The sequence below is a fragment of the Amblyomma americanum genome, chromosome 1 (genome assembly GCF_052857255.1).
Source record: "Amblyomma americanum isolate KBUSLIRL-KWMA chromosome 1, ASM5285725v1, whole genome shotgun sequence".
NCBI lineage: Eukaryota > Metazoa > Arthropoda > Arachnida > Ixodida > Ixodidae > Amblyomma > Amblyomma americanum.
The window spans coordinates 114,213,287-114,357,465 of record NC_135497.1 but is presented as its reverse complement, the minus strand read 5'-3'; the positions used below and the strand labels follow the sequence as shown (position 1 = coordinate 114,357,465).

The following is a 144,179-nucleotide window of genomic DNA, read 5'->3' as shown; positions in this document are numbered from 1 at the left end:
CTCACCCTGTACATGCCTTCAATCTTTTTTTTTGTAAATATATTTTCCTCATTACATTACATAATACCAAATTTTACTGCATTCTCTTTCGAGTTCAATATATCCCGGTTTGACTGCAATACCGATTTTTTCTCATGCCAGGAAGTTCAGACATCAGTATTCAGGCTTAGTTATGTCTCCATAATTGAGCTCAAGTATATCCTACAGAGCTGACAGTTATATCGGCATCAGACACTACTAGCCTGCCCAGTCATTTTTCATCTCTTTAAGGTGCAGCATGTGGACACAAGTGAGAAAATTAATTTCCTGTTGGTAGCTGTTCTTTGGAAGAGCTGTGCAGTAAATTGTGTATGCAAAGAAAAGTATAAGAGGCAGATGTAGCAGCGGACAAATGAAGTAAAGTAACTATTGTGTACATGAGAAGCTTCAGATGCCAAAGATGTATGCTGTCAAAGGCTGCAGTGATTTCCTCTGTTCTATATCAGCAATATAGTACGAAAAGCAGTGGCCGGAGTTTACACTGAGGACCTATGAGAAACAATCAACCCAAATCATGCTGATCGTGCTGTCCCTAAGAACAATTGGCAAATTTTTTAGCATTATCACAATGGTGCAAGACAGATGGTCGTACAGCCGCGTGTGCAGTGAGGCTGCAAAGAGCCACAATATGCACGTGCACTCAAAGTGCTTGCCAAGTACTTGCCATTTTCATCTTCTTTTTCCGCTATGCTATGTTACACAGCACAGTACAGCTGTTGTTCAGCGCTGTAGTGGTGCTGTTAAAGAACTGGCCGTGTGTACATCAAGTTCAGCTTACCAAAGCAGTCCAATGCATACGTGGAGGCACACAGAAAAACTATGCATTGGGAACTGCAACCTACACCAGGCAAGGTGTAGAAAAAACAAAATAAGCTAGTCCAAAATAAGCTAGTCAGTGGTTGGTGCATAAAATACATTTTCAGCTAAGAAAAATATCCTAGAAGGCAAAATGCTCCTTATTAAAATAGCTGCAACATCTGCAAACATTATACTGTCAGAATTACTAGGCAAAGAAGTTGGCCCCAAAGTCTTTGAACATGGGGCACTCACCTTTGTAATTCGAGGGTTATGGCAGCACCCTCTGGGTACTCCGGATTCATTATGTAGTATAATATGAAGGCAGTACATGCTGCTTCAGTGAAGTCCCTCGCTGCTGGGAAAATGATTTTGTTCTCACAACAAAGCACTGTTCGCTGTATATGCTTCCTGTAAAATGAAGAGCCACACTTAAAAGACTTGAAAGTTTTGAATCCACGCAGTGTTTATTCCTTTTTTGCTGACTCCTGAACCATTATTTATTTTTAAATAAAAGTGAAAGAAGCCAATTCCTAGCAATGACAAACAGAAGAAAATAAGATTAGACTATTGGTTGGGAGAGAAAGTCGTTACGGTGGTGTATTAATTCCATAGTAATTTGTTAAACACAGGACAAGGCCCATGCTAGAATTTTACCTTCAAGATGAAATGTAGCCCGCAGTTACAACTATGAGGCATGCAACCTGGGCAGGTGTTACCTTCGGTACAAGAACAACATAAGTTATTTGCAATAATGTAAGCACAAGGTGCCGAACTGTATCATCTATGTCCGCCTCTTTGGTGCCAATGTAGAGGCAGCAGCTTAAGCAGAGTGCAATTTTGCACTGCATTTCCAGAAGGCTTAAAGCCCTGGCTGAGCACTTTTGCAGGCATATTGAGCAAGCCAAGGTTGGTATAGGTCATTGTTGATATCGTGTTATTCAGGTAATCATACGTGAACCAGGATTTCTTGTTCACAAAATAATGAATATACAATGCCACATCATGCTTAAGCACCCCCTCAAAGAGGTCATGTGCAATGCATAGCAGCAGTTTACACACATGAAAAAACTTAAGGGCATCGAATGAAGGCTGTTCAACAATACCACCGTTACTTTTAGTTGAGAAACTTTCTGCAATGCGCTCGACGCATTCATCATAATGCTGAGGCGTTCACTTCTCCCCAGTCGCAAGAGGTTCCTGCTCAAATCAGAGCGAGTAGCAAGGCAGAACCGGCAAAAGTAAGCGCTTGTGATAAAATTCCGTGCAAAGCCACCAATGCCATGACTGCCAAGGTTGTCTCCCATTAGAAAGTCTTGCCGCACATCATGATGGGCTCCACTGATCAACACTCCTGACCTCTCAAGACCGACCATGTCCTCTATCAATGGCTGCAACACCTTTCCAACCCAAATTCTTTTATATCCGTCTGGCGGCAAAGCAAAACCATTTGCGTGGCTTCCACACAAGACCTACAGTACAAAGGCACATTTCCAAGTGTCAGGTACACATCCAGCAGCTTAAAATCTCCCTTCGCACAACCTAGAGGGTTTGCAATTTCAAATTCATCTTAATATAACAAAATTCGTTTCAATTTACCTTCTCCGTTTTAGAAAGGCTCACATGAAATGTAATCTTCCAACCATTCTTCAGAAGTCGTATTCTTCTCACTGCTTACTTGAGACATCGAAAATCTCATGAGGCTTTCAGCTGGCACATAGTTATATATAGACTCATTATTCTGTCAATTGAGCCTTAGAGACACTTCCATGGGTTCTATAAAATTGAAGTTTTTTTATGGAAGTTGCGGCGGCAGTATGATGACCTCAGAGTTGTAGAAATCCCACTATGAAGCGCGCCTTTTGCAAACACTGATCCAATTTTCACAAGTACGTCTTCTGGAACGTCAACCAGGCCCTCCAGTGAACTTCGATTGCTCAAGCTATGCAATGCATCAATCTCCTTATCTATGGTTTGTACTGTGCTTGCTGGCAAATGATGTTTCGTTTCCAGTTTGAGCAGAAACTGGACAAGGTTGGTAGTGAAGAGGTTGCTACTTGAGGGGTTGCTAGCACTGGCCCCCACGCTACATACACTATTTGTATCAGTGGCTGATGACTGTCGACTGTGGTCAGCTTCTGCCATGCTCTCTGGCTCCAATTCCAGATGAGCAGCAGAGGGCTAAGTGGTTTCTAAAACGCCTCTGCCTTTTTGGTGGTACCTGGAGACAAGTGTTCTGAATGAACCAGCTGTTATGAACACACCCAGTAAAGGGGCACACAACTGCATCAGCTGAGTTGCTCAAGTGGCTGGCTACATGACACAGAAATTGAGAGGCCGCTATCAGAGTCAAGGTGTGGTCTCTTATGGTGCCTCGAGAGATAGATCCTAAAGCTTCCATAATTACAAAACGCAGCACCACATGAACCGACCGGGCAAGGTGCACCAGCCACTACGCTACTATGAAACTTGAAATGGTCGAAATAGAGTGACAATGACTGAAAACTCACTACAACCATTACAAGAGGGCATATTTGATTAGTAATGCGCACTAAACACATCTACACAGAAAGAATATGCATCATGAAGCATTATGGTCACACTCACCCGTAGCAGTTTGAGTTCCACTGGGATTGCTGATGTGTTCCACAAGAGCCAGAATCACCGCAAGAAATGTCCTGGACGGCTTTGTACAGAGGCACTGATTGAAGCTTCTGGTAGCAACTGCTCATCCAATCAGCCCCTCAGAATGAAACTCGTGATCACAGTCGAAGCTGCAGTCCCCAGGGGTTCTAAACACGGGCTTGGGAATCAAAGAAAAAAAGCAGATTAGGGCGAGTAGTCATTTCCTATATATAGTGTAGTGCACACAGCACATTAACTTCCACAGCAAAAAAAATATTGCTTGCTTTGAAAAAGCAATTGCAGGGGGACAGGCTGAAAGTGCCTAAGGAAGCTCATGTCACTCTGCTGCCATCCTGAGGCTAGAGCGCGTACCTCGCCCTCCGAAGGAACCATTCGCTTGTCATCAGTGGGAGCTGTTACTACAAAGCTACCTTCCGTACATTCCTGTTTTTTAAACAAACACATGCTTGTAAATTATGAGCGATCATGATGAATATGTACAGATGATGACGATGGTCGCACAGTGTGCTTACAACAGCGCTATTTGAACATAGGCTATACAACAAGAATTCGGACCATGCCTAATCGAGTGCAGGAAATTGAAAAGCATCTGTGGGCTCCGGGTTTTTTTTTTTTCTGCTGTCTGTCGCATATCTTTCAGCATCAGCCATATGAAATAGGTAGCCACGGTCATCATTCCCGTGCTAATGACGACTTGTAACGCACAAAGATATTCAACTCAGTTTTTCGATCAGCGTTATTCTCGCTAAAGTGTACATACTGTGGGAACCGGTTCACCGTTACATTGTTGCCGCTCATGAAGTGGTGGTATGTGGGATTCAACGTTCTGAAGCGACACACGGGCTATGAGTAGAAGTTGGAATTTTTCGTTAGAACTAAAAATCGTCAGTATTCTCATGCAGGGTATAGCTATGGTAGGGTGCAGTTGGTAACACTGGGCCACGGTCTGCAGTGCCCTGTATTATTCCGCCGGACATCTGCAACAGCGAAGAAAATCAGCTTCTCAATGTCTGACTTTCCAAAAAAAGAGATACCATAATTCTAGAGCTTTAATTTTTTTCTTGAGGGATAGGCACGAAGGCGCGGACGTCCAAATTTTGACTACATATAACTCAGCTTCCACAAAACAAATTTAAAAAATTCTAGCTGGAGGATATTTGTGAAGCAGCATCTTTTAACATACCGCAACTTTAGTGAAAGTCCATTTCTGAGGCTCTCTAAGTTGTCTCCAACTATAATTGGCTGTTGAGTAAGTTACACACTGCCAAATTTTATGAGTAAATAGGGAAGCGAGAGTCGTGATGCGACCGCGCTACCGTTACATAAGCACCTTAGGTGTGTGATTTGATGTATTGCTCCGCTTGCTTACATGCGTCTATGGACCAATATAGCCCCACCTCCTCGCCACCTGCTAGCTAAATAATGCTTTTTTTTTTCATTTTCACTATCTCAGAGCTCAGTCAGTTAAGGGATTGTTTTCTTCTGCATCTAGGACAGTGACACAAAACCGTGCATGGCCGTCACGAAAAACTATCATGTTCTGGCTGAGCAGCATTTCCATTGCTGCCGTCATCACGCAGACCATACTCGTTCAAACCAGTTCGACAACGCAATGACAACGTGTCAGACTAGCTCTTAGAAGTATACTTCCACTTCTGTTTTCGTCTCTCAACTCTGATTTAATCTCTGCTACATTTTTAATGACGACAATTCCTCCTATATGCACCGCTCGAAGTACTACCTTCGTCTCCTTAGTTAATGGTGGAAAAACTGTTCAAGCTGACCAAAACGCCGAGACAGACTCTAAGTGACTTCACACCTGAATGGACTGCCGCATTATATATAGTCAGTCTTCATTAATAGAAAAATAATATTCACCAAAGAAAAATACTTGCGTTCTGGAATAAACATCGAAAGAAGTATGCCCAATTTTCATAAATTAAAGCTGAAAAGTCCAGCAGATAGCTATGCAAGATACTTTAGTGAAGAGCTCCGTGCGCTGACATTGCAGAGCACACCGGCGTAGTCGCATGTTGTGAGATATCTTAACTATGGACTGGTTCTTGAACAGTTGAGAGACACTTTTTAGGGGAAAACCAAAAATAACGGGACTGTATTACAGAACTGAGTGCATGAAATGTCTTTACAGGGCGATCTACAATTCTCTTCTGACCTGACTCGACGCTTGTAAGCTGTCTTCGTCATCTTACTCTCCTCGTCGGCTCCAGCCTTTTCCAAGTTCGTCTAGCGCAGGAGCCGTCTCGAATTAACCGAGGACGTGCCGTGAACGGCCGTGCGGTGTCTATGCGGAACCTCGCTTTTGTTCCCTCCATTCGCGTTCTTGGCCACCTCTGAAAGACGCCGCGATTTCTAGCCAGGCTGCAAACCCGTGACGAGGAGACAGCCGAGCTATGTGCCTATACTCTGGTGTTAGGACTGTTTACACCTGACGCGAGATGGGCATTATTATTTTTATTTCTTTTTAACCTCCCCACACTATATAGTCTCACGGCGGCCATCGACTGTGCTGATCACCGCTGCCTGAACTGTCTCACGTGGATCGCCAAGACGCGACGACCAGCCGGCACGGTAACCGGGGCTTTATGTCTTAAGATCCGCGAAGGAGCGAAGTGCACACAAAGCGGCGGGTAAAACAAGACGCGCGCTGGGGCGTTGTGCGTGGCTCGCTCTCATGGACGGCCTTGTTATGGATCCGATGTGTATTTACTACATGAACAAATAGCAAGGCTGGCGCAACGCGTCGCGAAGCGAGCACGTTTATGGCTCTCAACGAGGGAGCCGGCGCTATGAAAGCGATGCAGCATTGCACACCACATCTGATAACGCTACCAAACTGACCCTTACCTTGTCGCGAAGAACAGAATGCTCCAAAAGGAAGCAGGCTCACTCCGGGCTGCTCGTTGAGGAGAAAAGGTCGTCCCGAGGTGAGTGCAAAGACTGCGTTGCTTTGAGGCGGGGAACGAAGAGACGTGCACACCAAACAACGCGCTCTATATTGGCGACGCCATGTACAATATAGCCAAACTTTTCCTTCCTTCATGACCATAGCCAAGTTATAGCCAAGTCATGTCGCCAAATGCTAAAGCGCACATGGATAAATGGAAGGAAGATATGAGCGTCTCCTTCGATGTGGGGTGGTCGCAGATGCTTTCGCGCTCTTTTACTGTTCGCATCAACGTTGCTACACTGTGGAAGGAGAAAATACGGACCGAATACAGACGAATCGTCTGTTTTCGCCAAACGGCAGACGTCGTAACCTACTTAACGACGATTTCCCCCAAAACTTGCGGATTTTTTTTGCATATATATATATATATATATATATATATATATATATATATATATATATATATATATATATATATATATATATATATGCAAAAAAAATCCGCAAGTTTTGTGATATATATATATATATATATGTATATATATATATATATATATATATATATATATATATATATATATATATATATATATATATATATATATATATATATATATATATATATATATATATAATGTCTCTCCAGTTAACCCTGTCCTTTGCCAGTTACGGCCACCGTATCCCGCAAAGTATCCCAGGGCCTTTCATGTTACATGCGGTGGTGAAAGTAATGGATGATACATAGTCATGATGCTCACAGTCGTCGCGGGCCTAGCGCGACTCGACACCACATCACCTTCCACGTCGTAGTCTTCTCTCTCGCAATATTATTCCTGGACAGCGATGATGATGATGATGTCCTGAGGTTTTATGATCGTCGCCTCATCAATCTTTCTCGTTTTTTGTTTTTTTCGTGATCGTCTTTCACTTCTTCAGGACCAACCCAGATAACAGTGTTTAACATTTAAACTATATACCGGACATCTAAAGCGATAAGGTAGACCGACGGATGATAACAATTAAAAGAAACAAATGGGGAAGAAATCAAAAGGCCCCGAGGGTAAAGAGCGCAGATTGAGTTGCATATACCCGCCCTCTCTGATTAATGCGAAGACAAGAAGGAAGAGATCGGATGCCTGTTAAACTCTCGCGCCTCACGCGGCATACGTGCCCAGGAACTGCGTTCGGCGCAAAACCTCTGGCGAACGCGTCGTCCCTGCTGCACATTGTTCCAGCCCTCAAGGCTTGCCTTTCCATCCCTGGACGACAGCAACGGAAGACATACCACGCTGCCCCCCGGTATATCGCGACGCGACGACGGTTCAACACACCTTTAGTACGAACCCGAGGGCACCAGTGAGCTGCGGGGTGGAGAACTTTCGACGCCTGGTGCAGGTGCGGAGCCTCTCTGCTTGGAGCCTGGCGCAGAAGCCGTGGATTCTGCTGACAGGTGGAACGACCTTGGGCTACTGTAAGCCGCTGTTTTTGTTTCCTGCTGAAATGGTGCGGCACTACCCTTCCAGGATCGATCTCCAGCATTCTCGACCGCCCGCAAGCCTCTCCGCCGCACCCTGTGTACAGTCAGGTAAACAACACGCGGGCCAGGTTGAACGTCATGCTGGGATTGGCGTCAACATCACACGCAAAGTGCTCGTTGTCAGCACCCAGCGCACAGTGGTACTGATCTTACACGACCAGCTCCGCTATAAACGCTACCACGTCGTGCTCCTGGCTATTCCCCTCCTTGCCACTCGGCTGTCTGCTCAGCGTGCATGTTATGCAGTTGCACCTCTCGCCCTCGACAAGTTCAAAAAAGCGGAGAAATCTGTGGTCCTCCTGGAAGATCCCGTCCAGGACGATGCTCGAGCCTGCCGCCTCTCGACCAACCCCGCGGCGGTGTTGATGGATGCCCGCCTTCCGGCAGACTTCCATGATGTGCAAGAACCAGTGTGCCGCGCCCAAGGCCTGTCCCATACCGCTGCTGGATCCCTTCTTCCTGAGATAGACCATCCCGATGATGCACCAGGGACGCTTTCACCATCCGGCGTCTCTGTCGTCGAAGAATACGAGGAAGAACTTGTGCACACTCTGCTGGATCTCGTCCAGGCAGCTAGACGAGCTCAGCGCCTTGTGGCCGGTCCTGCTGGTGGCGCCTCTGCAGCGCCTTCACCATCTGGCTTCCACTTCAAAAAAGAAGCGGAAGAACTCGCGTGCCTTGTCGTGCAATCTGAGCACGCCAGGGTCGCGTAGTTAACAGCCAGCGGGACGACCAGGCCCAGCACAGAGGATGTCGGCGAGCAGCAGAGCAACGGATGCCTGCGCTTGCCTCACCTTCGTTGCGGCTGCGCGGCGACCGCAAGTAATGGGAAGATGAACGTGTGGAAAGACCGAAGATACACTGCGCACATCAGGCGCCGCCGCCACCACGTGATGGTGCTATCGCAGCGCTGGATGCTGTACTGCTTCCACTGTGATTGCTCTGAACCAACCGGATATATTTTTGCTAGAGCGGCGAACAGATATCGACCTTTTCGCGGGGTGTGTAAAAAATTGTAACACAGGTGAAGTTTTCTTTAGAAGACATTGAAATTTACTCTCATGACTTTGTCGTCGGCAAACTGGTTTCGGGTGCGTTCTGTATGGTGTTAACTTTTCCTATAGGAAGCGTTGGTCTTGGTGTCTGCTTACGCCACGCCGGCAGTGCGACCGCGATGAACGCTTCCACCACGAGCTCCCGAACGATAAACAGCGCCTCTGGCGCTAGTGGGTTTAGATAACCGGGCCCAATGGGCGTATTCATAACCGCCAGACGTAAATTCCTTATATCTCGATCTTTTTCAGTCAGACATATGACCTGAGTGCATTGACATTTAAGTGCGTGCTGACGGGTACAGTGCAGTGTTTTGCCGGGAACTTCCTGTATACCACACAGTGGACTCACAGAATATCGTTCTATGGCGCTTTGAGGTGTGAAGTAATCACTATTTGGCTGGGGAACTCTCTGCTGCAGAACCAGCAAAGCATATTAGATCAGTCGACAGATGTCACTTGTTCTCTATAGGCGTTTTGTGCTCTAGCCTCGCAGAAACGTATCGAATAGCTGAAAGGTGTCTATAGGGGGTCGGCAGCTTCGATTTAGGAAGCCAGCGCAAGGAACCCTCACATTTAGTACAGGCAGCACCGTAGCTACAAGAGCGCAGAATTCTATCGAGTACATGATCCCCAAAACTTGCTGAAATCGGATTTTCAGCTCCTGGAATTTGTTTTGTGCGTGTGCTGGCTTACTTTACCAGAGAGTAAAAGAATGGACATTAGGAACTTCATACGGGGGTGGTTTGTTGAATCAGCTAAATTGTGCGGCAGTTCAACTCGAAATATTGCGATATTTCTGACGAACCGTGCGCTGGGCTTCAAATGGTAAGTCCCGAAGTTGCTTAACACAGCGCATAAGATTAAGCAAACGCATAAGCGAACAGTAAGCAAAACGGACAGCATGTTGCATGTTTTCACTGCTGCGCCCACTTCTTTTTATGATGAAGCAGCCAGCTTGGGCTTTTCCTGCGTGCGGAAACGCGAAAACTGTGGCTGCCATACAGCGCCATCCTCCTTCATCGAAGCCCATGATTAGGCGGTGATTACTCGCTGGTCACTTTAAATACTGCATACAACGCCGTGTTGCGAAGGCGAGGAGAACTGGAAGGTGCCTTTTTAAGTGGACATATATACTTGTTGTCCGTGATAACGATCAGGATTTCTGCGCCGACAGCTGTGCATGGTACTTTTTCCCGCGTAGGAAATGTGGAAGGGTACACCTTTCAGTTCAGAACAGTTGAAGCACGATTGCGAAGAGCGGCAGTTGTAGGGATAACGCCGGGGAAGGGGAAAATAATGTGTGTTTCGTGTATTTTGCGAAGTATTTTGGTCTGTGTGGTACGTCACATGCCCAGCTACCTTTACCGCCATCTTATGCGCATATCTTCCTCTGACTGCCAGGAACGCTTGGCTTACCTGCAGGGCCAATTTGATCAGCAGCTGCCCCAGGAAGTTTTCAGCACAAAATGGCTGTCTTGTCACTAAAACGAGTTCTCTCTGTGCAGAACAAGAGATCACCTGGTTCAGGTGGGCTGTGGTGGTGGGTAAATCTGCCAGTGTTATTCCTTCGTTTCTGAGGAGGCCGATTTCCCTGAGTGGTCCTGTTAATTATTTCCTTGCGATTGCTTTGTTCCTTGATCGTGCTTGACAGTGTACCTGCCTACTTGCCGTGGCTAACCCCGCCCTCCAATGCGACAGTCAAAAGAGGCAGTGCCCAGTGCAGTCAAGATACCAGCCAACCGTCAAGGGCTTGGCCGTTTGTGAATTTGATTCGTAGCCTCTTGTCTTTCGTTGCGGATTCCGAAGCTAACGACGTCTTTATTCAACTGCATGCCATCATTTTTTATTTTTTATGCGATGTGTGACACGTGCTGTATTGTGATGAGAGAGAGATAGCCATTTCGGTTGCTATTTCCGAGTGCTGCTTGTTTGTTTGTTTTTCAATGTCGGTTCCCAGCTCCAGCAATTGAAGCGCAAAGCTCTAAAACTCGCCGTGCGACTATATTGCCTACATGTCATATAAACATTCTCATAAATCGAACTAGCTAGCACTGAATGCTACCATATTTGACCCGCGTGCAGGATTCTCTGCTGATATCCAGTGAAACTGCAAAATGCTGAGCAAATTTGCTAGCACTACACAGTCAGTGTCTTCCGCACAATTATGTCCATTAAATAAATATAGTTTACTACAGCGATGTGAATTCATTTATAGGCAAGAAACGGTCTTTTTCTTGTTATGCTGTAGAATATATCTCAAAGTGGACGAATCGAGGAACCCACAAATTGGTCTAGTTGATCTTGGTGCAGTCGGCAGTGGTACAAGAACATAAACAAAATCACAAAGGAAAAAATTACTCAAAATATGTATTTACTTCATGCTGTCAAGTTTATAAGAAATAAGAGATAATGTTTAATTTACGAGAAGCGTAAAAAATTAGATATAGAGCTTTTGAGAGAAGATCTCAGTCAAATTTTCCTTCTTTTTTATACGAGAGAAAACATTCCATCTGCAGGTTCATTTGGTGCGTCACATGTTCCCCGGTATTCTGGCGCAACAGAGGCACGTCACATCGAAGTGCGGCATATGGTTATATTACCAACATCGCAGTTACCACTTAAATTAAAGCAAAATTTCGCACTCCATACTCAAAGCCGAGGGCTCCACGGAAGTTCGTCTGGTCAGGCATGGATGCTGAACAAGTTGAAAGTTCCGTTCTAATTGTAACTGCCGGTTATACTTTCCCACACATATTCGAAATGAGGCATGCACATGCAGGGGCACAGGCAGATAATGCTTCATTAATGAAACCGTTATATGCTTTGCACGAAGAGACTACCGGATCAGCTTGATGTATTTCTGTAATCCGCAACACCGCTAAAAATAAATAAATAAAAAAATCGATAAAAATGTAGCTACGGTATTTAGCTAAGTCTGGTAATTTTCTCCAATACGTTCTGCCGTACGCTGCTGCCCTTTGGAAGCGTACAATATTTCCCTTGCAAAGGAGAATGTGTGTGCGTAACCGCTCGTCATTAGTCACTTTTATTGTTTTTTTTGTAGAGGCGATAGGCGTCCGCGTTGAGAAGGCGCCCTCATGAGTTGTGCAAGTTTTTCTTGAGGCTTGGTCGGAAAAAGCAAGTACGATCGATACTCCCAAACGTAGCCACCTGGCCGCACAGCAATGAACAGTCATAGACATTCGTCTGATTCACCCTCAATTGTTGCCCACGTACGGCAGAAAAACCATGGGTTGCGCATCGACGCAGAAGCAAAAGGCACTAAAGAAAAAAGCTGATATGTGTCTTTGGCATGTCCGAAAGGCGTTTTAAATACTCTGAATGTGTGGCACTTCCTGAAGCTGCACCCATCCGTTTCATTGTGCCCATTAACACCAGTATTCTTGTCAAGTTAGAACTCATGTTCATTCCAGTGCTGACTTCGCCTTGCATTACTGCATATGTAATTGGTAGGGAACAAATATTTTTATTGTGTTGTTGTTGTGCCAGTTCATAATGGGACAAGGGGGAGTGGCCACACAAAGCCTGATATTACTAGGCAGAATGTAGGCACAGAGAAAAAAAAATACAAAAAGAGCAGCGATTTCTTCTTCCCGGCCTGCTCTTCTTCCTCCGTAAGATGCTTCGCTCTTGGCATCGTTCTGTGAGAAGTGGGCACGTACGCACACAAGTATTCTCATCATCATCAACCTGACTACACCCCTTGCAGGGCAAAGGCCTCACCCATGTCTCTCCAGTTAACCCTGTCCTTTGCCAGCGGCGGCCACCGTATCCCCGCAGAGTATCCTATGACCTGTCATGTTACATGCTGTGGTGAAAGTAATGCATGATGCATAGTGATGATGCTCACAGTCGTCGCGGGCCTAGAACGACACGCCACTGCATCGCCTTCCGCGTCGTAGTCTCCTCTTTCGCAATATTATTACAGGACACCGATGATGATGATGATGATGATGATGATGATGATGATGATGATGATGATGATGATGATGATGATGATGATGATGATGATGATGATGATGATGATGATGATGATTCACTGAGGTTTAATGATCGTCACCTCATCAGTCCTTCTTGTTTTTTGTTTTTTTCGTGATAGTCTTGGACTTCTTCAGGACCCACCCAGATAACAGTGCGTAATATTTAAACTATTTACAGACATCTAAAGCGCTAAGTTTGGCCGACGGATGATAACCATTAAAAAAGGGGGGAAGAAATTAAAGGCTCCGAGGGTTAAGAGCACAGTTTGGGTTGCATATTCCCGCATCTCGGATAAATGCGAAGACAAGAAGGAAGAGATCGGATACCTGTTAAAACTCTCGCGCCTCACGCGGCATACGTGCCCAGGAACTGCGTTCAGCGGAGGACCTCTGGCGAACGCGTCGTGCCTGCTGCACATTGTTCCGGCCCTCAAGGCTTGCCTCTCCACCCCTGGACGATAGCGACGGAAGTCATACCACGCTGCCCCCCGGCATATCGCGACGCGACGACGGTTCGGCACACCCTTAGTACGAACCCGAGGCCGCCGGTGAGCTGCGGGGTGGACAACTTTCGACGCCTGGTGCAGGTGCGGAGCCTCTCTGCTTGGAGCCTGGCGCAGAAGCCGTGGATTCTGCCGAAAGGTGGAGCGTTCCCAGTCTTCTGTAAGCTGCTGTTTTGCTTCCTGCTGAAATGGTGCGCCACTACCCTTCCAGGATCGGGCTGCAGCATTCTCGATCGCCCGGGAGCCTCTCCGCCCCAACCTGTGCGCTGTCAGAGTGGTCAGTGGCCTACGACGGGACGTGCGCTGCCCATGCTGAGACCGCAGGGTTGCCCCATCTTGCCGGCGCACCGGACAACGCTCCGCAGTTCTTCCAGGTACTGAAGCACCGCCAAGGCTTAGAGAGTAAGAAAGAGAACATCGCTAAGCTCATTCAGGGTGATATGCCTCGCCCTGAAAGTAAACAAGAGACGGGCCAGCTGGAACGTCACGCTGGGATTGGCGTCGACATCACACGCAACGTGCTCGTTGTCAGTACCCAGCGAATAGTGGTGCTGATCTTACACGACCAGCACCAGTATAAACACTACCAAGTCGTGCTCCTGGCTACTCCCCTCTTTGCCACTCGGATGTCTGCTCTACGTGCATGTTATGCACTTGCACCTCTCGCCCTCAACAAGGTCGAAATACCGGAGAAGTCTGCGCTCCTGCTGGAAGATCTCGTCCAGGGCGCTGCTCGTGCCTGCCGCCTCTCGACCAACCCCGCGGCGGTGTTGATGGATGCGCGCCTTCCGTCTGACCTCCAAGATGTGCAAGAACCAGTGGGCCGCGCCCAACGCCAGCCCCATGCCGCTGCTAGATCCCTTCTTCCTGAGATAGACCATCCCGATGATGCACCAGGGACGCTTTCACCATCCTGCGTCTCTGGCATCGGAGTATACGAGGAAGAACTTGTGCACACACTGCTGGATCTCGTCCAGGCAGCTAGTCGACCGCACCGCCCTGTGGCCTGTCCTGCTGGTGGCTCCCCTGCAGCGCCTTCACCGTCTGGCTTCCCCGTCAAAAAAGAAGCGGAAGAACTCGTGTGCCTTGTCGTGCAAAATGAGCACGCCACGGTCGCGTAGTTGACATACAGCGGGACGACCGGGCCCAGCGCAGAGTATCTCAGCGAGCAGCAGAGCAACGGACGCCTGCGCCTGCCTCATCTTCGTTGTGGCTGCGCGGCGACCGCATATAATGGGAAGATGAACGTGTGGAGTGACCGAAGATACACTGCGCACATCAGTCGCCGCCGCCACAACGTGATGGTGCTATCGCAGCGCTGGATGCTGGACTGGTTCCCATGTGATTGCTCTGAACCCGCTGCATTGATTTTTGGTAGAGCAGCGGACATATATCGACCTTTTCGTGGTGGTGTAAAAATTGTAACACAGGTGTAGTTTTCTTTAGAAGAAACTGAAATTTACTTCCAGGACTTTGTCGTCGGCAAACTGGCTCCGGGTGCATTGTATGATGCTCACTTTCCGCATAGGAAGCGTTGGTCTTAGTGTCTCCATACGCCATGCCGCCAGTGCGACAGCGATGAACGCTCCGACCACGAGCTCCCGAACGATAGACAGCGCCTTGGGACGCTAGTGAGTTTCCATAAACGGGCCCAATGGGCGTATTCTTAATCGCCAGACGTATGTTCCTTATATCTCTGTCTTTTTCAGTTAGTCATATGACCTGCCTGCACTGACATCTAAGTGCATGCCGACGGGTACAGTGCAGTGTTTTGCCGCGAACTTTCTGTATACCACTCAGTGACCTCAGAGAATTGCGTTCTGTGGCGCAGTTTAGAGTCAAGTAATCACGATTTAGCTGGGGATCTCTCTGCTGCGGAACCAGCAAACCATGCTAGATCAGTCGCCAATTGTCATTTGTTGTCAATAGGCATTTTGTGCTCTAGCTTCCCAGAAACGTGTAGAATAACTGAAAGGTCAAAACTTCCATACGGTGTCTATGGGTGGGTCGGCGGCTTCTATTTAGGAAGCCAGCGCTAAGAACCCAGACATTTAGTACAGGCAGCGCAGTAGCTACAAGAGCGCAGAATTCGATTGAGTACATGATCCCCAAAATTTGCTGAGAGGGGATTTTCAGCTCCTGGACTTTGTTTCGTGCGTACGCTGGCTTACTTTACCAGAGAGTAAAAGAATGGACATTAGGAATTTCATATGGGGGTGGTTTGTTGAATCAGCTAAATTGTGTGGTAGTTCGACTCGAAATATTGCGGTAATTCTGACGCACCGTGCGCTGGGCTTTAAATGGTAAGTCCCGAGGTTTCTTAACACAGCACATAAGAATAAGCAAACGCATGAGCGAACAGTAAGCAAACCGGACAGCATGTTGCATGTTTTCACTGCTGCGCCCAACCCTCGTTAGTCTATGATGAGGCAGCCAGCTTGCGCTTGTCCTGCGTGCGAGTAAACTATGAGGAAACGCTAAAACTGTGGCTGTCATACAGCGCCTTCCTCCTTCAGCGAAGCCCATGAGTAGGCGGCGACTATTCGCTGGTCGCTTTAAATACTGCATACGACGCCGTGTTGCAAAATCGAAAAGAACTGGAATGGGCCTATTTTAAGTGGGCATATATACTTGTTCGTGATAGCCATGATGATTTCTGCGCCGACAGCTGTGCATGGTACTTTCTCCAGCGTATAGGAAATGTTGAAGGGTCCCCCTTTTGCTTCAGAACAGTTGACGCACGATTGCGAAGAGCGGCTGTTGTAGGGATAACGCCGGGGAAGAGGAAAATAATGTGTTTTTTGTGTATTATGCGAACTATTTTTGTCTATGTGGTATGTCACATGCCCAGCTACCCTTATCGCCTTCTTATGAGTATATCTCCCTCCGACTGCCTGGAACGCTTGGCTTACCTGTAGGGCCAGTTTGATCAAAATCTGGCCCAGGAAGTTTTCAGCACAAAACGGCTGTCTTCTGAATTAAGCCAGTTCTCTGTGCCCAGGGTAAGAGCTCACCTTGTTCGGGTGGGCTTTGGTGGGTTTAGAGGTATAAATCTACCGCTATCATTCCTTCGTTTCTGGGGAGGTTGATATCCCTCAGTATTCCTTGCGACTGCTTTGTTCCTTGATCGTGCTTGACTGTGTGCCTGCCTACTTGCCGCTGCTAACCCCGCCCTTAAATGCGACAGTCAAAAGATGCAGTGCAAAGTGCTGTCAAGATACCAGCCAACCGTCAACGCATGGGATTGGCCGTTCGTGAATTTGATTCCTACCCTCTTGTCTTGCCCCGCCGCGGTGGCTCAGTGGTTAGGGCGCTCGACTACTGATCCGGAGTTCCCGGGTTCGAACCCTACCGCGGCGGCTGCGTTTTTATGGAGGAAAAACACCAAGGCGCCCGTGTGCTGTGCGATGTCAGTGCACGTTAAAGATCCCCAGGTGGTCGAAATTATTCCGGAGCCCTCCACTACGGCGCCTATTCTTCCTTTCTTCTTTCACTCCCTCCTTTATCCCTTCCCTTACGGCGCGGTTCAGGTGTCCAAAGATATATGAGACAGATACTGCGTCATTTCCTTTCCCCAAAAAACCAATTATTAATTATTATTAGCCTCTTGTCTTTCGTTGCCGATTCCGAAGTTAACGATGTCTTTCCTCAACTGCATGACGTTCTTTTTTTCTTTTTTTTCAGCGATGAGTGATACGTGCTGTATTGTGATGAGAGAGATACAGCCATTTCCGTTGCTATTTCCGAGGGCTGCTTGTTTTTTTTTTTCTAGGTCGGTTGCCAGCTCCAGCAATTGACGCGCAAAACTATAAAACTCGCTATGCGACAATATTGCCTACATGTCACATAAACATGCTCATAAATCGAACTTGCTTGCACAGAATGCTATCAAATTTGAACCGCGTGCAGGATTCGTTCCTGCTATCCAGTGAAACTGCAAAATGTCGAGCAAATTTGCTAGCACCACACGGTCACTGTCTTCCGCACAATAATGTCAATTAAATAAATATAGTTTACTACAGCGATGTGAACTCATTTGTAGGCAAGAAATGGTCTTTTTCTTGTTATGCTGTAGAATATATCTTAAAGTGGACGAATCGAGCAACCTACAAATCGGCCTTGTTGACCTTGGTGCAGACGGCAGTCGTACAAGAACATAAACAAAACCAAAAAGGAGAAAATTACTCAAAAAATGTATTCACCTCATGCTGTAAAGTTTATTAGAAATACGAGGTAATTTTTAAGTTGCGAGAAGCGTGAATTTAGATATAGACCTTTTGAGAAAAGATCTCAGTCACATTTTCCTTCTTATACTAGAGAAGATATTCCATCTGCAGGTTCATTTGGTGCGCCACATGTTCCCTGGTATTCTGGCGGAACAGAGGCACGCCACATCAAAGTGCGGCATATGGTTATATTACCAACATCGCAGTTACCACTTAAATTAGAGTAAAATTTCGCACTCCATACTCATAGCCAAGGTCTCCACGGAAGTTCGTCTGGTCAGGCATGGATACTGAACGAGTTGAAGGTTCCGTTCTAATTGTAGATAGATAGATAAAGAGGAGGAGGGAAAGGCAGGGATGTTAACCAGAAAGGGGTTCCGGTTGGCTACCCTGCACTGGGGAAGAGGAATTAGGGGACTAAAAGGAGAAAGAGAGAAAGGGGAAAAGGCATAACACACACGCACGCACAACGCTGTCACAATTTGTCACTCAATCTAGTCGCTCTCAAGTTGGCAAAGAGTGCTGTTGTATCGTAGTAATGATAATTAGCAATGAAACAGTACACGTAGCATACGGTCGAGCCGATCTGTATTCTCCTCCTTCGTCGTCCTCCCTCCCCCCATGCGCGCGAGTGCGTGCAGCGCACTTGCCACACTTCCTCTTTATCACATATCCGCCGCACTTAAAAAAAAAAAATGTCTAGCGGATGTCGTAGTCTTTGAACCATGCGGGCCGCTTCTTTTTGCGAGTACTTCGGCGAGGCGGCGCAGGAGGTGAAGCCGCAGTTGCCGCTGTGGATTTACTACACGAGGGTTGAGGAGCGGCTGCCGATTCCGGAGCGGGCGGAACGGCTGGCATCATATTGATTGAAGGCGCGTCCGAAGAAGGACCCTGGACCACGGTTCCGGACTGTGGACTGGGCGGCGGCATTCGGTTGTCGTCGATAGGCGACGAAATATCAGCGAAAAGGGCCGCTGGAGCTGAGGAGGACAGTTGCTGCTGAACTACTTCTGGGCGAACCGCAGAAAACTTGGACGAGTGCCACACTCGCCCATCATCCGGCAGATAAGATGCAGGTCCACGCTGCTCCACAACCTTCCGAGGCTCCGAAAACCGAGCTGACAGTTTGCCTCGCACATTTGGTTTGCGGACACGCACGTACTGGCCAATCTGAAAGTCACGACACTGGGCGCCACTTCGCTGGTCCTCATAAAGCTTGTATTGCGCTTGTTTCTCGTCAAGCCTCTGCCGCAAAAGCTTAAGCGCTTTTGTCGGATCCATTGAGAAGGACTGATCCGGCAGTCCTACGACGTTAAGTCTTGTGCGGGGCAACCGGCCATGAAGTAGGACAGCTGGTGCAATTCCTGTCGTGGCATGGGGCGTACAGCGGTAGACACCGAGGTAGTCCACAATCGCTGTACGTAGGTCGCGTCGCTCGCACAGAGCTAGCTGAATGTAGGACTTAAGCACTCGATTGAATCGTTCAACGAGTCCATTAGCTTGGGGATGGTACACTGAAGAGTAGCAATGGCGTATCCCCCGTTCGCGGAGGAAAGTTTGCATGGCCATCGATGAAAATTGAGGTCCGTGGTCAGAGACAATCTCTTGAGGGTAACCCTCACGAGCGAAGAGGCCAAGCAGGAATTCTTGAACGGTTTGAGTTGGAATGGCATCAGCGAAGACAACTTCTGGCCACTTACTGTAATAATCCATGAGAGTAATCGCGAAGCGGCAGCCACTGGGAGCTTGGTCGAAAGGCCCCACGATATCAATGGCAACCTTATCCCAAGGTTTCTCTGGGAAGGCGACAGGTTGCAGAGGAGCTACCACCGGACGAGCCGATTTGTCACAGGACTGGCACACGACGCATGTCCGTACCATTTCTTCGACGTGCTCGTCCATTCGCGGCCACCAGTAGAGCTCTCGCAGTCGACTTTTCGTGCGGCTGATCCCGGGGTGTGACTCGTGCGCGATGTCCATGAGGCGTCGTCGCAAACTTTCGGGAACGACGAGCCTGTCACCACGGTACAAGACGCCTTGCACGACGGACAGCTCCGAGCGCAGGAGATATAGTATGGCCTAAGGTTCTCCGGTAGGGATTTCTTGTCCGGCCATGTCGCCGATGTAAATTGAATGGCTTGAGCAACTGCCGCGTCGCTGATGGTTGCCTCTTGAAGCTCTTGTAGAGTCACGGCTGGCGATAGCAGGCAGACGAAGTCGTCGTCACTGGCGTCGAACTCACTGGGCTCACTGCACGATGTGGTCGGTAAGGGAAGGCGAGACAGAGCATCCGCAACAGAGTTGTCATTGCCTTTGCGGTACTCTACAGTGTAGTTGTAGCACAACAGGCGAGCCGACCAACGTGAAATTCGCAACGGCCGATGGCCCGTTCCTTTCGTCGACAGCAAAATGACAAGTGCACTGTGGTCGGTGCATAGAACAAAAGGCCGGCCCCACAAATACACGTGCCACCGTTCGCACGCCCAAACGCAAGCTAGGGTCTCACGTTCACCAACAGAGTACTTTCTTTCTTGGGGTGTCAAGGTACGGGAGGCAAACGCAACAGTTTGCAGGGAATGGCCGTTGTCTTGCTGAAGCACTGCCCCAAGGCCATATCCGGAAGCGTCAGTCGTTACGACCACGGGAAGGGCAGGATCAAAAAAATGCAACACGTCACATGACGTCAACATGGACTTCAGTAGTTTGAAGCTCGAATCCGCAGCAGCAGTCCAAGTGAAGGCGGAGTCGCTGCCTCGAAGTAGGGCGCGCATAGGCTCAACGACGTCGGAGTAATGCGGGATAAACTTGGAGTAGAAACCCGCAAGTCCAAGGAGGGAGCGAAGCTCGCTGATGTCAGATGGAGTCGGAGCCTTCGTAATCGCCTCGATGGCAGAAGAAAGCGGAAACAGTCCTTCACCGCTGACAACATGCCCCAAGAAAGTGAGCTTCGCGACATCGAAGACACATTTGTGGTTGAGCTTGAGTGCGCTTGGGACAGGCGCTCGAGAACAGCACGAAGGTTGGTCAGGTGCTCCTGTCGGGAGGTGCCATGGACTATGATGTCGTCGATGTAGAAGAGGACACCTTTGCACCCTTTTAAAATTAAGTGCATCATCTTCTGAAAAGCCGAAGGCGCCGAAGCAAGGCCGAAACACACTCGTTTGAAGCGGAAGAGGCCATCATGGGTAATGAATGTGGTCAATTCCCGACTCTCAGGGCTAAGTGGTACTTGATGGTAAGCCGAGGCAAGGTCCAACTTCGAAAAACGCTGTGACCCGGCCAAGCTATGTAGAAGTTCTTCCGTTTGAGGCAAAGGAAAACTGTCGACCACAATAGCCTTGTTCGGCTCACGCAAATCGACGCACATTCGGATGGAGCCATCTTTTTTCCGAGCCACGACTATGGGTGAAATCCACTTGGAAGCGTCGACCCGTTCAATGATGTCTTGAGCTTCAAGCTTCTGGAGTTCCTCGGACACCTGCTGACGAATGGCAAACGGCAGCCGTCGGAGCTTGCAAGCAACAGGAGAAACGGAATCCTGCACTCTGACTTTGTGCACGTAGCCACGAGCAACTCCGAGTTCCTTGGAGAAGAGATGTTCGAAGTGTGGACGTAGCTCAGGAGGTAACAGAGGCGTATCAGGTGTCATGGAAAGACATTCCAACGATGCACCTTTGATCTTCATTAATAGAGCGGCAATGGAATCCAGGCCCAGCAGCGTTGTGCCTCCCGAGACAACGTACAGCAGGATGCAGGCGGTACGGTCGTGGAACTTTGCTGTGGCAACAAAACACCCTTGGACTATAATCCGAGACTTAGAAAAGTCCAATAGTTGAACTGCAGTTGATTTAAGCGGGAAATATTTAGCGAAGAATCGGTGGTATAAATCTTCAGAAATAATTGACACAGATGAGCCGGTGTCAATCAGGAAGCGGATGAACTTGCCTTCAATCAGGACTGAGGCGAAAATTCCGTTTTTTTGACTTTCAACATTGAGAATAGACGCACTGCTGGAGCCATCCGGCATCGACGATGTGTCAGCAGTATCTGCAACTTGCTGAACTTGAACAGGACGGTCGGACGACTTGCAGAGAGAGTCGAAATGGCCCACCTTGCCGCACCGACGACACTTGCGGTTGCGGGCTCGGCATGCAGGGTTGTTCGCTAGGTGAGTTGTAGAACCACAGCGGTAGCACATGCGCTCTGGTATTGCAGCAGCAGGTTGTGATGGTTGCCTTTGGCACATGCAGCAATGGGCCTGAGGTAGTGTTTGTCTCGATCCGCGCTCGCATCTCACACGATGTACTGGAGCGTCCTCCTCAGCCAATTCCCTGGCTTCCCGGGAAGCTTGCTCACACTGTCGAGCAAGGAGCATGGCACGCGACAGAGTCAAGGAGGAGCCTTCCATGAGTAGGCGCTCACGCAGATGGCAACTCGAGGTCTTCTCCACCAGCTGGTCCCTGATCATATCGTCCGCCATGGTCCCAAACCCGCAGTCGCCGACAAGGCTGCGAAGGACAGCGACGTACTCATCGGTTGTCTCTCCTGGAGCCTGAACTCGACGGCGAAAGCGATGACGTGCGGCGATTACATTCACGGACGATTTGTAATGCTCCGACAGGATGGATATCGCCGCATCAAATTCGTCAAGGCGGGGCGGGGCGCCTCGTCACCGGAGTGCGAAGCCGCAGCTGTAGGCGCTGGAGTGGACGACGGCGGCGCCAATGTATAAAAAATGCGCTGACCTTCCAGTCCGAGGCAATTCAGCAGGATGGCCTTCCGCCTGTCCGCGCCCAGAGTAGAGGCACCAGAGGCCAGCATGTAATTCCGGAACGCCAGCTCCCATTGCTCCCATGGAAGGGCAGGACGACCAGGAGTCGGCAGGAAGGGTGGTGGTGGCTGAAGCCCAGAAAAGCTCATGACGGATGGTGAGCAGGCCACGTGAAGGTCCCGAATCAAAACAGCATCCTCGTCGCCAAAATATGTTGTATCGTAGTAATGATAATTAGCAATGAAACAGTACACGTAGCATACGGTCGAGCCGATCTGTATTCTCCTCCTTCGTCGTCCTCCCTCCCCCCATGCGCGCGAGTGCGTGCAGCGCACTTGCCACACTTCCTCTTTATCACAACTGCCTTGTATGCTTTGAGAGCAGTCGACTGCTGTGGCCATGGACCGAGGATCTTTTGCTCTGTTAATGGGCGAGGATCGAGGCGGTCCAGGGCACAACACAGTGTATGTCTTGCACTCGCAAATGCAGGGCACTCACAGAGAAGATGAGCGATGGCCTCCTCACGACCACAGCTTTCACAGGCAGGGCTGTCGGCCATGCCCATCCGGAATGCATAGTGGTTGGCAAAAGCAACACCGATCCATAAAACGGCATAACAATGTTGCTTCGCGACGTGCTAATTTAGATGGAAGAAGAAGGCGCAGTCCAGGGTCCAGTACCTTGAGGCGGAGGTTGCAAAACTCTCCCGTGTTCCGCGCTGAAAGTGTGAGCTCGAGCGTCAAAGGGCGAAGCCCACACGCAGCATCAGGTCTTGATATTGGGATCCTCACTAGATGTCCGTCATTGTGAGCAGAACGAGCAGCCGCATCGGCCTGGTGATTGCCGTTAATACCACGGTGTCCTGGCAGCCATTGAAATATGATGTCATGACCTTTGGATACGGTGTCGTGGTACAGTAGACGGATCTCAGCAACAAGTTGTTCCTGCGTCCCGCGGCATAGCGCTGCTTGCAGGGCTTGAAGGGCTGCTTTAGAGTCGGTGAAAACCGTCCAGTCATGTGGAGGTTCCTGACTGATGAACTCTACTGCAGCCCGTAAGGCTGCGAGTTCCGCACCAGTTGGAGATGCTGGATAGATCGTCTTCACTTTCATGAAGATGGATCTGGCCGGTATCACCACAGAGCCCGCAGAAGTGGTCGAGTGAACTGATCCATCTGTGTAAACATGTATGCGGTGACTGTGGTAAGAATGCAGGTGATTCAATGTCAACGGTTTGAGAGCGGGCCGTGATACACCAGCTTTCATAGTAATTCCAGGAATATAGAGGTGAACCCGAGGTTCATGAAGATTCCATAAGGGTGAGCACGGTCTTGACGCAGGGGTGAACTTCGATGGAAGATATGCGCGATGGGCTTCAATGACTTTGGCGAATCCAGTACGATGCCTAATTATTGGGAGTGTTGCGTGTTGATGACAGGGAACCCGTGTGAGGCGCCGAATATGTGTTCTCATGGTGTCAACAGCAATGCATGTAGTAACAGGACGTTTCCGGGCAACAAGAACAGTTGCTGCTGTTGATGCACATTTAGGCAGTCCAAGGCAGATACGGAGAGTTTGGCCTTGCACACTTTGAAGAGTCTTGATATTTGTCTTTCTAATGAAACTGAATATCGGAAGACTGTATAGCATCTAGCCCAGAAATAGGGAACGGTACAGTTGCAGCATCGAGCGCACTGACGTGCCCCAGGAATTTCCCTCTAAAGGTAACTGTTCTAATTGTAACTGTCGGTTATACTTTCCCGGACATATCCGAAATGAGGCATGCACACGCAGGGATACACACAGAGAATGTTTCATTGATGAAACCGTTATATACTTTGCACGAAGAGACTACCGAATCGACTTGATATTTTGCTGTAATACGCAACATTGTTAAATAAATAAATAAATGTAGCTACGGTATTTAGCTCAGACCAGTCATTTTCTCCAATACGTTCTGCAGTACGCTGTTGCACATCCGAGGTGTACAATATCTCCCTTGCAAAGAAGAATGTGTGTGCGCGACCGCTCGTCGTTGGTTACGTTTTTTAGGTATTTATCCCGTAAGAATTCATTGTTTTTGTAGGGTCGGAAAAAGTAATTGGGATCAATATTTCCAAACGTAGCCGCCTGGCCGCACGACAATGCAAGGTCATACACATTCGTCTGGTTCGTCCCCGATTGTTATCCACGAACGACAGAAAAACCATGGGCTGCGCATCGATGCAGAAGAAAAAGGCACTAAAGAAAAAAGGTGATCAGTCTCTTTGGCATGTCCCAAAGGAGTTTAAATACCCTGAATGTGTGAGACTTCCTGAAGCTGCACCCATCTGTTCAACTGTATTATGGCCATTAACCCAAATATTCTTGCCATGTAAGAACTCATTCTCATTCCAGTGCTGCCTTCGCCCTGCATTACTCCGTATCTAATGGGTAGGGAACAAATATTTTTATTGTGTTGTTGTTGTGCCAGTTCATAATAGGACTAGGGGGAGTGGCCACACAAAGCCTGATATCACCGGGCAGAATGTAGGCACAGAGAAAAAAAATACAAAAAGAGCAGCGATTTATTCTTCCCGGCCGGCTCTTCTTCCTCCATAATGTGCCTCAGTCGTGGCGCCGTTCTGTGAGAAGTGGACCCGTACGGACACAAGTATTCTCATCATAATCAGTCTGACTATGTTGTAAAAAAATCGCTCCTATTTATGGCAAAAGGTGCTGGTAAATTCTTGCCGGGGGCTTTCCGCATTATTTGAATTGTATGTGCTGTAAAAATATTGGCTCTCCGTAGAAAGTAATACGGAAATATGTCGTACAAATAATGCAGGTTACGTGAAAGGAATATGGAGAAAGGCCATAATAATAATGCACGGTTCCTAAAACATAAAACGGAGCAATCATTTTTTAAATTTGAACTCTTCAGTAACTTCTATAATGACAGTACTTTATTCATGAGTGGTTGCCCCGTAATTATAAAACAAGTAGTTCATTTTGTGTTTACGACATTTCCAGTAATTCAAAACTAGAGTTTTATTCCAGCCATTCCATGTAAACACTTCACGAGCTGAAGTATTCCGAATGCCTGTGTACGGAATGGGATGCGCATGCATTCATAAAAAGCTGTGTTGTGTGTTGAAAAAATAAAAACGCTGTACATGGTGAGCATAAAGTATATATTTGCTACAGCAGTCATGATGAAATGCTCAGAAAAAGCACAACATTAGTTCAGTCTTGCACCGCTCTTTTTGCTCTTGTGCTGTTGTTGCATTCAACTGAAGAATGCAGTGGTGAGTGCCCTTCATAGGACGCTCTTCATCCAATCCTGTCCTCTGGTTCTCATGATGTCGTGGCTAACCCTCAAAATGGTATGAACCATGACGCCTTGACAATTGGCCTGCGCTATTGGCTGGAGAGACTCCTATGAGGGGAATTGGCTGCTGTGTTCTTGAGTTGCATCTGACTTTTGTACGCCGCATGAGTTCAGTATTCCTGCAAAACAAAAACATGCACAGTCAATTCTGCAATGAGCAGTGCAGTGCAAGTTGCTTTCGCAAAACAACTCAACTCTGCTGTTTTTCCTTGGTATGCCATGACTGACAGACACTATATTTGAGTTTTAAGTCTAAATATGCGCAAATGAATGCAACAGCTGGTTACCCAAAGAAAAATACTGCTCCAAGTTTTCAGCAGAGGAGTAGTATGCAACATGGTTGTGCAGACTACTAGTTGAACATAACTCCGCAAATGCTAAAGAGGAGAAATACCTAATGTTATTTCTTTATACATTAAGGGTATAGAACATGCCTCATCTACAATGGGCTGAACAATGGTATGGGATGCAAATGCATATATAAACTCCTCTACAAAAGAAGTGCACAGAAAGCCCAAAACACAAATTTGTGGGTGGTCCTTTACATTTATTTATTTATTTATTTATTCATACTTGTACCTACATTCTCCCGCAGGGGAATTACAGTAGTGGGGTGTACCACAGTATTCTTCATACATTAGCGCTGAGTAAATAAATATATAAACAAGTAAAACAATAATAGAGGATAATTCAAGCACTCCGAAAGGACATAGCAAGAGCATGGAACAAAATATTAGCGGAAATGAACAATGTGAATTGAATGGAAATACATGGTAATGTCGCCGCGCACACAAAAATTTGCTAAGTTTAAAACGTGCTAAAGTGAACAAATGTTTCCCCCACTATGTCGACATAAGACCCCTACATACATACAGACAGAAAATCGACATACAGACCGCGAAAATTAGTGCTAAACCAGAGCAGCCTTTAGCGCAAAAGAAAATTCTGAATCGGATGTTGCCCCAGCTATGTCGTGGGGAAGATTATTCTATGCACTGATTGTGCATGGAAAAAATAAATGTGCGAAAACTGAGGTACGCGCTGATATTTCCTTAATCTTACGCGGGTGATCTCGACGCTGGGAAATGTACGTAGGTGGTAAAAGATAAGCATCTTTGTTCAGTACGGTGCGACAATGAAATATGTCTCGTAAAAACACAAGTCGAAAAAATTCCCGGTTTGATGATACAAGAGGCCATTCTACACTACTTTTGATGTCACTGATGCTGATAAGACGCGAATAGTTGAGAGATACAAAACGGGCGGCTCAGTTCTGAAGTTTTTTCCAATCTGTTAAGAACTTGCGTATACGGGTCCCATATGACACAAGCATATTCTAGAATTGGGCGGACATTTGTTACGTAGAGCAGTTTTTCACATCTTGTGGAGCATATTTAAAGTTTCGTTTGATAAAATTTAAAGATCGGACAGCCTTCAGAGTTAAAGTGTCTACAAGCGGTTCCATGTCAAGTCGAAGCTAATTGTTACTCCAAGGTATTTTGCCCCGCTTACTTGAGAGATCATTTCAGTGTTTAAATAGTAATGTGTATTGATCGGTTTATGCTTTCGGGTAAAACGAACTTGCTTGCATTTAGACACCTTTAGATTCATAAGCCAGGAGCGACACCAGGATGAAATACAGTTGAGGTCATTTTGAAGTTCTATCCAGCCCGAATCATGTTTTATTTCTCGGTACAAGACGCAATCATCAGCGTACAATATAATTTTGGAGGTTATACCGTAGCCAATGCCATTTACGTAGATCAGAAACAGTAGTGGGCCGAGAACTGTCCCCTGGGACACACCTGGAAGCACGGAAACGTCTGTCGACTGTGATCCATTAATCAAGACCTTTTGACTGCGTCCTGTCAAATAATTTTGTATCCAACAAAGTACATTGAGCGCAAAGCAGAGAAAAGATAACTTGTGCATAAGCCTAATAAATATTGTAAAGAGATGATCTCTTTTTAAGTGCCATATAAAACCTATTACCAGATATGTGCAGATACATAACTTTCCCCAGAGGAGTAACTTATGCTGCATACAAAGTGAAGGTGTCTAAAGGTGAAGACATCTGCTAACTCCACGCATTACCGACATTTAAGCGCAAGTTGAAAGCATCACAGAGGAGCAAAACGTGCACTTACAGCTTGATGCCGTAGTTTGTTTACAAGGTTCATAATTTCTGACGGCACAGATGTCCTGGAACATTTCACACCTTTCCGCCTGCTTCCATTCGGGGGATTTATGTCAAAGTGCTTGTAGGCAAAGGAAAAGAAGACATGCTTTACATTATCGCCCTTTGCATCAACAATTTTTTAATGTTATTTTCTCACTTGATTAATCCTTTAATACGTGTTCACTGCTCAAAAATGTAAACACAGATGTAGGTCTCAAATGTATCATTATGCACAGTGACCGCAGGAAAGCGTGTGTGTGTGCAGACCACGTGTATATAATTTGCAAGACACTTTTTTGTTTGCCCCCTCCTCTGCAGTCTTTGCTTAGGGCCATTAAATCACTTAAATAAACAAGCAGCACTTTTGAAGAATCACCAATGTTTATAGTAGTGATATCGAAACCAAGTATTCAGAAATGTCTACATCGAACACACCAATTATCCCCTTGAAATTCTTCTGTAAAAGTACAGGGAAGTCGCAATGTATACCGAATTCCTATTTCTTAACGGAGCTCTTCAGTCACTTTCCGTGCGCACAGACGGGTCGGTTGTGCGGTTTTGGGAACCTTCTGATAGTGCTAGCACTGTAAAACCGCATGCAGAGGTTAACGTGGCATGTGCTTGAGGGTGGCCTTAGGTGTCGTGGAGTCACTTCTCATGCCCCATCACTGTTATGCTGTTAAGTCAAGCTAACTAAAGCCTAGAGTCTAGAGGCGGCCCTCATTTGCTTCGCTGATGATGGCGTTGCTGGAGGGAGCCAACTGTGTCTTCATTTTAATGAATGATTATGCTATTTGTGGTGCAATGGCAACAGAATTGGACCTTTTAAAAGAAACAGTCCCTAAGCACCGCACGCTACAGTTTTGATACTAAGCAAGTTAAGCCGACCAATGCCTAGCGAGTGGTGCACTGCCAGCACGCTGGTGGGTGGCACATTACTGCAAGAAGGACATCATTGGATTGAGTCAAATGTACTCTTGCGTCTAGGTCATAGGCGAGCTTATCATTAATACTGTCATGACCGTAGGCAAGGACGAAGTGCTGTGCATGTAAGACGACGAGGACGGAATGTGTGTTCTGGCATTGGGCTGCTCGCCAGTTTGTTGCTCGGATCTTTGGTGGGCTCACCCTGTACATGCCTTCAATCTTTTTTTGTAAATATATTTTCCTCATCACGTTACATAATATCAAATTGTTCTGCATTCTCTTTAGAGTTCAATATATCCCGGTTAGACTGCAATACAGCTTTTTTCTCATGCCAGGAAGTTGAGACGTCAGTATTCAGGCTTAGTTATGTCTCCATAATTGAGCTCAAGTATATCCCACAGAGCTGACAGTTATATCAGCATCAGACACTACTAGCCTGCCCAGACATTTTTCATTTCCTTAAGGCGCAGCATGTGGACACAAGTGAGCAACTTAATTTCCTGTTGGTAGCTATTCTTTGGAAGAGCTGTGCAGTAAATTGTGTATACAAAGAAAAGTATAAGAGGCAGATGTAGCATTGGACAAATGACGTAAAGTAACTATTGTGTACATGAGAAGCTTCAGATGCCAAAGATTTATGCTGTCAAAGGCTGCAGTGATTTCCTCTGTTATATATCAGCAATACAGTACGAAAAGCAGTGGCCGGATTTTACACTGAGGACCTATGAGAAAGAATTAACCCAAATCAAGCTGTTCGAGCTCTTCCTAAGAACACCTGGCAAATTTTTTAGCAGTATTACAACGGTGTAAAACAGATGGTCGTACAGCAGCCTGTGATGCAGTGAGGCTGCAAAGAGCCAAGAATATGCACGTGCACTCAAAGTGCTTGCAAAGTGCTTGCCATTTTCATCCTCGTTCTCCGCTCTGCTATGTCACACAGCACTGTACGGCGGTTGATCAGCGCTGTAGTGGTACTGTCAACGAACGGGCCGTGTGTACAGCAGGTTCAGCTTGCCAAAGCAGTGCAATGCATATTTGGAGGCACACAGAAAAACTACGCACTGGGAACTGCAACCTACACCAGGCAAGGTGTAGAAAAAATCAAAATAAGCTAGTCAGTGGTCGGTGCATAAAATACATTTTCAGCTAAGAAAAATATCCTAGAAGGCAAAATGCTCCTTATTAAAATGGCTACAAGATCTGCGATTATACTGTCAGAATTACTAGGAAAAGAAGTTGGCCCCAAAGACTTTAAACATGGGGCACTTACCTTCGTACTAATTCGAGGGTTATGACAGCACCATCTGGGTACTCCACATTCATCATGTAGTATAATATGAAGGCAGTACATGCTGCTTTAGTGAAGTCCCTTGCTTCCGAGAAAGTGATTTCGTTCTCACAACAAAGCACTTTTCGCTGTATATGCTTCCTGTAAACTGAAGAGCCACATTTAAAAGACTTGAAAATTTTGAATCCACGCAGTGTTTATTCCTTTTTTGCTGAGTCCTGAACCATTAGTTATCTTTAAATAAAAGTCCAAGAAGCCAATTCCTAGCAATGGCAAACAGAAGAAAATAAGATTAGACTATTGGCTGCGAGGCAAAGTCGTTACGGTGGTGTATTAATTCCATAGTAATTTGTTACACACAGGATAAGGCCCATGCTAGAATTTTACCTTCGAGATGAAATGTAGTCCTCATTTACAACTATGAGGCATGCAACCTGGGCAGGTGTTACCTTCGCTGCAAGAAGAACATCATTTATTTGCTTTAATGTATACACAAGGCGCCAAACTGGATCATCTATGTCTGCCACTTTGGTGCCAATGTAGAGAGGCAGCAGCTTAAGCGGAGTGCAATTGTGCATTCCATGTCCAGAAAGCCTAAAGCCCTGCCTGAGCACTTTTGCAGGCTTATTGCGCAAGCCAAGGTTGGTATATTTTATTCTTGATATCCTGTTGTTCAGGTAATCATATGTGAACCAGGATTTCTTATTCACAAAATAATGAATATATAATGCCACATTATGCTTAACCACCCCCTCAATGAGGTCATGTGCAATGCATGGCGGCAGTCTAGAATTGCACACATGAAAAAACTTAAGGGCATGGAACGGAGGCTGTTCAACAATACCACCGTTACTGTTAGTTGAGACACTTCCTGCAATGCGCTCGACGCATTCATCATAATGCTGAGGCGTTCACTATTCCCCAGTCGCAAGAGGTTCCTGCTCAAAATCAGAGCGAGTAGCAAGGCAGAACCGGCAAAAGTAAGCGCTTGTGATAAAATTCCGTGCAAAGCCGCCAATGCCATGACTGCCAAGGTTGTCTCCCATTAGAAAGTCTAGCCGCACATCATGATGGGCTCCACTGATCAACACTCCTGACCTCTCAAGACCGACCATGTCCTCTATAAGTGGCTGCAACACCTTTGCCAACCCAAATTCTTTTATATCCTACTGGCGGCAAAGCAAAACCATTTGCGTGGCTTCCACACAAGACCTACAGTACAAAGGCACATTTCCAAGTGTCAGGTACACATGCAGCAGCTTAGAATCTCCCTTCGCGGAACCTAGAGGGTTTGCAATTTCAAATTCATCTTGATAGAACAAAATTCGTTTCAATTTACCTTCCCTGTTTTAGAAAGGCTCACATGAAATGTAACCTTCCAACCATTCTTCAGAAGTCGTATTCTTCTCACTGCTTACTTGAGACATTGAGAATTTAATGAGGCTTTCAGCTGGCACAGAGTGATATATAGACTCATTATTCTGTCAGTTGAGGCTTAGAGACACTTCGACTGGTTCTATAAAGTTGAAGTTTTTTTTATACAAGTTGCGGCGGCAGTATGATGACCTCAGAGTTGTAGACATCCCACTATGAAGCGCGCCCTTTGCAAACACTGATCAAATTTTCACAAGTACGTCTTCTGGAACGTCAACCAGGCCCTCCAGTGAAATCTGATTGCTCAAGGTATGCAATGTATCAAACTCCTTAACTATGGTTCTGGCTGGCAAATGATGTTGCGTTTCCAGTTTAAGCAGAAACTGGTCAAGGTGGGTAGTGAAGAGGTTTCTTCTTGAGGGGTTGCTAGCACTGGCCCCCACGCTACATACACTATTTGTATCAGTGGCTGATGACTGTCAACTGTGGTCAGCTTCTGCCATGCTCTCTGGCTCCAATTCCAGATGAGCAGCAGAGGGCTAAGTGCTTTCTAAAACACCTCTGCCTTTTCGGTGGTACCTTGAGACAAGTGTTCTGAATGAACCAGCTGTTCTCAACACACCCAGTAAAGGGGCATACAACTGCTTCAGCTCAGTTGCTCAAGTGGCTGGCCACATGACACAGAAATTGAGAGGCCGCTATCAGAGTCAAGGCGTGGTTTCTTATGATGCCTCGAGGGATAGCTCCTAAAGCTTCCATAATTACGAAACAGCACCACATGAACCGACCGGGCAAGGTGCACCAGCCACTACGCTACTGTGAAACTTGAAATGGTCGAACTAGAGTGACAAAGACTGGAAACTGACTACAAACACTACAAGAGGGCATATTTGATTAGTGACGAGCACTAAACACATCTACACAGAAAGAACATGCATCATGAAACATTACGGTCACACTCACCCAAAGCAGTTTGGGTTCCACTGGGATTGCTGGTGGGTTCCACAAGAGCCAGAATCAGCGCAAGAAATGTCCTTGACGGCTTTGTACAGAAGCACTGATTGAAGCTTCTGGTAGCAACTGCTCATCCAATCAGCCCCTCAGAATGAAACTCGGGATCACAGTCGAAGCTGCAGTCCCCAGGGGTTCTAAACACGGGCTTTGTAATTAAAGAAAAATAGCAGATTAGGGCGAGTAGTCATTTCCTATATATAGTGTAGTGCACACAGCACGTTAACTTTCACAGAAAAAAAATATATTGCTTGCTTTTAAAAAGTAATTGCAGGGGGACAGGCTGAAAGTGCCTAAGGAGGCTCATGTCACTCTGCTGCCATCCTGAGGAGAGCGCGTACCTCGCCCTCCGAAGGAACCATTCGTTGGTCATCAGTGGGAGCTGTTTCTACAAAGCTACCTTCCATACATTCCTATTTTTTAAACAAACACATGCTTGTAAATTATGAGCGATCATGATGAATATGTACAGATGATGACGATGGTCGCACAGTTTGCTTAAAACAGCGCTATTCGAACATAGGCTATACAACAAGAATTCGGACCATGCCTAATCGAGTGCAGCAAATTGAAAAGCACCTGTGTGCTCGGGGTTTCTTTTTTTTCTGCTGTCGCATATCTTTCAGCATCACCCATATGAAGTAGGTAGCCACGGCCATCATTTTCGTGCTCATGACGACTTGTAACGCACAAAGGTATTGAACTCAGTTTTTCGGTCAGCGTTATTCACACTAAAGTGTACATACTGTGGGAACCGGTTCACCGTTACATTGTTGCCGCTCATGAAGTGGTGGTATGTGGGATTCAACGTTCTGAAGCGACACACGGGCTATGAGTAGAAGTTGGAATTTTTCGTTAGAACCGAAAATGGTCATTATTGGCATGCAGGGTATAGCTATATTAGGGTGCAGTTGGCAATACTGGGCCACGGTCTGCAATGCCCTGTATTATTCCGCCGGACAATTGCAACAGCGATCAAAATCAGTTTCTCAATGTCTGACTTTCCAAAAAAAAAAGAGCTGCCATAAATCTAGAGCTTTAATTTTTTTCTTGGGGGAAAGGCACGAAGACGCGGACGTCCATATTTTGACTACATATAACTCAGCTTCCGCAAAACAAATTTAAAAAATTCTAGCTGGAGGATATTTGTGAAGCTGCATTTTTTCACATACAGCAACATTATTGAGAGTCCCTTTCTGAGGTTAAGTTGTCTCCAACTATAATTGGCTGTTGCGTAAGTTACGCATTGTCAATATTTATGAGTAAATAGGGAAGCGAGAGTCGTGATGCGACCGCGCTATCGTTACATAAGCACCTTAGGTGTGTGATTTGATGTATTGCGCCGTTTGCTTACATGCGTCTATGGACCGGAAAAGCCCCGCCTCCTCGCCACCTGCTAGTTAAATAATGATTTTTTTTTCTTTTTCACCACATCAGAGCTCAGTCAGTTAAGGGATTTTTTTCTTCTGCATCTAGGACAGTGACACAAAACCGTGCATGGCCGTCACGAAAAACTACCATGTTCTGGCTGAGCAGCATTTCCATTGCTGCCATCATCACGCAGACCATACTCGATCAAACCAGTGCGACAACCCAATGACAATGTGTCAGACTAGCTCTTAGAAGTATACTTCCACTTCTTTTTTCGTCTCTCAGCTCTCATTTAAACTCTGCTACATTTTTAATGACGACAACAATTCCTCCTATATGCACCGCTCGAAGTACCACCATCGTCTCCTTAATTACTGGTGGAAAGACTGTTCAAGCTGACCAAAACGCCGAGACAGACTCTAAGTGACTTCTGAACACAATGGACTGCCGCATTAAATCAACAAATATAGTCAGTCTTCATTAATAGAAAAATAATATTCACCAAAGAAAAAATACATGCGTTCTGGAATAAACATCGAAAAAAGTCTGCCAAATTTTCATAACTAATAGCTGAAATGTCCAACAGATAGCTATGCAAGATACTTTAGTGAAAAGCTCCGTGCGCTGACATTGCAGAGCACACCGGCGGAGTCGCATGTAGTGGGATATGTTAACTATGGACTGGTTCTTGAACACTTGAGAGACATTTTTTAAGGGAAAACAAAAAAAAAAACGGGACTGTATTACAGAACTGAGTGTTCGAAAGGTCAGGTCTTTACAGGGTGGTCTACAATTCTCTTCTGACCTGACTCGACGCATGTAAGCTGTCTTCGTCATCTTACTCTCCTCGTCGCCCCCCCCCCCCCCCCCCCCGAGTTCGCCAAGCGCAGGAGCCGTCTCGAATTCACCGCGGACGTGCCATGTACGGCCGTGCGGTGTCTATGCGGAACCTCGCTTTTGTTCCCTCCATTCGCGTTCGTGGCCACCTCTGAAAGACGCCAATATTTCTCGCCAGGCTGCAAACCCGTGACGAGAAGACAGCCGAGCTATGTGCCTATACTCTGGTGTTAGGCCTGTTTACATCTGACGCGAGATGGGCACCATTATTTTTATTTCTTTTTAACCTCCCACACTATATAATCTCACGGCGGCCATCGACTGTGCTGATCACCGCTGCCTGAACTGTCTCACGTGGATCGCGAAGACGCGACGACCAGCCGGCACGGCAACCGTGGCTTTATGTCATAAGATCCGCGAAGCAGCGAAGTGCACACAAAGCGGCGGGTAAAATGAGACGCGCGCTGGGACGTTGTGCGTGGCTCGCTCTCATGGACGACCTTGTTATGGATTCGATGTGCATTTACTACATGAACAAATAGCAAGGTTGGCGCAACACATCGCGAAGCGAGCACGTTTATGGCTCTCAACGAGGGAGCCGGCGCTATGAAAGCGATGCAGCATTGCACACCACATCTGATCACGCTACCAAACTGACCCTTACCTTGTCGCGAAGAACAGAATGCTCCAAAAGGAAGCAGGCTCACTCCGGGCTGCTCGTTGAGGAGAAAAGGTCGTCCCGAGGTGAGTGCAAAGACTGCGTTGCTTTGAGGCGGGGAACGAAGAGACGTGCACACCAAACAACGCGCTCTATATTGGCGACGCCATGTACAATATAGCCAAACTTTTCCTTCCTTCATGACCATAGCCAAGTTATAGCCAAGTCATGTCGCCATATGTTAAAGCGCACATGGATAAATGGAAGGAAGATAGCAGCGTCTCCTTCGATGTGGGGTGGTCGCAGATGCTTTTGCGCTCTTTTACTGCTCGCATCAACGTTGCTACACTGTGGAAGGACAAAATACGGACCGAATACGGACGAATCGTCTGTTTTCGCCAAACGGCAGACGTCGTAACCTACTTAAGGACCATTCCCCCAAAAAGTTACGGAAATTTCTTGCAGTGATATATATATATATATATATATATATATATATATATATATATATATATATATATATATATATATATATATATATATATATATATATATATATATATATATATATATATATATATATATATATATATATATATAAAATCACGAAAAATTGAAGAAACATAACAGGATTTAATTCGAAAAAGGCTGGTCCTCCAGCCGAAACGTCGTGAATTAAATCCTGTTATGTTTCTGCAATTTTTGGTGATTTTATATTATATTGACCAAATCAGCTGCCAGAAATCACTTTTGGTATATATATATATATATATATATATATATATATATATATATATATATATATATATATATATATATATATATATATATATATATATATATATATATATATATATATATATATATATATATATATATATATATATATATATATATATATATATATATATATACGCCCACTGCAGAGCAAAGGCATCGCCCATGTCTCTCCAGTTAACCCTGTCCTCCTGTCCTTTGCCAGTTACGGCCACCGTATCCCCGCAAACTATCCTAGGACCTTTCATATTACATGCTGTGGTGAAAGTAATGCATGATACATAGTGATGATGCGCACAGTCGTCGCGGGCCTAGCGCGACTCGACACCACATCACCTTCCACGTCGTAGTCTTCTCTTTCGCAATATTATTCCTGGACAGCGATGATGATGATGATGTCCTGAGGTTTAATGGTCGTCACATCATCAACCTTTCTCGTTTTTTGTTTCTTTCGTGATCGTCCTGCACATCTTCATTACCCACCCCGCTAACAGTGTGTAATATTTAAACTATATACCAGACATCTAAAGCGATAAGGTAGACCGACGGATGATAACAATTAAAAGAAACAAATGGGGAAGAAATCAAAAGGCCCCGAGGGTTAAGAGCGCAGATTAAGTTGCATATACCCGCCCTCTCGGATTAATGCGAAGAAAAGAAGGAAGAGATCAGATGCCTGTTAAACTCTCGCGCCTCACGCGGCATACGTGCTCAGGAACTGCGTTCGGCGGAGGACCTCTGGCGAACGCGTCGTCCCTGCTGCACATCGTTCCAGCCCTCAAGGCTTGCCTTTCCATCCCTGGACGACAGCAACGGAAGTCATACCACGCTGCCCCCCGGCATATCGCGACGCGACGATGGTTCAGCACACCCTTAATACGAACCCGAGGGCACCGGCGAGCTGAGGGGTGGTCAACTTTCGCGCCTGGTGCAGGTGCGGAGCCTCTCTGCTTGGAGCTTGGCGCAGAAGCCGTGGATTCTGCCGACAGGTGGAGCGTTCCTGCGCTGCTGTAAGCCGCTGTTTTGGTTCCTGCTGAAATGGTGCGGCACTACCCTTCCAGGATCGATCTGCGGCATTCTCGACCGCCCGCGAGCCTCTCCGCAGCACCCTGTGTGCAGTCAGGTAAACAACACGCGGGCCAGGTTGAACGTCATGCTGGAATTGGCGTCGACATCACACGCAACGTGCTCGTTGTCAGCACCCAGCGCGCAGTGGTACTGATCTTACACCACCAGCTCCGCTATAAACGCTACCACGTCGTGCTCCTGGCTATTCCCCTCCTTGCCACTCGGCTGCCTGCTCAGCGAGCATGTTATGCAGTTGCACCTCTCGCCATCGACAATGTCGAAAAAGCGGAGAAATCTGTGGTCCTGCTGGAATATCCCGTCCAGGATGCTGCTCGAGCCTGCCGCCTTCCGACCGACCCCGCGGCGGTGCTGACGGATGCGCGCCTTCCGGCTTACCTCCATGATGTGCAAGAACCAGTGGGCCGCGCCCAAGGCCTGCCCCATGCCGCTGCTGGACACCTTCTTCCTGAGATAGACCATCCCGATGATGCACCAGGGACGCTTTCACCATCCTGCGTCTCTGTCGTCGAAGAATACGAGGAAGAACTTGTGCACACTCTGCTGGATCTCGTCCAGGCAGCTAGACGAGCGCAGCGCCCTGTGGCCGCTCTAGCTGGTGGCTCCTCTGCAGCGCCTTCACCATCTGGCTTCCCAGTCAAAAAAGAAGCGGAAGAACTCGCGTCCATTGTCGTGGAATATGAGCACGCCATGGTCGCGTAGTTCACAGCCAGCGGGACGACCGCTCCCAGCACAAAGGATGTCGGCGACCAGCAGATCAACGGACCCCTGCGCTTTCCTTATCTTCGTTGTGGCTGCGCGGCGACCGCATCTAACGGGAAGATGAACGTGTGGAGTGACCGAAGGTTCACTGCGCACACCAGATGCCACCGCCACCACGTAATGGTGTTATCGCAGCGCTGGATGCCGGACTGGTTCCGCAGTTATTGCTCTGTGTTGGCCGCACTGGTTTTTCTTAGAGCGGCGAACAGATATCCACCTCGTCGTGGTGGTTTAAAAAATTGTAACACAGTTGTAGTTTTCTTTAGAAGCAACCGAAAATTACTTTCAGGACTTTGTCGTCGGCAAACTGGTTCCGGGAGCGATCTATAAAATGCTCAGTTTTCATATAGGAAGCGTTGGCCTTGATGTCTGCTTACGCCACGCCGCCAGCACGACAGCGATGAACGCTTCGACCACCAGCTCCGGAACGATAGACAGCGCCTCGGGGCGCTAGTGAGCTTAGATAAACGAGGCCAATACGTGTATTCATAATCGCCAGATGTAAGTTCCTTATATGTCGGTATTTTTCATTCTATCATATGACCTGAGTGCACTGTACCCGTGCTGACGGGTACAGTGCAGTGTTTTGCCGCGAACTTTCTTTATACCACTAAGTGGCCTCACAGAATATCGTTCTATGGCGCAGTGCGGTGTCAACTAATCATGATTTAGCTATGGATCTCTCTGCTGCAGAACCAGCAAATCATGCTAGATCAGTCGCCAGTTGTCACTTGTTGTCAATAGGTGTTTTGTGCTCTAGCCTCCCAGAAACGTATAGAATAACTGAAAGGTCACAACTTCCATACGGTGTCTATAGGTGGGTCGGCGGCTTTGGTTTAGGAAGCCAGCGCAAGGAACCCTGACATTTAGTACAGGCAGCGCTGTAGCAACAAGAGCGCAGAATTCTACTGAGTACATGATCCCCAAAATTTGCTTAAATCGGATTTCCAGCGCCTGGAATTTGTTTTGTGCGTGTGCTGGCTTACTTTACCAGAGAGTAAAAGAATGGACATTAGGAACTTCATACGGGGGTGGTTTGTTGAATCAGCTAAATTGTGTGATAGTTCGACTCGAAATATTGCCATATTTCTGACGCACAGTGCGCTGGGCTTGAAATGGTAAGTTCCGAAGTTTCTTAACACAGCGCATAAGAATAAGCAAACGCATGAGCGAACAGTAAGCAAACCGGACAGCACGTTGCATGTTTTCACTGCTGCACACACTTCTTTTTATGATGAAGCAGCCAGCTTGGGATTGTCCTGCGTGCGGAAACGCGGAAAACTGTGGCTGTCATACAGCGCCAACCTCCTTCATCGAAGCCCATCATATAATAATAATAATAATAATAATAATAATAATAATAATAATAATAATAATAATAATAATAATAATAATAATAATAATAATAATAATGATGATGATGATAATAATAATAATAATAATAATAATAATAATAATAATAATAATAATAATAATAATAATAATAATAACTTCTTTATTTCCATCAGTGATGGAGGAGACTGCGAATAAAAGTCGCTTTAGAGGCAAGCGACTTGACTAGAGCCCGCAGCCTCCTTTACAAGGCAAACAGCGATTGACCAGGAGATATGTATAGCAATTGACCACATGTGAAATTGGCACAAAAAATAAACGCAAAAACACAATTACTCGCTGGTCAATTTAAATACTGCATACGACGCCGTGTTGCGAAGGCGAGAAGAACTGGAAGGCGCCTGTTTAAGTGGACATATATACTTATTGTCCGTGATAACGATCAGGATTTCTGCGCCGACAGCTGTGCATGGTACTGTCTCCCGCGTAGGAAATAATGAAGGTTACACCTTTCGCTTCAGAACAGTTGAAACACGATTGCGAAGAGCGGCAGTTGTAGGGATAACGCCGGGGAAGGGGCAAATAATGTGTGTTTTGTATATTTCGCGAAGTATTTTGGTCTAAGGGGCATGTCACATGCCCAGCTATCCTTACCGCCTTCTTATGCGCATATCTTCCTCTGACTGCCAGGAACGCTTGGCTTACGTGTAGGGCCAGTTTGATCAACAGCTGCCCCAGGAAGTTGTTTTGAGCACAAAATGGTTGTCTTGTGACTAAAACCAGTTATCTCTCTTCAGAACAAGAGATCACCTAGTTCAGGTGGGCTGTGGTGGTGGGTAAATCTACCAGTGTTATTCATTCGTTTCTGAGGAGGCCGATATCCCTGAGTGGTCCTGTTAATTATTTCCTTGCGATTGCTTTGTTCCTTGACCGTGCTTGACAGTGTACCTGCCTACTTGCCGCGGCTAACCCCGCCCTTCAATGCGACAGTCAAAAGAGGCAGTGCCCAGTGCTGTCAAAATACCAGCCAACCGTCAAGGCCTTGACCGTTTGTGAATTTGATACCTAGCCTCTTGTCTTTCGTTGCCGATTCGGAAGCTAACGACGTCTTTGTTCAACTGCATGCCATTATTTTTTCTTTTTTTCTGCGATGAGTGACACATGCTGTATTGTGATCAGAGAGAGAGAGAGCCGTTTTGGTTGCTATTTCCGAATGCTGCTTGTTTGTTTGTTTTTCAAGGTCGGTTCCAAGCTCCAGCAATTGACGCGCAAAGCTCTAGAACTCGCCGTGCGATTATATTGCCTACATGTCATATAAACATCCTCATAAATCAAACTTGCTAGCACTGAATGTTCCCATATTTGACCCGCGTGCAGGATACTCCCATGATATCAAGTGAAACCTCAAAATGTTGAGAAAATTTGCTAGCACCACACAGTCAGTGTCTTCCGCACAATTATGTCCATTAAATAAATATAGTTTACTACAGCAATGTGAATTCATTTATAGGCAAGAAATGGTCTTATTCTTGTTATCCTGTAGAATATATCTCAAAGTGGACGAATCGAGGAACCCACAAATTGGTCTAGTTGATCTTGGTGCAGTCGGCAGTGGTACAAGAACATAAACAAAATCACAAAGGAAAAAATTACTCAAAATATGTATTTATTTCATGCTGTCAAGTTTATAAGAAATAAGAGATAATGTTTAATTTACGAGAAGCGTAAAAAATTAGATATAGAGCTTTTGAGAGAAGATCTCAGTCACATTTTCCTTCTTTTTTATACGAGAGAAAACATTCCATCTGCAGGTTCATTTGGTGCGTCACATGTTCCCCGGTATTCTGGCGCAACAGAGGCACGTCGCATCGAAGTGCGGCATATGGTTATATTACCAACATCGCATTTACCACTTAAACTAATGTAAAATTTAGCACTCCATAGTCATAGCCGAGGGTTCCACGAAAGTTCGTCGGGTCAGGCATAGAAACTGAACAAGTTGAAGGTTCTATTGTAATTGAAACTGTCGGTTACACTTTCCTGCACATATTCGAAATGAAGCATCCACATGCAGGTGCACACACAGAGAATGTTTCATTATTGAAACCGTTATATACATTGCACGAAGAGACTACCGGATCGGCTTGATGTTTTTCTGTAGCCCGAAGCACCGCTTAAAAATAAACAAACGTATCTATAGGATTTAGCTCAGACTGGCCATTTTCTCCAATACGTTCTGCAGTACGCTGCTGCACTTCTGAAACGTACAATATCTCCCTTGCAAAGAAGAATGTGTGTGCGCAACCACTCGTCACCAGTCACTTCTTTTTTTATTTATCAGGTCAGATTTTATTGTTTTTTGTAGGCGCGATAGGCGTCCGTGTTGAGAAGGCACCCTCACGAGTTGTGCGAGTTTTTCTTGAGACTTGGTCAGAAAAAGCAAGTGGGATCGATGCTTCCAAACGTAGCCACCTGGCCGCACGCCAATGCAAGGTCATAGGTCTTCATCTGGTTCATCCCCGATTGTTATCCACGAACGACAGAAAAACATGGGTTGCGCATCGATTCAGGAGCAAAAGGCACTAAAGAAAAATGAGCTGACTGTCTCTTTTTTACATGTTCGAAAGGCGTTTTAAATACTCTGAATGTGTGTGGCTTCCTGAAGCTGCACCCATCAGTTCAACGGTATTATGGGCATTAAAACAAGTATCCTTGCCATCTAATAACTCATATTCAATCCAGTGCTACATTCGGCCTGCATTACTGCGCATTCAATGGATAGGGAACAAATACATTTGTTGTTTTGCTGTTGTGCCAGCTCATAATAGGACAAGGGGGAGTAGCCACACAAAGCCTGATATTAACGGGCAGAATGTTGGCACCGAGAAAAAATTACAAAAAGAGCAGCGATTTCTTCTTCCCTGCCTGCTCTTCATCCTCCGTAAAATGCTTGGCGTCGTTATCTGAGAAGGTGGCACGTACGCACACAAGTATTCTCATAATCATCAACCTGACTACGCCCACTGCAAGGCAAAGACCTCACTCATGTCTCTCCAGTTAACCCTGTCCTTTGCCAGTTGCGGCCACTGTAACCCCGCAAAGTATCCGAGGACGTTTCATGTTACATGCTGTGGTGAAAGTAATACATTATACTCAGTGATGATGTTCACAGTCATCGTGGGCCTAGCGCGACTCGACACCGCACCACCTCCCGCGTCGTAGTCGTCTTCTGTCTTGCAATATTATTCCTGGACGCCGACGATGATGATGTCCTAAGGTTTAATCGTCGTCACCTCATCAATCTTTCCTCTTTTTTTTCTTGATCGCTTTATAATTCTTCAGGACCTACCCAGATAACAGTGTGTAATATTTAAACTATATACCAGACATCTAAAGCTACAAGGTTGACCGACGGATGATAACCATTAAAAAAGGGGAGAAGAAATTAAAGGCCCCGAGCGTTAAGAGCACAGTTTGGTTTGCATATTCCCGCTCTCTCGGATAGATGCGAAGACAAGAAGGAAGAGATCGGATGCCTGTTAAGCTCTCGCGCCTCACGCGGCATACGTGCCCAGGAACTGCGTTCGGCGGAGGACCTCTGGCGAACGCGTCCTCCCTGCTGCGCATTGTTCCGGCCCTCAAGGCTTGCGTCTCCATCCCTGGACGACAGCAACGGAAGTCATACCACGCTGCCCCCCGGCATATCGCGACGCGTCGACGGTTCAGCACACCCTTAATACGAACCCGAGGGCACCGGCGAGCTGCGGGGTGGACAACTTTCGACGCCTGGTGCAGGTGCGGAGCCTCTCTGCTTGGAGCCTTGCGCAGAAGCCGTGGATTCTGCCGACAGGTGGAGCGTTCCTGGCCTACTGTAAGCCGCTGTTTTGGTTCCTGCTGAAATGGTGCGGCACTACCATTCCAGGATCGGGCTGCAGCATTCTCGACCGCCCGGGAGCCTCTCTGCCGCAACCCGTGCGCTGTCAGAGCGGCCAGTGGCCTACATCGGGACGTGCGCTGAACATGCTGACACCGCAGGGTTTCCTCATCTTGCCAGCGCACCGGATAACACTCCGCAGTTCTTCCAGGTACTGAAGCACCGCCTAGGCTTAGAGAGTAAGAAAGAAAACATCGCTAAGCTCATTCAGGGTGATATGCCTCGCCCTGAAGGTAAACAACACGCAGGCCAGGTGGAACGTCACGCTGGGATTGGCGTCGACATCACACGCAACGTGCTCGTTGTCAGTACCCAGCGCATAGTGGTGCTGATCTTACACGACCAGCACCACTATGAAAACTACCAAGTCGTGTTCCTGGCTATTCCCCTCCTTGCCACTCGGATGTCAGCTCTACGTGCATGTTATGCAGTTGCACCTCTCGCCCTCAACAAGGTCGAAAGACCGGAGAAGTCTGCGGTCCTGCTGGAAGATCTCGTCCAGGTCGCTGCTCGAGACTGCTGCCTCTCAACCAACCCCGCGGCGGTGTTGATGGATGCGCGCCTTCCGTCTGACCTCCAAGATGTGGACGAACCAGTGGGCCCCGCCCAAGGCCTGCCACATGCCGCTGCTGGATCCCTGCTTCATGATACCGACCATCCTGATGATGCACCCGGGACGCTTTCACCATCCTGCGTCTCTGGCGTCGGAGATTACGAGGAAGAACTTGTGCACACTCTGGTGGGTCTCGTCCAGGCAGCTAGTCGACCGCAGCGCCCTGTGGCCGGCCGTGCTGGTGGCTCGCCTGCAGCGCCTTCACCATCTGGCTTCCACTTCAAAAAAGAAGCGGAAGAACTCGCGTCTCTTGTCATGCAATATGAGCACGCCACAGGCGCGTAGGTCACAGCCAGCGGGACGACCGGGCCCAGTACAGAGGATGTCGGCGAGCAGCAGAGCAACGGACGCCTGCGCTTGCCTCATCTTCGTTGTGGCTGCGCGGCGACTGCATCTAACGGGAAGATGAACGTGTGCAGTGACCGAAGATACACTGCGCACATCAGGCGCCGCCGCCACAACGTGATGGTGCTATCGCAGCGCTGGTAGCCGGACTGGTTCCCCTGTGACTGCTGTGAACCCGCCGCATTGATTTTTGGTAGAGCGGCGGACATATATCGACCTTTTCGTGGTGGTTTAAAAAATTGTAACACAGGTGTAGTTTTCTTTAGAAGAAACTGAAATTTACTTTCACGACTTTGTCGTCGGCAAACTGGCTCCGGGTGCATTCTATGGTGCTCACTTTCCGCATAGGAAGCGTTGGTCTTTGTGTCTGCATACGCCATGCCGCCAGTGCGACAGCGATGAACGCTCCGACCACGAGCTCCCGAACGATAGACAGCGCCTTGGGACGCTAGTGAGTTTCCATAAACGGGCCCAATGGGCGTATTCTTAATCGCCAGACGTATGTTCCTTATATCTCGGTCTTTTACAGTTAGTCATATGACCTGCCTGCACTGACATATTACTGCGTGCTGACGGGTACAGTGCAGTGTTTTGCCGCAAACTTTCTGTATACCACTCAGTGACCTCAGAGAATTGCGTTCTGTGGCGCAGTGTAGAGTCAAGTAATCACGATTTAGCTGGGGATCTCTCTGCTGTGAAACCAGCAAACCATGCTAGATCAGTCGCCAATTGTCACTTGTTGTCAATAGGCGTTTTGTGCTCTAGCCTCCCAGAAACGTATAGAATAGCTGAAAGGTGTCTATAGGTGGGTCGGCGGCTTCGGTTTAGGAAGCCAGCGCAGAGAACCCTGACATTTAGTACAGGCAGCGCAATAGCAACAAGAGCGCAGAATTCTTTTGAGTACATGATCCCCAAAATTTGCTGAAAGGGGATTTCGATCTCCTGGATTTTGTTTTGTGCGTGCGCTGGATTACTTTACTAGAGAGTAAAATAATGGACATTGGGACGTTCATACGGGGGTGGTTTGTTGAATCAGCTAAATTGTGTGGTAGTTCGACTCGAAATATTGCGATAATTCTGAGGCACAGTGCGCTGGGCTTTAAATGGCAAGTCCCGGGGTTTCTTAACACAGCGCATAATAAGCAAACGCATGAGCGAATAGTAAGCAAACCGGGCAGTATGTTGCATGTTTTCACAGCTGCGCCCAACCCTCGTTAGTCTGTGATGAGGCAGCCAGCTTACGCTTATCCTGCGTGCGCGTAAACTATCAGGACACGCTAAATCTGTGGCTGTCATACAGCGCCATCCTCCTTCAGCGAAGCACATGATTAGGCAGTGATTACTCGCTGGTCGCTTTAAATACTGCATACGACGCCGTGTTGCTAAATCGAAAAGAACTGGAATGGGCCTATTTTAAGTGGGCATATATGCTTGTTCGTGACAGCGATGAGGATTTCTGCGCCGACAGCTGTGCATGGTACTTTCTCCAGCGTATAGGAAATGTTGAAGGGTGCACCTTTTGCTTCAGAACAGTTGACTCACGATCGCGAAAACCGGCAGTTGTAGGGATAACGCCGGGGAAGAGGTGAATAATGTGTTTTTTGTGTATTTTGGGAAGTATTTTTGTCTATGTGGTATGTCACATGACCGGCTACCCTTACCGCCTTCTTATGCCCATATCTCCCTCCGACTGCCTGGAACGCTTGGCTTACCTATAGGGCCAGTTTGATCAAAATCTGGCCCAGGAAGTTTTCAGCACAAAATGGCTGTCTTCTGAATAAAGCCAGTTCTCTGTTCCCAGGGTAAGAGGTCACCTGGTTCAGGTGGGATTTGGTGGGTTTAGAGGGATAAATCTGCCGCTATCATTCCTTCGTTCCTGAGGAGGCCGATATCCCTGTGTTCCTTGCGATTGCTTTGTTCCATGATCGTGCTTGACTGTGTGCCTGCCTACTTGCCGCTGTTTACCCCGCCCTTCAATGCGACAGTCAAAAGAGGCAGTGCCCAGTGCTGTCAAGATACCAGCCAACAGTCAAGGGCTTGGCCGTTCGTGAATTTGATTCCTTGCATCTTGTCTTTCGTTGCCGATTCCGAAGTTAACGATGTCTTTCCTCGACTACATGCCTTTCTTTTTTTCTTTTTTTCAGCGATGAGTGATACGTGCTGTATTGTGATGAGAGAGAGACAGCCATTTCGGTTGCTATTTACGAGGGCTGCTTGTTTGTTTTGTCAAGGTCGGTTGCCAGCTCCAGCAATTGACGCGCAAAACTATAAAACTCGCTATGCGACAATATTGCCTACATGTCGCATAATCATGCTCATAAATCGAACTTGCTTGCTCAGAATGCTATCAAATTTGACCCGCGTGCAGGATTCGTTCCTGCTATCCAGTGAAACTGCAAAATGTCGAGCAAATTTGCTAGCACCACACGGTCAGTGTCTTCCGCACAATAATGTGAATTAAATGAATATAGTTTACTACAGCGATGCGAACTCATTTGTAGGCAAGAAATGGTCTTTTTCTTGTTATGCTGTAGAATATATCTTAAAGTGGACGAATCGAGGAACCTACAAATCGGTCTTGTTGACCTTGGTGCAGACGGCATCGTACAAGAACATAAACAAAAGCAAAAAGGAGAAAATTGCTCAAAAAATGTATTCACCTCATGCTGTAAAGTTTATTAGACATACGAGGTAATTTTTAAGCTGCGAGAAGCGTAAATTTAGATATAGACCTTTTGAGAAAAGATCTCAGTCACATTTTCCTTCTTGTACGAGAGAAGACATTCCATCTGTAGGTTCATTTGGTGCGTCACATGTTCCCCGGTATTCTGGCGGAACAGAGGCACGTCACATCGAAGTGCGGCATATGGTTATATTACCAACATCGCAGTTACCACTTAAATTAAAGTAAAATTTCGCACTCCATACTCATAGCCGAGTGCTCCATGGAAGTACGCCTGGTCAGGCATGGATACTGAACGAGTTGAAGGTTCTGTTCGAATTGTTGATAGTGTTGATAAAGAGGAGGAGGGAAAGGCAGGGATGTTAACCAGAAAGGGGTTCCGGTTGGCTACCCTGCACTGGGGAAGAGGAATTAGGGGACTAAAAGGAGAAAGAGAGAAAGGGAAAAAGGCATAACACACACGCACGCACAACGCTGTCACAATTTGTCACTCAGTCCGGTCGCTCTCAAGTAGGCAAAGAGTGCCTTGTATGCCTTGAGGGCATTCGACTGCAGTGGCCACGAACCGAGGATCTTTTGCTCTGTTAAAGGGCGAGGATCAAGGCGGTCAGGGGCACAAAACAGTGTATGTCTTGCACTCACAAATGCAGGGCACTCACAGAGAAGATGAGCGATGGCCTCCTCACAACCACAGAAAACAAAATACAAAAATAGAGCAGCGATTTCTTCTTCCCGCCCGGCTCTTCTTCCTCCGTAATGTGCTTCGTTCTTGGCGCCGTTCTGTGAGAAGTGGGCACGTACGCACACAAGTATTCTTATCATCATCAGCCGGACTAGACTAAAAAATCGCTCCTATTGATGCCAAAGGTGCTGGTAAATTGTTGCCGGGGGCTTTCCGCCTTCTTTAAATTGTATGTGCTGTAAAAATATTGGCTCTCCGCAGAAAGTAATACGGGAAGTTGTCGTACAAATAATGCAGGTTACTTGAAAGGAATATGGAGAAAGGCCATAAAAATAATGCACAGTTCATAAAACATAAAACGGAGCAATCATATTTTAAATTTGAACTCTTCAGTAATTTCTATAATGACAGTACTTTATTCACGAATGGTTGCCCCGTAATTATAAAACAAGTAGTTCATTTTGTGTTTACGACATTTCCAGTAATTCAAAACTAGTTTTATTCCAGCCATTCCATGTAAACACTTCACGAGCTGAACTATTCCGAATTCCTGTGTACGGAATGGGATGCGCATGCATTCATAAAAAGCTGTGTTGTGTGTTGAAAAAATAAAAACGCTGTACATGGTGAGCATAAAGTATATATTTGTTACAGCAGTCATGATGAAATGCGCAGAAAAAGAACAACATTTGTTCAGTCTTGCACCGCTCTTTTGACTCTTGTGCTGTTGTTGCATTCAACTGAAGAATGCAGGGGTGAGAGCCCCTCATAGGACGCCCTTCATCGAATGGCGTCCTCTGGTTTTCAAAATGTCGTGGCTAATCCTCTAAATGGTATGAGCCATGACGCCTTGAAAATTGGCCTACGCTATTGGCTGGAGAGATTCCTATGAGGGGAATTGGCTGCTGTGTTCTCGAGTTGCATCTGACTTTTGAACGCCACATGAGTTCATTCTGTTCCCTGCAAAACAAAAACATGCACAGTCAATTCTGCAATGAGCAGTGCAGTGCAAGTTGCTTTCACAAAGCAACTCTGCTGTTTTCCTTGGTATATCATGACTGACAGACAATATAGCTGAGTTTTCAGATAAAATATGCGCAAGTGAATGCAACAGCTGGTTACCCAAAGAAAAATACTGCTCTAAGTTTTCAGAAGAGGAGTAGTATGCAACATGGTTCTGCAGACTACTAGTTGAAGCTAACTCCGCAAATGCTAAAGAGAAGAAATACCTAATATTATTTCATTATACATTAAGGGTATAGAACATGCCTCATCTACAATGGGCTGAACAATGGGATGGGATGAAAATGCATATGTAAACTCCTCTACAAAAGAAGTGCACAGAAAGCCCAAAACACAACATTGTGGGTGGCCCTTTACATTTATTTATTTATTTATTTATTTATTTATTTATTTATTTATTTATTTATTTATTTATTTATTTATTTATTTATTTATTTATTTATTTATTTATTTATTTATTTATTTATTTATACATGTACCTACATTCTCCCGCAGGGGCATTACAGTAGGGTGGTGTACCACAGTATTCTTCATACATTAGCGCCGAGGAAACAAATATATAAACAACTAAAACAATAATAAAGGATAATGCAAGCACTCCGATAGGACATAGCAAGAGCATGGAACAAAATATTAGCGGAAATGAACAATGTGAATTGAATGGAAATACACTGTAATGTCGCCGCGCTCACTAAAAATTTGCTCTGTTTAAAACGTGGTAAAGTGAACGAATGTTTCCCCCACTTTGTCGACATAAGACCCCGACATACATGCAGACAGAAAGTCGACATACAGACCGCGAAAATCATTGTTAAACCAGAGCAGCCTTTAGCGCAACAGAAAATTCTTAATCGGATGTAGCCCCAGTTATGTCGTGGGGAAGATTATTCCATGCACTGATTGTGCATGGAAAAAAATAATGTGCGAAAACTGAGGTAAGCGCTGATATTTCCTTAATCTTACGCGGGCGATCTCGACGCTGGGAAATGTACGTAGGTGGTAGAAGATAAGCATCTTTGTTCAGTACGGTGCGACAATGAAATATGTCTCGTAAAAACACGAGTCGAAAAAATTCCAGGTTTGATGATACAAGAGGCCATTCTACGCTACTTTTGATGTCACTGATACTGATAAGACGCGAATAGTTGTGGGATACAAAACGGCCGGCTCAGTTCTGAAGTTTTTTCCAATCTGCTGCTAAGAACTTGCGTATACGGGTCCCATATGACACAAGCTTATTCTACGATTGGGCGGACATTTGTTACGTAGAGCAGTTTTTTCACATCATGTGGAGCATATTTAAAGTTTCATTTGATAAAATTTAAAGCGCGAGCAGCCTTCAACGTTAAGTGTCTACATGGCGGTTTCATGTCAAGTCGAAGCTAATTGTTTCTCCTAAGTATTTTCCCCGCTTACTTCAGAGATCATTTCAGTGTTTAAATACTAATGTGCATTGATCGGTTTATGCTTTCATGTAAAACGAACATGCTTGCATTTAGACACATTTAGATTCATAAGCCAGGCGCGACACCAGGATGAAATACAGTTGAGGTCATTTTAAAGTTCTATCCAGCCCGAATCATGTTTTATCCCTCGGTACAAGACGCAATCATCAGCGTACAATATAATTTTGGAGGTTATACCGTAGCCAATGCCATTTACGTAGATCAGAAACAGTAGTGGGCCGAGAACTCTCCCATGGGACACACCTGGAAGCATGGAAACGTCTGTCGATTGGGATCCATTAATCAAGATCCTTTGACTGCGTCCTGTCAAATAGTTTTGTATTCAGCAAAGTATATTGAGCGGCAAGCAGAGAAAAGATAACTTGAGCAAAAGCCTGATAAATATTGTAAAGATATGATCTCTTTTTAAGTGCCATATAAAACCTATTATCAGATATGTGCAGATACATAACTTTCCCCAGAGGAGTAACTTATGCTGCATACAAAGTGAATGTGTCTAATGGTCAAGACATCTGTTAATTCCATGCATTACCGACATTTAAGCACAAGTTGAAAGCATCACTGAGGAGCAAACGTCGACTTACATCTTGAAGCCGTAGTTTGTTTACAAGGTTCATAATTTCTGACGGCACAGATGTCCTGGAACATTTAACATCTTTCCGCCTGCTTCCATTCAGCGGGTTTTTGTCAAAGTGCTTGTAGGCAAAGGAAAAGAAGCCATGCTTTACATTAGTGTCCTTTGCATCAACCATTTTTTAATGTTATTTTCTCACTAGATTAATCCTTTAATACGTGTTCACCGCTCAAAAATGTAAACACAGATATAGGTCTCAAAAGTATCATTATGCACATCGCCCGCAGGAAAGCGTGTGTGTGTGCAGACCATGTGTATATAATTTGCAAGACACCTTTTTGTTTGCACCCTCCTCTGCAGTGTCTGCTTAGGGCCATTAAATCACTTAAATAAACAAGCAGCACATTTGAAGAATCATCAATGTTTATAGTGGTGATATCGAAACCAAATATTCAGAAATGTCTACATCGAACACACCAATTATCCCCTTAAAAATCTTCTGTAAAAGTACAGGGAAGTCGCAATGTATACCGAATTCCTATTTCCTAACGGTGCTCTTCAGTCACTTTCCGTGCGCACAGACGGGTCGGTTGTGCGGTTTTGGGAAGCTTTTGATAGTGCTAGCACTGTGAAACCGCATGCAGAGGTTAACGTGGCATGTGCTTGAGGGTGGCCTTAGGTGTCGTGCAGTCACTTCTCATGCCACATCACTGTTATGCTGTAAAGTCAAGCTAACTAAAGCCTAGAGTCTAGAGGCGGCCCTCACTTGCTTCGCTGCTGAAGGCGTTGCGGCAGGGAGCCAACTGTGTCTTCATTTTAATGAATGGTTATGCAATTTACGGTGCAATGGCAACAGAATTGGACCTTTTAAAATAAACAGTCCCTAAGCACCGCACGCTACAGTTTTGATACTAAGCAAGTTAGGCCGACCAATGCCTAGCGAGTGGTGCACTGCCAGCACGCTGGTGGGGGGCACATTACTGCAAGAAGGACATCATTGGCTTGAGTGAAAGGTACTCTTGCATCTAGGTCATAGGCAAGCTTATTATTAATACTGTCATCACCGTAGGCAAGGACGAAGTGCTGTGCATGTAAGACGACGAGGACGAAATGTGTGGTCTGGCATTGGGCTTCTCGCCAGTTTGTTGCTCGGATCTTTGGCGGGCTCACCTTGTGCATGCCTTCAATCTTTTTTTGTAAATATATTTTCCTCATTACGTTACATAATATCAAATTATTCTGCATTCTCTTTCGAGTTCAATATATCCCGGTTAGACTGCAATACAGCTTTGTTCCCATGCCAGGAAGTTGAGACGTCAGTATTCAGTCTTAGTTATGTCCCCATAATTGAGCTCAAGTATATCCCACAGAGCTGACAGTTATATCAGCATCAGACACAACTAGCCTTCCCAGTCATTTTTCATCTCCTTAAGGCGCAGCATGTGGACACAAGTGAGCAAATTAATTTCCTGTTGGTAGCTGTTCTTTGGAAGAGCTGTGCAGTAAATTGTGTATGCAAAGAAAAGTATGAGGCAGATGTAGCAGTGGACAAATGAAGTAAAGTAACTATTGTGTTCATGAGAAGCTTCAGATGTCAAAGATGTATGCTGTCAAAGGCTGCTGTGACCTGCTCTTTTCTATATCAGCAATAAAGTACGAAAAGCAGTGGCCGAATTTTACACTGAGGACCTATGTGAAAAAATTAACCCAAATAAAGCTGTTCGGGCTGTTTCTAAGAACACTTGGCAATTTTTTTAGCAGTATGACAATGGTGTAAAACAGATGGTCATACAGCAGCCTGTGATGCAGTGATGCTGCAAAGAGCCAAGAATATGCACGTGCACTCAAATTGCTTGCAAAGTGCTTGCCATTTCCATCCTCTTTTTCCGCTCTGCTATGTCACACAACACTGTACGGCTGTTGCTCAGTGCTGTAGTGGTACTGTTAAAGAACTGGCCGTGTGTACATCAGGTTCAGCTTGCCAAAGCAGTGCAATGCATACGTGGAGGCACACAGAAAAACTATGCATTGGGAACTGCAACCTACACCAGGAAAGGAGTAGAAAAAACAAAATAAGCTAGTCAGTGGTCGGTGCATAAAATACATTTTCAGTGCAGAAGAATATCCTAGAAATAAAATGCTTCTTATTAAAATGGCTGCAAGATCTGCGAACATTATACTGTCAGAAATACTAGGAAAAGAAGTTGTCCCCAAAGTCTTTAAACATGGGCCACTCACCTTTGTACTAATTCGAGGGTTATGGCAGCACCCTCTGGGTACTCCAGATTCATCATGTAGTGTAATATGAAGGCAGTACATGTTGCTTTAGGGAAGTCCCTTGCTGCTGTGAAAATGATTTGTTTCTCACAACAAAGCACTGTTCGCTGTATATATTTCCTGTAAAATGAAGAGCCGCACTTAAAATACTTGAAAATTTTGAATCCATGCAGTGTTTATTCCTTTTTTGCTGACTTCTGAACAATCATTTATTTTTAAATAAATCTCAAAGAAGCCAATTCCTAGCAATGACGAACAGAAGAAAATATGATTAGACTATTGGTTGGGAACGAAAGTCGTTACGGTGGTATATTAATTCGATAGTAATTGGTTAAACACAGGATAAGGCCCATGCTAGAACTTTACCTACGAGATGGAATGTAGTCCTCAATTACAACTATGAGGCATGCAACCTGGGCAGGTGTTACCTTCGGTGCAAGAACAACATCAGTTATTTGCAATAAGGTAAGCACAAGGTGCCAAACTGGATCGTCTATGTCCGCCACTTTGGTGCCAATGTAGAGAGGCAGCAGCTTAAGCAGAGTGCAGTTTTGCACTGCATTTCCAGAAAGCTTAAAGCCCTGGCTGAACACTTTTGCAGGCTTATTGCGCAAGCCAAGGTTGGTATAGTTCATTGTTGATATCCTGTTATTCAGGTAATCATACGTGAACCAGGATTTCTTGTTCACAAAACAATGAATATACAATGCCACATCATGCTTAACCACCCCCTCAAAGAGATCATGTGCAATGCATGACAGCAGTCTAAAATTACACACATGAAAAAAACTTAAGGGCATCGAATGAAGGCTGTTCAACAATACCACCGTTACTTTTAGTTGAGAAACTTTCTGCAATGCGCTCGACGCATTCATCATAATGCTGAGGCGTTCACTTCTCCCCAGTCGCAAGAGGTTCCTGCTCAAATTAGAGCGAGTAGCAAGGCAGAACCGGCAAAAGTAAGCGCTTGTGATAAAATTCCGTGCAAAGCCACCAATGCCATGACTGCCAAAGTTGTCTCCCATTATAATGTCTAGCCGCACATCAAGATGGGCTCCACTGATCAACACTTCTCAAGAGCGACCATGTCCTCTATCAATGGCTGCAACACCTTTGCCAACCCAAATTCTTTTATATCCTACTGGCGGCAAAGCAAAACCATTTGCGTGGCTTCCACACAAGACCTACAGTACAAAGGCACATTTCCAAGTGTCAGGTACACATCCAGCAGCTTAAAATCTCCCTTCGCACAACCTAGAGGGTGTGCAATTTCAAATTCTTCTTGATATAACAAAATTCGTTTCAATTTACCTTCCCCGTTTTAGAAAGGGTCACATGAAATGTAATCTTCCAACCATTCTTCAGAAGTCGTATTCTTCTCACTGCTTACTTGAGACATCGAAAATCTCATGAGGCTTTCAGCTGGCACATAGTGATATATAGACTCATTATTCTGTCAATTGAGCCTTAGAGACACTTCCATGGGTTCTATAAAGTTGAAGTTTTTTTTTATAGAAGTTGCGGCGGCAGTATGATGACCTCAGAGTTGTAGAAATCCCACTATGAAGCGCGCCTTTTGCCAAAAACTGATCCAATTTTCACAAGTACGTCTTCTGGAACGTCAACCAGGCCCTCCAGTGAACTCTGATTGCCCAAGCTATGCAATGTATCAATCTCCTTATCTATGGTTTGTACTTTTCTGGCTGGCAAATGATGTTTCGTTTCCAGTTTAAGCAGAAACCGGACAAGGTGGGTAGTGAAGAGGTTGCTACTTGAGGGGTTGCTAGCACTGGCCCCCACGCTACATACACTATTTGTATCAGTGGCTGATGACTGTCAACTGTGGTCAGCTTCTGCCATGCTCTCTGGCTCCAATTCCAGATGAGCAGCAGAGGGCTAAGTGCTTTCTAAAACGCCTCTGCCTTTTCGGTGGTACCTTGATACAAGTGTTCTGAATGAACCAGCTGTTCTCAACACACCCAGTAAAGGGGCACACAACTGCTTCAGCTCAGTTGCTCAAGTGGCTGGCCACATGACACAGAAATTGAGAGGCCGCTATCAGAGTCAAGGCGTGGTTTCTTATGATGCCTCGAGAGATAGCTCCTAAAGCTTCCATAATTACTAAACGCAGCACCACATGAACCGACCGGGCAAGGTGCACCAGCCACTACGCTACTGTGAAACTTGAAATGGTCGAAATAGAGTGACAATGACTGAAAACTGACTACAAACATTACAAGAGGGCATATTTGATTAGTAATGCGCACTAAACACATCTACACAGAAAGAATATGCATCATGAAGCATTATGGTCACACTCACCCGTAGCAGTTTGAGTTCCACTGGGATTGCTGATGTGTTCCACAAGAGCCAGAATCACCGCAAGAAATGTCCTGGACGGCTTCGTACAGAAGCACTGATTGAAGCTTCTGGTAGCAACTGCTCATCCAATCAGCCCCTCAGAATGAAACTCGTGATCACAGTCGAAGCTGCAGTCCCCAGGGGTTCTAAACACGGGCTTGGGAATCAAAGAAAAAAAGCAGATTAGGGCGAGTAGTCATTTCCTATATATAGTGTAGTGCACACAGCACATTAACTTCCACAGCAAAAAAAAATATTGCTTGCTTTGAAAAAGCAATTGCAGGGGGACAGGCTGAAAGTGCCTAAGGAAGCTCATGTCACTCTGCTGCCATCCTGAGGCTAGAGCGCGTACCTCTCCCTCCGAAGGAACCATTCGCTTGTCATCAGTGGGAGCTGTTACTACAAAGCTACCTTCCATACATTCCTGTTTTTTAAACAAACACATGCTTGTAAATTATGAGCGATCATGATGAATATGTACAGATGATGACGATGGTCGCACAGTGTGCTTACAACAGCGCTATTTGAACATAGGCTATACAACAAGAATTCGGACCATGCCTAATCGAGTGCAAGAAATTGAAAAGCATCTGTGGGCTCCGGGTTTTTTTTTTTTTCTGCTGTCTGTCGCATATCTTTCAGCATCAGCCATATGAAATAGGTAGCCACGGTCATCATTCCCGTGCTAATGACGACTTTAACGCACAAAGATATTCAACTCAGTTTTTCGATCAGCGTTATTCTCGCTAAAGTGTACATACTGTGGGAACCGGTTCACCGTTACATTGTTGCCGCTCATGAAGTGGTGGTATGTGGGATTCAACGTTCTGAAGCGACACACGGGCTATGAGTAGAAGTTGGAATTTTTCGTTAGAACTAAAAATCGTCAGTATTCTCATGCAGGGTATAGCTATGGTAGGGTGCAGTTGGTAACACTGGGCCACGGTCTGCAGTGCCCTGTATTATTCCGCCGGACATCTGCAACAGCGAACAAAATCAGCTTCTCAATGTCTGACTTTCCAAAAAAAGAGATACCATAATTCTAGAGCTTTAATTTTTTTCTTGAGGGATAGGCACGAAGGCGCGGACGTCCAAATTTTGACTACATATAACTCAGCTTCCACAAAACAAATTTAAAAAATTCTAGCTGGAGGATATTTGTGAAGCAGCATCTTTTAACATACCGCAATTTTAGTGAAAGTCCATTTCTGAGGCTCTCTATGTTGTCTCCAACTATAATTGGCTGTTGAGTAAGTTACACACTGCCAAATTTTATGAGTAAATAGGGAAGCGAGAGTCGTGATGCGACCGCGCTACCGTTACATAAGCACCTTAGGTGTGTGATTTGATGTATTGCTCCGCTTGCTTACATGCGTCTATGGACCAATATAGCCCCACCTCCTCGCCACCTGCTAGCTAAATAATGCTTTTTTTTTATTTTCACTATCTCAGAGCTCAGTCAGTTAAGGGATTGTTTTCTTCTGCATCTAGGACAGTGACACAAAACCGTGCATGGCCGTCACGAAAAACTACCATGTTCTGGCTGAGCAGCATTTCCATTGCTGCCATCATCACGCAGACCATACTCGATCAAACCAGTGCGACAACCCAATGACAATGTGTCAGACTAGCTCTTAGAAGTATACTTCCACTTCTTTTTTCGTCTCTCAGCTCTCATTTAAACTTTGCTACATTTTTAATGACGACAACAATTCCTCCTATATGCACCGCTCGAAGTACCACCATCGTCTCCTTAATTACTGGTGGAAAAACTGTTCAAGCTGACCAAAACGCCGAGACAGACTCTAAGTGACTTCTGAACACAATGGACTGCCGCATTAAATCAACAAATATAGTCAGTCTTCATTAATAGAAAAATAATATTCACCAAAGAAAAAATACATGCGTTCTGGAATAAACATCGAAAAAAGTCTGCCAAATTTTCATAACTAATAGCTGAAATGTCCAACAGATAGCTATGCAAGATACTTTAGTGAAACGCTCCGTGCGCTGACATTGCAGAGCACACCGGCGTAGTCGCATGTTGTGGGATATCTTAACTATGGACTGGTTCTTGAACAGTTGAGAGACATTTTTTAAGGGAAAACAAAAAAAAAACGGGACTGTATTACAGAACTGAGTGTTCGAAAGGTCAGGTCTTTACAGGGTGGTCTACAATCCTCTTCTGACCTGACTCGATGCATGTAAGCTGTCTTCGTCATCTTACTCTCCTCGTCGGCTCCAGCCTTCCCACCCCCCCCCCCCCCCCCACCCCCGAGTTCGACTAGCGCAGGAACCGTCTCGAATTCACCTTGGACGGGCCATACACGGCCGTGCGGTGTCTATGCGTAACCTCGCTTTTGTTCCGTCCATTCGCGTTCGTGCCCACCTCTGAAAGACGCCGCGATTTCTCGCCAGGCTGCAAACCCGTGACGAGAAGACAGCCGAGCTATGTGCCTATACTCTGGTGTTAGGCCTGTTTACATCTGACGCGAGATGGGCACCATTATTTTTATTTCTTTTTAACCTCCCACACTATATAATCTCACGGCGGCCATCGACTGTGCTGATCACCGCTGCCTGAACTGTCTCACGTGGATCGCGAAGACGCGACGACCAGCCGGCACGGCAACCGCGGCTTTATGTCTAAAGATCCGCGAAGGAGCGAAGTGCACACAAAGCGGCGGGTAAAACGAGACGCGCGCTGGGACGTTGTGCGTGGCTCGCTCTCATGGACGACCTTGTTATGGATTCGATGTGCATTTACTACATGAACAAATAGCAAGGTTGGCGCAACACATCGCGAAGCGAGCACGTTTATGGCTCTCAACGCGGGAGCCGTCGCTATGAAGGCGATGCAGCACCGCACACCACATCTGATAACGCTAGCAAACTGACCCTTACCTTGTCGCGAAGAACAGAATGCTCCAAAAGGAAGCAGGCTCACGTTGGGCTGCTCGTTGAGGAGGGAAGGTCGTCCCAGGTGAGTGCAAAGACTGCGCTGCTTTGAGGCGGGGAACGAAAAGACGTGCACACCAAACAACGCGCTCCATATTGGCGACGCCAAGTACAATATAGCCAAACTTTTCCTTCCTTCATGACTATAGCCAAGTTATAGCCAAGTCATGTCGCCAAATGCTAAAGTGCACTATTATAAATGGAAGGAAGATATGAGCGTCTCCTTCGATGTGTGGTGGTCGCAAATGCTTTTGCGCTCTTTTACTGTTCGCATCAACGTTGCTAGACTGTGGAAGGAGAAAATACGGACCGAATACGAACGAATAGTCTGTTTTCGCCAAACGGCAGAACCTACTTAAGGACGATTCCCCCAATAAGTTACCAAAATTTTTTTTACTAATATATATATATATATATATATATATATATATATATATACGCCCACTGCAGGGCGAAAACCTCGCCCATGTCTCTCCAGTTAACCCCGTCCTTTACCAGTTACGGCCAACCTATCCCCGCAGAGTATCTTAGGACCTTTAATGTTACATGCTGTGGTGAAAGTAATGCATGATACATAGTGATGATGCTCACAGTCGTCGCGGGACTAGCGCGACTCGACACCACAATACCTTCCACGTCGTAGTCTTGTCTCTCGCAATATTATTCCTGGACAGCGATGATGATGATGATGTCCTGAGGTTTTATGATCGTCACCTCATCAATCTTTCTCGTTTTTTGTTTTTTTCGTGATCGTCTTTCACTTCTTCAGGACCAACCCAGTAAATAGAGAGTAACATTTAAACTATATACCAGACATCTAAAGCGATAAGGTAGACCGACGGATGATAACAATTAAAAGAAAATTGGGGAAGAAATCAAAAGGCCCCGAGGGTTAACAGCGCAGATTGGGTTGCATATTCCCGCCCTCTCGGATTAATGCGAAGACAAGAAGGAAGAGATCGGATGCCTGTTAAACTCTCGCGCCTCACGCGGCATACGTGCCCAGGAACTGCGTTCGGCGGAGGACCTCTGGCGAACGCGTCGTGCCTGCTGCACATTGTTCCAGCCCTCAAGGCTTGCGTCTCCATCCCTGGACGACAGCAACGGAAGACATACCACGCTGCCCTCCGGCATATCGCGACGCGACGACGGTTCAACACACCCTTAATACGAACCCGAGGGCACCGCGGTGAGCTGCAGAGTGGACATCTTTCGAAGCCTGGTGCAGGTGCGGAGCCTGTCTGCTTGGAGCCTTGCGCAGAAGCCGTGGGTTCTGCCGACAGTTGGACCGATCCTGGGATACTGTAAGCCGCTGTTTGGTTCCTGCTGAAATGGTGCGGCACTACCCTTCCAGGATCGGGCTGCAGCATTCTCGACTGCCCGGGAGCCTCTCCGCCTCTCCCTGTGTACAGTCAGGTAAACAGCACGCGGGCCAGGTTGAATGTCATGCTGGGGTTGGCGTCGACATCGCACGCAACGTCCTCGTTGTCAGCAGCCAGCGCACAGTGGTACTGATCTTACACGACCAGCTCCGCTATAAACGCTACCACGTCGTGCTCCTGGCTATTCCCCTCCTTGCCACTCGGCTGTCTGCTCAGCGTGCATGTTATGCAGTTGCACCTCTCGCCCTCGACAAGTTCAAAAAAGCGGAGAAATCTGTGGTCCTCCTGGAAGATCCCGTCCAGGACGATGCTCGAGCCTGCCGCCTCTCGACCAACCCCGCGGCGGTGTTTATGGATGCCCGCCTTCCGGCAGACCTCCATGATGTGCAAGAACCAGTGTGCCGCGCCCAAGGCCTGCCCCATACCGCTGCTGGATCCCTTCTTCCTGAGACAGACCATCCCGATGATGCACCAGGGACGCTTTCACCATCCTGCGTCTCTGTCGTCGGAGAATACGAGGAAGAACTTGTGCACACTCTGCTGGGCCTCGTCCAGGCAACTAGACGAGCGCAGCGCCTTGTGGCCGGTCCTGCTGGTGGATACTCTGCAGCGCCTTCACCATCTGGCTTCCCCGTCAAAAAAGAAGCGGAAGAACTCGCGTCCCTTGTCGTGCAATATGAGCACGCCACGGTCGCGTAGTTGACATACTGCGGGACGACCGGGCCCAGCGCAGAGGATGTCGGCGAGCAGCAGAGCAACGGACGCCTGCGCTTGCCGCACCTTTGTTGTGGCTGCGCGGCGACCGCATTTAATGGGAAGGTGAACGTGTGCAGTCACCGAAGATACACTGCGCACATCAGGCGCCGCCGCCACCACGTGATGTTGTTATCGCAGCGCTGGATGCTGTACTGATTCCACTGTGATTGCTGTGAATCCACCAGATTGATTTTTGCTTGAGCGGCGAACAGATATCGACCTTTTCGCGGGGGGTGTAAAAAATTGTAACACAGGTGTAGTTTTCTTATGAAGACAGTGAAATTTACTCACTTTGTCGTCGGCAAACTGGTTCCGGGTGCGTTCTGTATGGTGCTAATTTTTCGTAGAGGAAGCGTTGGTCTTGGTGTCTGCTTACGCCACGCCGCCATTGCGACCGCGATGAACGCTTCGACCGCGAGCTGCCGAACGATAGACAGCGCCTCGGGGCGCTAGTGAGATTAAATAAACGGCCCCATGAGGCGTATTCATAATCGCCAGACGTAAGTTACTTATATCTCGGTCTTTTTAAGTCAGTCATATGACCTGAGTGCATTGACATTTAAGTGCGTGCTGACGGGTACAGTGCAATGTTTTGTCGGGAACTTTCTGTATACCACACAGTGGCCTCACAGAATATCGTTCTATGGCGCAGTGTGGTTTGAAGTAATCACGATTTAGCTGGGAACCTCTCTGGCGCAGAAACAGCAAAACATATTATATTAGTCGCCAGATGTCACTTCTTGTCAATAGGCGTTTTGTGCTCTAGCCTCCCAGAAACGTATAGAATAGCTGAAAGGTGTCTATAGGTGGGTTGGCGGCTTCCGTTTAGGAAGCCAGCACAAGGAACCCTCACAATTGGTACAGGCAGCACAGTGGCTACAAGCTACAAGAGCACAGAATTCTATTGAGTACATGATCCCCAAAATTTGCTGAAATCAGATTTCCAGCTCCTGGAACTTGTTTTGTGTGTGCGCTAGCTTATTCTTTACCGGAGAGTAAAATAATGTACATTAGGAACTTCATACGGGGGTGGTTTGTTGAATCAGCTAAATTGTGTGGTAGTTCGACTAGAAATATTGCGATATTTCTGACGAACCGTGCGCTGGGCTTCAAATGGTAAGTCCCGAAGTTGCTTAACACAGAGCATAAGAATAAGCAAACGCATGAGAGAACAGTAAGCAAACCGGGCAGCATGTTGCATATTTTCACAGCTGCGCCCACTCCTCTTTATGATGAAGCAGCCAGCTTGGGCTTGTCCTGCGTGCGGAAACGCTAAAACTGTGGCTGTCATACAGCGCCATCCTCCTTCATCGAAGCCCATGATATGGCGGTGATTACTCGCTGGTCACTTTAAATACTGCATACGACGCCGTGTTGCGAAGGCGAGGAGAACTGGAAGGTGCCTGTTTAAGTGGACATATATACTTGTTGTCCGTGATAACGATGAGGATTTCTGTGCCGACAGCTGTGTATGGTATTTTCTCCCGCGTAGGAAATGTTGAATGGTACACCTTTCGCTTCAGAACAGTTGAAGCACGATTGCGAAGAGTGGCTGTTGTAGGGGTAAACACAGGGAAGGAGCAAGTAATGTGTGTTTTGTGTATTTTGCGAAGTATTTTGGTCTATGTGGTACGTCACATGCCTAGATACCCTTACCGCCTTCTTATGCGCATATCTCCCTCCGACTGCCAGGGACGCTTGGTTACCTGTAGGGCCAGTTTGATCAACAGCTGCACCAGGAAGTTGTTTTGAGCGCAAAATGGCTGTCTTGTGACTAAAACCAGTTCTCTCTGTTCAGAACAAGAGATCACCTGGTTCAGGTGGGCTGTGGTGGCGGGTAAATCTACCAGTGTTATTCCTTCGTTTCTGAGGAGGCCGATATCCCTGAGTGGCTCTGTTAATTATTTTCGTGCGATTGCTTTGTTCCTTGATCGTGCTTGACTGTGTGCCTGCCTACTTGCCTACTTGCCCGCCCTTCAATGCGATAGTCAAAAGAGGCAGTGCCCAGTGCTGTCAAGATACCAGCCAGCCGTCAAGGGCTTGGCCGTTTGTGAATTTGATACCTAGCCTCTTGTCTTTCGTTGCCGATTCGGAAGCTAACGACGTCTTTGTTCAACTGCATGGCATTATTTTTTCTTTTTTTCTGCGATGAGTGACACATGCTGTATTGTGATCAGAGAGAGAGAGAGCCGTTTCGGTTGCTATTTCCGAGGGCTGCTTGTTTGTTTGTTTTTCAAGGTCGGTTCCCAGCTCCAGCAATTGACGCGCAAAGCTCTAAAACTCGCCGTGCGACTATATTGCCTACATGTCATATAAACATCCTCATAAATCAAACTTGCTAGCACTGAATGCTCGCATATTTGACCCGCGTGCAGGATACTCCCCTGATATCAAGTGAAACTGCAAAATGTTGAGCAAATTTGCTAGCACCACACAGTCAGTGTCTTCCGCACAATTATGTCCATTAAATAAATATAGTTTCTACAGCGATGTGAATTCATTTATTGGCAAGAAACGGTCTTTTTCTTGCTATGCTGTAGAATATATATTAAAGTGGACGAATCTAGGAACGTACAAATTGGTCTAGTTGATCTTGGTGCAGTCGGCGGTGGTACAAGAACATAAACAAATGCACAGAGGGAAAAATTACTCGAAAAAAATGTATTCACCTTAATGGTGTCAAGGTTATATGAAATACGAGGTAATGTTTGAAATGACGAGAAGCGTAATAACTTAGATATTGACGTTTTGAGAAAAGATCTCAGTCACATTTTCCTTCTTGCTTATACGAGAGAAGACATATATACCATCTGCAGGTTCATTTGGTGCGTCGCATGTTCCCCGGTATTCTGGCGCAACAGGCACGTCACATTGAAGTGCGGCATATGGTTATATTACCAACATCGCATTTACCATTTAAAGTAAAATTTGGCACTCTATACTCATAGGCGTGGGCTCCGCCACCAAAGTTCGTCTGGTCAGGCATGGATGCTGAACAAGTTGAAGGTACCGTTCTAATTGTAACAGCCGGTTATACTTTCCCGCACATATCCGAAATGAGGCATGCCCACGCAGGGGCACAGACAGAGAATGCTTCATTAATGAAACCGTTATATACTTTACGCGAAGGGACTACCGCATCCGCTTTATGTATTTTATTAATCCGAAACCCCACTAAAATAAATAAATAAATGTAGCTACGGTATTTAACTCAGACTGTTAATTTCTCCAATACGTTCTGTAATACATTGCTGTACTTGTAAAGAATACAATATCTCACTTGCAAAGAGGAATGTGTGTGCGCACCCGCACGTCATAAGTTACGTTTTTCTAGTGATTCCTGAGGTCAGATAATGTGGTTTTTAAAGCGAAAGCTTTATTGGCCGCAGACTCGCGATTTCGCCGTGGCGGTACTCCATCGAGGCACGTGACGTCACAACGTGCGCCTCGCCGCGGAAGGTTACTGTGCTTCGCGCGCTCGCCGCGCCATTTGGCATGACGTCACGTGCACCGCACCGCTCGCCGCCGCCGCCGTTTGGTAGGACGTGTCACCGCGTTCCTCGTTGTTGCGCTCGCCTCCGCTCGCTTCGACAGCTGCGTCGCATGCGTGATAAGATGTGACAGGATTGAAAAGGAGAGCTGGCGTGCGCCGCAACCACAGTTGAGGCGACAGTATGGACGGTGACAATTCTGATAAGCTGGAGGTGGCCTGGAATCGACAGCGGAGTGAGATGAAGAGGAAACGAATCGCCCAGGAAACAGACGAACAGCGCGCCGAACGACTGGCTAAACGCCGCCGTGAATATGCCGCCGCGAGACAGGCACGTTTAACGTCCGGTGTCTCGACCGCTAGCAGCAGCGACAGCAGCCGGAGGAGAGACCTGAGTCCTGCTTCACTGAAGACAGCCCGTGATGAACGATGGAATGCGACCAAGAGACTTCAGCGGCGGGCTCAAGAAACCGAAGAACAACGTGCCGTTAGCCCAGAGAATAGGCGTAAGAGTGACGCGACCCCTTCAATCCATGGATAGCTTCGCTGCTGAAATCAAGCATGGACCTACAGGTCATACTGGACGTTTATGCCTGTGCTTCATACGTTGTGTAATGTGTGAACAAGACCAACCGCGGAGTTTCACACTTGCTTTCGCTACATATATCCTGGCATAGCCGAGCTAAGCCCCTGCCATTTTTTCATCTTGGGGAAACACGCATTTCATCTTGGGGAAACACGTATCATTCGCATTTATCTTCTCTGCAAACTATTCAAAATCAAGCGATTCGAATTATCACTTATAGTCACAACTCTGCAAATGCCCCTCGTCTGCTTCTATCATACAATATTTTATCAGTGCACAAAATAATCGACTACAAATTATGTACCGTTATGTACAAATCTGTTAGAAATCTACTTCCTTTTTCGTTAACTAGCAGTGATAAAAATCCGCGTCGCAACGACACGCGTTTTGCTAATAACATTAACTTTTTACTCCCTAAACCTAACACTGATTATGGAAAGCAAACAGTTCGTTTCACTGCCATCACATTATGAAACTCATTACCAGTTAGCATTAAACAATCACCTAATATCTGTGCCTTTAAATCCGTTCTCCGTCAGTTTTTACAATCCCCCTAATAGTATTTTACTTGGTATATGGTACAATTATGAGTTGTCTTTTGTGTTGGTCTGTATAATATTAGGTGTGTAATCATTTTTCATTCGAATAAGGGTTTGCATTATTTCTCGTATTTCACTCACTGCTCATTTATGATTCCAAAAATTTTAATTTTTTTTGCATCTGCTGTTTGTAATTCATTTTTACAAATGTTCTTACAGGAGGTCTCGTCCACAGTCTCTGACTTTGGGACCTCCTTCTGTATTCCAATGTATTTCTCTAAGCTTGTACCATAAACATGTAATAAACGAACCTTGAACCTTGAACCTTGAACGCGACAGCGTTAAGGAGCTCGTGTCGCAGAAAAGCCGGTGTCGTCGGCGTCGGCGTCTTTGGCCGTGAGCGAAAAAGCCGCATCTGATCCGCGCCGTAAGGGAAAGGATTTTTACTCGATAGCGTTAAGGATTGATTGATAGATGGATTGATTGGTGAATTGATTGATTAATGGATTGATGCACTGATTGATTGAGTGATGGATTGATTTATTGGTTGATTGATCACTCGATTGATTGATTTATTGATCATTTGATCGACCGATTGTTTGATTTATTGATGTATTGAATAGTTGATTTATCGATCGATCGATTGAGTGATTGATTGATTAATTGATTGATTGATTGATTGATTGATTGATTGATTGATTGGTTGACTGTTTGATCGATTTATTTATTTTTTATTGATCGATCGATCGATTTTTCCTTCCCTTACGTCGCGATCCGTGTGTCCAGCGAGAAATGTGAGAGAGGCGTCATTTCCTTTCCTTGAAAGCAATTGTTAATTTCATTTTCCTTCCCTTACGGCCCGGTTCGGGTGTCTGCCGAGATATGTGAGACAGACGTCCATTCCTTAAATTGTCTAACGGGCCACGCGTCGCGCCGAACGGGCGATGGCGTTCCGTGTACTCCTCGGCAACGCTGCGACACGCTGTCGCGTCTCACTTTAAAGGGACACTGAGGAGAACTCTATCAGATTTTTTTTGGTTAGCAAGATCTGATAGTTCGGCAATTCATGGCTTTTTTGTCGCTTGTCCGCGAGCGAAAGATGCATTTATTTCAAAGAAATTTGGATTCCAAGATGAAAAAGTTTCTTCCGCCACTCCGATTCAAACTCGAGAGCTCTTATGACGTCACAGAACGGAGTGACGTGAAACGTGACGTAAACGCAGACTCCGTGATTTCTGGTGGCTAGCGGTGCGGTCTAGCAGCTGCCGAAATGAAAGCTACCGCCGCCGCACGTTGGAGGCATCTATCGGGGGTCGCTACCGTCGCTTCGTTTACGTTTGCACCGGCTTCTTGCCAGCGTTACGATTGATCCCGTTCCCGATCCGGACGACGAAGTTCTCGCAAAAACTCCGGCCTGCATTTCAGCGACCTCAGCCCCACAGAGCGTGCGATGCTTTTGAGGGAGCACGGTTAGGTTAGGCGCCGGCGGGTCGTTTCTCCTTTCCGCCGTGAGCAGCCGTTGCAAACTAAATATCATAACCCCAGTGCGGGGAGTCGCAAGGGGCCAGGACAAGGTCGGCGCTTGCGCCCATCGGAGGCTGGCCGGGGCTTTGGGGCCAACGGATTGTGATTCCTTGAACGGCGCGGTTGCACGGCGCAGCAGGCGGCGTCGAGGTCTCCCACGGTTGCAAGGGCCAAGTTATTTATTTATTTTTTTTTGCCACAAAAAAAACGGATGGGTGCTCAAGGGCGCTCGCGTTTAAAGTTGGCGGCTTGAAACTAAAGCCGACGCACGACGCTTCAATGGCTTCCGCTGGATCCAACGGGTCCACTGGATCGGGCTCTTTCGCCCACTTGCATGTACCTTCAGATGTGTACTGTGAATCGATTGAATTAGCCGAGAGCTCGAAAAGAACAGCTCCGCCCAACTGTCGAAGCTATTGAATTACGTCACAACGCGCACCTCGCCGCGGAGCCGAATCGGTCTGGCCGGGCCGGCGGCGGCTGGCGCACTCGGCTCGAAATAGAGACATGCTCCAAATCTCCGCCAATGCGGTCAGAGTGCGCCGAAGCCGCTGAACGCGTCGGCGGTCAAGCGCAGTTGGAGTATAGACGGTCTCGCTTTGGCCGATGTGACGTCACCGCGCAGCGCGCGCGCGCGCGCGTTACGCCGGAGAATAAACGCACCTTAGCAAAGCCTGCGTTTAACCGCTAACCAACGTATTCGGCGGCGGCAGCTATGGGAGCCACTGAAACCCCCCGCCCACTCACTGAATAAAAAAAAAATATCCTTTGCCGAGGCTCGGAATCCAGCCAGGGCCTTTGGCGTTTCAGGCGGAGACGCTACCACTCCGCCACGATGACTCAAGGTATAACCATCAATAAAGGCGCATCTAGTAAATGCACTCTTCCGATGCAGAAGTCTCCGCGCTTTCACTTCGTATATCCTGGCCTAACAGAGCTAGGCCATCAGCAATTTTTCTTAACTGCCTTGAACCTTTTCTCCCGTCCCTAATAAACGATTTCCGTTATGTAGTTTGAAGTTGACTAGTAGAGCCAGGAATGTTTCGCCGGGCGAGCGTGCGAAGACACAAATGCTCTTTATACTGCGAACTGCCTTGTACGATCGCCGACCATCGTGCCATCATAGTTTTTCATCGGCCGTGGCGATCATCTGACCAGCCTTAACAAGATCCTTCAAAGGTTAACTAGCACTTGAAGCGGCACTTGGGGTTTCTCTGCGGTTCGGCACTTGTAAATCGAAGCGCGTCAAAACAAAACCACGGGGCACGCAAAGCTCATTGACGCAAAGCGCCATAACAAATCGAAACTGTCCTGGCCGCCTGTGGCGCCGCCAAGCATCGGTTTTCTTTGCTTCCAACATGCCGGTTGTCTTTTGTCTGTCTTTCTTGCGTGATAAAAGTGCACTATCGGTTTTAAAACAAAACTTACTTCAATATTTAATCGTGCATCCTTCCTTTGTCAGTCTCAGAGATTCGCGACCTCCATGTAGGAAGGAAAATTCCACCAAGGTGGCGTCTCTTGTCATTTGCGTCAGCACGCTTGTACTTGCGAGATCGGCCTCTGCCGGTGATACCTGTATTTTGGTTCTTGCTATTTTCTACCTTACAAGAGCTTTGTTTTCAGTAAGAGTGGCGTTTTTGTGATCAGGAGCTGGTATTCCATCGATACAAGCCAACTTCAATTTCTCCTCAGTGTCCCTTTAAAGCCGAAGCTTAAGCGTCCTCCAATTTTTCTAGGGGCGATAGGCGTCCGTGTTTATAAGACACCCTCATGAGTTGTGCAAATTTTTTTGAGCCTTGGTCGGAAAAAGCAAGTGGGATCGATACTTCCAAACGTAGCTACCTGGCCGCATGGCAATGCAAGGCCATAGACCTTCGTCTGATTCATCCCCGATTGTTATCCACGAACGACAGAAAAACCATGGGCTGCGCATCGATGCAGAAGCAAAAAGCACTAAAGAAAAAAGGTGATCTGTCTCTTTGGCATGTCCGAAAGGCGTTTTAAATACCCTGAATGTGTGAGACTTCCTGAAGCTGCACCCATCTGTTCAACTGTATTATGGCCATTAACCCAAATATTCTTGCCATGTAAGAACTCATTCTCATTCCAGTGCTGCCTTCGCCCTGCATTACTACGTATCTAATGGGAAGGGAACAAATATTTTTATTGTGTTGTTGTTGTGCCAGTTCATAATAGGACAAGGGGGAGTGGCCACACAAAGCCTGATATCACCGGGCAGAATGTAGGCACAGAGAAAAAAAATACAAAATTAGCAGCGATTTCTTCTTCCCGGCCTGCTCTTCTTCCTCCGTAAGATGCTTCGATCTTGGCGCCATTCTGTGAGATGTGGACACGTAAGCACACAAGTATTCTCATCATCATCGGCCGAACAATATACGCCCACGGGAGGGCAAAGGACTAGCCCATCTCTCCAGTTAACCCTGTCATTTGCCATTTGCTGCCATCGTATCCCCGCAGAGTATCCTAGGGCCTTTCCTGCTACATGCTGCGGTGAAAGTAGTGCATGATACATAGTGATGATGCTCACAGTCATCGTGGGACTAGCGCGACTCGACACCGCATCACCTTCCGCGTCGTAGTCTCTTCTTTCGCAATATTATTCCTGGACACCGATGATGATGATGATGTCCCGAGGTTTAATGATCGTCACCTCATCAGTCTTTCTCGATTTTTGTTTTTTTCGTGATCGTCTTTCACTTCTTCAGGACCCACCCAGATAACAGTGTGTAACATTTAAACTATATACCAGACATCTAAAGCGATAAGGTATACCGACGGATGATAACAATTAAAAGAAAAAATGAGGAAGAAATCAGAAGGCCCCGAGGATTAAGAGCGCAGATTGGGTTGCATATTCCCGCCCTCTCGGACTAATGCGAAGACAAGAAGGAAGAGATCAGATGCCTGTTAAACTCTCGCGCCTCACGCGGCATACGTGCCCTGGAACTGCGTTCGGCGGAGGACCTCTGGCGAACGCGTGGTGCCTGCTGCACATTGTTCCAGCCCTCAAGGCTTGCGTCTCCATCCCTGGACGACAGCAACGGAAGACATACCACGCTGCCCTCCGGCATATCGCGACGCGACGACGGTTCAACACACCCTTAATACGAACCCGAGGGCACGGGTGAGCTGCGGGGTGGACAACTTTCGACGCCTGGTGCAGGTGCGGAGCCTCTCTGCTTGGAGCCTTGCGCAGAAGCCGTGGATTCTGTCGACAGGTGAAGCGTTCCTGGCCTACTGTAAGCCGCTGTTTTGGTTCCTGCTGAAATGGTGCGGCACTACCATTCCAGGATCGGGCTGCAGCATTCTCGACCGCCCGGGAGCCTCTCTGCCGCAACTTGTGCGCAGTCAGAGCGGCCAGTGGCCTACATCGGGACGTGCGCTGCCCATGCTGACACCGCAGGGTTTCCTCATCTTACCAGCGCACCGGATAACACTCCGCAGTTCTTCCAGGTACTGAAGCACCGCCTAGGCTTAGAGAGTAAGAAAGAAAACATCGCTAAGCTCATTCAGGGTGATATGCCTCGCCCTGAAAGTAAACAACACGCAGGCCAGGTGGAACGTCACGCTGGGATTGGCGTCGACATCACACGCAACGTGCTAGTTGTTAGTACCCAGCGCATAGTGGCGCTGATCTTACACGACCAGAACCACTATAAACACTACCAAGTCGTGCTCCTGCCTATTGCCCTCTTTGCCACTCGGATGTCGGCTCTACGTACATGTTATGCAGTTGCACTTCTCGCCCTCAACAAGGTCGAAAGACCGGAGAAGTCTGCGGTCCTGCTGGAAGATCTCGTCCAGGACGCTGCTCGAGCCTGCCGCCTCTCAACATACCCCGCGGCGGTGTTGATGGATGCGCGCCTTCCGTCTGACCTCCAAGATGTGGAAGAACCAGTGGGCCGCGCCCAAGGCCTGCCCCATGCCGCTGCTAGACCCCTGCCTCATGAGACAGACCATCCCGATGATGCACCAGGGACGCTTTCACCACCCTGCGTCTCTGTCGTCGGAGAATACGAGGAAGAACTTGTGCACACTCTGCTGGGTCTCGTCCAGGCAGCTAGTCGACCGCAGTGCCCTGCGGCCGGTCCTGCTGGTGGATCCTCTGCAGCGACTTCTCCATCTGGCTTCCACTTCAAAAAAGAAGCGGAAGAACTCGCGTGCCTTGTCGTCCAATATGAGCGCGGCACGGTCGCGTAGTTCACAGCCAGCGGGACGACCGGGCCCAGCACAGAGGATGTCGGCGAGCAGTAGAGCAACGGACGCCTGCGCTCGCCCCATCTTCGTTGTGGCTGCGCGGCGACCGCATCGATTGGGAACATGAACGTGTGGAGTGACCGAAGGTACACTGCGCACATCAGGCGCCGCCGCCGCAACGTGATGGTGTTATCACAGCGCTGGATGCCGCACTGGTTCCCATGTGATGGCTCAGAACCCGCCGCATTGATTTTTGCTTGAGCGGCGGACATATATCGACCTTATCGCGGTGGTGTAAAAAATTGTAACACAGATGTAGTTTTCTTCAGAAGAAACTGAAATTTACTTTCAAGACTTTGTCGTCGGCAAACTGGCTCCGGGTGCGTTCTACATGGTGCTCACTTTTCGTATATGAAGCGTTTGTCCTGCTGTCTGCTTACGCCACGCCGCCAGTGCGACCGCGATGAACGCTTCGAGCATGATGAGCTCCCGAACGATAGACAGCGCCTCGGGGCGCTAGTGAGTTTAAATAAACGGCCCCATTGGACGTATTCATAATCGCCGTACGTAAGTTCCTTATATCTCGGTCTTTTTCAGTCACTCATATGACCCGAGTGCATTGACATTTAAGTGCGAGCTGACGGCTGCGGTGCTGTGCTTTGCCGCGAACTTTCTGTGTACCACTAAATGGCCTCACAGAATATCGTTCTATGGCGCAGTGCGGTGTCAAGTAATCATGATTTAGCTATGGATCTCTCTGCTCTAGCCTCCCAGAAACGTATAGAATAACTGAAAGGTCAAAACTTCTATACGGTGTCTATGGGTGGGTCGGCGGCTTCGGTTTAGAAAGCCAGCGCAAGGAACCCTGACATTTAGTACAGGCAGCGCAGTAGCAACAAGAGCGAAGAATTATATTGAGTACATGATCCCCAAAATTTGCTAAAATCGAATTTCCAGCTCCTGGAATTTGTTTTGTGCGTGTGCTGGCTTATTTGCTATAGAGTAAAAGAATGGACATTAGGAACTTCATACGGGAGTGGTTTGTTGAATCAGCTAAACTGTGTGGTAGTTTGACTCGAAATATTGCGATATTTCTGACGCACAGTGCGCTGGGCTTTAAATGGTAAGTCCCGAAGTTGCTTAACACAGCGCATAAGAATAAGCAAACGCATGAGCGAACAGTAAGCAAACCGGTCAGCATGTTGCATGTTATCACTGCTGCGCCAAATCCTCGTTAGTCTATGATGAGGCAGCCAGCTTGGGTTTGTCCTGCGTGCGAGTAAACTATGAGGAAACGCTAAAACTGTGGCTGTCATACAGCGCCATCCTCCTTCATCGAAGCCCATGATTAGGCGGTGATTACTCGCTGGTCACTTTAAATACTGCATACGACGCCGTGTTGCGAAGGCGAGGAGAACTGGAAGGTGCCTATTTTAAGTGGACATATATACTTGTTGTCCGTGATAACGATGAGCATTTCTGTGCCGACAGCTGCGCATGGTACTTTCTCCAGCGTAGGAAATGTTGAAGGGTACACCTTTCAGTTCAGAACAGTTGAGGCACGATTGCGAAGAGCGGCAGTTGCAGGGATAACGCTGGGGAAGGGGTGAATAATGTGCTTTTTTTGTGTAATTTGCGTAGAATTTTTGTCTATGTGGTATGTCACATGCCCGGGTACCCTTACCGCTTTATTATGCGCGTATCTCTCGCCGACTGCTTAGAAAGCTTGGCTTACCTGATAGACTAGTTTGATCAAAAACTGTCCCAGGAAGTTTTGAGCAGAAAATTGCTGTTTTCTGACTTAAACCAGTTATCTGTGCCGAGAGTAAGATGTCACCTGGTTCAGGTGGGCTGTAGGGGGGGGGGGGGGGGGGATGAATGTACCGCTGTCATTCCTTCGTTTCCAAGGAGGGCTACATCCCTCATTGTTCCTGTTAATTATTTCCTTGCAATTGATTTGTTTCTTGCTCGTGCTTGACTGTGTGCCTGCCTATGCTAATTGCCGTGGCTAACCTGGCCCTTCAATGCGACAGTCAAAAGAGGCAGTGCCCAGTGCTGTCAAGATACCAGCCAACCGTCAATGGGCTTGGCTGATTGTGAATTTCATTCCTAGCCTCTTGCCTTTCGTTGCCGGTTCCGAATTTGACGATGCCTTTGTTCAATTACTTGCCTTTCATTTTTTTCCTTTTTCTGCGATGAGTGCCGCGTGCTGCTTTCTTATGAGAAAGCCATTTCGGTTGCTATTTCTGAGGGCTGCTTGTTTGTTCGTTTTTCAAGGTGGCGTTTTTAAATGGTCTGCATTCTGCAACAAACTTCATTTCAGAAGTTAGCGCCTCTCCATTCATTCGTCATATTAAGACACAGTTTGCCGCGGCTTTCACTGAAACCAGTCGTGCAGAAGTAGGTGCAGGCCTTCAGCAGAAACCTCTGCCCAGCACGTCTGGCACCTGCCTGCGCAGCGGCCATGCCATGGATCCATAGCGTACGCTCTCTTGAGAGCCAAACCGAAGCATACCCTGCGTGGAGCGGGGTATACTTTAGTTTCAGTTTATGGTACTGCATCCAGCCAGACGACCCTGGTGCGTTATACGCAGTGCACGCGCCCTGTGCGCGGCGCGGGGGCTGGTGGGTGGGAGGGAGGGGGGTGCGGGGGGCCCCCGCGCCGTGCACAGGGCGCGTGGGCGGCGCCGCGGCGGGGAGATAATTGTGGCGCTTTGCTTCTGCGCCATCGTTTGACTGCGGCGCACAGCGCAGTGCAGCCGCGAAGCGGCACCCTTGGCTACCCATCTATGTTTGGCCGCTTTCAGGATACGCGGTCAGCCGCATCTTTCCCAGGGGCGGTGGCGCAAGCAAAATGAGACGCGCCACATAATCTTTCGTGTCTAGCAATTATGACAAGAGCCCGGCGCCTATTTTCTTCTGGCCGGGGCGCGCGCTCGCGCGCGCGAGCAGTCCCGCACAGCTGGAGGGCAGTGAGGCAAAAACAAAAACAAAACAAAAAAGAAAGACCGCAACAACAGCAACAAAGCGCAAAGACCGGCGGCGAGAACGTGGGGAGAGAAGCGCGGTGGTGGGCGTTCGCTGTCGTGCAAACAGCCGCGCTTCTCGGCGGCAATCTAATGCGGGACATGATGCGCATGTAAGCGTCCGTATATATGTGTGCGTGCGGTGTGCGCGCACCCGGGAGCCGAAGTAGCGGCGGCGGCGGCGGGGTGTCATGCGCGCAGGTGAACCTCCTCCCCGGGCCGCTTTATTCTCCGGGCACGTCCGCGCGCAGATTTGGTAAGCAGCGATTTAACGAACGGACCAGAGTTCAAGGGAGATTGAATAATGGGGCGGGTGATGGTCTGTGACGTGTGACATGCTCTCCGCACGAGCCGCGCTCGGGGCGAGGCATTCGAACGCGCTGCCGGGCCCATTAGACTGCACGCACGTTGCACCGCAGCTCTGGCGGTGTCGAAACACACAGAGGTGACCAATTCGGCGCGCGGGTCGCGATGCGGCTGCAAAGCACGCAATCTGCTAACGGGCAGCGACTACTCGCCGCCACTCGTGGGAGCAATATAATGGGGGGAAAGCATGCCATTAAAGCGCCGGCCGCGTGCTCGAAATAATCTCGTAACACCTGTATTCAATGAGAAACGCATTGTAATATTCCGAGCCTCAAAACCGTGTAGCTCACAGTTGAACGGGCAATGGCAGCTACAAAACGGAAAGAAGGTATGAAAATTCACTGAAGGAGCGAAATAAATTATGTCGGCTTTACTGCAGCGAAAGCGCGACCAAGGCCATCACGAGCCAAGGCATAAAAATGAATATTTATTTACTTCTGCATGGCGTGCGGCGCAGTTTCCCCCGTTCTAAATGGCATAAGCTCGAGAGGGCGGAGAGTTTTCCATAAATCTCGGACCGAATGCCGTCCTCGAAAATTCGCAATTTAATGCCATAACTGCAGTCGGCACGATAGCGGAAAAAACTCCCGCCTATTCGAGAAGATTTGATGCGGACTGTTTAAAGCGAATCGAGTCACTTTTGCGCGGACATAGCGGTGAAATGAAGGCGCATACCTGACGATGAATGAAAGCTTTCCTCTCCGGCGAAGCAGTCACCGTTCGTTAAACCGCAAATGTACAATGTACGACACACAGACTGAAAGAAGGGCGCGCGAACCACTGGCGCAAGTGGCGCGCTGATATACAGAGACATTGAAGCCAGACAACCGCCGTGCGAGCTTTTTCGGCGCCCGCGGTTGTCATCAGCTGCACCCCCTGTGAAGAGCTACGCGCGCAGCTGTATAGCGTCACCGCGGAGCAGACCATCCAGCCCACGGCTGTGTTGGCGGAGGCAGCTCGCCCGCGCGTTCACACGTGCGGTGATCACGCGTCGCGAGCCCCCTCCCCCTCGCCACCGGTCGACGTGTTCCCGGGCACCGTTGGCGTGGGCGCGAGGTTTGTTGTGGAAACGAGGGACCGTGACGCGAAGTGAATGCGCAATAAGGCTGCGTTATAATTAAGCCGCATCTTTAATCTCGACACCAGCGGCCGCGCAGCCGCTGCTGCCGTGTAATCAAATTAAACGACCTGCGAGCAGCATTTACAAGCGGCAGCACGTCGATCCTTCGTGCGCGCGCTTCCATAAAGGTCGTTCACGATCCGTCGTTCCGGGAAACCGTGTAAGTATCGCCGAGGTTGACATGCCCCGCTGGTCGGGCCCCTGACAGCGCCTACTTACGCCGCGCTCCGCGGCTTTTGTTCATTTACGGTCCGCCAATTTATGCGTCTTGCGTCCGCGCGCTTCTCCCCGTCGCCTCCACTTTGTTTCTCTTTTTTTTTCTCTCTCTTCTTCTTGTCCGCCTTCTTGTTTCCAGCCGCTGCCTAACCCGGAGCGCGCGCCGCGATTGCCACTCCGCCCCGCGGCAGCCTACTTTATGGCCTGCGAGCGAGCCTATTCTCCCTAATATGTGGGCGGACCGCTTGAAAGCTGCGCGCCGTGCAGCCGGCCCTCATTGTTGGGGCTCCGTTAACCTGCGCTGTCGCTGAGTGCGCAAAAAATGCCCCGTCGGCAGCCGCTTCGTTCGGCACTTGGCGGCGCATGCCAAGTGCCGGGATCACGGCTGCAAGCGCGGACCTCGCTCGCGCAAGTGATCCGACGTGGAGCCCCCGCGGGATGGCGCCGGCATGCGGCTGACGAGTCCGACCGGAAGCGTGATTAGGCCGCAGTTTTCGTTGTAGCACCTGACCGAGTCATTGCCTGCCACACTATTTAGAAGGCACCGGATCCGCGTCAGAATAACGGTTAATGGAGAATATTTCTGCAATCTGCGATTCGCTGATGTCATGCATTGCCTTGCTAAGTAACTCCGAGGACGAATTGCAAAGAATGATCGAGGACCTAGATAGACAAAGCAGGAAAGGGAGCTAGAAATTAATATGCAGAAAACGAAAGCAATGTTCAGCAGTCTCGGAAGGAATCAGTAATTTACAACTGGCAGAGAAGCATTGGAAATGGTAAGAGAATACAACTGCTTAGTGTAGGGAGTGACCGCATATCCCGACCCCGAGACTGAAATAACTAGGAGAATACGATTAGGATGGTGCATATTTGGCAGGCACACTCAGATCATGAATGGCAGTCTACCAATATCCCTTAAGAGGAAAGTATAAGACATCTGTGTCTTATCAGTACTTACGTATGGGGCCCAAACGTGAAGGCTAATGAAGAGGGTTGAACTTAAATTGAGGGCAACTCAGCGAGCTATATAAAGGAACATAATAGGGTGAACTTGGGTATGGGCATGGAAATGGAAATGGGCACGTAGAGGGCATGCTGATAACCATGCTGAGCATGCCAATGCCCATGGGAAGATAACCGATGATCGTCAAGGGTAGCGGACTGGATTGCAACGGAAGACAAGCGCAGCAGGGGGCGGCAGCAGAAAGTCAGGTGGGCGTACCGGGTTAGGAAATTTGCTGGGATAACGTGGCTGCAGCTGAGCCTCACGCAGGAAAGGGATAATCGGACAAATATGGGAGAGGTCTTTATCCTGCAGTGGGCGTAGCTAGGAGGATGATGATGCAGATCATGTGGCTCAATGTTTTCAAGCTTATGCCAGTTGAAATGCAACGGCCTTTCAAGCATGGCGCTAGGAGGTTGGCGTCGGCGACCTTCGCAGTACCTGTTGTTGCATCTTTACTCCTTCCTTTATTCATGTCTCTTTCATTAGTGAAATCGAAGGAAATGTGCACAAGCAGCTCCTTGGTAGCCTCCGATTTGCTGATAATGATATTGCCCTTTCAAGTAACTAAGGAGAGGAACAGCCTGGGGAGGTAATAACTGTTTACGATAGGCAGCGAAGTTCTCAAAGTAAGGTAAGAAAATGCATCTATCTAGACCAAATAAGTGAACGCGGGCCCGTACCATCAGAGCTATGACAATATTATTGGAGGGGACAGAGAGAGAGGAAACTTGACTCGTACACGTTAACACAACACAAAGAGAACGATGGTTGAAGGGGGAGCCTCAGTGCGCTTATCCAGTGTTTCAACAAGGGGACTTGCCTTCGCCTGGGCAAGACAAGGGCTTTTGCCGAACCGTTGGCTAGCGGACTGAGCTCACGCCTCAACCCTCGTTCAGTTTGTTTTGTGCTATCAAGAATCCCATCTTCCTGCCCTCTCTCTACACTGGATTTAGTAGTACAGTGTTGATTACGAGGGTGGTGTTCTTCTTTCAGGAGACCAGAGCAGACACTGGTAGCCGGGCAAGGGGAACGACTGCCGGCGTTGCCACGAGGCTGTAATGGGGTGGAGTACGAGCGAGTAAGGGCTGCTCGCGCAGACCGTGACCATGTGGAAGGGAGGGGGACCTGCGTAGGACCTACTGTTAGTCGGCAGGGAGTTTGGCAGGTACTTTCAGGCTCGTGATGATGCAACACTGCTGGCGGGGGCAGACCTAGCAGTCAGCGACAGAAACAGTGCTATGAAAATGGCTTAGGCGCGGAAATATGCATCACCGGTGTGACATTCCCCAAGTTCCGGTTTGAGGCGCTTGAAAAAAATGCAAAAACGATATTCGCGCAGTGTTCTGCTAACAGCACTTCATGGGATATTTTTTGTTGGATTCGAATGTTTGATTGCGAACCTCCATTTCTGCAAATCATCTGTATTCCTGAAATGTAATAATTAAGAACCTCATTATTCATTATTATTATTAGCCAATATCTTCGCAAGATTTACCAGCTTGTGAGTGGGCGCCGAGCCGAATAACTGCACCGCAAAACCAAAATTGCTTTTCGGCAAGTTCCCTCTTTTTAAATATTTGGCGTGACTAGAAAAGAAATATACGATATAGCAGTAGTTGCATCTTTCCATTACTCACATACGGGGCAGAAACTTTGAGGCTAACAAAATGGCTTTAAGTTAAACTGTAGACAACGCAGTGAGCTATGGAAAGGAAACCGGTAGAGGTATCATTCAGAGACAAGGAGAGAGGAGAGTTGGTCAGGCAGCATCCTATAGCTGAAAGGAAATTGATATGGGCAGGGCATGTAAGTCGGTGAGTGGATAACCGATGGTCCCTTGGGGTGAAGGAAAAGGCAAACGTAACAGGGGATTGCAGAGTTTGATGTGCAGCTGAGATTAGGAGATTTGCGGGGACAGGGTGTCAGGCAGCTGACACCGAACACAGTGCTAACAGATTAGTGGAGAGTCCTACATGTGTGCTTGCAGTGGGCTTAAGTAGGCTGATAGCGGTGATTACACATATGCGAGGTGAAACAGAAGGGAGATGGTAGTTAAGTAAAGTAAGTATAACTGTAACGCAGATAAGACTTGAAAATGGAAACTGTAATCATAGGCTACGAATGAAACAACTAACGGAACGAATATTAATGCAAGGAGGCGCGGTCACGCTCTGTGACGCCGGCAACACCTGGCAATTCTGGAAATAACCTGCCGCGGTGGCTCAGCGGCTTGGACGTTCGTATACCGGTCCCAAGGTCGCAGGTTCAAATCCCAGCCTCGGCGGCTGCATTTCGATGCAGGTAGCTATATGGAGGCGGCTACATGGACTCGTTGGTTCCAGCATCGGCCAGCTCACGGACAAATCCCGCCTTACCTCTCACCTCTGCCCATATATGTGCAGCTTTGGTTCATTTCGACTGCTTTCACTCGCTCCTTCATCCCTTCCCTGCCTGCACGGTTTAGGCGTCCACCGGAAGTGATACAGACACTCCGCCATTTCTTCGCAGCCAGTCATCTTTGGCTGCTGCGATTGGCCAGCCACACGTGCCAGTCTATAAGGAACCGGTCAGACGAACGAAGACGCACAAAGAACTCAGTGAATCTCGGGGCAGACTACGTAATAAGGCTCTTCATACGTGTTCGTTCGCAGCGGCGCTTCGTGCCACGCCGGCCAACTGTGTGCTTGCCCTACAGCAGCGAAGGTGGGAATTGTGTCTGGAACGTGCGCAGGCAGACTCGGATAGCTAGCTGCTGAGATGACTACTAAGTCGCCGACCGTTCAATGACTGGTCTTTCATGCTGAGACATGCGAAATATATTTTTGTGAATCCAGCCTCTGTCAGTAGAAATGGGAAAGCAAATTGATCACGGACGTTTTGCCTCATGTTCGAGGCTGTCCATTGCTGGACGGGCGCACCAGAGCGGGGCCTGCGCCCATTCGAAGGACCTTGTGAACTGACTTTCTGGTGCGGAGAGCGTCGGAAGCGGTGCATCGGCGTATGGTATGGGCTCCGAGCCAGGAACACGCCTACACTGCCTGCAGCGAAGCAAACTTCGCTTCTGTGCATAGCACTTGAGGCACCAGTTGCTCCGTCATTCATGTTGTGGTATGGTATGGTATGGCATTGTATGACATGACATGACATGACATGGTATGGTATGGTATGGTATGGTATGGTATGGTATGGTATGGTATGGTATGGTATGGTATGGTAGGAGCAGGCATATAGGAGCAGAGTGGGTTACAGGACAAACACGAGGTAATGATATCAGAAGTAAGGAGAGATGGCAGGGCATGTAAGGCGGGGGCAGTAATAGATGGCCGCTGATGGTAACGTAGTACATGACAATGAAAGGCAGACATACCATCGGGAGACGGATAGTTAAGTACGCGGATGAGATTAGGAAGTTTACAGGCTAGCCGCAGCTGGTGCTGGACAGGGTTAATTGGAGGGACATGGGAGACGCCTTTGTTCTGTAGTGGGCGTAGTTGGGATGATGATGATGATGATGATGATGATGATGATGATGATGATGATGATGATTACGATGATGATGATGATGATGATGATGATGATGATGATGATGATGATTATTATTATTGTAAGTTCTGACGTAATTGGCAGCAGCTGCCATTCATAAACGCTTAAACAAGAAATCAGGAATGATCGAAAAATGTGTCCTTTGCATACTGTGGTTTCCATTGCCGCTCGTGTTCATCTCTTCATTATTTCTTTGAAGCGGGATCAGCATCACGAACGAAGCTGCTTTGGAAAATGACTAGACATCTTCCAAGGAATACATGCAATAGAAAAAAAAAGTGCTACAGTCTATCTTGCGATTTCAAATTCAGTCGCAAACGCCCCACTCGACAGCAAATTTGCTGCCAGCACCTACGCGTTCTTGGGGCACCACCGCTGTCACAGCGGTCTACAACTACAGGTTCGCTGGGAGCAGACATTACAACGAGCAATGACATTACGAATCGAAAGCATTAATTTGGCTTTGCTAAGATATTCAAGAGAAGTTTTTGCTCACCTGTCTGCTCAACTTCTGCGTATCGCTCGATCGAGTATGCCACAAAACTCACTTCGTTAGCACACTCGTGCATGCATTCGAATCGAATCGCATAGCGCAAATTTTTGTAGTTTCAGTTTTTAATTAAGGCCAAGCTCGCTGAAGGGGGTTAAGTACAGTATATATATATATATATATATATATATATATATATATATATATATATATATATATATATATCCTAAATCAGCATGGTTCTTGTCGCTCCTTGGGCTTTGGCACGAAAAGGACAATTGGTATCGGGCACAATAAAAAAGGTAGCATTAACTCGCACGCAGTGAAACGTTATATTGCAATTGTGGAGTGAGCGATGAAAACAGACTGCTGTATACCTACTGAGCGGTGAGATAGGCGTCCATGCAGTCGGCCACGCTAATGCACGCTATTGGAGCTAGCGGAACTTAATTACCTCGCCAACTGCCCAACATACGCCTTTGGGTTTCACCATGTGCAGCGAAAGAAAAGCACCCTCGAAGACATGGTGCAGGATTTCACTGGACGTGTTGAACATCCCTTTCTCTGACCCCCCGTCCCTCTCTACCCTTTTGCATGCAAACCGTACGCATTAACCGCGTTTCTGGAAAAGCGTGTGATAAATATAAGCCCTCGCAGTGCAGTGCATCGCCCTTCCCGTCGTAGCTGCTGCCTCACGCGCTGCAGCGCTGTTCTTTTCGCCGAAGAGCCGCGCGGCAATTACAACTCGGTGCAGAAACACACACGAGCGAGCAAATCAAATGGATGAAAATGCTCGCTGCTCTAAGCGCTCCGCACGGCGCAATCCAGTAAGAGCCGCGATCGCCGTCAGAGTAAGAGAAACAAACACGCAATCAGAACGAAGAGGAAAAAGAGTCAAGGGAAAAGGGGTGGAAGGGAGCGGAATGGCGTTGCCGCGCGCATTTGCTAAAAGTGCGAAGCCGCTGCGTGCGCACGGATTCGGCGATGGGCTGTTTATCTCCGGAGTGGCAGGCGGCTGGCGCGGACGTGGCGTCTTGTTCGCGCTTGTGTTTTTCGGCCGAGGCCGCGAATAAGCGTGATTGCACCGGCACAGAGGCAACCCAGAGTGCGGCGCCGACGGCTCCAAACACAAAAGCGGGTGCCGAAGAGGTGGCGGCGGACCCGGGACCGGCGGCCCACGACGAGGACACCGCTGATCACGTCCCCCCCCCCCACTGCAGCACCCGGTGCCCGCGTCGCGGCCTGAGCACGCCGTCGGGCCACTGACGCACGTCCGCGCGTGTCCCGCACGTTTCCTCGCAGCTCGTCTCTCACGCGTATCTGATGAAAGTATGACACCCCGCATTTCCTCTCGTGCATTGCTTCAGCCCTGTCCCTCAACATCTCTCTCTCTCTCTCTCTGCTACATTTTTTACTCATTTGTTGTTGTTTTCCTGCGTGCGCCTATGTAATTAATTCCAAACCGGGCCAGATGCTGTGTTTCGAGAGCGCCCGGTGCCTGTATATCAGTAAAAACTCAACTCCACTCCGCGTGCTATGGCCCCAAAGCCATGTTCGTGGCAACTTGTCTCGAAACTTCAATATAACCCATGTTTTTCTACACAGTGCATGCGGATTCCTGTCGAGGACTTTTGAAAATCTACATCGTGTCGAGGGTCTTCACATAGAGACAGTGCATGTTCAACAATATTCGCCCTCTCCGCACGCCCCCCCCCCCCCCCCCTCCCCAACCCCTTTCGGCCCTTCGTGTTTCTTTTTTTCAGTGCGGCGTTCAAGCTGTATTCAATATTCGCCGCTGTCCACCTTTAAAGAACATGATCTCGTTGAACTAATGGCGAACACCGGACAGATAGAGCGAAAAAAAAAGGAGAAAAGTCGGAATTTTTGTATTTCATCGCGGTCACCACCTCGAGGATCAATAAATCACTGTTCGCTGCGCGCGCTCGCCTTATTCGGCCGACGAGCGGGCTCTTTCATGCGTGAAGTGATGATGCATTTCTCTCGCGGCGGTGATTAGGCTTGTTGGACGTGCCCAGGAGAGCGTTTTGTTGCAGGCGTGGCGCCCCTCGTCGGGGCTCTCCGCGCCGCGGCGCCCGAGTTGATGGCCTCGTTCCGAGCACAGTTTGCATTACACAATCGCTGAAAGCTTTTTGAATGATTTGGACGTGCGTGCGTGACGCCACCTCGTTTTCTGATTTTTCTCGCTCGGTCCTCTTTGCGCTACTACCCTCGCATTTCCCCATTTCTCTCTTCTTGCGCCTTTAATCTGCGAGACACTCAGCGCCGACTACATTGTTGCGAACGGGATTTCTGCGCCCGTCTGGCGCTTTTTTTTTTTTCAGCTTAACAGCTTTGCCTTGTAGTTCTGCCTGCTCGCACACAACGCCATCTCCGGGCAGTTATTTCCAGATCTTTGCTCGGAAACCGATGCATATTTACGCCGTGATTTGCTGTTTTTGACCTCCCAGAGCAGGCGCCGTAGTAGAGGACTTACATTCAGCAATGTTTACTGCTTTTATTCTCACCTTGGACTAAATCAGCAGACACAGCCTTGCATGTTGTCATCGCGGGATGGCATCCACGTTTTGTAAGGTGCCCCAATGTACAATTATTTGCTTTTATAAGCACGCTTTTCTAAAGCACTGGCACTCTTACCACATTGCGCTTGCTAAAACGCATTTTCAACTCTTTTTTTACTTCATTCTGAGAGTTGCACTCAGTGTTGTTGTTCACTGCTTCATTCACTCAGTATTCACTCATTGAGTTGTTCGATCCGTGTTGTTATTCGCTTCCCCTTTCTGTTCAGCACGACATTTACGCTCTGGTCGCTTAGCCAGAAGACAGACATTGTCGGTAGTGGTGCACCGGAGTAACTGTCGAACCCGGGTCGACGCTTGGCCAACGGCACGACGCGTTAAACCGTCGGTTGTGGCATTTTAACAAAGTTATTCCTATCCTATCCCATCCTATCCTATCCCACAGGACGAAACAGCATGTGGTAGACTAAACAGTGGGGTTCAGACCCGCTGAAAAACAGAATATGTCGGTATTGCTACAAAGCGAAACAAAAATCATAAGCTGAGAGAGAGTTGGCGGCGAGTCGTATGCTCCCAGGGAAATATTTTGGCACCTAAACGTATAAAGAACATAAGCATTGTGGTTCACACAGTGCTGTAACACGTGTTGCGCTCTCAGCAACAGCACGAGTTTTGTTTACGAATACTCTATACCAGCAGAACTTACACTTACATGTTTCCCCTTAATGACCCGGTACGTGTGTTTATTACAAGGCGTAAAAATCACAGTTCTCTTTTTGGCGGCGTTCAACGCTTCGTCTCTTAATCAGCGCAAAAAAAAAGCAGTACTAAATATAAAATATAATGCTTGGTAGCTAGGGACCACATAAACAAGTAATTAGCGCCCTTGGGTCGGTCAGCTTATCATTACGAAGATTCCGGTAAGATATTTGCTGGTAACTAATAAAACAATATTTGAAGTGCTTATACTATTTAATGGAACACAATCCGTTTAAATGCGCACGCTGTAGAGAACCAGAAATCCTTGTGGTGACAATTCCTGCTCTTGAAATGTTCCGAGTATTCGCACACACGGGAGGCCATGGTGCAGGATCCTAACATTTTTCGGCAACCTATAACAGCTACAACAGTTATAACCTATACCAGCTGGTGACAGGTCGGCCATAACAATCAGATTGCTAACGGTAGGGGGCGCTCGTCCTTTGCATACAGCTGATTACAACTGGTTATCTGACTGGTGGCTAAAACCAAAACAAGAGTAACGTTTTACGAGTCATAGCCAGGTGACTTGAGCCACCACCCGATTTAACAGGTTCAGCCTTATCCATCCATCCATCCATCCATCCATCCATCCATCCATCCATCCATCCATCCATCCATCCATCCATCCATCTATCCATCCATCCATCCATCCATCCATCCATCCATCCATCCATCCATCCATCCATCCATCCATCCATCCATCCATCCATCCATCCATCGCACACGCAGGCAGTGACCGAGCTTGTATAGCCATGGGCGCGCGCTTGGCCAGCGGTTGCCTTCAGTTTCAATGGCGCTTTTCTTGCTTTTCTGAGTCAACATGTTCTTTCCAGGCGGTGCAATGGTGGCTGAGAGACGCTCCTTTGCCTCCGCGCTAAGCTGAAAGCGTGAGTTTTTCAGTTACTGGGGCGAGTTTACGGCGCATCCTTGTTCGCTATAACCGAGTTATGCGGATGCGGCTGTTCGTTGTACCTGAGACGAGTTGTCATTGCCTTAATGCATATTTTGACAGTACCCGCCCCCCCCCCCGCCCCCCCACACACACACACCCTTGTTCGTAATAAGCGAGCGTTCGCTGTATCTGCGGCCGTTATAAGGGGGATCGAGTGTATTGCAGTGAGAGCATGGCTAAGCGGCATTCGTTCACCCTGTAGCCGTAAACGTCGAGCTCGAACCAAAATGGGCATTGAATACGTTTGTTCATTTATTTATCCGCTTACTTCGCTCGACGGAGGAATATCCAGGTTTAGAGGAATACAGAGTGCGTAAAAAGGGTCAGAAATCGGCCCACCGCGCAAAAATCAAATCGCGCAGAAGGATAACGGGGAGCCGAAGATAAAACGTGTAGGGTCCGAAACAGCGCCACCATCTTTTTGTTTTTGTTTTTCCAAGAAGGGCTCGCCGAAATTCGCCATGCTGAACTTATTTTCGGGGCGCTCGCGCTGCGCAGCCCAGGGCCACGCGGGAGTAATGGCGACAGCAAGCCCCGCGTCGCCACGCTCGGACGCACGCGTTGTCGCTGCAAACGGCCGGCAGGCCCCGGCCGCACGGTCGTCGTCACAGCGCCGCCGCCCAAGCCTCGTGTAGCAGCCGGCCACGCGACATTGATTCGGGCCGGATTATTGCCCCGAGGAAGCGGCGCGCGGGCCAGCGTCTTCGGAGGGCTCCGGGAGTTGGATTTTTACGATGGATTAAGCGGGCCGCTCGAGCCTTCAATCCGGGACGACCTGATCCCTCGTCAGCTCAACGCTGTGTCGCCCCCTCGTCGGGGAGGCCCCGGCGCCGAAGCCGTCCACTCCATAAAGGGTGTGCGCGGCCGTGTCCCTGAAGCGTGTCCGCAGCAATCCCTGCTGCGCTTACGCGCGCCGGTCGGGATGATCGCGCTGAGCAGCGGGGCTCGTGTCGAGCGCTCGCTCCACCAGCCCCGGCCGTCGGGGGGCGCACCTAGCGGAACCGAGCCCATCTGCCCGGCTGCTGCTGCTGCAGTGGCGCGCTGCTAAGGCGGCTGCCAAATTCGCTCGCACATTAAGAACTTGTACGCCGAGTGCCCGCGCAGCCAATGGGTCGCCGTTCTCGACTGGGCCCAGCCTTGTGCGAATGAACGGAGAGAACTTTACACAGCGCGCCGGGACGGCTCTGTGCTCCCAGTTTATGACGGTAGAAGGCCAACTGAAAATGTTTTTATGTCCGCGCAGCGTGCACAGCTTTTTGCAAACGTTCGACGTTCGAGCGAGCAGCCAGAGCACAGACACCGGGAAATCGTGGCGCGTAATGCGCAGCAGGGCGGCCCCCTTTCGTTGCTCGTTGCTCAGGTTGGGACTAAAAGCATCGGTATCCGGGGATTTTCGCAGTTGTGCCGTCAATGATATGTCTGGACGTTCGGTGTCTGTGCGCGCCTGATACTGCTATTTATTTTTCTTCGTGAGAATTACGAGGGCGAGTTGAATCGCCAACTGCATGTTCAAGCTATAGCTATTTTTGTCGACTGCCTTTGCGCGATGCTTAGGGCGCTCAAATGTAAAAGGTGTATATGCTAGGCTGAGCATATCGAACGCACCAAGTGAACAGCCGGCGGGCTAATAGCGTTCACAAATTCAGTATTGACGTCTGGCATGCATAAAACTCACAAGGACAGGATGAGAAATATAGCTTGCCTCTCACGTAACTGCGTCTGTGATGACTGGACGTTCGCTAATAATAATAATTGGTTTTGGGGGAAGGAAATGGCGCAGTATCTGTCTCGTATATCGTTGGACACCTGAACCGCACGGTGAGGCAAGGGGTAGAGTAGGGAGTGACAGAAGAAAGCAAGAAAGAGGTGCCTTAGTGGAGGGCTCCGGAATAATTTCGACCACCTGGGGATCTTTAACGTTCGCTAAAGCTGATTTCCAGGTATGTACGTCCCTGAGTGCTAGTGTTGTCCTTGGTATTCGAAGTCCTGTTGACTGCCTTTGATCCGGGCGACATCAAGCTTCCTTATTTGCTGTCTTTCCGATAATCACAGCCAAGAATGGGAAGTCATCTGGCAATTTTACATTTTTTATAACTGAAATCGCTCGAAGCAACAGGTACGCCTCCTACAACAACGAGCATCCTGTATTCATAAAAATTTTGCACCACCGAGACTGGGCATTTCTCGCGTCCAACTGGTTCAAGCTGGCCACGATCCGTGCAACACGGCTCTTGCGCTTGGCAACGGCTTCCTCTTGCGCTAGCCTTTGCAGTTATGTACAGAAATCTACAGAAAGTGAAATGCCAGATATCCATAGACTGTTCGCAAGCAGTCAGTTGGAATTGGCTACAGAATGTGTGCAATTCTCCACGGCCACAGCCTGCAAACAACTAATGACAGAAGCTACTAAATATGTGAGGCCGTAAGTTATTCCACTGCATATCTGTAGACCTCATCGATGAAAATATATGGGATGTCTATGGAGTATGCAAAGAATCTTTTTGTAAAGGTGGTGCACTGCTATCCAGGCGTTGGGGCACGTGCATAAGCTATTCCTTCCCATAAACTTCTGCAGTTTGCCTGGAGAAGAATGGCGAAGTGTACTTACCTCTGGACACGGCAGCAGCGACAACGTTTCTTTCTCTCTCATAGTGTCCTGGCCACGAGACAGCATTTACGTCTGCCGACGTCATGTGCTTTCGTCAGCGGGGCTTGCCCAAGGTTCCGTGGCAAAGAAGCGTGGCTTACAACGACGAAAACACCGTTGAACATATATTTCGCCTGCACATTCCGCGTGCGCAGGACCAGTCCTTGGACAGATGAAGTCTGTGTTTATTATCTTCGAGGAAAATGTTTTTTTTTTCTTTCTAGTGGCCAGAGGGCTGCTCAGAAAAACGCTACAAGCTCTGTCTCAGTCGTGCCGACATTCACTGCGATGGGGAGTGCAGTTGTGTTCACAGTGCGCGGAGGTTATAGTGCCGACCGACACCAGTGCCCGGACGTGCTGTTATCGTTATTGCTGTCATTAGCATCTGTGGGGATCTGTAGATGATTCAGTGTAGATTATTGCGTTTGTAGACGGCGTTTCGCGTGCGATGATGTACAGCGGTGCCCCTCAGCAAAGCGCTTGCTTGCCTCATTCCAGGTTTTGCTGGTCCATGACAGCCGTTTGTAGTTGGGCTAGTTTTTGCAGATTCTGCTTGTGCTCTATGTCAACGCGTTGTTCCCTCATTATGCGCCTGGTCGTGGCGCAATACTTCACGGCTCTGGATTGCCATCAGTGAAAGCGATCGTAAAGGCCGCCTGTGGAAGGAAGTAGTCGTTTGAGGGCGAACTTCTGTGTCCGGTGCAATGCGAAGTTCCTGCAAGGTAGACAGCCATGACAACGTGCAGCTTAGATGGTCCTTCTGTGCAGCGTTCACCTAAGAATTTCCTACATTAGGTTCGTGTACTACACGCGTGCAGCTCCCATGAGGTAAGTGCACTTCGGCAGACCGGTGCCTATACGGATGGCTGGCCTCTGTCCTGTGAGTGCAGTCCTTATCGAAAAGTTTCTAGCCGACTGCGACCGGCACCACAGCGGGAGCCTGCCGAGTGGCGGCGCCGTGAGGTGTAGCGCTCGCCGTATACCGGGGTTGCGTCGCTCGAGGAGGCTTGTCCTTATTCCACTCGTGCTATTGGCGAGTAGCGAGGGGCCCCGCAGCGCGGGCGGGTAGAGAATGTCACGTGACACGTGTGCCACGGAGTGTCGAGATTTGATGGACGTCGCTCTGCGCTCTTCGCAGGCGCGCGGTTTTCGAATGGTGCGAGAAACCGCGCAAATTTGTTGAGCCACAGCAGGGAGACTAATCGCGTTTCAAAATTCTTGAAACAGATATGGCGATTACAAACGGCCGGTTACAAACCTCTAATTCAATAAGGCGCCTATGAGTAATAGTAAACGAAATAATTATTACAGTTTAGTTAATCACTTTGTTAGTTAACATTATTCACATGATTTTTGACGTTAGGCAACACTGGTATTACTATGCCGCAAAAAGCGTCTATTTGCCTGAAAAAAACATTTTTAAAATTAGTGGCGGGATTCCCTGAAACGCATAGTATAACTTCATATCCGCACTGTGCAAAAGTTACTAACGAAAATACTAAAGCTGCCAACCAAAATTAAAATCGAAACTAAGATCCACACAGACGCGCGCCATTTCTGCAGAATGCTCCGGGTATGCAGTGCGTGTTAACATATTGCCTACATCTCATATCAACATCCTCATAAATTGAACTTGCTAGCACTCAATGCTACCAAATTTGCGCCGCGTGCAGGAGTCCCTCCTGCTATCCAGCGAAACTGCAAAATGTCGAGCAAAATTGCTAGCACCACACAGTCAGTGTCTTCCGCGCAATAATATCCATTAAATAAATACAGTTCACTACAGGACGTCGTATACATTTCCACCTCATAGTGCTAGAGACAACTTCAATCAATTAGATTACTCGGGCGGAGCAATCGCCGACAAACCACTGTAAGGCTTAATACCAACACCGCCACCACCACAATAAAACTTCTACACGCGCTGATGAACGTAAAATACGTACATCCAAGAAAAAAAAGCGATATGTTTACAACATCTGATGTTACAGTTGCGACGACGTTTACATTGCCGAGACTGGAAACCTTGAGAGGCACTATAAGAGCAGAGTAACGATGTCAAGAAACCGAAAGTGGACTTCATTTCTGTATCTCTGAATACTGCATGTCAGCAGGACAGGACTTCGACAGGAGGAAGGCGCACGCGCTGTCTACCCAAATAATGTTATTTCCTTGCCTACACCTGAAATAATTAATGATTCAAACAACTGGTCACATCCTAGATCGCAGTACTGGAAATCTACTCTGTTGAAGAACGCTTCCTGCGCCTTCTCTTCAACGTATTTAGACATCTGAGTGTTAGTATCATTAAATTATGGGCAAAGCTCCCGCACGGGAGCCGAAACATCTTATCTTTGTTGTTTTCTTTGTTTTGTTTTTTGCCAGCATCCGCGCTTTCACGTTTTAAGACTGTTTATTTGAAGCGCGAAAATTGAATCATAGTGGTGCTATCAGAGCAGCCCATACCATATACTTTGCTAATGGCTACCAGGACACTGCAGCTTCACTGGAAAGCACCGCGCAGACGTGGCATCACTACCCACGCACAACGACGGAAGTTGCTCGTCCATCCGTATCTCGTGAGTGGACGAAACAGACTGGCTTCGAACTCTTGCTGCAGGAAGTTCACGTTTGCATCGAGGAATTCGAGCCAGTTTAATGAAGTCCACAATTCCTGGACTCTGGCCTCCTAATCCGTCTCCAAGCCTTGCCGGGATGTAATACAACTTTGCTATGCCGCCTGTGGCTCAGCACTGTTTTAACAAACCAACTCAATTCAGTCCAGTTCGTTTATTGAAGCGAAAAGCTTCACTACGCTAGGTAAAGCAGTCGTCGCGTAGGCCGTAGAATGACCTTGAAGGACCTTCAGCCCAATTACGTCAGCCGTGTATGACCTTATGTGGAACAGTTATGCTATCGAACCCTAGACCCCTGACCTTGACCCATGACCTTTAGTTGACATTTGACACTGGGTGACCTTTGGATTGATATTTGACCTTAAGAAAATCTGATTGGGTGATGTGAAGCCACGTGATGACATCCTATAGTGGTGTCGTAAGACCATGTGATACCACGTCATAGCCACGTGGTCGTGTGGGTATACTATATAGAATGGCAGTCGCGAGCTTGCAGCGGAGCTGCCATGGACGAGTCTCAGACGCTTAGCAAGCGTCCTTGCTTTTCGCTCAATTCCAGGGTTAGCCAAGTTAAGCAACTGCCAATTTTTTTTTTTTGTCAGGTTTGTCCGGAGGGTTTCTTTAATAAAAGCTGCTAGGGCAGCTCGACTAGGTGGTGTAAACCACTACAAGGCATACGGTACGGCATGCGTGGCAACAACTAAGAACAACCATGAGTGTATGCAAACATAATGCACTTGTGAAAGGATGAAACAGGAAACGTAAAGGTGACGACTACGAGCACAAGTAGCTATGCTTCAATAATGCAACTAAAAGAACAGCACAGCCATTTGCAAAAACATATACAAGTACATTGCGAAATGACGCAGAGGTAAACAAAACAAAGCAATCCACAACTATTCACAACTTTACAAAGTACTCCGTTGCTCTTATATAGCCAGCGGTAACCACTACTCATTTCACATTGCCAGACCTGACAACGTTGCCTGCGCCGTCTGCAGCAGCGTTTACTGCTGAAAGGCACTTTCTAGGCTGTGCACTTGACCGTCTCGATCCTCGTCCGGTGATGGAGATGACTCACAGACGGCCGCACAATCGTCAAATCTGACAGCATGGCAAGCACTGTTCCTCCTCCTAAGAGCGAAGTGCTTGCGCAGCAGGTTATGACTTTGCCACACGCATGACCTTGTCATTCTTCCACACTTCATCCCTGTCTTTCCTTCTTGCATCCCTTTCTGTTTTTGAACAGCGCGGGGTAGCCAACCGGAACGCTCATGTGGTTAACAACCCGCCGTTCCTACTCCTATCTCTCTTTCTAATTGAATTATCATAAACTGCTTGAATTGAATGTGTCAGAGACATCGACCAGGTGGGTCTACTTATTCTTCCCCATGTCCTAAGAAATTCACTGGGCAGTCAAGGGAGACTCCTGCGTTTGGCAAGTCCTCGAATTAAAAAAAAAATAGCGAGTTGTTTTGAGTATATGGCCTTTAATGTCTCCTATGAATTATATCGAACAAACTTGGGTTAAAAATATCCCAACGGAAATCAAGAGGAGAAAATGGACTTGGGCACACCATGTAGTGTGGTAAACAGATATCCCATGAACTGTTAGGGTAAAGGAGTGGGCTTTAGGGGGTAGGAGAGCATGCGTTGCCGGAGGCAGCAGAGTGTCATGTGGGGATATAAGATTAAGAAATTTGCGGGGGTAACGTGGACGCGGTCGGCGCAGGAGAGAAATAATTTGAGATAAATGGGAGAAGGGCCTGCGTCCTGCAGTTGCCTTGACCGGGCTGATGATGCTGATCACGGCGCCGCCGATGATTACATATATACGCATCAAGATCTTTCGTGCTATATATATTGTTGCGGGGAGGTCGCCACAAAGAAATGTGCAGCGCTGAGAGGTACTCTACGACCTAAGGCCTGCAGAACGCTCACACACAGCCACTCTCAGACTCGTCGCCTTCAAGAGCACGTATATATAGCCACCTAGTTGTCGGCTGGTAATAATATATATACAATCGAGCCCACTTACAACAAACCTAACGGTTCGGCTGATTGCGTTCGTTGTATCCGATGTTCAAACTAAGTGGACTCTATGCATTACAGCCAAACATACTAAGTCCACCAAAAGTGACGCTAACTCTTTAAAAACTGCATCATGCGCGTCTATTTCTTCAAGGCAAGCCCTACCACGGCGCTTCCCGGGCTCTCCAGGGCAGTCATGTTTACCTCGCCGAGATCCTTGCTGCCAAATATCTGCTTGAGGGAAGGGCTAAGATTAATCGCGGTTGAAACGCCCATGGCAGCTGTGGCAGGTCGGCCACATAATCAGATTCTTAAAGTAGGGGAGTGCTCGTTCTTTGCGTACAACGGTTTTGTCAGGGCACGGCTCTGCGACATTGTCGTCAGCACGAGCTTAGTCATCCAAGGCAAGGTCCGGTCAACTATGCATCAACGACGCGTCGCAACAAACCTTCATGCGTCTGATAATGGTTTCTTCGCCAGCGCCATCTGTCGTTCTTGGGCCCATGCAGCAAACTAAAGTAACGTAGCGCACGTGCGCTGAGAATGTATCAGCTGCACTGTCCGCTCTCTGGCTCTGCCTGCACGTGGTAGCAGCACAAAAGGTGAAGCAGACTGGGCAGGCGACACATACCACGTGACCAGCATGGCCAACAAGGCATTCAGTCTTTTCAAACCGAGCCGCCGCGGTGGCTGAGTGGTTATGGCGCTCGGCTGCTAGCCCGAAAGACGCAGGTTCGATCCCGGCTGCGGAGGTCGAATTTCGATGGAGGCGAAATTCTAGATGCCCGTGTGTTGTGCGATGTCAGTGCACGTTAAAGAACCCCAGATGGTCGAAATTCCCGGAGCCTTTCACTATGGCGTCTCTCATAGCCTTAGTCGCTTTGGGACGTTAAACCCCCATACACCAAACCAAACCAAACTTTTGAAATCACTGCTTGGTCCAGAACTATGCACATTAGCCTCACTTTTGACACTGCCACTCTCTCGCGCCCAACGACCTTCTGCTTCCACTTCGGGATGCTTCTCTCGCCCCCACCAATTCCTCTCACTCCCAACCCAAAGGCCCCTTTCGTTCCCAGCCCACAGGCTCATCTCCACCCTCACCTACCCTATCTACCTCTCACCAAGCAATAAAACAATACATTCAAAGACAAGTGTTCCATACTGAACTCACTCGCATGATAGCAACTCACAAGTATGAACGAACTTCCCCAAGGACAATCGCAATTTTTGCAGGCCATGATGTAGAGGCTAGAGGTCCTGGTGAATGGACGCATCGACAAGCATGAAGCCGCGATTAACCACCTAATTTAACTGGCCTCCCACGACGTTCCTCGCAAGCAGCGTATTACTCAAACCACTTCATCCCCACCACCTCCACCATCAACACCCACCCGCACCCAGCCCCATCAGCTCAATTAGCCTCACGATATGGACCCGCGGGAATTAGACCACGAGTACACAGACGCCGCACCCGTACCACCTCTCAACCCACGGCACAACCATACACAGTCGTTTGGCATTGGAACAGCCGTAGCATACGCCGAAAACAAACTCCACTCAACCTCTACATTGCGCACAGCCCACACCTTACTTACACCATTGCCTTACAAGAAATAGGAACCACCAACATAAGCATTAAAGGTTATCAAGTGGCAGCTTCCAGACCTCCACAGCCATCCTCACCCTCCAAACATTACCGGTTATCGACCACACACTGGCATCAATCTCGACTACGTGTACGGACTTTTCGACTGTCGAATTCATCTCCCCGACACAAGCACATGGCCTCAGTATCCTGTACTTTTACAGCCTTCCCAAAGGAAAAGGTACAACTATGCCAGGCATTCTGCGCTCCTTTCACAGCTCGCCGCTCCTCGTCATTGGAGGCTTTAACGCCTGTGACACATTACGGGGTTACCCTGCCAACACTCCTAACGGCAGCCTCGCCTCACCATCATGACTGGGACTCTTAACCGACTCAGTCACACCCACAAGAATCGGCACAAGTATTACCAGGGACACCACCCCGGTCGATGTTGGCGATATCGACGTCGGCGTTGTGAGCGAAAAAGCAGGTGGCCCACCTGCCAGGTAGGGAATGTGACCTTGCGACGTCATCATAACCTGCCCACCAGATTGTGAGCAAACTGGCCACCGTGGCAGGCGGCAGTTCAATTATTGGTTGGTTACGAAAGGCTGATATGGAAGACAAACCTGGGTCTCACAAGCCCCATCGGTGGCTGTGTTCGAAGCAGCCATCTTCCGGGGCAGTGGCGCATCGCTTAACCGCTGCACCACTGCGCCAGGAGTGGTATGAAGACTCCGCGCCATCTATCAACGTAGCGAATGACCACTTCTGCATATATGAGCATTTAGGCAGAATCTAGGCGAAGTGATACGCAAAGGAGGCCCCAGGCTACTGAACGGACTCATTAACGCTATCACCTCATACCCTTAGTGCGAAGCTTAAGTGTCCCCTCAAGCTCTGTTTTATCTTTCTAATCAGTGTGTGTCGTAACGAGCCCCTCATGTCCCTACGCTTGCCTGCTCGATGACTTAACGAAGGCCTCGACACTGGCAGCCTTGATAGGTAGCATAAGAGGGTTCTCGCACAGTAGCCGTCCTCACCGTTCGATAACGTGCCACGTGACACTTGCTGTAAAATAGGGCGTCCCACGTCCGCCCCTGGGGACTCGAAAGTAGGAGGTTGGACGGCCGCCGCCATAGCTCAATTGGTAGAGCACCGTAAACGACAAACGGAGGTCATGGGTTTGGATCCCACTAACGGGATGTCTTTTTTTGTTCTGCTTTCTAATCAGTTATCTTTCAAGAAAATTATGATTACACTATTAGTCTCCCATTAAACAACTGTGCTAATAAGAAAAAAACTTCCCTTGTGCTTTACTTGGTTTTGATGGCTATTTTGCTTCCTTCATACTTATGCCATAACCAGCCCCTCATTTCCCTACACTTGTCTGCCTAATGGCTTAATGAGGACCTTGGTTCTGGCAGCCTTAATGTCATAGGTATCATAGGGTGGCTCTCGCACAGCTGCCGCCCTCAACGTTCGATCATGTACCCACGTAGCACTTGGGGTATTGCATGGCGTTCCACGTCTGCCGCTATGGACAAGCGTGGCGCTGGTGAACAGTCTCAAGCTTAGGTTACACGCAACACTAATACGCTCGAAAGTAGGAGGTTGGACGGTAGACCACCGTACGCGACATACGGGGGTCGCAGGTTTGAATCCCACTTACGGGATTTGTCTTTTTGTTCGACTTTCCGATCATCTTTCAGGCAAATAATGATTACACTACCAATTTCTCATTGACCAACTCCATAAATTAGAAGAAAAAAAGGATTTCCCTTTTGCTTTCCTTGGTTTTGGTGGCTACTTGGCTTCCTTCATACGTATGCCATAACGAGCCCCGCATGTCCATACACTGCCTGCTCTATATGTATACGAGGCGTGTTCGGAAAGTAGGAATACAATGTGCGCCAACCGATATGTAACAAAGCTAGTGGAGAGGCGACCGCAATACCGTAAAGCTTGAAACTTATGCCTTCTCTGCCCACCGGTTTGCAGTGCTCGCCAGAGCATGCCCGAGTAACACGTCTAAGAAATACCTGCACTGATTCAGACTTCCGCCAGATGCAAGGTTCGATCCGTGATGATATGTTTCAGGCACGCAAGATGCGAACCACCTGTGGGGGCCCACAGAAAGGTTCGTGCTTTTTATGGTGATGTCGTGAATAGACGGAGTGTGGTGAAGGGGCTCCGTGAAACTCGGGAGGTGGAACGGATATTCGCGACGAGGTAAGGAGAAGGAGGCCGTCTGTTGACACCGAAGGTCTGCTTCGAAATATGAGATTAAATTTGTTCTAATAAGCTTGTGACGGTAAGAGAATTGCATGAGCTTGTTCCAAAAGAGGTGAAGAGCGTGATTCAAAAAGCCGCGAGGTACAACGGTTCATTCAAAATAAGCTGAAGGGATATCTGACAAGTGGCATATGTCTGCTTCATGACGACGCTTGGGACCACACTGCGCACGCCACCGCTTCTGGCAGGATTCAGGAGGGAGGTTTTGACGCATCCCCGTATAGCCCAGAACTGGCGCTTACTGATTTCCACTTCTTTTTTTTTTTTCATCTGAAGAAATATGTCGATGGAAAACGGTTCGACGATATCAACGAGTTGACTCAAGCAATCATAGCATGATGTACACGGCAGGCGGGATACTTGTATACGACCATGGTATGCAAAAGCTGGTTCCCAGGCTAAACAAATATTTGGATAATCGCGGCAAATACGCCGGAAAATGAAGTAATATAATTCCGTTCGAGGTAAAGTTCTATCAAATAGTCACTACCACCGCATTCCCCTTTGTATCTTTACCTTCCGAACACGCCTCGTATATAGCATGCGGAAATATCGCGAGAGGCAAAAGCAACAGGGCAACGTGACGCATTTTAAGTGCTGAGTCATCGTTGCCGGTGCTCAGTATTTGCTGCCCCCATCGCTTTTCGCGTTGTGCAGTGATACCTGGCCCAAACAGAGCACTTCATGCCTCTTGGTTCCATAAATTATGTCGTCTAAAGTGAAGCCCAGTCGCCATCTCAGTGCCATTTGTGCTTCGACAACGAGGCTTGCGATCACTGCCGCTCCACAACGAGGACATCATGCGCCAAGTTCAGTGCACGGCCCATCTATGGTAATGCTCCTTTAGTGTGAGCAGCGCCCATTTTTTTTTTCATTTTCTTTTCCTTCGATAGCGGGGGAAAAAGGAGTGGAACACTCTCTCGCAAAACTTTTCTCCGGAGATAAACGAAGCGGAGTAAAGGGGACGCGCACATTGCGCTCGGTACACGCATCTGTTCGGGCGCCTCCCTCGTTCCCCGCTAGAAGTGGCGCAAAAGCGCAGCGTCAAGAAGCGCAGCGTTCGACTTGCGCGATGGCTCTATATTGAAATTTCACGGATCGTCGATTGGAATTGGATTTCCCCGCGCCTCGGGCCCTCGCGCTTTTCAGTGGGCACGTGGGACGCGAGGTGCGCATCTTTTGCATACGGCATCGGATTCCCGCGCCGCGTGCTACCCAAGCGAAACCGTTCCACGGCGCCTATCGCGCGGCGCTGTCGCACGCGCGACGCGCTGCTCCCGGCGAGCCCAAGTTTTCCCAGCAGACTGCGTGTAATCTAAACAAATCACTCGCATCGTGGCGTTTCGCGGCATCAGGTTTCGCCGTGCCGCCTCTTTGCTCTTTCGGAAGCGCGCTTCCGCAGCCGCTCGGTTCCGATTCACTTGCCAAGCCCGAAGACGCCGGCTCTTTCTGCTCGGCGCCGTTCCGAATCGTGCCGTGCTAAGCGGGAGTTTGATGCTGAAAAACAAGTCGCGTTTCGAGTAAAAGCGCTTGCTGCTGCCCTGTTTACTGTGCACGCAAACAACTGTGTCCTACCCTCTCCCGTCCGGTGAGGCCCGGGAACATCGAGCTGTGCGGGCTTGCACTTTCTGAAGCGACTCGCGACGAGGCTTGCACAACTTTTTATTTCTTCTCCCTTGTCGTACAGTGGCCTTTCGATTTAATTTTATAAACGCTTTGCTTGAAAGGGACAACATTGAAGGTGCGTAACTGCTGTAAAAGGGGAAGCTATTACAGGCGAGTTAAGGACAGTTGCTGACGTCTCCGTGTGCTTCCTCACCTGGGCACTAGCTGGCGCTGGCGCGTCGAACCAGCGCCCACTGATGTATTCTTGGACTGAAGGCCCACCTTCGAGTGATAGACTGTTCGTCGCAATAAAGTTTGTTGTCTCTCTCCCGATCCCTCTGTTCCGCATACAAAGTATTGGCGTGTTTCAGCGAGTGACGCGCCACCACGCGGGGAGAGGAGCTCCTAGAAATTGGATGGTACGTGGGGTCATACGAAGCGCGAGCATGGTTTACTTTGCGCCCAGTGTTCGTCCGTACTTTTGTGAGCCTGTGTTTCTTTCTCGCAGCGGACCAGTTTGACCTCTACTGGTGCCACTGATGCCCCAGCCACGCGAAAGCACACAAACCTTTTCGAAGCAATCGCCGGCTGCAAATATACTAGAACGGCAAAACCATCACTCCACTGCTCGACTACGATGGTGCCCCGAGCTTGGACGCTGCCAGCTTCGGCTATGCAGAAATCTGTTAAGGGCACGGTTACAAGAAAAAATAGCCCTGATTTAACTACTGTTGAACCTGGTTAGACAGCGAAAGCTGTGGTGTATCGGACAATTAGACGCGGCTTGGCGTCTGTAACGTTGAGTGCGTTCCGGACAACTTGGCTACTCGCTTAATTATAACGTTTGTAAGGTACACGCTCATAATTAAATTATTCATGAATGCCTCAGTACATAACTCGAACATACGTTTCTAAGGCATCTGTGGATTCACTAGACGCGCGCAATCTGCTGGACCATCGCCGTACATTGTGTGTTGGGGTTTCAGTGGGTGCCGCATGATGGCGCTACGACTTCACGCCATACACGAAGGAAATTCAGCAGAAACGTTCTTCGCTATTCGCTTAATTGAGATATCTGTAATTTACATGCTCATAATGAAATTATTCATGCAGGCCTCAGTACATATCTCGAAGACACGTTTCGTAGACATCTGTGCATTCACTAGACGCATCTTCATTCACTTCCAAAAATGTCAAACAGTCGGAGGCCCGGGTTCGATTCCTACCTACACCACAATTTTCTTTTTTTTTATTAATTAAGGCCGCTTCAAGGTCATATCGGCGCCGTAACATGACCTTCAAGGTTTGTACACGAGAAGCGTAGCTTTCGCTCGAAATTAAAATGAAGCGACCTCGTGGCATACAGGAGGATCACGATACCCTGCACGGTAACTAGAGATTGAGGACCAAGACGGCTGCAGCCACGCTCCTCACCTCGCAGACTGCGAGAAGCGCTGTCAAAAAATTGGCAGTGGCTTAGCTCGGCTATGCCAGGATATACGTAGCGAGAGGTACGTTTCCCCGGCTGAGCTTGTTGTGGTCACTGTATCTTTAGCAATGAGATACAGTGGCTATACAATTGTCTATTAATTCTGCTTGACAGAGACGAAGACTGCCCGATGATCGTGAAGTAACATGCACCGGTCTCAATTTTGTCGATACAGTATTTCGATTTGGTAGAGTCTCTTTAGTATACAAGCTCTATAGCAGTTCCCCATTGTGTAGGCTGGACGTGAGGGTCCGAAGCTAAATTAAAGTCAAACTTTTCTTTCATACACTAAGAGAGTCCTGTTTCCTGTTGAAATCACCCAAAGTCACACACAACTGTGAAACCCTGCCGTAGGCAGGCACACACGTGGCAACCACATCAATCGTCTGCTTGACAGATGTTCCCGGTGCCACGTAGACTCCTTGGATGATAATGCCGCTTTCCAGAAGCCGGACACAGTAGGCTTCACCATTATTCACCGCGATCAAAGGGAGATGTCTGACAGCGGTGATACCTTGTTTCACGTACACCCAAACTCCAGAGTTCTTATTTGGTTCAAGCCAACTGCCAGGCGACAACCTCAGGATCGGAAGATTAATCTTCCCTTGTCTATACCGCCGCTTAGCAGCGGCTAGACTCTCCTTCTCTGCATGCACGTCAAACGTTGTGATACAGACGCCCACTACACCTCCGCCTTTTGTACCCAATGCTGCGCATGCGACGCGGGGTTCGGGTGATAGAGCAGCGTGCGGCGAGGCGGCGACGAAGAGCAGCTGTGGGGTCTCTCTGGTTACCATGGTATCGGCGCACGCGCACAAATGCTCATCTGCGTGACGTCACGCTCGGCTTTGACGGTGGAGCGGGCGCGCGGTCGCGGCGACGGCGAAGCGCACGCCGCACCTTGCTCCTCTCCGGATGCCATGGTAACGGCGCATGCGCACAACCGGCCTCTCCCAAGCACCGCGAAATGCTCGACTGGTAGCCCAGTGTAGCTCTCGCTACAATACAGGCGTCGCTTTCGGCCCGAGCAGAATGATTGTTGTTTCTCAACTGAAACGGTACAGAACTGCCCTTCAATCAGGAAGCGCACTTTGCGGTAGCAATCAGAATAAAAACAGCTCCGTGAAAACATGCCGTGTTGTGGAATGGAATGGAATTTTTTTCGCCACCTCATGCGGAAAGAGTCCTTGCGACGGCATTAGTGGAACTGTGAAGCGCATGGCAGCAAGAGCAAGTATTCAGAGGCCGTACAAATGTGAAATACTGACCCCCTATGAGCTGTTTACATGGGCGGAGAAAATTATGAAGCGTGTCGTAGTTCTCTCGGTGCCCCAAGAAATTGTTTTAAATAAAGCTGAACTCACTGGGTGCCTTCCAAGAGCGCGACCATTGGAAGGAGTACGCGGATTTCACCACATCAAGGCTTCATCTCTCTCAACGGAGCACACTGGACTTAAGTCGTACTCAGCGAACCAAGAGTTTAGAGTGACGAAATGCGAATGAACAAGCCAGCGGACCTTTCAACAACGCAGTATCAGGAGCATGCACTTGGAGCGCTACTTATGTGTCTCTGTGACGTCGGTTGGGGCGTGCGCTGCAGTGAAGAGCAAGCACCGAGCAACACAAAGATTAAACGCAAGGTCTAAACTTGCAAAATTATTTTCTCGCTTACAACAAAAACTATACCGATTAAACTTTCAGAAACAAATGCCATGGAATAGTACCGTGCAACTTACGGCGTTTTATGATTTTACTAGCATCATCTCACTATGCACCTGACGGCTGACTATGCCTCAAAAAGCAAATTGCTTCAAATTTAGAATTTTTTTGCCGACATTCTTTGCGTTTCTTGATCACTGAAACATTTTTATCGGCTTCCTTACCTTCCAGACAACTTCGAAAACTAATTGCACTGACTATTGTGGGAACATAAAATTTGATAAAAATTTCAAAATTACATGTGTTTGTACCTTCTTCCGTGTTTCAAATTAAAAAAAAAATCAATGGGACATATTCCGTTCAATTCACTGCATATGAAAGCGCAATGTCTTTTATTTATACGAAAGTAGTTTCATAGTCATGCGTGAAAAAGTTTGTTTTTTGCAATTTTTTTTGCAAAATTTGGTTTTGCTACCGCAGGCAAAATTAAGGTGGCGGCCACTACATGAAAAATTCTTTCACCAAAAACAAGCTGGGATAATGCCTTTCGTAGCAACGCAATAAGCCCTGATTTTTAAAAAAGAAATCGAAGATGCCTGAGCTCAAAGTCGGGATCAGGTGGCGTGGAATCACCGATAAGCTTTCGGAAGACGCATTTAAGTTCTCAGCAGGCCATTACCGTTATAAGCTAGGCTAATCCCAAAAAGTGCGATTTTGTTTTTACCAGTTGCAACAATCTGTGGTCAATATTAAAGGGTAGCCCACCAGGCATTGCCTGCCTTTCCTCAATGCCTTTCTTTTCTTCTCTCTCTGTAAAGAATTATAATATATATGACTCCTAATACATTTCACCACATCTTTATTAAAGGCTCTCTTCTCTCTTTGCAACATGACTCGCATGTATGGATGGCTCTAGCGGCCAGGTTTTGTACCACTGACCGTGTGTTTATCTACTCACCAACTCTGAACTTTTTTTCAGGTGCACAAACAGCAGCTTTCGTTCAGATGTCACTCCTGATACCGCTGACGTCTCAGTAGAGGCAAGTATGAGGCCATCGTCCAAGGAATTGACTGCAGCAGGAGCGCTGCTGGAGCTGTTTGCTGTGTCAGGCTCAGCTACCAGTTCTACAGCATCAGAGGTGGCAACCAAGGTCGAGGAAGGCATACAAGTCGCAACAATATGAACGGCTGTGCACTGCCATTTAAGCTGAGCAACTTATTGAACTCGACAGCTAATGTGACTGCATTTACTGATATCTGCTGCATTCCAACATTAGAAGCAATTTATAAAGCAATGCAGAAATTAGGCAACAGGGTAACTGAACTTTCAGTCAGGGACAGAGTCTTGGTCGTGCTATGTAAACTAAAAACTGGTTTCTTTTTCACGTGCCTTGCTGTGTTGTTTGGTGTGTTCAAAGCAACGCTATCTATATACTTTTATGGAACCGTTTCTTTTAAGCTTAGTCAGTTTGACGTCGGCTGCAATTCAGTGGTCGACAAAGAAAAGTGGGAAGTAGAACTTCCAAAATGCTTTCATAAGTTCCCAAGCGGTCGGAGTTGGGCTTCGAAATAGCATTTGAAAAGGCTAAACGTTTTTCTTGCAATATCGACAGATACTCGCACTACAATCGCATGCATACTGTAAAGTTCTTGATTGCAGTTTCGCCTGCAGGGCTGGTAACATATGTTGGAAAGGCCTTCGAGGGCGGCGCATCTCACCGGCCAACAGTGGAAAAAATGATGTTCTAGATATACTAGGTTTTCCTGAAGATGAGGTCATCGTTCTCAAAGAAGTTCATATTGACGGCCTTTGCGCAAGCGACGTGTTGACATTGTCAGGCTACCTTTTCTTAAGGACAAGACTCAGTGTTCTGCAGAAAAAGCAAACAAACACAGCAGAAATTGCGCGAGTCCGAGTCCATGTTGAAAGGGCGATACAAAGGATAAAGTCGTTTAAATTGTTCAGTGGCCCATTGCCTTGGAAACTTCTGTGTTATGTCGATAAAATGATCTCTATAGCAGCAAAAAAAAAAAAAGGAGACCATTGCGGATTGTGGGTGGGGTCCTCATCCCAGGACTCCAATAGCTTCCGCTGACGTTTTGGCGATGGCGACTCCTGGTCTTCCAGGGTTCCGCTGGCCGGCATCACCTCCCAATGCTCCAGCACCGCGTTTGGCGGCTTTATGCGGTTAGATCTACCTGCGCATGTTCATGTAATGTGTGTGCATGTAGGAATAACGCCACAAAAGGGACATGCATCTGCGTATAATTTTGGGCGAATGCCAAGAAAGTGGTTGTATTAGGAAGAGGTAGTCTGCGCTTATTCAGGAATACCGATGCACATGTGCGGTGTGTGACCTTAGGTGAATCAAATAATATAAATGCTGTCCTTGCGCGATTATCAAGTAGCAGATTATTATTATGGCCACAACATAACGTAATTAGATCTCTGTTAAGTTCATTTTGCAGGCTCTTCTCATACCTTCCGGGTTTTACGTAAAAATCGTGGTGTCATTGCGTAGAAAGGCGATGGGAGTGCGTGGATCATTAAAATTCAGTAAGAATGGTCTTTGAAATTTCAATAGTTATTGGCCAGCCTCCATCGCGTTCCAAAGACAATGAAAGTCATCATGGAGTAGCGACCGATCTCTTCCGAGTTCAACGCCATTTTCCTCAATGGTCTCCTCACCTGTGACAGAATTATGCATCAGCTACGATACGCGTCATAGAGCTCGCGCTCTCAGTCCCTCTGAATCATTTACCTCACGTCATCGTAAACCGTGGATTCGCTTATCTTCTGACTGATTTCTCTAAGCCATCGTATGAAGAAACGTCAGTGGGGGGGGGGGGGGGGGGAGGGGGGTGGGGGGGGTGAGATATTCTGCTCGTTTCGCGTGCTCTACTGTCGCAGCAGCGAAATGTAACACTGAGGGAGGGTTGAAACTGGGCGAGTTGGTAAGGTTCATATTTACCAAATCATATTGTAATTACCTCCTTCCTGCTCGTGCTTCGTTCACTGGCCCATCAGTATCATATATGAACGCGTTGCTAATCTTAAACGGGCTCTGAAAGGTTCTCTAATAAAGCTGCGGTATGACTAAGAAGTTAAAGCACGCCACTTCACTAATATTGTCCAGTAAGAATTTTTGTAATGCGCTTTGTAGAAGCTGAGCTATCTGTAGGCAAAATTTGAATTTCAGCGTCTTCGCGCCTTTCGTTCTCCTCTCGTCACTTTTTGCACGCTGGAAGGTCGGCGCTCTTCCGCCAGCCCCACCTCCGGAAGCGGGGCTTCCTGACCCGCCGGAGTTATTGGCCGCGGCCATGTTAGCTGTCTGACGTCTGAAAGAATCTCACCAATAGCCACCTCTCAACTTGCATACGCAGGTGCGAGAGACGGAGGAGGGTGCGAGCATGAAAAAGTCGCAGGGAAGGGCTCGCCGACTTTCGCGCGGGATTGTGGGTCCTCTGCTGCGTGTGCATTAAGAGCTGCATGTATGAAAGGTTCCTAATGATGGATGCACTGTTTTTCGGCCCTCAGTGTGTGCGATTAGCGCTTTCTTTGTCAAAAAACCTTTCTCGGTTATTGCAGGACGTAAAGCGAGTGTCTGAGGCCCTCCAGCCAATGGGGGTCGACCGTTTGTCATGACATCGCTGTCAATCCCCTAGTGTGACATCGGAGGTGGCTGGCAGATGCCTCTGTGAAATGGGATTAGCCGCGACGTCATGACAGTCGGTCGACACCATTGGCTTGAGGGCTTCCTTTGGTGGGTATTCGATGCTGCATTCTCGAGTTGTATCCGACTCTAGGTGCAAGCAATCAGGAAAAGATGTAATTCAATGATGCACTACGTGTTTAAATAACCGCTTCACAGGCTCTTTGGCTGTGGCGTATGGTCCCTGAGCACGAGTTCGTGGGGTTCCATCTACACGTTAAAGAGTCGCAATTAATTAAAGAGAGTTGGTCGCAATTAATTCGGAATCCTCCACCAAGGGGTTCCTAGACCTCATCCTCTGGCTTTGGCTTCTAAAATTCCATCAGTGTGAAGTGTGTTTAGGAATTTAGACTCGCCATCCGGGGCTGTGTAGGGGGTGGAGAGACAGACTAGGACTTTGCTCTTTCGTGTGCTTCTGCATTGCCTCTCTCCAAGTCACGTTTACTCGTTCGCACGCTGCGTCTCCTTAAAAGCCTTTGCTATTTTCCACAACGCAGCGCCCACAAAACTGCGTTTATTTGCATGAATACTCGGCATGCACAATCAACTCCACTCGATCGCTCCGCTCAAGAAAAAAAAAAGGTCACGGCAATGTACACCTTTTCTCAACAATACGGAGGCCATTGGGTTTGATATTTAGTCGAGCAAGGGCCACTTGTAGCAATCGTAGAACTCCCAAGCTCTTAAAGGTTCAGGACAATATTGTTCCCCTCACTCTTGAAATATTACGAGCGTTGGCAATGCAAAACATGAAATGTTGCACGGTCCAACAGTAAACTTGATATGTTGTATGCTTCTGGCAAATATACGCCCCTTGTTATATGACAAAGCATACCCTGTTAATCACCGTGAGGTGCAGAATATCGAACAAGAGACATGAAACGGCATGCGTGAGAAAATTTCCTTTAATGCACATATGTTAATCTACTATCCACGCTCACTAATAAAAAAAATGAAATCATGGGAGGATTATTTTTACCTGCTTTTCCCTTCAGCAAAGCCGCGTGACTGTTGCAGAGGCAGCAACATCGGCACAGGCTGACATATGCAAAGCGCTGTCGGCCGTAATGATCAAGCTCTCAGGTGCCAGCAAAAAAGTAACAAGATAGAGCAAAAAGAAAGAGGGAGGGAAACCGCGCATGCGCCTCATATTCCGTTCTGACTACAAATCGTTGCTCGCGAGAGTACTTCTCCGGGGCTGGACTTGTCCCGCGTAATGAGGAGATTAGCACTAAGCTCGGAGGCTGGCGGGCGTAAAGCAATAATCTCATCGACACACGCTAATCCTGCTCTGGTTGTTCCATTCTTTGACGTGCTCGTGGCGGCTTGAAATCTGCAAATTAAAACACCCAGTTCCCAGTTCCTTCGTGAACAGGGCGGGCGACACCCCGGCCGGGGGTGGGGGGACAACTCACGCGTGCGCCGTTCCCCGACTTCTTTTCTCCGTCACTTCGCAGCCAGTGGGGGCGCTCGACTCGGCAAGGGTGTTGTTGTCATGCGGGTTCGTTCTCACTATTTCTTTTACGCAAGTAAATTTGGCACGTGCAAAGCCTGTCTGACAGGCTCACACGAGTTGAAGCGGAGCAGTATTGGGGAAAGATTAAACTGTTGCAAGACTCAGCAAAGCCTTGCGAACTGAAGAGTGCAGGCGTATTCTTGCAACGTATATATTGTCTTTTTTTTTCGGTCTTAAGCGCACCCTTCGTGTCTGTTCACCATCACAGATATGAACAAATTTATGGGGAGCGGTCCGTTGCTTTCTGTTTGAACAGAGTAATTGGTCCTTAATTCGGCACCTTCGTTCTTGCGAAGTTGTAGTTTCTCAGGGTTCGACTACTAGAACCTTTGTGGTTCGCTTCGCTTGCTCAGGTTTTTTGGGACAGGGAGCCCTGTCTGCGCAGGGTATTTTTTTACGGGGGCAATGGTTGAGCAGGAACTTGTCGGCAATCACCACAAAGGATATTTCGACAATACAGAAAATCAGTTTTAACGTCTCACCTACATTACTGCCATGCAGTTCAAATTAAGCATGACGAGAAAGTAATACCCCTGTCACACGGCCAGTTTCAATGGCCATCGAGTCGAGGGTCTTCGAAATTCTCAATCGCCATCGAACTCGAAGAAGTTGTGTCGCTGCTACACGGCAAATCTCAATGGCTATTGAAATAGTTATCGTGTCTTACGCCAAGCTTGTGTGGCGCCGCAATCGCTACTTTAGATTTTACGCAAATAACAAAAATATTTCATAAATATATACAAAATACTGAAATACACGCATACGTGCGTGTAGTTTAAAACCCTTTTAGTTGCACGTACGCGACGGACGCCGCGCGTTGTTTTCGCCATAGCCTCCTATATTTCGTTTCAGCGCAATCTACACACAGATGCAGACACTGCTGTAGCCACTCGAATACAAGACGAGTCAAAACCAAGCCAGTCGAATTGCGTCGGAGCGCTGCTTCGTCAGGCTTAACACCTGGGAAATCGCCTTTATATCTGAAAATCAAAAGCTATTTGTCTCTTGAAACTTTGTGCGAGAGTAAGAATGGGCAAATCAAATGCGAATACCACAGTTTAGAGCACGATATTGCTATGAGGGATTAGCGACGAAGCTGTTATCGCTGTGAAGCAGGCGGGCAGGGCGCCGCCATGTTGTCAACGCTACGTACGCAAGCAACGCAAAGACCGCAACGTAAATATTAATGCGCTTAAAACAAGACACATACATACAGACTGCTTGCATTAAAGTTTAGCCGAATAATATTTGTTCATGCTTTTGTACCGTGAATGCATCGTGTACGAAGGTGCGCGTTGACGTCGCTCGAAGCAAGGCTAGCAACATTGGGCAGCGCTCGAAGGCCCTCGAAATCTCGATGGAGTTCCGCGCTGCTCCGTTGACTCTATCGATAGGCTATTGACTCGATGACCATTGAAACTGCCCGTGTAGCAGCGCTCGATCGCCTTTGAGTCGATAGACTATCGGTTCGAGGGCCTTTGAAGTGCTCGTGTGACAGGGGTATAAATGTTGGTTAATAAAGCTGGAGCGCGACAGTGTAGCAAGCATGAGAGAGTTATAACGCAGGAAATAAATGCTGCGGTCGTATGCGAGTCCACGACTGGGCCATAGGGACCAACCCCATTTTTGTTTTGCTATTAGTATCGTCTAGCTGACAGGTTTACTTTGTCGACTTGTGCCGTCGTCATTCCTTAATATGCATTGTTTTCATCTCTCTGTGCACACTGAGAGGTACTGTCAGGAGAAAAAATGCTGTATGCCACCCTAACTTGTACTAAACTGCGTCGTGTACCACCATGCCAAGGCCGCGCCTGGTGTCGAAACAGCCGAAAAGAGGGACAGTGCTTATCAGAAAGGTAGATCAATTAACTTCCTCTTTTCGGTCCGTCGCGTACCCGCTATCGCATATGTCGAAAACTGGGCGCTGCGATGCATTGCAACCCAAGATCGCATAGAATACATCACTTTTGCTCCCGAGAGTAGTACAGTGGCAGAAGTACAAGCATCAGGATTGGCTAATGCCGTTGATGCTGTCGTTCGGAGACGTATATAGCCTTCGCGATAGCGGTGAACTTTGGCCAAGGAGGATGCAGTCGGGTGCTCAAATGTGCTCGCTTGCCTGACGTTCCGACCGTGTAATTTACTGCAGCTGGTCTGCAAGACTGCCACCTTACCTAGTGGTTTGAGCATCCGCTTCGCATGCGCGTTCGCCCCGGTTCCACCGGGTACCCACCGGTTTCCTATCGGTACAAGCTTTTTTTCCAGCCTAGTGCTCGGCTTTTTTGAGGTAAAATGCTTGGATAATTGCTATTTGACCCCACCTCGTAAACACCAAAATACCGTGTGTTACGGTGGTCTTTTTTGACCAAAGCTGCTCTTGCGTCATAAAAATGCATCATTATCGCCATTATCATGGACTGCCACCTTGTCAGTGACTGACAAGACAACCAGAAGCGTGAGTTTGCTTTCCTGTCGTCGGAGAAAAGGGCGGCTCAGAGTTCCTCCGCTGTTTGATACGTCTCTCATGTTCGGATGTGGCGGCATGCCAAGCATCCATAATAACCCACCAGCAGCTCATTGCGTGTGTGTTCAGTGTTGTCTTGCTAGAAGGCCCCATGTCGCACCAGTCTCGTTCTTTTCTTTCTTTCTGTTCGTCTTCGTAGCCGCGAAGTGTGCGCTGTTGGAACGCGACCGGCGACCAGGTGGCGCTCGCTGTTCACGACGTCGACCGCGTGCAGTGATTGTCGAAGCGCACGCTCGCCCCGGCCGCCGCTGCTCGCCGGCGGTGTGCCATGGTTATGGAGCCTGCACCTATATTCTCCGCGGCCCAACAGCTGGACGCTGGCAATTATGCGACTCGCCGAGCGGCCCAGCGCGTATCAGGCCGCTTTTTACGACCTGCCGAGGTCGTGGATGCGGCCGGCCGGACACGCCAGCGTTCACTTGAGGCGGGGCGCCGCCGTGCACGGTGCCGAGCTTTCGGCGAACATCAAACACGGTTCCGCACATTTCATTCTCTTATTTTTGTGCGCGCGCGGGTTCAGCGTATAGCGCTTTCATTGAATGAGGGCGCTTTTAGTGTATGCTAATCCCGGTTGGGGTTTCCTCCCACGGACTCTCGTGGCAGTAAAACTACTTTTAAGTGCTGCGAAAAGGCCCAGCCGCAGAGTTGTCCGAGGCGGTGTCGACGAGCCGCGGTTGTGATAGAAGACGCCCGGCGGCACAGGCGCCGTCAACCTTCGGCGACGGGCGTAAACTGAGTCCACGGGGGCGTCCGGTGGCTCGCTGCTGCCCGCCTTGGGGCCGCGGAGGCAACAGCTTCGCGCTCAGCCAGCCAGCGGGAACGAATCGGGCGCGCGCGGTCAGTGTGGTCACCGCGGTCGCTGCAGGAACACTTCATAGCAGCGTCGCTGCTGCGAGATCGATTGCCCGACACGTTTAAGGGTGCTGTTTTGCGCGCCCACCCCGTCATGTGAAAACAGACTGCATGTCCCTTATAGTGTGTTCCGAAATCTGTCTGTTCACTTGTGATTTCTTTTTCCTTTTTTTCTTTTGGTGCGGTGACTTTCGGCAACAAACGGCCGAATTCATTAGCCATCGTAGGCGTGAACAGCCACGTCACTACTATAGTGTACAGGCGCTAGCCATTCACCTGAGGCAGGCGCGTATCCATAGTGAGGTTTAATCCAAGAGCCCCCCCCCCCCCCCCTTTTTAAGTCCTCTTGGCAGTGCACACGTCTGAAATGTATCCCCAGCGCGATACAAGAAAGTACAGTCAGGCCGGAATGAACCGCGAACAGCGCCTATGAGCGCAACAAAATATTTTACCTGTTTACTTTCAGCCACAATATGCAACTAGCGTCAATCATGTTTAAGGGAAAGCCTCTTGCGAAGCATACACTTATAAACCCTTTCTAAATGAATATCGCGCTGCAAAGTAGAAAACTACGCCATATACTATATGCGTGTTCGCGTTTCATTCCGGCCTGACTGTACATAGGTCCCCTCCAGAAAAAAAATTTTGGCTGCGTGCCTGACCGTAGGCAAGGGCGGATTTAAGAGGGAGAGGTGGCAACCGCCTCCCTTAATGCGAAAAAATTTTCTGGGGAAAAATCTCATTGATCCCTATTTTTCCGACAAATAAAGCTAAAAGAACACGTGGTGCAAATATGGCTTCTTCCGACTCCCAGAGTTTCCTATAAACCCATCCCTCACCAGAGGCAATGAGAAAAGCCCGTGTCAATCGCGAACCGCACTTATCGACATAAAAAGCTTTGTAAATAGCGTCCCAGATGATCAGTACAATGCGGCCATTTGAGATGACCGTTAAGCGATGTTCAGGGTTGGTACAGGGTCAAAGGTTAAGGACCGGACAAGGTGGCCGTGTTCGCGCAGATGTCCTCAGCTAGTGGTTGAGGCGAAGGCGTTCGACCCAGTCTTGCAGACCCCTTTCCAAGCACCCAAGCACCCAGTGAAAAGAGCACTTCTTTAACATGTGGTGGAATTAAAAATCGAAGAGAACGGCTCAGAAGAGCGTCCCTCGACCTTCGAACGCAGTCAGGACAGAAGGGCTATCAGCAAAGATAACGGCCCGATTAACATTGCAAGGGACCTTTTGAAAGGCCGACTGAATCGCTAGAAATTCAGCAGCGAATACTGGCATATACCCAGGCGCCCGAAAGGAGTAACTCCTATCAAGAGCCCTGGAATAAATACCAATAGCTGCCTTTTCATTTTGCTGGGAGGCAACTGTGAAAACTACAGTATGTGATCGAAATTTGTCCAGATACTCCTCTACAAGCCATTTAAAAGATCTGCGCTCATATTCTTTGCATTCCTTGGGAAGGTGTAGTCAAAGTGAATATCAGCATCAGTCCACAGGCTGTGAACCTTTACTGCAGAACTGGTGATTATGACTGTGATTTTTGATAGCAGAAAATTTGTGAACACAATCTGAGTGAGCCAAATAATACTTGAGAACAGAGCGGGTTTGTCATAAATGTGGGGCTAGCCAATCCTGGAATACGCTCTAAAACTCTAAGGAAAGCTCGCGCAGTTAGAAGCAGAAACCGTGAGTTTAAATCAAGTAGGTATCTGCGCCTCCAAGAGCGGTGTTGTAGTTACTAGTTGCGCTCACTATTATTTCCTTTCTGTCCCCTGTTATGTTTAATGCTATTATCGGCTGTCATTTAAAAAAATAGAGATTAAGTAAATTAATTGTGCAAGTTCACTTTTTTTTTTTGCGTTTCCTAACCACGCTCATAACACGTGTTCCAGTCAGATCGGCTGATGCATGGTCAGCAAAGTGCGGTCCGATCAGACCCGCAAGGTTTTAACGTTTTCGCTCGCTCTTCTGTGGTGCAAAGGCAGAGCGCATAAGACGCCTATGCAGACCGCCGATGCATTCGCGGCGGAGCGACAATGTTAGCCTTCATGAAATGGACTTGCTCCGTTTTCGCGTGTAATGTGCGCCGGCTCGAAGAGACCGACGATTAGCGTGAAAGCGCGCAATAAAGAAGACAAATAGCAGGGTTCGGCAAGCGAGCCGCGCTAGACCGGGTAGCGGTCTCATTGCGAAGGCATCAGCTGGTCCTAAGAGGTTCGAGAGAAGCGGGATGTGCGGGAAAAGCCTCGACGGCCGGGGTTCCCCGGCGCCACTGTGTCGGGAGCTATGCGCGGACACAGAGCGGCTGTGCCCCGACTACGACGCCGCCACGTACGGGCAGACAGCAATGCATGGTTGCTCGTTGCCTATAGGAAGCTGTACGCCCGATAATGAGCACCCATCAGCGGTAGAGAATGAAGCAAGTAATGACCGTGTATTGCGTCTTTTTTCTAGTTTTATTTTTTTCGAGGCTCGAACCTTGTTCATATTTCGAGGTATTAGATTCCGGCCTGTGACATTCTGATATGATTGCAAAAGTTTCCGGGACATGGACGCTGCGAAAAAAAGAATGCGTTTAAATAGGAGCAACCGCATGCGCCCAGGAATCGAATGGTGAAAACTGCACTCACTTGCAGACCAAGCAATTCGGCCGCAAGGAACGAAATTATCGAGTACCAACATCTTCACGGCAATGATGTCTCTCAAATCTATGCGTTACTTCGTTCACTTATCCGACGCAGTTTGTCCCGTAAAGGTTTCTTTATCGTCCTATCAGTATTTACTCTTGATCGACATTAGGAAAGCATGCATCGGTTTGAGAGCCCTGATGTTCTCTTCCCTTTCGTATTCTTTCTTTCCGGTCTTGCGGTAGGAGCAATGCGACAGCATAACCTGCACAAAATACACCCGGTTTAGTTTGCGTGAGATAATAGTTAGCACACTCTGGTATATAGGGCTACGGCATGAGATAATGAAACGAAAGGTAAATTCAATAAAGCGTCGAGTCTGTTGGATCCGTATGAACGGCGAATCCGCGTGTCTCCCGAAGTTCAAAACTTAAAACTGTACCAGCCGCATCTTCAACGTTTTCGTTCACTCAATTCGTAAATGGTGCCATTATGGGAAGCACTCGCAGAGTCATCGTTCCGGAAAAAAAATATCTATCAGTCGATCGTTCTCTCCGAGTGTGGATGTCGTACACTGTAAATTCAGACTCATATGTTTCCGCACTCGCACCAAGAACGTAAATAAAAACCGTAATTGTGATGCCGATAATCTGTCGTCGCCAAAAAGGCAGCGCAAACCTGTCGCCCCGTTGCGGATCTTGCCGCGGCCGCATACAGATGGCGCCACAGCTGCCGTTTTGTTTACAGCCGCCACCAAGCGAGCTGTGCGCTGCGCCCCCCTGCCTGACTGGTGTACTAACGAACGTAGACAGACAAATGTGGATTTACCAAATCAGCGTTAATGCACATCTGATATCTAGCAAGCGTAGTTTACGAAAAGAAAACAAAAAGGAGCCGGTCCATGAAAGTTCAAATAACGCGGGTCGTCAAAAGGTGGGTGGTGTACCTCTTTGCTGCTTCTGTGATGCAGTGTGTACTGCTGTTTATGCATCAATTATTGACTGAATGAAAAAAAAAATGCGGCACTGGTTAGGACGGCTTACGTCCTACATAACTTTCCATCGCTTTGACAAGAGGGCACAACAGCCGTTTGTTTCTTATTTGGGCTTGCGTCAGAGTCCGAGCCATTCTTTTTTTGTTCTTAGGGGACAAATTCAATGCTGAACGAATGTAAGTACCCAACAAATTGCATGCCCTCCTATTAAATTTCTCTCTTCTAGAGCCGCCCTTTTTCTTTTTTCTTTTTTTTTTTTGTCTGGAGCGCACCAGAACACTGTAGTGAAGCCCGCTATAGGTACCTGAATCTTTTGAGAAGCCTGTTTCTGCAACTTACAGTTTCAGTTATCAAACCAGGACTGTTTTTTGCAGTACTTCTACACTCGTTTGAGTGGTGTCGGGATTTTTGACTTTGTTAGTCGTTAAGTTGGCATATATATATATCAGCTCACAAGCGGTAACTTTGGCGGCAAAGGTGAAAGGTCACGCGCAAATACAGCCATTGTCGCCCCTTTTCTAAGGCCCATTTAGGCGCGCGCGTTATCATCATTATCGCATCGTAACTCTGTCTATGCAGTCACAGATACAGCAGACAATGAAGTCGTGATTGGCGATATCTTCAGCGCATCGTCTGGCTAATGCACTTGATGCACTCGCTCACATAAAGAGCGATGAAAGTAACCTTGCTTGGAGCGTATGATTAGCGCATTGTGAATCTTGCCAAGATAATTAATTTTCATGACGCCCGTTTTCTCAAGCCTTTGCTGCACTAACGTATCCTTGATTCCAGCTATGAACAGTAACGCCGTGCACTCCCTGAAGTCTGCTCTGGGAGGCTGGGTGAAATCAGTGGAAAACAATGGCATCAATGTTTTTCATGGAGTGGTGTGCATCGTGAGGAGCAAAACCGCAAAACAGGACGGGGCTGAGGCAGGCGACAACACATGGCGGTTTTGCTCCTCACGATGTCCTACGAACTGGCCTGCAACCAAGTCCTTCTGAGTGGTGTGCATGCAAGCCGAAATGAACAACAGCGGTAGCGGGCTAAAGGCTGGATATGTCGTTGTGTAGACGCTGAGTAGGAAAGGGCGTGGTCTCAGTCGACTGCTTTAACGTTAAAAAGAAAGTCCTGCATCACATGTTTTTTTTTGTTTATTAACAACGCATGCAGCCGCATCGGCGGCTCCTTTGAGCCTATATTCATTATTTGACCAGTTGCAATACTCAGCGGCGAGTACGTGCAAACGAAATGATCCGATGGAGTGGTCCGGAGCGAATCTATTGCGAGCTCAGCTTATACTGGAACGTCAGCGTGTCTTATTAGACCAGCGTCTACGCATTAATAACGATTCGAACTCGGGCTTTGTTATCACAAGCATATAAGGTCGAACTATGTGCTCTTCTGAGTCTCAAAGAAGGAAGAGGCCTGTCGGAGAAACTTGTCGTATGCAGCGTCTGAAGTTTTTAAAAGTAACAGCCACAGCAGGAAACTTGTTAGGGTATGGTCTGTTTCCTCTTTTTTTTTTCAATTTTCTGCAGAACTTATCCCACTATTTTGATATAGTCACTTAGCGACGACGTTATCATTTGCTAGAAAAGCCCAGCCAAAACTGGCTACGCTTCCCTGCTGCATTTTTGCTGCGCTTCTGTTGAATTCAAAACATTCAGGAAATACCACTGCGGGGGGCGGCGTAACGGGGGCATGTTCTTTTCGGCTGCAAGCTGCAGGAATGCTAGGAGAACCGGGTCGAGATAGCGCACCGTGCTGGCCGTGCCCCTCGAGCCTCGCCAACAACGCAACGCCCAGCCGCCGCGAGCAGCGACGTCGAGCATGCGCCCGCTCCAGGGGCGCGCAGTGCAACCGCACAGCCGGTAGCTCCTAATGGTTGTATCGACGCCGGCACGCGAAAATGGTGGGGCCGCTGCAGCCCGGTACGCCCGTCCTTCCAGATTGGCAGCAGATTGTGCGCTCGTCTCGGCGAGCCTCCCGCCGAGCTGCCCCAGCTATTCGTTCGCCCGGCCATTTTGCCCGGTTCCCCCGGCGGCTCCTCGCGCAGAGCGCGGAGGGCACCCCCCTCTTGACTCGAGCGGTGGCAGCTAGCGGATCCTTATTGACGTGCCTGAGTTGAGAGGGTTTTCGAGACAAAGCCAATAGTGATGGCGCCGCGGCTCTTTGCTTCTTCTTGCGCCTCGCCTCTGGCGACACGTTGCTCTGTCCGCGTGTTCATCGGCGTCTCGTTTCAGTTCTTTTCTTTGTTTTCCCCCTTTGTTTTACGCCGTTCCTTCTTGGCTCGTTGAGTCAGGCGTTGGTCGTCTTTTCACGTGTTTTTTGTTTTGTTATGTGCTTGCGGTGGGTTATGCGTTCATTCAATATCAAAACCAGTGCCTGCTGGTGGCTCGTTGCTTCATTCTTTTTTTCTGCACTTCCCTCTCTCCCTTCGGCATTCCTTTTTCTTTCCTCTCTCTCTCTCTTGTATACACTGCACAGAGTATACTAGATCAAACAGCTCGGTTGCCACGCTGCATGGCATATAAAACCTGCACTGCCCAAACTGTTTTCTTCGTAACGCCTCACAAGCTACTAAGTATAATTTTTGCTCTGCGGTAATGTATACGGTGTACTTGTTTGGCCACTTCTTGCTTTGGTTTTTCGAAATAAACGAGACAGACGTGAACAAAAATTGAGACATGAGGGAAACCTTTCTACTTGCATTCCCATGGGTGCTGGCATATGCAGTCCACGTGCTCAACGGTTAGCGTAAGCACGCGTTTGCTGTAACTCGCCCTTTGCTGATGTCTCGTGAGCGGGAGCCGTCAGGAAAGGAAGATAAAGCAGCGCCAAGCGACGGTGGGGGAAAGAAAGGCACGAAGAAATGACACCGCGTCCTGTTGCGCAGTTTTACCTTTTCTGAAGTGAAGCCCGCAAGCACGTTTTACAGGCAGCAGACCTGCTCAGCCTCTGTGCAACGCTGCATGCACTTGAAGCTTTCGATCGATTTGTGCTCGCAAAGGAAATCAGCAGGACTTTCTTTTCAGTCCTTCCCCTCGTGACTTGCATGATTTTATTTTTAAAATGTTGTGTGCATCCCACAGCGCACGTATGTCCGCTTTTTGTATGGTCCTTTTTCCTCTCTCTTCCCGTATTTCGCACGCATTTATCCCACTTCTTTCAGTGTAGTGAAGACACAGGTCCGTCTAATCCGCTCCCTGCCCTTCCGCTTTCATTTCTCTCTCTCTGAACCTCTCTGCACTAAAAAAAAAATGTTGCTTAGCGTCATTTCTTGTTTTTGTTGCGCGCCCTATTAAGCGTCGCGCCTTTTTTTTCTGTAACCACATGAATGACACTGATTTTACTTGAGAGCTTGACCCAAGCTCTGAACTATTGTCCGAAAAATTAAGTACGGTAAAGTAACACTGAATGCGTCATTAGTCGCTATGGCGCACCACAAAGGTCAAAAACAAGGCGGGGTTATAAGTTCGTGGTCTCCATGCATCAGTGGTCGTCACTCTGATGGCAGCCTTAAACGGACACTGAGAAGGAATTGAAATTGGTCTATATCGATTAATTACGGCATTGCAGTGACAAAGATACCACTTTCACCCAAATCGGAGCTGGAGATAAAAAAAAAATGAAATACAGTTGAGCAAGCAGACTGTGGTGCGACAAAACAGGTTTTAATGGGAAAGCATTACCGGTCCCATTACGAGGAAAGCCGGCGCCGTGTGTTAGTGTGTGTGTGTGTGTGTAGTCGCAAATGGCACAGAATATCCCAACGATGGCAAGAAAGATAGCGTGACGTCATCAAGCGGCCGTAGCACGCACACAGCAAGCCAGGCACCACCATTTCAGACTATCATATACATGAACAAAAATTGAGACATAAGGGAAACCTTTCTACTTGCATTCCCATGGGTGCTGGCATATGCAGTCCACGTGCTCAACGATTAGCGTAAGCACGCGTTTGCTTTAACTCGCCCTTTGCTGATGTCTCGTGAGCGGGAGCCGTCAGGAAAGGAAATTAAAGCAGCGCCAAGCGACGGTGGGGGAAAGAGGGGCATATACGTGTTTGTCTGTTGCCAGGAATAAAGAAAAGGAAAGTGCACAGGCCTTGCTCACTGGCTCAAGCCGAGCCACAATCGCTACCACGAGCAGACAGTAGGAGAGTTGAAATATGGGATAGAAAGACAGGATAGTAAAGACGCGCTAAAGACAAGGCCGATCCCGGAGGTAGTGCAATACCGGGCCAACCGGTGGCGGGAGTGAAGCATCCTTCAAACTATCCGCCACATTTCCAAAAATAAGTCCGTAACAAATACTCTACGGGGTCCGGACGCCATCAACATACACGTGTTTTGTTTTTTTTTATGTATACTGCCCACGAGCCGACCTCCATGCGGCGCCAGTTGTCCCGACATTCGTACTAAAATTGTGTAGCAACCCTGCGTCGTACAGCGTTCCGGTTGATGCCATACGATTTTTCGTTCCATATAGCTTACATTTGCGAGTCAAGTTCGAGGCTAGCTCGTGACAGGGAGTCGTACCGACGACATATGCACCCCGAACTGTATGCCTCCCAGACTTTTGTATCAAGACTGATGAAACCGTTCGTCGTAGAGTATTCCGAGTGGTGTCATACGCGTGTGTGTGTGACCGTCCCAAACAACCAAACGTATACGCCTTGCGTCCACGACATGCAAACTCGGCCAACCACGTCGCCGTGAAGCGAGAGGGTCCGTACGAAACACATAAAGTTCGTAGAAAATACCTTTAATTTATGTACAAACATTACGCGTAAACAATGCTCCCAAGGACAGTGATGCTTTCGCATTCCCACACTTAAACAGCCTTAAGTGTCTGTGGCGAATTTTTTTTTTTTTTCGAGCGGGGATTCCTGACGCTCCCAAACGATAATCTCGGAGTCCGTTCCTGTCTTGATGCCACAAATTTTAATCGAGTGACAGGAAAAATTTTATATCTAGTTTTCTGCACAATGCATGCATGCGTCTTTGCTGCCGGGCGAGCATTGACGCAGAACCGTTTTTTACCGAGAACAAAAGTTGGGTGGAGTTGTCCTCAGTGTCGCCTTAAGGCCAAGTACGATGTGCCCTGATATTTTTAATGTTCGATTTCTACTCCCCGAACACACACGAGTAGCGGAGCGTCACAATATCATTTCTGAAAATGCATAACTAAATACAGAAATGTAAAACATGGAAAGCAAGGGCTTCAATGACACACGCTCCTCTCGTTAGAAGTTTTTTATGTGGAAATAATTAATGTGCTTTTTTTCACAAAATTGGAAAAGAGAAACTTTCATTTTTGGGTTTCGTGGTGATTGCTGGCCTATCACCACGACCGTAGCTTGATCTTACTTTGAAGCTGGTCGTGTATTTATCACTTGAGGGAGAGAATAAACATTGTTACGTGTGAAGGCGTTTACTCAAGGTGGGATAGAGACATACGTTCAATGCCAGATGCGTGTCGCTTGAATGCAATAGCCCGCAGGCGGACGGTCTGGCCGCTTCTTCGGAAGACACGGTGTCTCGGAGACGGAGGAGTCGTCTTTGTTGGAAAATGGGGTGTACCGCGGTAGGAGGGCGTACTATCAGCAAGAAAGCAAACGCTCACAAGACAGTTGATACGCTAGCAGAAAAATGAAAAGTTCTTGGCCAGGGAAGCTCAATACTAGCTCGGGTTATTTCAACTTCGAAGGCTCGAAGACTCGTCTCCAAAAGTGTTAATGAACCTCGCTTGTATTTTCACTTCCAGGAGCTAATATGTTGGTGTTTTTGTGTTGCCACCTCAGTTTTCTTGTTCGCGTTACATTCCTTGCTGATATTACATGGGGTGTACTTATTCGCCTCATTGGAGGTGATATCGAAGGCGTATGTGATAAAGGGCAGTATTGTGTCCGAGTTTGCGATCCGTGTCCCCATACATGACAAGCATGTTGGTGATAGTTCTGTTGATGTGTTCGTTCAACCCTTTTGTCCGTGGGTGGTATGAGTTGAATTTCGGAAAGTTATCGTATACGAATGCAAGAGCTCCTCAAGGACACAGTGAATGGACGGCCTCGGTAACTGATGACAACTCGCGGGGGTCCATGGCGGAAGATGACAGAGCACAGGATCATCTCATTTCGAACTGGCTTCTACGCCCCTTTGGGAACTGCGTGGTTCTGAAGGTGGCTGATTTCCTCGAGAATTCCAGAAATTTTGTCGTTCTTCATTTATTTCTTCCCTGCTGTCTTTCTGCTGCTGCACTTGACTAAAAGAAATGTTTGGCGGTGTCACACGGGAAAAAACTGCAGCAGACAGCTCGCTGAACGCGGTGATCACCACTGAAACGTATTTGAGAGAGTCACTGCTGCACGATCATTATCAGTGGTGACTGAAACGTTGACGTACTTCACATCAGGTGGCGCCAAGTGCTGCAGTTGCTGTAGCACTAACAGAGGCAGAATGCAACACAATCTATCGACTGCTTTGAATGATGTCATGGGTTTATTGGTTTATTGTACGCGACCACACTGCCCTGTAAGTACAGAAACATGGTCATGTTATCATTTCCATGATGTTATAATGCTGTGTCCATTGCTAGGGATAGGCCCACCTACAGGGACTGATTGAGAAAACTGTAAGAAATTACGGGGTTCAGTTCGCTTTCCAAACGACATGAAAGCGCCAGAACTCTGTAGAGCTGGATTTAAATGTTGCCCACAGTAACGCTGCTTTCGCCACTATCTTGAGGGCCTGCTGAGGCCACGGCGCAGCGCAGGAAGGCAGACGCTGAGGTCTAAAAAGCCGCTTTATGAAGCGAAAGACAGATTACTTTGAGCAAAGTTCGTGAGCGCTGCTTAGGGTGTACTTTGTCTGAGATGTACACGTGGTCGTATCCACTGGATGTTCTAACTCGCAATGCTGAAACCGTGGTTTAAGGCGCTTCAAAATATTGATGGACCAATCAAAACAGCGGCACGGCGTCGGAGTATCTGGCATCAAGGGGTTGCTCTAGCCTTAACGGATGCTACATACAGTAGCATCCGAATCTCCCTGGATCGGTTATAACTGAAAACAACTCTGTGGCAGCCGGCGATCCGCACAGAGCTCTACCGTAAATGCCTTCATTTAACAACTAAGTTTGTGACGGAATCATGATCGTACGTGTGTTCATCGTAAATTTCAGTTCCACGCTGATTCACAAAGCTGATGAATGCAAACTCATTAGACTTTTATGAGCAAATCGTTTCCTGTTTCGCAAGCTTCGCGAGAAATTTAACTGAAAATTGGACCTTCAGGCACCTTGAGAGTTTATAAATTCGCTGCGCGCGAGAAAACTACAGCGCGCGTTGATTTTCACTTCTTTGATCATAATCACTTCTATTACACGTTGTCATAAACGCGTCCATAAATGATTTTGATGCTTCAAATCATCTGCCTATATATGGTTGCGAGGGACATAATAACCGTGAAGTCGCATTTCCTGTAGGTAAGGTTGTGTAGCATTTGCTGGCTATCGTTGTAGACGACCAACACAGGTCTGTAGCGTAAGCAAGATGCGTCGGCGCTGCTGTAGCCGGGAGGGGGGCAACAGCAGGGGTAACGACCCATTGGAACGTATGTAGACAAAAGTCTTCAAAGTAGTTCTCTGATTTCACAGTGCACCTATGAGGCCGTTCCTTCGTTAACGACAACCGAGTGCATTCCATAATAAAACGTGCAAGTATGGAACGCCATTTCGAAGCCGCTGTACTTCTAAAACACAACAATAAGTGCGTGATGAAGCTACCGCGGGCTGGAGAACCAGCGGGCAAAGTGCGGCGCATGGAAACAGATGTAATCAAAGCGTTCCAAAATTATCTTCGCATTTCACAGTGCACCTGCGAAGGCGTCCATTCTTTAATCGTTGGCGAGTACTTTTAAGAAGAGCGTGGGGCAGTGTGCAACGTCATTCCGAAGATGGTATTCTTTCAAAACGTCACAATAAATGTTGGAAGTAGTCGCAGCGCGAAAAGAACAGCACCAAGACAAGAACGGGACACACACAGCGCTGTGAAGAAGGGTTTTGAACAAGGGGACTGAAGGGGCCCATCGAACTAGAAACGAAGTTTGCAATGGTAGAAGCCTTGTGACAACCCTTCCCATGAACAACCAACTCTGCCCGAACTTCTTCTACCTTTGTAAACGATAAATGTGTGTTGTAATGCCGAAATATTCCACAAACAAGCGCTCTGTCAGCTGGATGTTTCTACGAATCGCCCAGGCTACTGGCGTCGCGGCTGAAGCAACAGACGTAGTGCGGATGCCTTTAAAATGACATCGCGATAAACGAACTTTTACGTAGCTATACAGGTGACGTGGCCATGATGGGCAGCGCGCAGGTTCAATGCTCGGCCGGAAGCGGAACGAAGAGAGGTCAAAGATATGTACCACTCGTGTCAACGCTGCTCTTATTGGCCATTCAGATATTAAGAAAAAAAAAGGGAATAATTTTTCGGGTTGATAATCCTTTCTGGGCGTCTAATATTTCCCGGGTTGAGGTGGATTGAACAGCAGTGTTTTGGCGCCCATTAGACATTATGATGTTCTCACCAATGAGATAAGGCATGAATTGTCTTACTGTTGCATGCCAGAAGTGACAGGCATTAACTTTCGCTTTCACGATTGCGGGCACTGTGCTAGAAGAAGCAAACACCTCCTTAATCATCTGGGAACGGCGATGAAACGATTTTTGACAACGGTGACGGATGTTAAACTATCTTCAATGGTCGCTATCACACATTCAACCATACAAGCGTAGGCATGCGCTAACCCAGCGAACGCGGACGCGGAAAAAAAAAAAAACTTATCCGGCGACTTTATTGTTGCGCCAATCACTGCTGCCGCGTCCTACCAGGAAATACCTGTTTCTTTTTTATATACCAAAGACGCCTGAGTGTCCATGCCAGATAACTGGCGATGCGTGGACAGCATTGTAATATCAGTAGGATATAGTAACCCCGTCTGTACTCAGCATCGCCGGTGGCTCCGTAGTGTGAGGCCGGCATTAAAACATGCCGCAGTGGCCGCAGCATTATTTTTCAGCGAATGTAGCAGTGATAGCCAGCCATTACTGCTCGGGAAGCATGAAGCGAAGAGGACCCGCCACGGAAGCGCACGATAAAGGCGTGCCGGCCTGTAACGAACGAACGCACGGACGACCGCTGCAGCCCACGCACGCTGCCCAGGAGGCGTGCGGCGCTGAGGGAACGCGAACGACCGGAGCGGTCCTTTTGATCGCCATCACGCGCGCACCGCGGCCGAGGCGATCGAAAGATAGGCGGAGCAAGCGCATAATAAAAGACGTGAGAGGCCAAGAAGGAGATACCGGACCAAAGGGGAGACGCGGACGGGACAACCGCTCTGGTCCCGTGTGGCCTTTCGTCGTGTGTCCTTCCTTAACGCTTTCACGTCACTTATCACGGCGTGCTCGTCCATTCTAGTCTTCCACTCTCGCCTTCCCTTTCTCGGCCTTTCACTTCGTCCATCACGAAGTACTCTACCCCTCCTCCATGGTGTCCTTGTTTCCTTTCTTGTATTTTAAATCGCCTGGCATATAACACCTGTCCGGCCTACTCTTTTTTGTTCAGTCCCCCTGTCCTATATACTTCCGTTTTCAAATCTACATCGCGCCATGGAACGCTCGCCCTGTCGGGTCCTTCTCATCTCGTCCTTCTTCCTTTCTAGCACTTCATAGTGTTATGCGATGGAGTAGTCGTCCTGTCTTGCAAGTGTATGGTTCCTTTTAGAGCACTTTCAGGTCCCTTACTAGAATCACTATAGCAATTCGTTCACCCTTATTTCCCCGCATGCTCATTCTGCTTCTTTCATACTCTGGGGTATTGTGAACTACCTGGATGACGAAAGCTGTAGTGCAAAGTTAGCAATTGACATTTACGAATTGCGCGTCAGAGGAACTCTGGGCTAGCTGACTTGCGCGCACTGCAAATGAGGCTGACTTTGATGCGGCAAAGGCGTGATTTACGTCGTTTTGTTGCTGTGGCATTTAAATAATTCTCAATATTTATTGCTAATAAATTTTAAGTCTACAACTAGTCCTCATTAAACTGATAAATTCATTTTCTAGGGGCAATCACTAAAAACGCGAAAAAGGGGCCGTTGCCAGAGCTCAGGCCCCCGTCATCATGTAAACATTGATGGCAAATAAAAGAGAATGTTATTATTAACTTTTGGTTAAAAATAAAACAGCCAATCCCTGCCATCTGCATCGAGCAGCATTCGAAACCAAGCAAGCTATCCTTAGCATGCGACGAGCCTGCGGCCGCACGAAAGTGAACAAAGTGATTTGCGGGAAGTCTCTTTGACTTGTTTCTGGAAGACAGCGGCGGAAAGTGCATGGAGCCATGCTTACTGCAACCGTGAGCCACCGCTTTAATGGAGAAGAATTTCAGTCTTATACTTAACTGCTACCGGCAGTCGCTGCGAATATTTGCTTCTCAGTTAGTCTGTCACTCAGCCAGTCAAGTAACCAATTGGTCAGTCAACATAATGGGCGGACGACTGACTACCTGTATGGCACAAACAACTCGAACAATTTTGGCTGCAGCATACGTGATATCTTTTGTCTATTATTATTGTTATTATTATCCAATCTATGTGAAGGAAGTTTTGGCACTTATATACTCCAGAGCCGCCTGCTTTTTCACTCAATAGAAAATTGAACCACTGAGCAAAATGAAAAAAGAAAAGAAAAAGGTGAACGCCTTCGAAACAAATTGAACAAGATACCGAAAGGAATCTCGGCGTATAAAATATGTGCCCCCGATACGAATGACGAAGGAATGACGAATTCCAAAAACGTGGATGAGAAGTCCTAGAGCGTATAGACGAGACGCCAGACTTGTTTCAAGAGTTGCAGCAAAAGACGAGCTTTTCAGTACCCTGCCCCCCCCCCCCCCCCCCCCCCCCCCTTGTCTGCCTGTGTAGATTGTGTTGCGTGCGGGTCTCCCTGAGAGTTGCTGGCGCAATGGAGGAGGCCTTTTATTCCGCGAGACGTCGCCTGGAACGCCGGCCCGTTCGGTGCGCGTCAACCCGTGCCTGCCGCAGCCGATCCGGCGTCCGCGGCCCAGCGCCAGGGGCCGCCGGCGGCGGAACCGGCGGCCTGTCGTGGGCGCCCGGCGAAGAAGGCGGGAGCGGCCCTTTGACGGCGGGTGCCGCGCGTTGGGACGCGAGCCTCACCGGGCGGCCGCGGCGAGGGGCGGGCGACCGGCGGCGCCTAATTACAGGGCAGCGGCGCTTCACGTCCACGGCCGCACGATTTATGGCCGACAATTAAGGGGGGGTCCCGAGTGCACTCGCTCTTCACTTTCATCGGCTAATTTCTATTGCCACCCTCCCGGCCACTCCGCGTTTTTCTTTTAGCGCCGGCCGCCACGAGGTGCGACTTTTTGGTGGTCGCATCTCAAGAGCGCCATCGGCGGCCACGCACAGGGCCGCGCATGATGAAGGCATTACGGGGCTGCACCGGCCGCCTGTCCGGCCGTCTCGCGCGGGGGCCACTGCATCGCAAGAGCTGTCAGAACTCTGCGCGATAACCATCGCGCTTCTTCCTCTCAACCGCGCCTTCTTCCTCGCAGGCGGTGCCCGGCAATATAGGTGCGAAAGGAGTGCGACCGCAGACAGGAGCGACCAACAAAGCTGGCGGCGGAAATGAAACAGAGTCACGTAACACAACGTGTGTGCGCGTCGCTGGATCGGGAAACCGTTCAGTTTACCAGCTCTCTCGCAAACTTGCTTCTTATGCCTTCCCTCAGTGTCCTCTCAAGTAGTAGCATTTCAATTCCTTACCTTTAATATGTTGGCGAATAGCGCCTTTACCAGCGCTTCATTCGTACGACCCAACCGTGTAGAGGCGCGAAAGGCAACGTCGCCCGTTTCATTCGGCTTCGTCTTACGAGACTTTTGCGACTCACTGGAAAATATTTTTTGCTGTTTGAAACTCAATAAACAATCCGCCTGCTGGCGCATTTTTGTCCGAGCACATTGAGTGTATCTCGGCGATCATCCTTTCTTCCTCAACCCGTTGTGTAGAGTAGCAGGCTTGAGCAATACGCTTTAGGCCAAACCTCTGCGTCTTTTTTTTGTTTTAAATTTGCGTAACAATTTTGCGTTGCGCTCACGTAGAGGTGAAACGTGGTATGGGCTGTTCGCTTTGTGGATAAGCAAGTACATATAGTTTCAGAAACTCCAAAGTGGCCACCGTATAAGAACGTGGTAGACCTCCTTGGGTCTCTGCAGAGTGTTGAGCGTTTTCTTTCATTTTCCGCACCCTTTTTTCGCACTGTTGTTCCTTAGCCACACTCATGTCAGGTCACGCTGCATAAATCATAGCGCCCGTGTCTAGCACTATCTGTGTGATCTCTGAGCAATTCAGTTCACGTCATTATGCGCTGTCTTAACGAATGTGACCTACGTATACTGCTCGCATTGGGTGTTCACGGCAAACTTGGCATAGCATTTCCTACAGTGGTCTCATGTGGTTCCGAGGAAAGCCTGGGCGGACTATTCTGTGTTCTTAGCATCCTCGTACAAGAAACTGCAGGGTCACAGACAAGAGGTGCTTCCTTGTACCTGACTGCGACTATAACCTGCTGCTTCTTGGAAACGTTGTGCAAAATGCATGATTGTGTGTGACATGTCAACATTTTTTGTTTCCTTAATTTCATTCAGTGCATCCGTCAGCTAGAACTCCGGCTGCTTCCCGCCTCCCACCTTTGCATTTTCGAAGTACACTTTAACGTCAAGATGGTATCCTGACAAACATATTCTCTTGTTAACATTTTTTTTTCTTTTACAAAAATCGAAATGGTTTCGCTCACGTTCAGGCGAGTTTCCTCTGATCCTCTGCAGAACAGTCACTAGCTGATAACACTTTTATTTTTTAACTTATCGCCAGAAGGAAGTGGTTACTTCCTATATAGAGACTATTCGAAACGTACTGATCCATATTTGAGGCGTACCACTTCTCGATTCGCGCGCCAATGGGCTCAAAAATTCATTATTCTGCCTTCCCTATTTGTTTACATCTGAAAATTCCCCTGTACTTATGCGACACATGCAGGCCTTTGAAATTATGCGTGAATGGCGCATTTTGCGCCAGTCATTTCGCCAATTCATTGTTTTAGTAACTGTGTCATTGAAGGTGTCTGCAGACGTAAGTAGAAGATAGTTACTGCTCATCTTTTGACACTTTGCCATTGGTCGACCCCACTTTTGTTAAAGCTGGCAACCTACACTATTTTCCAGCTATCAGCGTAGCACCACAGGCGGCAGTTAGAATTGACTCAGAAGCAAAAGAATGTCCTGGGGCAAGAATTTACTCAAAATACGCCCAAGAAATGCCTGAATCGATTTGGTTATTTCTGCGCGTGGCTATTCCAAAGCGTGTTTCCGTTGCTGCATGTAGTGAAAGTGATGTAAAATTTACGGGGTTGACGCACCATAACTCAAGAGCAAAATAAAAACGAATGCCAACGCATTCTAGAAATACAAGGAGTGCTACGGAGCAGATCCAGCTGGCATCGCCGCAATTGTCTTTAATAATTGTCTTGTAATTGTATTTGTAATTGTCTTTAAAACACAACTACTATGAAATTAGTAGAGCTCACATTACTAAGTCAAATTAACGATAATAAGGTAAATGGACCTGACGGCTTTTCTCCCCGAATTTTAAAAGCATTGTGCTGAACCAATTTTCCGTTATCTCTATGCAATCTACACCGAGTTTCTATTTTCAGGTTCCCTCCCAGACGACTGGAAAATTGCACCTGTTCGCATTCATGAAGGTTGATAAAAAAAAGGAAGCAACTAACCATAGTCCCATTTCATTTACACGAATACCGTGGAAAATAATGGAACACATTTTACGTAAAGAGATAATTGCACATTTTTGCTCACTTGCTGGCTCCACAACAACATAGCTTCCGTAAGGCTTTATCCTGCATAACTCAACTTATTGAATTTTATGATGACCTCGTATCCGATCTGTACAACGGCGGGCGAACCGATTTGCTTTTACTAGACATTCGTAAGGCGTTTGAAACTGCTTCACACCCTTTCCTTTAAAGCAAACTTGCTGCACTTATTTCTGGACGTGCAGATCGAAAACGGTGTGTCGTCCCGCCGACAGTGCGTGTAATTATTAATTGGCAAGAAATTGAATTTCGTAGATATCACATCGGGTGTCCCACAGGGTACATTCAGTTTCGAGGCCACTTTTGTTTTTAATATATATAAATGAGATTTACTCAGGAATTGGTTCTAGTATACGGTTGCTTGCCGAAAACTGTATATTATACAGGAAAATTAGGAAGGCAATGTTGAACTGTTACAAAGTTGATTTATCATGGCGCTCAAGATGAAGAATTAAGTTAAACACTAACAAGCGAGTTCATGTTTCCTTTACACGTAAAAAAAAAGTTGTTCTCTCAGTATGTCATCAGCAATAATTTAGTGACGCAAAAATCTCAGCAGAAATACTTCGGTGTGAGATTCTCAGCCGATTGTTGACGAAATGCTCATATCGATACGGTATATTGCAATGGCCGCCAGGACCTTAAACTTGATATAGCGAAATTTGAAACACGTACCTTCTCGTTTGAAATCAACGGCTTAATATAACATACGTTCGACCAATGCTCGAATACGATTGTGTCGTTTGGGACCTTCGGCAAATAACACTGATCAATAAACTTGAAAAAATATAGCCGGAAATTCTGGACAAGCGATTTTTCGACGGGAACTTTTTATAAACGCAATTTTTCGCATATCGTAAGATTGCGCCATAACAACAACAGACACGCAGATCGCCCCTCGGAACGCTTATAGTTTTTAGGTATTTATTGTTTTCTATTGCCACATTGGTTTTCTATGGCAGTCTTAACTACTCGATACGAAAGCAGGACAAACTTTAGAAGAAAGAAGTTTGATACGCTACGAAAGGTTTTACCTCTCCCATCAATGTTGAAGTTCATAACAGTATTCCGCAGTTGCCACACAATTAGAAGCGGTGTCCAAGAGTGCTGGACTTGATTCAAAACAGAGCAGCAAGATTTGTCCTATGTCGGTAGTTGCACCTACATGAAAATTAAATAGAGTGGGAAATTCTTTCCTCCTGATAGCGGGAATTACGCCTTAAACTCATCTGTCAAATGTTTCACAAAAATGGCATTCAAAACGAAATATACTTGAAAAGACTCGATTATGTATCTTCTCGCACTGACCATTGTTCTAAGATGAAATACCGTACCAGAACCAATATGTACGCTAGTTCCTGTTTTGTCGCTCCATTAGCGAATGGAATCGCCTTTCACGTCAGCAAGTGTGCTGTATTAATGAAGATGTGTTGTTTTTTTTTTTTTGCAACAGCGCAATCTCCCTGCTGCAGCGCCTTCTGGCTAAATAAAAATAAGAGAAGCGATAGGAGAGGGAGATCCGTTGCTTGCTACTGATCAGTTCGCAAACCGCAAAAATGTGTAAGTATGTAAACATTCATAAAATGGTGCCAAAATTTCCTGTGTGATACTTATTTCACTACCAGGTACGCGGCGAACACTGTCAGCTAAGAGCATATTGATTGATTGATTGATTGATTGATTGATTGATTGATTGATTGATTGATTGATTGATTGATTGAATCGATCGATAGAGCAATTAATAGATCGATCGCCTTTACAAGCAAAAAAAACATGAGGAAGAGTGACCGGAAAGATAAGGAAATTGAATTACGCGAACTGATAACAGTTGTCCCTGTTTGCAATGCCAAGCCGCATCGGGTTGGCGCGGTGGGTAAGTCGCTCTGCTGCTCAGCGCGAAACCGTTCGATCGAATCTCGCCTGTGGCAGCTGTATTTTAACGGAAACGAATTGCTGAACATTGACAACGCTTTATGTGACACGTAGGATGTTCAGCAGTCGCAGCAGTGCGATGTACTATCAGCAACAGAGGAACGCCAGGAAGCGAACTGCATTTCCAGTACAAAAACCCAAACATATTAGCTCCTTGAGAGGAAATACAATCGATGTTGATTAACTTTTCTACAGGGCAGTTTTCGCTCTGGTGAAGTAAGCTAAGCCTGCGCTAGTGTTCAGTTTATCTGAAATAAAACGATCTCATTTTGCTGTTCGCCTATTTTGTTCGCGTTTCATTTGTTGCTGATAGTACGTTGAAGAACCGCTCTTTGAATAGAGCTCGTCGCACAATTCACAGATGCTGCCAGCCGCACTCTTTGAAGCAATCTTGGCTTCTCTTTAGGGCGGCGTTCACTCAGTTTTTTTTTTCTTGAGTTTTATTGGGCTCGTTCGACCTCCTACTCGTTATCGCTTGCTGCCGCATAATTCTGCCGTTGCCGCGCAGTTGAGCGCTTCTTTGTTTCGGCGTCAAACATAGGTCGCATTCCACCATATAGTTTCTTAATATTACCAACAGGGAAAAGTGGCGCTACGATCGTTCATGCACCATGGGGAGGCGCTGTAAAGATGAGGCTTCGTGTTTGGCTTGGCTATTGTTGGGCGTGAAACGTGGATTCAGCCGTAACAGTGCTACTCTTCCCGCAGCAAACCTCGAAGAAAGGCTGCGAAAGTTTCCACACCAGCTTGACACCGAACTTTCACTAGCGCTAAATTTATTGAATAAGTTAAAAGCGAAGTAATGATACAATTTTTTTCTGCTCATTGAATAGAGCATCGTGGCGAAGCTACCAATTCCGATGCAGATTATACGTATTCGGCCCAACACTAGCCGAGCCAAATACGGAGCCTCATCTTCCCGGCATTCCCGCGGTGGATGAAGTGCTGTTTAAGAAACTCGCATACACCGTGGCGCCACTTTTCCCGTTAGGTAATATTTAGAAACTTTATGGCACCGCACATTATGAAGACGGTTGGGTCAAATGGTTGCAGCACTACAGCCGCCTTATGCATGGAACATTCATATGCATAGAACAGGCGTTATCAGGAATGTTCAGCACGTACCATACAGAGTTTGCTGCCTGTGCAGCCAGTCTCAGGATGCTTTCTGTCCGATCCGACATCAGCCCAGCTGGGGAACCATGTATACCAGTATACATACCTCTGTGGCGAATTCTTGTTGCCAGCCTCGTATGGAGAAGCTCCGTGCGGGGGAAACGATCGGTGCCAAGAGCATCGTCTGCTTGCATTGTGAAGTGCAATATCCGCGAAACTGTGTGAGTAGATATAGAAGCTGCATGAGTGCAAGGTTTGATAACGTTGATGCAACGACGCAGCTTGCCCTCTTTTTATGCTTCAGCTTACATTATGTTATACACAACGTATACAGTTGGCTCCAAGACCTTGCGAGACACGGGAGCCGTGGTGAAACTGCATGAGAAAAAAAATTCATGTCATTTCATCTATTTACCCTAAGGGCCCTAACAGGGGATTACATAGAAGGGGGGGGGGGGAGAAAAACATCAACACTTAACAGGAAGTCAACATTATTACAAATTACAAGAGCAATCGCATTTCTGTGTAACTACACGAATTGACGATGCAACACAGATAAAAAAGCTAAATATCCCAAATCTGCCGACGAACTCAAAGCACTTTGCAGAACCTAGTGTCATAACGTTCAAGACAGAAATAAAAATGCCTACATTTTTTTTTTTCATGTACCAGCTGCTAAAAAACCTCAAGTTGGGAATTGAATTTTCAGAGTTTGTAGTCTCGGCGATTTCTTCCGGTAACCGATTCCATTCGCTGGTGGCTAAATGTAGAAATGAAAAGCGATTTACCTCAGTGTGTGAGAACAAAGGTTCAGCTTTAAAGTTGTGGTCAGTGCGAGGGAAAATTCGAGAAGCTGGCGTAATAAGCGCCTGCAGTGTAGGTAGTCGGATTGTGATGAATCTTACGGAAGAACATAAGACAGGATATTTTGTGTCTGCTACCTAAAGAACGAAGGTTAAGGATCCGTATGAACAACACAATCTAAAAGTATAAGCAAGAAGCTTTGTGTCCCTGTTTGCTTGAAGAAGTGAGCGACGAATGAATCCGAGTGTTCTGTAGGTGCTGGCTAGTATGTTTTCAACTTGAAGAGTCCACGATAAGTCGGGGGTTAGGTAGACACCCAAGTACTTATGGGAATCTACTGATTCTAACACTTCGTTGTTGATCGTGTACTTGTAATAAAACAGAAAAAAGGTAAAATAAAAATGAAATAATAAATAAAAACGAAAATAGTTCAGTATTTCTTTTTTCTTCGAGGCACTGCTGTGCCGCTTCAGGCAGCCTTTTCGCGCACAGGTGAATCAGTTTTTCACGACGATATCAACTTGGTTTGGTAATTATTTTTCTGATAGATCTTTTCAGGGGCTTATGAACGGCTCCAGGTCTGAAACTGTTCTCGCTACATCTGGCGTCCCACAAGGTTCCATGTTGGGCCACTGCTTTTTCTTATTTACGTTAACGAAATTGGAAGTGGCTTCAGCTACAAGGTGCGATTGTTTGCTGCCGAAGGTGTGATTTATGCGCCGAAATATACGTCACTCGTCTGGCCCCTGGCTTCAGGAGAGGGGACGGCTGGTTCTTGAATGTGTACCCACTATACTTCCCAAAATCTAGAAGAATTTTGAGATCGAGACAATTAGTCAAGAAAATTAAACACATAATAACTCCAAAATTTTCTCGCCCCCTCCCGGACCCCCTCCGCTCATGACGTCGAACAAATATCACGAGGGTTAATAGTCCTGCGAATTCGTCAAGGGTGAACCCCAGGGAATCGAGAAAAGCAGCGCCTTTCAAGAATGCCCGAAGATTTGGTGAGTGAGTGAGTGAGTGAGTGAGTGAGTGAGTGAGTGAGTGAGTGAGTGAGTGAGTGAGTGAGTGAGTGAGTGAGTGAGTGAGTGAGTGAGTGAGTGAGTGAGTGAGTGAGTGGGAAAATCGAGCTTACGTTAGTTGTCTTCAAAGAATTAGCCGCCCATTTTGGAAACCACTCCTCATTGTCTTTTCTAATGATTTTCGTGTATGTATGTTGCCTGCTGCCCTGCAATGTAGGGGCCAAGGGGAATGTCAAGCCACAATTTCTGGCTTTTTTCCCTCGACCCTCACCATGTATACATGTAAAATAAATTGTATTGAATTGAATTTAAAAGGCGCAAACGTCAGGTAGCCCCACAAAGCATCAGATTTCGCTGCCTTCAGCGAATTACACAGCAGAGCGTAACCGTTGCATAATTTTTCACCCACGATTTAAATGCAGAAAAAATTCCAACGGACATTTGTGACTTCAAATCTATATTGAGCGTTTTCGTGAACGTTTCCATTATGAGGACTAACAATTTGAGCTTTTTTTCGTAATGCGTATGTGTGTCCTTAGTACACCTGTGTTTTGCTGGTTTTTTTTTATTCAGCTCTGGAAAAATGGCTACATGACGTTGCAGGTTTGTGAACAAATAATATTTTAAAAGCTCACTTATCACAACGGCAGTTAGTTTCAACAGTGAATAACCGCTTTAACGACAGAAGCTTGTTTTGGCACCTTCTTCATAGTTTTTCCGTTTATATTTTCGCTCTGATTTCTGTAAAGGTCATTTCTCTGGATAGGTCGTGACACGATCTTGGCATAGCGAGTTCTTGAATACAGCGCAGAAGGAGCGCTCGATGTGACAAGACCGAAAAGAGTTTCAATGAAACGCGGAAATATTGTGACTGCGATTACTGCAGACATCGATTGCAGTAGAAACACTGCATTCTCTCCTCGCTAAGGTTTGCGGCTAGATGGAAGTCCGTTCTTAGACCGTCCTGAATTCCGAATTTCTTTTACATACATGAAACCTGCATTTAGGCGCTCGCTGGTGGCTTAGAATAAGGTCTCCAAGGCGAACACGGCTCCACGTGTCGTCGCTGTCTATACTTCGACGCGTCGGACACCCTTTGCACCAAATTCTCTCTCTCCTTGACTTGCTCATTTCCTCTCCGTCATCCGACAAACCTATAAGCGCTGCAAAATTTACGGCAAACCACGCGGCGGCGAAACCAAAGCACCTCATAAGGGAGTCGTTTATTTCGTCGCCAATGCCCAATACTTTTTAACAGTCCTTTCCAGAAAGCACCTGTGCGCCATTCGGAGGGTGCAGCATGAGCGGTGACAGCTCTTGTTTTAAAATAAGGTTTATGCTCGCAAGCCTTCGCGGTACACGAAAGGGTACACGGAAAAGGGTGTGTTTAATTTACGCCTGGAAATTCTTGACGGGCTCAGCGTCATTCGTTTTGGTGAGCTGACAGTTTTAGGAGTAGTAAAATTCGGCTCATGCAGGAAAAGAAAGGGGGTAGACCCTGTAGCGGCTTGTTTCTTTCCTTCGTTGATATAGGGAAAGAGAACACGCGATGGAAAGCAGCGAAGTGACGTGTTCGCGCCCACAGCTCTCGAGGAATGCAAGGCCCTGTTAACTGCCTGTTTTGTGACGTACACGGTTTAGGAGTGGACATATGTTGAAATCAAAGGGCAGAGCTCGACTGGCGGCGCTCATGCAAAAGATCTGTACAGATATTTAATTAGCGCTGGCTTTCTGGAATCCAGCACCTGAGTCCAGTGAGGCCACCCGATCTGAGAGAGAGGCACAGTTTTAGTGATGAAAGACGGAATGAAAAGCTTTCGTGGTGAGGCGTATTTTGTTACGCCAGTCAACTAAAAGCTAACAAACAGATAGAAAAAGGCCATCTACTATAACTTATCCTTTTTTTTTCTCCAAATTAATGAACCACGCATGATTAAGAAGTTCCTCCTTAATTTAAAACAGGAAAAATTATGATCTTAAAGCAACCATGAGTGTTTTCGTGGGCTTTCCCTGATGTGGCACCTGTCTCTTATCTTTTTGCATGTTTCCTTCTCTCTTTGTTTTTTTCTCGTTGCCTGTATAGAACAGGTTTACTTACACAAGTGGCTTTCAAGGAGCAACATACGCATAGTTTAAAAACTGAATAGATCTGAGCAAAAAAAAAAAAACTATTAGGGGCAATTTTTCAGCTCGCAACGTACACCGAAAAAGTGGAAAATGAAAAGGAAAATTTTGTTTAATTTGCAAGCAGACTCGTGGAATTTGAAGCGCAAGTTGTTTGCACAGAGATGCTAAAAACGAAACGGGAATTTATGCTGGCTTTTAGAGGTCAAAAAGGAGTCATGAGCCAGACAGGTTGTTTACTCTACAACCAATCAAACGACTGGGTGGCGTTATATATATATATATATATATATATATATATATATATATATATATATATATATATATATATATATATATATATACACACATTTGGTGGAGCTTTTTTTTGTGATTGAAGTATTCGCTCTAATGTAAATGTTCAGTAAGGCAGCTACGCAAGAATAAAAAAAAAGTTGTGACGCTGAGCCCATTCTTTCCTTAGACTGCGATTTTTTTTTGTCTCAATATAGAAAAATTTCCATCCCTAAATTTTCGTCCCTTTGATTTCAGATAAAGTACAGCTTTCTCGGGCAAAAATTTTGAAAATTGGAAATTTGTAAGACACTGTTATGGAAACATTGAAGGTAATGGTCCATTATTCTGATACGTAGCAAAATCTTTCTTTTAAAGTGTTTCCAGCGATCGCATTGAAAAGTTAAGACTCCCATATAAAACCAAAGGGGAACGCTTTTAACGTTAGCAAAAACGAGAATCGAAAAAAAAAAGAATAGAGACTGCCGTCGGGTGACCTGCGTATATATTGATTGCGCCAGTGAAATCTTACACGATATGAAAAAAATTGCGTTCGTAAACGATTTCCCGCTCAAAAATGCTTCTGTCCAGAATTGCTGGGTATGACAGCTACAGATGCTACGTTCGGAAGGACTATCTCCAAGGTTGCAATTAGGCTCGAAAATAAACCCAAGAGACACGAACCGCGGACAAATGGGAGGAGCCCGTCTCGTTCCTCGTTGGCCAGCTACAGGGCAAGCCGGTGCACCGCTGGAAACTCCGCTCATGGTGTCGCTCGTCGACGCGGGGCTGGCGGCGGCGGCGGCGCTCGTTCCTGCCGCGCGTCACTTTTATTTACGCGCCCGTCTCGGCGGCGAAGAATGCCGGGCGTCGGCCAAGGTCGCGGTCACCGCACGTAACTAAATTAAGCGCTGAATGATTAGATCACCGGGGTGCAGCAGCTAGCGCGGGCGGAGGGCGGACCGCGCTAATGGCGTGACGGCAGAAAAAGTTTTCCGAGACGAAATCACCGCTGGCCGAGTATTTTTCGCCGATTAATAGAGGCGCGTATAAATCTCGGTGGCGGAATCCGGATACGCGAGGGTTACAGCCGGAGCCCGTGGCGGGCGGGCGTGATTTATGCCGGCATTGTGCGGGCCGCCGGGGGGAGAGGCCGCGGCTTCCCCGGAAGGGGCCCCAAATTTACGACAAGCTGAAATTCCATCCGGGGGGCTTCACCGGCACCAGCCGCCGGAGAGGTCTGACACGGCTGAGAATTCTTCGTGGTCGACGAGGAGGAACCTTGGGCGCGATTAATAATTACGTATTACGATCCCGGGGATATCGAACAACCGCGGCTCAATCGCAGCCTTTCTCGCTCTTGCTGCTGCCACCGGCGTCTGGGAGCCGCTCTTGCTGTGTGCTTGGCGTTTCATCATCGGCCGCCGCTCTTTCTTTTGCGCTGCCGGGGCCTCGCGCCCTGATCTAGGATGGCGTTTAATACCTGCTGAGAGGCTCGCGGGTTCGTTGTTTTGCCGTCGCCTCGGTACACACGCTGCGTCCTCGCACGCAGGTTCGTCTTTCATGTATCGCCGAGCGAAAGAAAATGCCCGCCAGGCGGCGCGAGAGATTGCCAGCCGACGTGGCCGCGAAGCAGCGGACACCTGTTCCACTCTGGCAATGAATAGTTTGCGAAGAGCTATCGATGCTGACTGGGAACTGGCTGTTCCAAATGAGCCTGCCTGGATTGACGTCTGGAGTTAACTTTGTGTTTAGAGCTGCAGTCAGGCTGGAAAGAGGGGCCGGAGGAGGCTTAGCACCAGCTCCTTTGGAAGTGCCCTTGCTCTTTTGACGCAGAAGAGCACGCGACCTTGAATTCCTAGCCCATGCCTTGTTCCCGTTGTATGACGCCCTGTCGATGGAAGGGCAAAAGGAGTGGTATACAATTAATTGGGCTCGTGCGAGCTAATAAAACTATTGCTAGCTCTAACATGTGTACGGTAATTCCAGCGGTATGCGCTGGCAAAATTTAATAGGTTGGCCCTGCTTCCTTCTTCACTTGGGCATCCCTTGTACTGATGCGTCTGTTGGTTTTGAATAAGGCGTAATTTGAACGGGCATAATAACTCAAATCTAATAGATGCCGGCGATCTCGTGGCTCCATAGGACCAGTTTAAACTCACTGACTGTGACGAGCTGCGTGGAACATAAATATAATACAAATACATAAATACAAAGAATACACGTAATCAATGGGTTCAATTGGGATTCTTCATTCCTAATTATTGTCGCTTTCGGAAATACGGTCCACTTCAGGACTGCGTTGAAGAGACACATGCATAGTTCCTTAAGTTGTCGCCATCTTGCGTCGCGCTTGTACAAAACGTGCTGATGGCAAAAATAATTCAGAGAGAGAAAAGTGGCCAGCTTCACAGCGAGCTGTTCTTTGAAATCACGAAGCAGAGTTTCAGCATGTGTCTCTCTCTTCTTTTTCCTTCATATGACTGCGACCTGCTTAGTCCCGCCACTGGCGCGATATGTGTCCGAAGACAATTCAAGCGCCGCCATTTGACATCCATTTCATCTACCCCGATTTTGCAAGTTCTAGACATGGGTTCAATTCCCGACTGTTTGTTTGTGATTTACTGCGTGCATAAAAAGAAACTTACCACGTGAGCAAGTTGCTCATCGCAGACTTTCCCCACCTCCGTCAGTTGAGGTCACTCCTTCTCAACAAAGCTCCCACATATATCAGTCGTGCCCCCTTCTGTGTACCCCCCCCCCCCCCCCCCTCGTTCCTGTGGGCTCGTCGTTTTCATTTTTCCTTCCGACGCGTCTCTCCTTTCCTTCGCGCGGAGGCACCTGCGCCGGTGGGCGTTCCTTCGTCTCTCGCAGGAAGGAGAATTTTCGCGGGGAGCTGTCAGTGGGCCACAGATGTATCCAGAAGCGCCGGCCAGTTTGGAAAAATCTGGGCTCGACGAGAACGGAATGAATAAAACATACGGCCGCATTATGCACGGCGCGAGCATTCCGCGCGGACGGCGAGAAGGAAGAGTCGCGCCGGACGACGACAGATCGCTTCCCGCTTTCTTCTTCGTCTTCGCTGACGGACGCCAAGAGGCGCACCGAGCGCCCGAAGCGGCTGCGATGCTGCTTGGGTCCGCCAGAGGCCGCCTTGCGCACCGGCGGCGCGCGCCGGCAGAAAAGTGTCAGAGGCAACGACCAAAGCGCGTGTCATACACTTGCTGTGATGTCGCGATGGCAGCTGGGTTTCCTGTCGTGTGCGGAGGGGGGACCTCGTGAGGCTGAGAATTGACCGCCCTCACAGGCGTCCCCGCCGGGCTCTTGGGGCGCGGCGGGAGGCCAGGGGACGTTTCGCTAAGCCGCCACACCGGGCCTTTGCGCCGAAACGTCGCTGCAGTTTGTTACCGGGGGCGTCCGGCGGGAACGAGTGGGCGCGCACCCAGAGCCCGCGATTCGTTTAATGAATCACCCCCACGCACGGGACGAGTATAAAGAAGGCTTTGCGGGCGACAGGCGGCCGTAAATGCAGACGCGCTCTTTATCGCGGCCCAACAGCGGGGTGTCATCGCCAGTGGCCGGCCGGACAGCGCTGCCCGATCGTCGATGGCAGTCACGAAGTATGTGCGGAATCCGCGAGTGATGCCTCGGCGGCGGCGGAGAATGATGGCTTGTTTGCTGCTCGGCACGCAGCCCCTCTCAGAGAGCGCTCCGTTGTCCCTGCGTCTCTGCGTGCCTGCCAGCGGCTCCGCAGCGCACCGAGGGGTGGTGCCACCTGAGAGGTGCGAAGCCCTGAGTTCTTGCAACAGGGGCTGCGCTATTCGCCGGGTTTCCTGCTCGCATTCGGCGCAGCAATGCGTGTTTGAACGAGCGAGCTCCATCAGAGGTGGATCTCGGGCGAAGGGGAAACCCTATCACCCCTCGCTGAGGCCGCTGTCGGCAGCCGCTCTTCGCTAAGTCGGACACGTTTCTGAAGTCCGCACGGCATCGGCGCCGGTAACTGTGGGCTATGCACGGCATTCCGCGAACTGCATAGGCTTCGCTATCATGCTGACCGGAACGAAGCCCCCTCTTGGGAGCAGCGCATTGTCTGGGCCTTGATGTCACGTGATTCACCTTTCTTTTTTAACTCCTCTCCTCGGCGGCCTCTCGCTTTCTTCAAATCGTCGCAAGCGCGGCCTTTGAGCGGCCGAGCGCGGGGCGTAAGCCTGCTGTCACGAGGCTTTCTTTCGTCTCAGGCAATTACGGAGACCCTTGTGTCCTGCGTCCCTCAGCGCGACAGAGCCGACTCGGATGGCCTGTTTTGTCGGCCACCTCCTCCTCGCCGCAGCGGCTAAAAGCCCAGGGACTCCCGCGTTCACGGCGGGGCATGAGCCGCGGGAGTCGAAGCAGAGAAAGCACGCAGAGCCAAATCGAAGGTCGCGCGGTTTTGCGCGAGCGCCGCGCAGTGAGCGAGGGCGTCCCATTTTTCAGTCGCGCACGCTCTTTGCGTCGCGGTGACATCTCGGCAGATGTCAAGAAGCGCGGCGGTTCTTTTTTTTTTGCGGCTTGTCACTTTTCTTGCCGGCAGGCGCAGGAAGGCGCTTCTTCGCCAGTGTCGCCGCCGCGGACACGGCCGCCGGTCGGTTTTATCGCCACACCTTGTGGCATACCGACGGCGATTTCTTGTCCCCCGCTGCTGCGTGCCGTCGCTCCCTCTCCCCCCCCCCCCCCCTTCAACTTCGGAGAAAATATGGCCGCATGCAGATGCTGTAAGTTCCAGCCATGTAACGTGTCAATAAGTTCACCACACCGACGAATCTCTCCCTCTCTGCTTTCCCCCTTTGGGTCAGGGGCAGGCCGGAGCAAGAACAACAACGCGGGCGGCACGCAACACTAAACGCCCTGTGTTCGGACTTTTCGTTTTGTGGTCTCAGCAAACGTTGAAGTGAAATACGTATGCCATTGTGGGTTTTCCCTCTCTGTAGTTCGTGACCTAAAGGTGACGCTCGCTCGATTAGTGGTATGTTTTCGTATCTGTTGGCACAGTCAGTCACGAAGTGACGAAACTGAAACCCGTGTTCAAAAGGTGTCTTTCTCGTTGTGTCTATTCGAAGAGAAAAAAGTTCGTTAAGGAGACAAATTTTTGTAGCCTCGAGGCCACTTCATGGTCAAGCCTCCGAAAAGAACCCCTTTCAGAAGGTGTGTCAGGTGATAGGCATCGCGGCCGATAAGGTAGCGCGACTTAAATAAGAATGAAAGAGAACGCAGCAGAAAAGTGTTCAATGGTGCGGTGCCACCGCACGGTACGGTGACAAGCACGTTGTCTTAACTGCACCATTAATGATGATAATAATAATAATTGGTTTTGGGGAAAACGAAAAGGCGCAGTATCTGTCTCATATATCGTTGGACAACCTGAACCGCGCCGTAAGCGAAGGGATAAAGGAGGGAGTGAAAGGAAGAAAGAGGTGCCGTAGTGGAGGGCTCCGGAATAATTTCGACCACCTGGGGATCTTTAACGCGCACTGACATCGCACAGCACACGGGCGCCTTAGCGTTTTGCCACCGCGGTCGGGTTCGAACCCGGGAACTACGTATCAGTAGCCGAGCGCCCTAACCACTGAGCCACCGCGGCCGGTAACTGCACTATTACACTTTCAATTTTCTGCAACCTTGAAAAGCTCCCCATCGTCGCGCTGAGCACCTTATTATTCAATGTCCTCAAGAAGTTTTTGTCGTGTAACTTATTTCATCGAGTACAGGGCAAGATACTCCCGTATACTTCACGCTACCTTCAATCCTTCCATTACGCTGTTCTACGTGGACAATATGTTTTAAACACTCAATGATGAAGAAAACTTTATTTGCTAGTTTGCGCTATGAGGGACCTTTGTCTTTGCCCCATGATTTTTATCCTCAATGAAGCACTAGATGAAACTCTGTTGCCAGTAATTCAGTCAAGCATGAAAACAAACCAAAGCGGTATCTTCTCTTGTATATCTTACATGCTAGAATGCAGAGAAGAAGGCAGCACGTGCGAATGGCTACTGAGAGATGGGGCAGAATTCTTGCCGCAACTTCCAGCTTACCATGCAGCTTGTTGCGCCTGAACGTTGGTGGATGCAGTAGTACTATTTGATGCCACCGGATCCAGCCTGGCAGATGAAGCCGGCCATCGGTCTGCCTCACTATTTGACGCGACGAAAAGCCGCTACGGTTTTAAGGGAGCCCAGTGCTGTGCAGCAAATTGAAGTGTCGGCACGAACCTCTCTCGAACGCCCAAACGCCCTTCTCTCGAACGCCCCCCTCTACGGCGTCCTTCATTGCCCTAGTCGCTGTGGGACGTTAAATCCTCCATGCCGTACCAAACCTTACTATACCGTACCATACAGTACCGTACCGTGCCGTGCCGTGCCGTGTGGTACCAATACCACACCATACCGCACCGTACCATGTTATATTTCACAGTTTCGCCATGTAGTGGCAGTGGCACTTTCAGAGAATAGTTTAAAAGATTTCATGCGCAAATGGCGCATTAACTGACTGTTTGTTTTGCGTGGTTGATGCAGTCGCCAACAAAAACGTCCTATGGGCGTCTGTGGAAAAAGCTATGTCAGTCTATGGCCTTTCATGAACGTCATGAACACATAGGTGCTTATTGCCAGCTATTGAAAAATCTATGCCACGAAATCTATAGCTTTGGAACCATACAACTGTCTTAAGCTCTCTATAGAAAAATATATCAGCCTGTATATACAGCTATAGACAGAAATAGGAAAGGTCTATAGCTATTTGGGCCAAAATCCTATAGCTGGCCATTGGTCATTTTTGTATGGCCGAAAGCCTCATGAGGCTTTCGGCAAAAAAAAAAAAAGTTTTTTGTGGAGGCAAAACGCGTGCTGTTTCTCTGGGAAAAATCCTAAAAAAGTTCCTTCTTAATAAATTAGCCTGAACAAAAGCAGGAAGACTGAAATGATGCAATCTGGTAGCAGGCGAAATTGACGATTAGAAAAAAAAAAAGATGCAGGTGATGACAAAAACGTAAGAAAAGGTGGTGATTCGGAGCGCTTAATTCTGAGTGCGTAAAATTCTTGCAGCAACTTCCCGCCCTCGGAGCAAAAGCTCGTCTGTAGTTGTTGCAGTAAGCGCCATCTCTACAGCCTGTCCAAAAGATTTGCCTGTCGTGTGACGTTAACGATGAGCAAAGTGGATAGCAGGAGCGAGTGCCGAAGAAACAAAGCTAGCGTGCCAATTCCCTGAGTCGTTTAGAACCACTGACGGCACAACCCCCCCCCTCCCTCTCTCTCTACTTTTTTTACATGAAGGGCACCAACAGTGAAGTTTATTTGGTCAGCTTCACTAAAATGCACTTTTATTCAAACCTTTGTGAAGAAAAATATGAGGAAATCACAAGTGACGCGAATACACGTCGTAGGCAACGAAACAAAGGTGATCATTAGCATTCCGTTTTCCTATGACGCTGACAACAAACGCGCTGGGAAGATTTTAAATTGCAGGTAACCTGTGCCCTGCACTGCGAAGAGAACGGGGGGGGGGGGGGGGGGTGCACTCGGCTCCCCCTTGGATACGGGCCTGCCAACACCAAATTTTTGTTAGCGCTGCGAGAGTACGAGAAATCGGGCTGCCGCCACTTAGCAGCAACTGGCATTAGGACCATTTTGTGCGGCTAGTTCGAGTTGTGAGAAAAACTAAATCGATGTCTTCGAACCAACTGGAAGGCTCGAAGACAGTAAACAATTTTTTTATGCAACGAAGGTTTTCCTATTTAGAAAACGAGAGACGAGAAAATGTTCGACGCTACCAAAAAAGTGACGCGTTCTCATCTCCATTTAATGCAGGAATACATTTATCGACATTTTCGCCGCTGTCCGCACATTTTTGTGTATCCGTCCGTCCACACCACCAGAAAATGACTATGTTCAACTGCGCCAAGCCGCTGCTGTAGCTCAGTGGCTATGGCGCACGGCTGCTGGCCCGGTAACGGCTACAGCACTGTTTTTTAACAATGCTGATTTTGACGATAATGATGAAAACGTGTGTTGTAAAACACCTCTGTGGCTCAGTGGTTATGATGCTTGGCTGCTGACCTGAAAGACGTGGGATCGATCCCGGCCGCGGCTCTTGAATTTCGATGGGGGTGAAATTCTAGAGGCCCGTTTACTGTGCGATGTCAGTGCACGTTAAAGAACTCCAGGTGGTCGAAATTACCGGAGCCCTTCACTACGGCGTCCCTCATAGCCTGGGTCGCTTTGGGACGTTAAACCTCATAAAGCCAAAACTAAAACCTAACCAACTGTGCCACTTTCACTGTCACGTGCAGACTTAGCCGCTCAAACGACTGCTGTAGCAACTGACACTCCCAATACCCACCTTGTGATCTGGCATGCAGGCAATAGAAGTTTATGCAAAGGGCACTTGCTCATGTCCTAGTTAATTACAATAAGTGTGACAATAGCAACAAGAGCGTTGCTGAAAACTGGCTCTAATTTCGTACGCTGCGAAGCATAAGGCGGAAAGCAAAGACTTATGTAAAGGACACCGTTGGAGAAAAGTTTTTCTCTGCTAAAGAATGCACAATACCCTCACGATTTCATCAAACAGAAACTCCTTGAAAACGTGGCAGCTTTCAGAAACGCGCAGAGTGCCTTTCTTCGTCAAGCGTTCTCTGTTGCGTTCGAGCACAAAGCCTCCCTTGCACGTGCTCTTGTCCGCGCTTGCACGTGCTTGTAGTGTCCGCATTTTTCTCTCCAGGTGTGATAGTTCTGGCTCGTCACGTGCATAAAGTGTCTGTAAATATGCTGAAGTATTTAACCCGCACGGATTCCTGCAGTGGTGAAACCTAGGCGTAGCATGGATTAGACCGCTAATTTTTTTTTTTTTTTCTGGACACAGCTTGCTCACAGTGACGCCAAATCATCTGACCGGAAAACGCTTAATGCTGAGAACATGCTGACATCAAAATTTGTATCCAAGGTCCATGTGATGAGTGCACAACGTGCTATGGTTTTTTTTTTTTCGGATTCGCGCCACTGAGCAGCAAAGGGTTAAAGTAGCGCACCTTTACTAGAAATAGTGTCGTACAGCTGTCGCCAAAGTCAGTTTTTTTTTTTTTCAGATGATTCGAAATTTGGGGAATGCTCATGGTCGTAAAAACGAAGCTGTGGAGATAAAAAAAAAATATATCACACAGATCCATTAAAGCGCTCTGAAGATGTAGTATATATACCTGCATTCATTTATATCCGTGGTGCTACACTTCAATCAGATGTCTTCCCAGATTGAAACAAAAAATGAGTACTGGCTGCTGATGTACTATAAAAAAGCGGAATCAAAAATGGAGCACCGAATTTCTTGGCCATGCTATGTAGTTTCTATTGTTTTAAATTAGAGACGAGAAGAAATTTTGTTACCTGATAACAGCTTTTCTACGAATCAAGAACACCCTATCTAATAAAGATTTGCATTCAAAAAGGACAGGCCAACTGAGGTCGTGATCGTGACAGAAGAAAAAATATGAAAGAAATTATATAAAACGAATTACACATTTCTGGTCACATTATTGGCGGTAGAGAAAAGCTTAGTACTGTCTGGATCAGAAAGCATGCTAAAAATTGTAGACTCACAAAAACGTCGCATGTCGATAGCCTTGTCAAGAGCATACCTCGAAACGTTCATCAATGTCAGTGCTTCGGCAATCAGCACTCGTTGTGAGCTCTTATTTTGTAGTTTCGCCCAAGGGACCATGCTGAGTCTTGTGGAATTTAATAGGTCTATTAATGCACAGTGATACATAGCAAGAATGCTATAAAATATTGCATGGATACTCAAGTCACATAGTGAATATAGACTATGCATTGA

At 47.8% G+C, this 144,179-nt stretch overlaps 1 protein-coding gene and 1 long non-coding RNA gene across 2 annotated transcripts; both read right to left on the bottom strand.

The window, feature by feature from the left end:
• Nucleotides 1-30,233: 30,233 nt before the first annotated feature.
• LOC144135075 (uncharacterized) lies at nucleotides 30,234-35,658 on the bottom strand. The gene is made up of 3 exons (XR_013315367.1): nucleotides 35,502-35,658; nucleotides 32,582-32,777; nucleotides 30,234-30,392 (listed from the first exon to the last, which is right to left on the bottom strand). It is a non-coding gene; the product is annotated as an uncharacterized LOC144135075 (long non-coding RNA).
• Nucleotides 35,659-55,378: 19,720 nt separating this feature from the next.
• LOC144135082 (uncharacterized) lies at nucleotides 55,379-135,118 on the bottom strand. The gene is made up of 4 exons (XM_077667842.1): nucleotides 135,003-135,118; nucleotides 130,402-130,467; nucleotides 130,199-130,309; nucleotides 55,379-55,567 (listed from the first exon to the last, which is right to left on the bottom strand). Exons 1-4 carry the CDS (start codon nucleotides 135,083-135,085, stop codon nucleotides 55,501-55,503), a joined length of 327 nt encoding a protein of 108 aa, XP_077523968.1. The 5' UTR covers nucleotides 135,086-135,118; the 3' UTR covers nucleotides 55,379-55,500.
• Nucleotides 135,119-144,179: the final 9,061 nt, after the last annotated feature.

What these genes read in the sequence shown, in the direction of transcription:
- LOC144135082 (XM_077667842.1), bottom strand. Translation starts at nt 135,085, where the DNA reads ATGAGCGGAGTTTCCAGCGGTGCACCGGCTTGCCCTGTAGCTGGCCAA. An exon ending in TACGTTGTGTATAACATAAT is followed by an intron (nt 130,310 to 130,401) that starts GTAAGCTGAAGC and finishes CTACTCACACAG; the next exon opens with TTTCGCGGATATTGCACTTC. An exon ending in AACAAGAATTCGCCACAGAG is followed by an intron (nt 55,568 to 130,198) that starts GTATGTATACTG and finishes TTGATTCCCAAG; the next exon opens with CCCGTGTTTAGAACCCCTGG.